Source organism: Notechis scutatus, chromosome 1 (assembly GCF_049901735.1).
Source record: "Notechis scutatus isolate UNSWTSFEM ecotype Mainland chromosome 1, rNotScu1.2, whole genome shotgun sequence".
In the NCBI taxonomy this organism is placed as follows: Eukaryota; Metazoa; Chordata; class Lepidosauria; order Squamata; family Elapidae; genus Notechis; species Notechis scutatus.
This window is the reverse complement of record NC_142009.1, coordinates 107146646-107282306: the sequence shown is the minus strand read 5'-3', so window position 1 is coordinate 107282306 and position 135661 is coordinate 107146646. Positions and strand designations below refer to the sequence as shown.

The 135661-nt window shown below is 38.2% G+C and overlaps 2 protein-coding genes and 1 long non-coding RNA gene across 3 annotated transcripts; 1 reads left to right on the top strand and 2 right to left on the bottom strand.

The window, feature by feature from the left end:
* Positions 1–8108: 8108 nt before the first annotated feature.
* POPDC3 (popeye domain cAMP effector 3) lies at positions 8109–25104 on the bottom strand. Its single transcript, XM_087942884.1, is given in 5 exon segments — positions 8109–8306; positions 8308–8547; positions 14507–14615; positions 16608–17247; positions 24654–25104. Coding segments are annotated over 4 exon segments (909 nt in total). The 5' UTR covers positions 17099–17247; positions 24654–25104; the 3' UTR covers positions 8109–8237.
* A 26465-nt stretch (positions 25105–51569) lies between these two features.
* On the top strand, positions 51570–57374 carry LOC148132933 (uncharacterized). The gene is made up of 2 exons (XR_015745268.1): positions 51570–54960; positions 55008–57374. It is a non-coding gene; the product is annotated as an uncharacterized LOC148132933 (long non-coding RNA).
* Positions 56994–129367, bottom strand: PREP (prolyl endopeptidase). The gene is made up of 15 exons (XM_026666617.2): positions 129146–129367; positions 119190–119264; positions 116391–116524; positions 116031–116161; positions 115490–115699; positions 114691–114812; positions 103790–103895; positions 88823–89014; positions 85843–86040; positions 77692–77795; positions 68220–68356; positions 64419–64513; positions 61549–61680; positions 59910–60066; positions 56994–57761 (listed from the first exon to the last, which is right to left on the bottom strand). Exons 1-15 carry the CDS (start codon positions 129188–129190, stop codon positions 57467–57469), a joined length of 2133 nt encoding a protein of 710 aa, XP_026522402.1. The 5' UTR covers positions 129191–129367; the 3' UTR covers positions 56994–57466.
* Positions 129368–135661: the final 6294 nt, after the last annotated feature.

Genomic DNA, 135661 nt, shown 5'->3' with positions numbered 1-135661 from the left:
CTTTTGTTCAAAGAGTATTTTTCTTTATCCGGTCATAGATTTGTAATGCATTTTAGTGGCATTGTTGCCAAGTTCACTCTTGTAACAGTCTGATGTTTTATTAACATTTGCCAAATAGAGCCTCTACAAATTCTCATACCTTGCCATGTCTAAATCCAGCCCGTTTTTCATAGGCTTCTGCAAGGAAAAAAAATACATGGCAACTAACTTTAAAGAGCCATTCATTTAATGAATGAGATTTCAAAATCAGGGGCATCTTTTGGAGAGAGGTTGGCTAAACAAAGCTTAACAAAGGATTTGCTTCTTTTAGGAATAATAAATAGTGTCTTGCTGTACTCCTGCATGTCGGAAACATTTCTTCCCAATTAAAGCAAGTGCAGAGTGTCAGTAATGAGATCTTTATGCATAAGCATACAGACACACATCTGGAATTAGACCCCAGAGGGAACACATTCCAGGTAGGCCTAGGTAGTCCACTATGAAGGAAGGAAGGAAGGAAGGGAGGGAGGGAGGGAGGGAGGGAGGGAGGAAATTAACATGTGTACCAAGAACCAGGATACTGTATTGCTCAAAAGATTAAAGATGCAAGAGGATGGCTTGATTAAGAAAAGGACTGATACAGTAGTAAAAGATAAAGAAGCAAATCTGACTCAAAAGTGAACAAAAATACTATCCTTGATCTCATATGTAGGAGTGCAAAGATCAGAGGATTGCTAGAGTTTTCTGTTTCTTTGCTGCCACTTAGCCATTATCCAAATATCTGCAGCCCAGATCTGGTAGCCTCTCACACCCAAAATTGAAAGGTGTATTTTGAGAGATTTAAAAATAAAATTGTTTTTAATGACTCCAGAAGTGCTGGTTGACAGCTGTTTCACTTAAATCAATGTTACTAATGCAACAGGAGTTGAAGCTTTCCTTAAATAATTAATAGTCTCCAGAAGGTCCCATTCACTGACTCAGTTCCTGCAGTATATCTCACTTGGCCACTGTTTGTTTAATGAAGTTCAGCTGTTATGTGAACATGTGCCATATATTATGTCATGCCAAAACACAATAATTTGGTACAGACCACTACTAAGCCATAAATCCAATCAAACAACCAGACTTAACAAGTTTCACACTTATTATAAATAGGAGATGCATCTTCTAACTAACCCATTTCTAACTCCTTTTCCTCCAGTTACCTGATATATAAAAATACAGGTAATGTAAAGCAAGGGTGATCATGAAGAGGTAACTGCAGCATCTCTTGCATTTTATCTTTTGAAAACATGATATTTCATATAATTTCCTGCAGCCTCAGCCTCCAGCACATTGGAAGTGCAACCTTTCTTTCAATTTAGCCTACTTCAAAGAATTGTTGTAAACTTAAGGTAGTGGAATCTAGCCATTTAAAAGAATGTGGAGTGTTTAGAATCCAAAAAATCAAGTGAGGGATGGGATGCAAATATTTTTACTACTAGTTCTGTGGGCATGGTTAGGTGAGAGGTTAGGCATGGTTAGGTGAGAGGCTAGGTGTGCATGGCTATGAAACTGGGTGGGCATGGCTTCTTTTTTTGTGCAGCATCCCCCCCCCACCGCTCCATTTTTTTTGGCCTGCTGGGCCTCAGGGAAGCCTCCTAGGTGAAGCAGTAAGACAGCTAAGGTGATCCCAGCACAGCTGATCATCAAAACAGCTGATCATCAGAAGGGGAAAAAAAAGAAATACTGGTTTGACTGAACCGGTAGCTGTTTTTTTTTACTACCGGTTCAGCCAAACGGTAGCATTTTTTACTACTGGTTCATGCAACCGGGCCAAACTGTTGGAATCCCACCACTGAATCAAGTTCCAAAGCTCTCTTATTTATATGCATGTAAGCTTCTCAAAACAAATTTAAACTATTTAAATTTGTTCATGTTTCAGAGTTTGGCCATATGGAGAGGACTGTCATGAAGATTTATGTGACAGAACCTGAAGGCCCCATGCTTTTAAAGTGTAAAAATAATTATTTCCTGAAAGCGCAAGAATTTTTAATGCATTCCGCAAGCAATAAATATTAATTTGGTCTGTTGACTTACCTCTAACTTGGAATCCTCTTTATCCACTTCATGGTTTAAACAAGAGTGGTTATCACTTGTCACAGTCCTAGGAACAGTGGACCCAATCCATTGGCTGTCATCGTCATCGCTGATGATGTGAGAAATGAGTTATTCTATTAAAATGGGATGTTGTCCGCTCCTGATTCATTTATCATTTTCAATTCTCCCCCTTTAGTGAGAAAGCTAGCAAGGTTGTTTCATAATTTTTCTTGGAGAAATTACAAACCTTTCTTCAGATCCTGCTTTAAATTCATTTGCAGAAAGCATGTCCCTCCCCCCTTTCCAAATTCTCTTTAACTTAAATGAGCTACCTTGCTTTTTTCCATTGTGTGGAACAGAAGTATATGCACCATAGAGCTCAAATCACATAGATGTTTTCAAAAAAGGAAAAGCCATACACCTAATTAGCCATGTTTTAAACAGTATGAGGAGAGATGAATTCTTACCAATGTAAACACACGTGTAAAAGATGAACCTCATTCAAACTATGTGGGCCATGAGGGGAAAAAAATAACCAAAAATTTCCTTCAAAAATATAGGGATTTCAAAAATTTTGAATTTCACCCCTAGACCAAATAGTTCTAAGTTAGGAAAAAGAGGTGGGAAAATGTGGTTAGTCTCTGAACTATGTCCACATCCTATTACAGGATTGGAACCTGAACAGTTTCCAGAAATGCAAGCTGAGTTTTATTGATATTGGGGGACCTTTCTCAAAACTCATTGAGAAGAAACAAAAGATTCAGTCCTTCATTTTGAAAAATATAACTTCAGGTTAATAGAATAGAATAAAATTATTTCCACCTTTGGAAATACATAGAATTAATGACCAGTGGAAACAAAATGTCAACTCATAAAACATTTCTATGCCTGCTTTAGGGCAACTGCCGGAATCCTGACACAAATGTCAGTCAGTTGGAGATGATTTAAGTCTTCAGTCTGATTAAAGACTTAAGCAACTTTTTGGGCCAAGATACATTGGGATTCCAAGAGTATGTCGCAAGGTACCCTGTTTAAATTATGTATAATCTTTTGCCACTTCTCTGATGTCTTCTGTGTCATACAAATATTAGTGTCTACAGATATATTTTCTATGGCTGTACAAAACTTTGATGAGAAAACAGAACTGAAAGGCGATTCAATCAATTTATTTATTTGGATAGATTTGATGTCTGTATCTAATCGAGTGCATTTGAATCGGTTCAGTTATTTGAAGGTGACTTAAAGAGATTTGATAGATTTTCTGCAGAGTCCTAAGCACTATTGCAGCTTTCCTTCTACATGTACATAGCTGAATGGAGATGTTGAATGGTGTGATCGGGTCTTATTAGCAGCTGGTGAATGATTTTCATCACTTCTGCAAACACTATTACAGCATTAAGAGAAGAAGGTTGTCTGCTTGTTTGTATTTCTCCTTTTCACTAGGGACAGATTGCTTATTGCGTGAACAAATTTGCAGTAGTATGCTTACTGCTAAGTAATTATGAATATGAAACATATTAGTATGATACAGAATCATACTAATACAGGTAGTCCTCAACTTACAAGTTCTTTTAGTGACTGTTCAAAGTTACAACAGCACTGAAAAATGTGACTTATGACCATTATTCACAGTTACGACCTTTGCAGCATTTCCATGTTCATTTGATCAAAATTCAGATGCTTGGCAATTGGTTCATATTTATTGCTCTTTCCCAAGGTCATGTGATCACTTTTTGCAACCTTTTGATAAGCAAAAAAATCAATGGGGAAGCCAGATTTACTTAACAACCAAATTACTAATTTATCAACTGCAGTGATTCACTAAACTGCTGTGGCAAGGAAGGTTGTAAAATGGGGTAAAACTCACTTAACAAATGTCTCACTTAACAACAGAAATTTTGGGCTCAATTGTGGTCATAAGTCAAGGACTACCTGTAATATTATATATTAAGCACACAACCATAGTGAGTTGCTTCTTAAATTTTTGAAAAAACATTCTTCATACCTTCTGACTGCCTTGAAAGATTACAGAATATCTTTTTAAAAAATAGCACATAGAAATCCTAGAATGTACAGTTGAAGCATTAATTTTCTTTAAGCTGGCCATCATATGCTGTTGCATTCATCCCATTTGGCCTCAGAATGAAACAGCTGTAGATGTTCATTGTTATCCTTTATAGATTATCTTTATTGAACTGAAACTCTTAATAGATTTAAATCTGCTTCTTAAGAGGTTGTAGGGCAATCTGTTGTTTATAAACATGGCATAAACCCCACACTCATTCACACTGATGTTGTTATCTAGTTGGGTAATGAAATGTCTGCAAGCAAATGATGAAGTTCAGAGAGCACCAAAGACTCACAGTTCAACTCTTAAGTTATATATATTGTCTTCTAATAGATGCAAATGAAACTGAACCATGCTTTTCATATTTTGAATTCAGACCAGATCTTGGCTGACATATGCGTCACTGGTTATGATATTTCCCACCCCCATATCTCACTAATTTGATTATATAACAAAATCTGAATTTTTTTATATTCTTCCTGTAGATGTATTTCACCATAGCTGTTTGTTTGTATTTTCCATCATGCCTTTTGCATTAAAATAATAAACCTTGAAGCTTGTATAAAAAGTAGGATATATGTATTTTAGAATAAACATTAATAGTAATCTGTTATTCACAAACATTTAGTAATTATTCCTATTTTTCCATTAATTATCAAAGCTTATAAAGATAACAGCAAGGAAGTAACCTATTAAAATGGTAATCTACATCAGAGGGAATACAATATTCATTGAATATCACAAATAACAACTTGTCTGCAGAAAGGATCACTGTATTTCATTAATGAAAAGTAGCCATTAAATTGAAATGTTTATAGGCTTTTTTTGAGCATGCTGTTTATCTTTGTTGCGTTTTCCTTTAGTAAAAGATGAACATGTTACTTTATACAAACATCAAATGTGTAATAACACAGAATAAACAGTATTTTCACTTTATTCCTTTGCTTGACTAATGTGTCTGAATGTTTCTCTCCTCTCACCTGCCCTGTGTATTTACAGGCACATTTGATACATTGGGGGAAAACTAAACAAGTAGTAGTCCCTTGTCCACATGGCTCCATATGTATAGGCATGATAGATCTACAGATTCCTTTTACATATATGTGCTAGATGTTAATGGTAGTACATTAGACATTCTTCACAAACTGTAAGGTTTATCTTGAAATTAAACAATTACATTTTAGAATCTCATATATGTATGTATTTGCATGGACAACCTAGTGGATGCAGAATATTTATTGGATTGCTGACCATATAAAAGCTTTTATATATACATTACTAGTAAATATATCTGCTGGTAGCAACTTATTTAACACATTTTCAAATTATTAAAAACTATTTCTAAAACCTTCTGGCATTCCATAAAGTCAAACTATTCTGAAATGCTAAGAAAATACATGTTTCTGCTAAAATTTAAATATTTGTAAAGTACACATCTGTACAATATTGGACAACTACATTTAGAATAGGAAATATAAATTGTTTCAGTTCTTTTAAACTTTATATATAAATCATCATTTTCTAAGCTTCCCCTGAGTATAAGCAACAAAAATATAAGACAATAATATACTAAATTTCACTCCAAATTCATTGTGATTCTTTATTATCAATATTGCAACTACTCCTAATTGAATCTAATGTATTTGGTTTGAATTAATTGTCCTATAATTTGTTTCTAGAAATAATGTAGTGACAGACCAGAATAAATCCAAAATGGAACAGCAACACACCACACCATTACTAATCTACTAAATAAAATAAATAGAAAACACAAACTTGTGGTTAGCCAAGAATCAGACAGATCAAGCAAAGTGCCAGATAACTAGATTCTGGAACCTTTCACAGCATAAGAGTTCATAATCTATTTTCTGGCTTCTGAACGTGATTTTTTTAAAAATAATGGCATTTGTCCTAGTTGTTCCCTCACAGAAATAACAGCATTATAATATAGGTTGTACTTTGAGGAGCAAAGAATTATAGATTTTCCATATACTATTCCTAAAAATACAGCTTTATATCAGTTAGTGAGATGGGAAAGAATGTGTACTTTTCTTCCTTTAGAGATGTTAATCCCAAGATTATACAATGCAGCTGATATTAATAAAGGAGAATATTTGTAACTCAGGGTTAAAATGAAGGGTCCTTGGTGCTCTCTAAGCTTGCAAACTGTATTAGCACTGATGGTGTAACCTCGTTTGGTTAATGAAATATCTGCAAGAAAACAACCAGGCTCAGAGACATTATTCAATCCTGAAAAATGAGTAAAATTAAACCATTTTCTATATAATGGCCATGTGTTTTCAATTGTTACAGTATTATTTTTCTAGTTGATTTTGCATATAAAATGGCATAATAAACTAGTATTGCTGTCTAAAAAAACCAACACTAGCCAACTTATGAAGAATGAAGGACTTCTAATATTCCCCAAGCTTTGAATCAATCTAAAATGTCAGCTGATATTTTTGGTCTCAGCGGAGGCAACATGATTGAGGTATACATAATTATGTATGGTGCAGATGAAGTAGACAAGTAGCTGTTTTCCCTTCCCCCAAATTCTAGAACCACTCAATGAAACTGAGTCCTGGAAGAATCAGGATAGACAAAAAATTTTTTTTAACATAAAGCATAATTTGGAATTTGCCACAGTGTGATGTGCTGGCATTCCACTTGGCTAGCCTCAAAAGAGTTGGACCAATTCATGGAAGTTCATGGGATCAATGTCAATTAGCTTTGGTAGCAGCATGGCTATTCTGAGACTATCTACAGGAAGACTAGTGGACTTTCTTGTGCAGTGGCTTGGCCACTGTGAAAATAGACCACTGAACTAGATGGGCCAATAGTTTGATCTAGTAGGGCACTGCTTATGTTCTTATGTACACTTCAAGTTCTTATCTCCTGTTCTCTTTCTTGTTGTACCAGTAGGTTTCAATAAATACAGAATTTTAAGTTATGAGGAGGAATATTTTAACAGTTGCCATACTTTTCGAGTGGTTATCTGTCAATACCTGGGATTAGCAACACCAGACTTTCTAGAATAACAGAGTTTTATTGTCATGTGATAACCTCTTGAAAAATACAGGTCTGTTGCTTAGATTCAAAATCTGAGATGAAATGATTCCTGTTATAAATCTCAAACTCTTCCTCAAAGTAGTTGCTGATACAAGTAATATTTTGATTTATCGGATTCCTAGAGAGTATTCCATGTTCCTGAGGTTAGTCTGATATGTTGTAGCAAAGGAAAGGAGACTGATTTGTTTGTATACATGTGCATTTTAGAGTTTTTATATACAATAGTTGGTGCATTTATTGCCTTTGGAAACTCTCCATTTCTTTTTGACTAGGGGAAACCCCCCCTCCCCCAATACTTGCCCTTTAAGAAATAATTCCTTTCCCATAACATTTCCACTGTTCTTAAAATATATACCCCATTCATCAAGATACTGTAGCTGCCTTCTGTGCGATTTAAATAATGGAACATTTTTATGCTACATAAATTGCAACATTTAAAGTGATTGATGCACTTTTTGAATTCTAAACGGTAATATTTACGTCTTTTGTTGTACATCCAAAAGCATCAGTTTTTGATAGAAAGGAAGAAAGTGCCAAGTCTTCTTTCAGGTTGCTCAATTTTTTGTCACATGGGTCATCTACTGTAAATCTGCAGGCCAAGTTTATGCATTGTAATTATGCACAAGTGAACCAAGGTTCTTTTGAAAAAATGGCTTGATTGTTGCTCTTCTTTATGATAAAATAGCTTATATAATTCACCATGACAAGGAGATCTTAATAAGCAGGAAGAAAAGCTCTATGCAAATGATTTTTTGAAAACACAATAAAGAAAGTACAATTACAAGAAGTATCAAATAATGATTCATATCAGCCCCTATTCTCCCAAAGTAATAAGATGAGCAGAACAAGTCAACAGAAGTGAATCATAATGCACAATCTATGTGTACAATCTGCTGGTTCTAAACAGTGTGAAGAGTCCCACTAGATTGTCTGCTAGGAAAGAAAATGGTTTTTATTTTAAAAGTTGCCTTTTTGAGAGTCTTCACATGATACCATCGTAATACGTTTCACCATTTAATGGTGGTAAGAGGGCAAAATTATGTCATTTTGTAGTAAGAGGTATATTGTCTTTAATTTTATTGTTGTCTTGAATTGTTCTGAAAATGGTCTGCAGATTTTTTTTTTGGTGTGTTAGGTGCTGATACATGATAGAAATTTGGTAGCCGAATATCATATCGAAATCCTTTCCCTTGGCTCACTCTGTCGTTCAATGCATAGAGTTTATCAGCAATATCATTTCCAATCAGGATTGAAAACAGACGTGAGATGAATCGGTATTTTGCAAAGAGTAAATATAATTTTTTTCTCCTCCATGCCACATAATGACAATCTGTTTCGGCTGTGAGGGTTACCTGAAAGACATATTCCCAAGTATGGGGATGGGGAAAAAGAAAAATTGATATTTTTATCATTGTGCTTAAAACACCCAAAATTAAAAATAAAACAAAAAACAAGACTCTTCCTTTTCTTGTACTGTACTCTTATCAATCAAAATTGCAAAATGGTTTATTCTTGACTTTCATTCTAACTCTTCTCCATTTATTAGCATTCTCTGCTACAAATATATTTATCTTGCTGGATAGGTTATAAGCTATCTATTTTTACTGCATTTCTTTTTCAAAGACAAGTTTATTCAGAGCAGGTATATCCTTAATTTGGACATTCTATTAAAAGAACAGTGCTTCTGGTAAACACAGAATTCATGCTGAATTTTACAGACACCTCTTCCCCTCAAGTGAGCCATTAAAATGAAGGTTTATTTTGTTTGTTCTACTTACAGTGCTACCAGAGGACAAGCCTCTGAAATAGGGAGCTAAAAATCCAAAATATGAAAACAAAAGAGAAAAGAAATGCAAACAAGGAAGAGTTAAGGAAGAAAGATGCAATTTTTCCAGTTTACATGTACGTGGATTTAGTTAATTGATCAAGCTTTGCAGAACTCCCATATACAAAAAAATTACCAGCAAAACACTCTCCAAGTACTGAAAAAAAGTTCATTGTTTAGTTTTTTATTCCATGCTGTGTTTTTTCCCATTGGTAAATGTTTTAGATTTTTCTTGGCTTCCTTACTTTTGCCTCATGCCCATAACAAGTGCTGTCAGTGGACATTTCCCACCCTTGGCAGAATGGCAGGGAACTAAGGCGGGTGCAAAAGTCTTCACAGACCAAGTTGTTTTTGAGTCTGGATCTAAAGGAGCATTCTCAGGAAGCTTCTCACTAAAGCATATGGTGCAACAATGGACAGATGGGGCCATACTTTACTTAAGCAGCAAAAGTTCACTCACATGGAAGACTAATTTATATGTGTGTGTGTGTGTGTGTTGTTTTTAAGTTTTCGCGGGTACTTACATGTATGGTATTCAGCTTTGTTCAGACGAACACAATACAGACGAACACAATACAGAAGCCTGATGATGGCAGATGAGATTCTGCCGAAATGTTGCTACAACTTTAAAAGCACAACTATAATGACGCGGGAAAATACCCGAACAAAGCTGAATACCATATATATATAAGCTTTATAAGCTTTATGGTCTCCCCACGATACACAAAGAAGGAACCCCACTTAGACCAATAGTCAGCTCCATAGGCTCACCTCTACAAAACCTAGCCAAATTTCTCGTCAAACAACTACAGCCCTATGCGGAATCCATCAACTCACACATAAGAAACTCATTCCAGTTCATCGAGATCATAAAGAAACAAAACTTACAGCCCAGCGACCTACTAGTGAGCTTTGATGTCATATCCCTCTTCACCCAAGCGCCTATAAAAGAAGCTTTGACAGCCATCTAAAACAAATACAACCCCCCCAAGCACATCCTAGATCTGACCAACCACTGCCTATCCAATACATACTTCACCTACAACGGACAAAAATACAAACAAATAGAAGGAGCACCCAGGGGATCATCCCTCTCACCTGTCATCGCAAACCTCTACATGGAACACTTTGAAACACAAGCTCTAGAAAAATATGATCACAAACCCAAACTCTGGCTCAGATACGTAGGTGACACCTTCATAATCTGGCCACACAGGAAAGAAAAACTGAACAACTTCCTCACACACCTCAACAGCCTACACCCCCAAATACAATTCACCATGGAAACAGAAGCTAACAATCAACTTCCCTTCCTAGATGTCTTAGTATACAAAAAATCCAATGGCTCCCTAGGACACACCATCTACCAGAAGAAAACACATACAAACCGCTATCTACATGCGCTCTCACACCACCACCCAGCACAGATCAATTCCGTAGCCGAGACACTCATCTCCAGAACAAAATACTTAGCCAACGAACAACACCTAAAAACTGAACTACACACTCTCACTAACAGCTAATGGATTCCAAAGAAAGAAGATTACCCACCTAATCCAAAAAGAAACCCCAACCAAAATCCAAGACAGAGAACAAGAGAACGGCAAAGCCCTCCTCCCATATATAAAAGGCACTACAGACAAAATCAGCAAGATCCTCCAAAAACACAACATTAAAACAGCATTCTGCACAAACAGAAAAATATCCACCATCCTAAGAAACCCTAAAGACAAAATTGAGTTAGAAAACCAAGGAGTATACGAAACCCCTTGCACCGCCTGTCCCACCACATACATCGGACAAACTAACAGAAGAATAAGTGCACGCATTGAAGAACACAAGAACTCAATCAAAAAAGAAGAACCGACCTCTTCCCTGGTCCAACACCTCAAAGCCACAGGACATGAAGACACCTCAAAGCCACAGGACATGAGATTGCCTTTAAAAATACCAGAACTATCGCCAAAACCGAACACTTCAACAACAGAATAATCAGAGAAGCCATAGAGATAGAAAAACGCCCACACAGCATGAACGAGATGATACCTCCCGCCTACCAGCCATTTGGAAACCCGCCCTCATGAACAGATGAGTACCTAACATGAAGAATGACACCAGACCCACACCCACGAGGGCCACACAAGATACTACCACCACACTTCCACGTAGAAAGCAGACTCAAATCTTCACAGAAGATGAGACATGACCACGGACCAGAAGCCGCACCGCAGCTGCATCACTACCCGCTTCAAACCCCTCCGACCCATACATGAAGCGAACTGACACCCACCATGAAGATGCGGCACGACCATGAACGCGAAGCCAAACAGCAGGATCACAACTCACCAGCTCAAATCCCCCAGCAACTAAGACTAACCTAAGCACAACCAAGCCTCCACCTGAAGAGAACACACCCCCAGCCAATCACAACACAGCCAACCCCCCAACCAATCAGAACACAGCCAAACCCACAACCAATGAGAACACACCCCCAGCCAATCAGAACACAGCCAAGCCCCCACCCAATCAAGTCACACCCCCACTAGCAGTTAAAAGGAAGAAGCACCTGCAAGCTCACATTACTCTGAGAAGCACAGAGCCGAAGACACAAGCCTGAAGATGATGAATGAGACTTCATCGAAACGTTGCCTAGATACTTCCAATTTTAATGAAGTCTCACTCATCATCTTCAGGCTTGCTTCTTCGGCTCTGTGCTTCTCAGAGTGATGTGAGCTTTCAGCTGCTTTTCCTTCTAACTGCCAGTGGGGTGTGACTGACTGGGTGGGGCTTGCCTGCTCCGATTGGGTGGGTGTGTTCTCATTGGTTGGAGGCTTGCTGTGTTCTGATTGGTTGGGGCTGGCCGTGTTCTGATTGGCTGGAGGCATGCTCTGTTCAGGTGGGGGCTGGCCGTGCTCAGGCTAGTACCAGCTGCTGGGGATTTGAGCTGGTGAGCTGGGATCTTGCTGTTTGGCTTTGAGTTCGTGGTTGTGCCACATCTTCATGGTGGGGGTCAGTTGACCCCCACTGGCAGTTAGAAGGAAGAAGCAGCTGAAAGCTCACATCACTCTGAGAAGCACAGAGCCGAAGAGCAAGCCTGAAGATGATGAGTGAGACTTCATCGAAACGTTGCCTAGATACTTTGAATCTTACGCGGGAGAAAACCCGAATAACCAAAGATCCACATACAAATACCCGCGAGAACCTCAGAAAATATATATATATATACATATACATACATACATACATACATACATACATATATATATATATATATATATATATATATATATTTATTTATTTATTTATTTATATTTCTAGTTATATGTTGTTTCCTTTACCATCAAGAAAAAATATTCACAAAATCAGCAATTAAGCCTATAAAAACAATCATTTTAATTCCCCTGAAGGATGTATGTATGTAAGTACTGTAGAGCTATGTGTTTATAAAATAATATATTCAAACTCACCCAGACAAAACCCAGGTGAATGGACTGAAGTTGAAAATATTATCACAGTGAGCATCTGAAGAACAAAACTCCAAAGAGTACGTGCCATTCAAGAGAAGGCCCCCTTCCTTGAAATTCCCATATGACCATTGACAGGTCCTGACATTCCTGATAAGGTCTCCCCTTATAGTCTTATCCTATTTGCCCAAATCAGTATTAGGAAAAGTGGTCTGCCAGTTAACTTAATGACCATCTTAGATGGCTTCATTATACCTGTTAAATGGCATTGGAACCAAATGCTACCGTTGCATGACGCAACATAGCTGTTAGGGAAGAGTGGTATGATCACTCATTTTAAATTTCTGTAAACATTCCTACAAATAGGAATGAAACCATGACAAAACAATGATCCGATGCTCTTAAAAGTCTTGGAGATGATTCACGGTTTCATTTTTGAATTAGATACTGCTATTCAAATCAGAGAGCCAGATTGATAAAGTAGTTAATTCACCCAGCTAGAAGCTGTGAATTCTGTTTCTGCCTTAGGCATGAAGCCAGTTGAGTGACCATGACCCAGTCACTCTCCCTCAGCCCTAGGAAGAGGGCAGTGGCAAACTACTAATGAAAACCTATGGCACAAAAACTTGAGATGAGTCCAGGGAGTTCACAGAAGTCAACACTGACTTGGTGTGTGCGCGCACGCACACAAACACACACACAGAGAGAGAAAGAGAGAGACAGACAGACAGACCGAGACAGAGAGAAATGAGGGGGAGGGGGGGGGGGAACGAGACAATTTCAAACCAGGAACTTATCTGACATGCATACATTTCACATCTTCTCCTGCAGTCTTATATACTGAAATGTGACAGTCATCCCACAACCTAAAGCATGCTATGGGCTAGTGATGATGAGAATATGTAATATAGAGACTGCAAATAATAGACCTGTTTCCATTTATATCAGATTAGGAAAAAGCATCAAAAGAATAAATAAGGAAAGCTTTTAAAACATTTCTTTCAGAATCAGATATATTTACATGCAGTATTTATGATCACAAGCCTCAGTTCTTACAGGTAAGGGATTGTCTCTCTTTCAACTCCTGCCAACCGCCTCCTCTCCTTCATTTCTATCCTTTTACAGGACAATGCATGCAGGTTAACTCAATGCAATAAATATTATCCCCCACTGTTTCTTTGACATTATTTCCATTGACAAAAATGGAAACAATGTTGAAGAAACAGTGGAAAGGAATGCATGGAATTGTCCCAGGCAACTTATCCTTCAGAGAGTTGGTTGCAGTGCGTTGGCCATAGTGAGTTATTCCATTCTGGTTGTGAGAAAGCTGTCACATGTAACATTGGCAAAAAAGCCTTTGTGGCCAGCAGATGCCTGACAAAGGGACAGGACAGGCATGTTTGGTCAACAACAGAAGCAATGAATGGCAATTGTCAGCTAGTGTGTAGTGCAGGGGAGGGTGGTAAATAGGTGGGGAGTTGAAGTGTCCCTATGATCCCAAGTATGAGTAGGCTGCAGGGGTATTTCAATGTTCATAACTTTGGACACTGGTCATAAGTCCCTTTGTTCAGTGCTGTTATAACTTCAAAAGATTGCTAAACAAACGGTCCTAATTTAAAGCAACCCTAATGCTAGAAAACTGGTTTTGTTGGCATTGCAAGCCACTCTAGACCCTGGATATTCCATTAATTACAGAGCTATTAATTCTGTTGCCAGCATTAACTGCTAATTCAAGTGGAAAGTACAGAAGAAAATGTGTGATGCATGGAAAAGCTCACCCAAAAAGTGTTTCTTTTTCAAAATTATCGTGAACTAATATTTTGCTTAAACTTTCACATACTTTACTCCACTGGAATTTTTATTAATTATCCTAGCATTTGGATGCTTCTTCAAAAAAAGTGATGTCAATACAAATTCTTAGAGAGATAGGTCTTAATCCTAAATTGGGTATTTCCTGGAGTATCCGTAGATCAGTTCTGGAAAAGGAGAATTTTATCTGATAGATTCACAGAAGTTCCCTACCTGAAAAATGCCATCTTCTGTGGGTCTTAATGAATCCCATTCAGGTGAATCCAGAAATTGAAGAGGGAAAATATAATGCAGAAATTCTCCATCCACCGTCACTCTAACTCTAACAAAACAGATCAATTTGTGTAAATAACTGCCAGCAAAGAAAAAGGAAAATAATGCCTAGGTTTATGTCAGGGATGAAGAATGTTTAAATTTTGAGTAATTTATGCCATGTCAGTGGCATTAAAGATTTTAATGTCTTATATTGGAGGACCATAATTTTTACACTTAATATTTATATGCATTTACTAATAAAATGCATACATTTATAGATTTTCAGTCCATACTAGCAAAAACATATGGAAAATGGCAATTTCTGACACACACACACACACACACCCAACCCCAGAAAATAATATCAAGTCACATCTTTCTTAATATTCTTGAATCTCCTTGGCAATTATCCAGTAAGTATTCAAGAAAAGCACAAACCCAGAGAGAAACAGACAACAGCAAAAGTACAAAGCAGAAATCCTGGCCACAAAAAAAGAAAAGAAAAAAAAAGTACACAGTTTCAAAGGCATTCATTCTGAGAGATAACAAGCCTGGCTTGTTGCTGCAGTGCCAGAAAGACAAAAATACCACAGAGGAACAATGAAAATGGTTAGCAGTTGTCAAGGATTTTCTATCTGTAATGTGCTACATGGATTATAATATATCCATTATGTGGAATTCACAGAATTCCTGAGAATAAGAAATGAGAGATTACAATAATTCAAGTTCACATAGAGTAATCTTGTTAAGGGTTTTTAGATATAATCCTAAGTAAAATTATCAATGTTTGGCAACCAGATTACCTGTACATTGGAAATAAGTGAAGTTCCTTCTGTTATAGTTGTGGAACTGCTAAATGTTTCTGTCTGACCACTATTGGAAACAGAGGGCTGGACTGTGAATCTTTCAGAACTGCACCCAGATCCTGTTTGTTCATAAACATTCCATAAAATGAAACTACAATGAGTTGTACCCCATCAAACTTGAATCTATTTTGAAAATTAAGATCTTTACTGTCTCTGTCCAAATATAAATCACTTCCATTCTGGCACAGACATGGTAAGGGTACATTTTAAGCCTTCAGGGTTTATGACACATAAACTAACCTGAGCTTATATTCAAATATCAGGTTCATCACTTTGATACAAAAACTGTGAAGTTGGGGATATCAATTGCACTAAATATATCAGCTAAAATATATACATCTTTCACTATCCCCAAACATTTTTTTTTTCATTTTAATGTAATGTGGAAAGGTGAGGATTGTTTTTTTTTAACCATCACCACGGTTAGGAAATTCAGAATTAAAAAAAAACCTTAGAGATATGTATTTCAGATCAACCAGCAGTCTATTGGTCTATCTTCTATTATACTTTGTTGTCCTTTATGAACCAATTAAAAACAAAATTAATCAATTATTTGAAAAGATTCAATATGCAGCGAATCCAAAGATGATCCCCATTCTGATTTTGGTACAAAACAAGGGGATATGGATATAGCTTCTATGTTCAACCTGCAGTTTCTCCAATGTTCCAGAACGTGGATGGAAGAAAGAAATGAAATTGGGATAAATGAAATGTTGCTGCATGAACTGATTTGACGATATAGCACTCTTTAATGAAATTTAGGAGACTAAAATGAACACAGCCCTCATGTGAAACATACTGAATATGTTCCAAGAATAAGTGCTGGTCTCAAAGTCCTAGGTATACTTTGAGAAGAAATCTATTTTGTTTTGTTTTGAGAATTATGAAAATTAAACAAAGTTGTAACACAACACAAAAAATAGTAGAAATACAGGCTGGGGGGCCCAGGTACAACAAGATAAATCCTGCCACAAATAATGCTTTCTCACATATCCATGGTCTGATTTGTTTTAAACCACTACAGTAGCTTGTTGACCTAGTAATGTTGTTTACACTTAGTATTAAACTGTCAAAACATTAAACATACTCTGTTTATTTTAAACAGGTTCAAACAATGCAAAGGAGGCCAAAGATCTGGTATTCTTCAACCTCTCGTTTCTAAAGAAAGAAGAAGGGATAAACATAATACAAACCTTCCTGACAAAAGTAAGGAGAGCTTGTCAATTGGAGTTTTGCCTTGCATGGCATAACAATGTTCCTTCTCTAATGTAATAACTTCTCCACCACAGCAGAGGACAATTTTTCTGAAAACAGGCAAGGAGATTCCCAAAGGCTGGAACAAAGCATTGTAAAGCTCCTGAAATTCTTTGTCGAAAGCAACACTCTGTATTTGGTAGGTTACATAAATAAACTGTATAAAGCAGATCACAAACAGGATAAAATTCCATGAGAAAATGTCAGCTGCACAGACATCCAGCCATGACCACACAGATGAGCAGAGAAAACCCAGCCCTAGCAGGAAGAAAATATAGAGCAGGCCAAAAAAGCCACTTCCGCCCATAAAGCCAACCACAAACAAAATGCTAGCTAAATGATAGATCGATCCTTCGGCTTCTGACTTCCAGTTCATGCAGATAGGGTGTGAAAATACCAAGCTGTTCCAAAAACTTGAGTTGTCTTCCATGGCTGCAATATCAAATTATTCACTGTCTCTGTAGTTTTGCATTTTTTTGTCCTGAAGAGCTGCTTTCGCAAACATTCAGGCACTAAGGTAGTTTTTCTCTTTAGAAATCCATACTCTTCCACATTGATTCTTGTCACTTTCACATCTTTCTGCCTAGGAAAAAGAAAGAGGGTGAGAGAAGTACAACATCACAAAGATGCAGGGGAAGGGGGGGAGAGACAATACCAACAACACATTTGCATACTTAAAGGTATTTTCCTAATAGTTTCCCACAGGTGCAGGATCCACTTTGCAGAACAACTGAATGTTGATTCATTGGATGTGACAGGAATTGACCAACCAACTTGTCACCTCAGCCTGAGATCATGGGCTGAGAGTGAGTGCCTGGTTTAAAGTCACCTGGATAGCTTTCATGCCTATGACAGGACTAGAACTCCCAGTCTCCTGGTTTCTAGCCTGGTGCCTTAGCCACCAGGCCAAATTAGCTCTCAAATGCTTGCTTAAAGTGAAAGATTTAAATGCAGGTTTTTAATATTCACAGGAATGCTTCTTCTATGCAGTTTTCTATTCAGAACAACCCTGTTAATGGAAAAAGGGATGGACACTATTTTTTTAATGTTTATCTCCTTCTAGAGAGCTATTCCCTACTGTTCCCAATTACCTAAAAAAGATTTTGGAGCGCATAGAAGATTGCAAGAAAAAGAGGAATTGATAAGTACTGTGGCACCTCACCAGAGAATCTTTCGTTAGATCAGGGCCTCATATATACCAAAATAAGACCTCTTTTCTAGGTGACCATTTGTAGATCTAACCTCCTATTTTCAAGGACTAAGCAAATTAGAGTTTAATAGAAATTTAATTCATATTTATATTATTATGGTTCATGCTTCTAGTATTTTCACTAAATATGCCCTAAATATGAATACCACAAGTAAGGCGTGTCAAGCTGAATCACTCTTTCAAATGAACAATCATGGATGTAGATATACATGCAAAGTGTTCAGAATATAGTACAATATCTAAATGAATTATGCAGATTGCTGTTCTATAGTTTTATGCTTACATTTCTCTAATTTAATAGCAAAACGTGTTTTGAAACTGAGTAGAATTTCAATTACAGTTTGTGATATTGCAGTTTAGAATTCAAAATAAATACTACCATAATTATAAATAATCTAATGAGTATGTCATTTTTAAATAAATCTAAACTAGCTTTCCCTATATCATTTTTAAAAAATTGATCAAATTTAGAATGAACCACTCAAATTTGCCATCACATGTCATGCAGATCTTGATTAGCGACAAGTTCAATAATAGATATCTGAGTTCCTTCAAATTATTACAATAAGAAAATACAATTTTGAACTACAGTGAAAACAAGAGACCAGAAATAACAAAAGAGCAGAGCATGTACTCTTCCTCACAAGTATTAGACCAATCACTGAGGTCTTTCTGTGTGTTACCTTTATTTCTAACCCATCAAAATCAATATTATTTATCTAGCCAAGGACAGAATTATGCATTTGTGAAAGTCTGATGATCAGGTCCTCAACCAGACTGACAGCAGAATAGAGGAACTCAGCTTGATTTTCACTGAGTGCTAATCATTCTTGCATTCTTATGTATAATAGAGCTTTGTTATGTGATAATAAAATGTAAAATAATGAAATATGTCATACTGAAAAGGTTACTACATAATAAGATGAATTAAACTAGCTTTTAAAACTTCTCTGTTATACAAATGAAATAAAATCAGTTAGGACAAATCTCTCCAAGGTAACTTTCAAGTCAAAACAATAATTGAGTACTATGGTATAAAGCAGGAATCTCCAACCATGGCAACTTTAAGACTTGTGGACTTCAACTTGAAGTCCACAAGTCTTAAAGTTGCCCAGGTTGGAGACCCCTGCTCTAGAGCACTGCAAATGAACCATTCCTCTCCCACCCCCCACCCCCAATGTGAAATGTTTATCTGGTTCTTTCAGAATGTATTTCCTAGATATAATTGTTGAATTGTCAGGTTTTATCCTTATGCTACGAAAAATGCAACAACCCACTAGCCATCATTCTATCTCAATTGTGACAGTAAAAAAGTTGTATGCAAAATGACACAGTAGGGAAGAAAATTTCCAACTTGCTTTTGGAACAATTACCATTTTAAATGCCCCAGAATGAGAGCAGATCTGTATGTCTCTTTTTTAATTAAAAAAAAAACCCAAACTTTTAGCTAATGTATGTCATTGGTGAGGCTTATTTTCTGACAACTATTCATGACAATATTGCTATCCAAATGCTGAGAGGTTTCCGCACTTCAGAGGTCTTATCACTAGAGGTCATAGAAACAGAAATTCAAAGAACATGGAAAATGTCAAATTCACATTTCTCAGGTGATAGGGTCGAATTCTATTATTAGTTTCTCAAAGCAGCAGTTAAAAGTAAGATTTGAGAAAGTGTTAGCATATAAATCTCTGTACAATGAAGAAGTTTAGTACCATCTGATAGTGCATGTCAGTTCGATTGACAAAATGTATTATCAGTGTACGCTTTTAAAAACACCTTTTCTCATTTCTTTTTACTTTTTTATTAGTATTATTCCTTGACAAAAGATCTTCACTGTGAACCTCATTGTGAATAAAACCTTTCTCTTGGCTTGCTTTTCTTTTAGTAAATAAAGACATAGAAACAGGTAGAAATGCTGTACCAAATTAAAAAATATTTAATAAGAAGACAACACACAAAATGAAAAATAAAATCATTTTAAAGAGAGAATATAAAAATAAAATCAATCTTCTAATGGGTAACTGAAACATTGTTTCAGTTACCCAATAGATTATAAAATATACTGTACATAATACAAAATTTCCCAACGATCCAAGAACAGACAACCTGTAACCCTCAAGTCCTTCTTTCATAGCACTCACAACTCTCTCTGACCACAATTATTGAAAAATTAGGCCATGTTGTCCTGCCATTTTGAGGTAGGCAATAAATATAAATATAAGCCCTAAAATAGGCAAATCAGATTTAAAAACAAAGTTGAACCTCCAACTCCTCCCAAAATCCCAACTCAATTCTTATATATAATATGGCCCACCTCACACTAAAGACCATTAACTTCCCAAAATGCCATGTTGCTATGTTAAGTATAGCCCTTGACTATGAAAAGGTTGCTTCCTCTGCTTTAGAATAAGAAATACAACTGAATTTACTACTGTAGCACCATTAAGAGGAAGATGGGCAATTCAGAAATGTGAAATATAATAAATAAATAAACCAGAATCTCCATGTCAGAGTCCTGTCATGTCATGGTCAACTGAGGAACTATCAGTCAGTCAGTCTCTACCTACCTACCTACCTAGCGGTATCTATCATCCATCCACCTACCTATTTACCTACAGACAGCACCAAACATAACAGAAAAGGGAGATTATTTTGGTGGGACAATATCCCACTAAAAACATGCAAAATCCTTCACATCTTAACCTGAAGGAAGGCATGGATTAAAGAGAGACTATCAGAATTTCTGGAGGAAGACTGTTCCAGAGGTCAAGTACCAGAACAGAGAAGGCACACATATTCTGTGTATTATGTTAGGGACTTGGATTCTGTCTCATATTGTAGCATAGGCAGAAACATCAGAAGAAAGATTACCCTCCAAAGAACAAGGCCCCATGTAGCCTGCATAGCAGAGATACTATATTGGCATACCATGGTACAACCATGGTAAGGTTAACAGCTTATGATGCTATATTTTGGATCAGGTGACACTTCCAAGGTTTCTTCAAAAGCTGTTCTATGCAAAACATATCGCTGTAGTCCAGAAGTGAGGTGGCCAAGCCATACCTAAGAACCGTCCTGCTTGGGTCATTCCAAGACACCTAGTCAGCAATTACAGGAAAGATATGAGGGACCTGACTGGACTCTGGTCTGATGCAATATAGCTTTTCTCTTGTATTTAAATTCTCATTCTCAACTTCTTAATCTTCTTTTGCTTCATTTCATTTCTTTCTGTCATAGGGTGCACTGGTTCACATGGTAGACTAGGAACAGAGAGACCTGGGTTTAGCCTATAGTTAGGCCTATGAGGAGAAATACAATGTAATGCTCTGTAATACTAAAAGGAAATATTTAAAAGGCAGATTAGTAGGTGGGATGGTTTAATCCTACTAGCAGATGGGAAAAGGGAAAAGAGAAAAGATGAAAATTCACATTTATGAAGTATCTTCTCACCCAATCTGAATTCTAATGCTAGACTGTATACAGAAAAACACCAGCATTTGGGGCAGGATTTGAAAGAGTCAGTCATGTTTTACACATATTCATTCCAACAGGCCTATTTAAACCCCCTGTATTTATTATAGCAACTGTCAGATTTGGCCTTCATATTAATCAAGTTAATGCATAGTTTTAATATTTATTATTTATTAAATCCTTACCTTGCCTCTTTTCTTGCAGGACAAATAAGACACCTAGCGATTGGTTAACTCTTTCTTTCTCCATACATACACATGCATAAAAACAAACATATAAAACAAACTAAAATTATTAGTGAAAGTCACATGAGATGATAGCACCAAGGAGTCCTCAGCTAATCTTAGAAAAACTCAAGCAGGATCATAACTAGATAGTGCTTGGCTAGGTTTCCAGAAATAAATTTTCCAAACCAGAGAATTCTCCAAACCAGAGGTAGGCATGAAAGAGGCCTATTTGGAGCTGGATCCATTCAGAAAATTGAACCCTATCAAAATGGCATGTTACAGATAGAAATGAACCATCTAGGGTGCTACTATTTCCAGATCAGTGAACTGACTATACATAATTACTAAAATTAGCCAAAATTGGCTGACTTCTGCCATCTTCTAAAGAAGCAAGGCTGGTTCACACAGTCTTACTATGCATCTAATTGCCAGGTGCAAATAACCAGGAACATTCATAGAATTCAAAGAGTTTATTATTGCTACAATAATATAATACACTAGAAAGTCATCAACTAATAGTTAAAGCTCAGTTGGCACTAGATAAGGGTCCAAGGAACTCATGGGGGAGAGCTGGACTTGGGTTTCTTGTGGCAATGCAACACTTCCAAACTGATGATATGTTTAACCCTGCCTTCCAGCTCAGCATGCCCTTCTACACGAAGGTAAGAAAGAATAGTGATGAAAATTATGGGTGCTACATCACTGGAGGATTTTAAGAAGAGACTGGACAACCATTTGCCTGAAATGGTATAGGGTCTTCTGCTTGAGCAGGCAGTTGGTTAGAAGACCTCCAAGGTCCCTTCCAATGCTGTTATTCTATGTTTTAAAATAATGTGATTTACAGGGCTTATGGTATTTGTGTGTGTGCCTTAGACTTGGTGTTGATTTGTGGACAAATTCTCATACTTTTCTTGGCAAATGGCTTGCCACTGCCTTCTTACTACGGCTCAAAATGAATGATTAGGTCATCCTGCTGGCTTTGTGCTATGTGGTCTCCTAATTTCTAGTCTAGCGCCTTAACCATTGACTTTCACAAGGCTTATCAGTTCTCCCATATGATCTATTCCTGGATAATCAAATTTTACACATCTTTATCTGCCAGGATGAAATGCTTGGATGGAGATTCACTTGGAAATCCCAGGGCTGTTGGCCAGATCAGGAAATGAAAAAAAGCATCCCAGGAGGCAATGACAAATCACTTCCATAATATTGCCAAGAAAACTGCATTTATATATCAGTGGGACCTGCATGAAGCTCTGGTATTCAGTAGCCAAAAGTATGCAAAAAATTGGAAAAGTGAAAGTGGAAAAAAAATGTTTTCAGAGAATTGTACATGTCCTCAAAATCCAGTGCCAAAGCAGAAAGGTTTCCTTGCAAAGACAATAAAATCTCTAAAGATGACAACATTATCTTCTCCACCTCCCAAGTCTAGACTGGTGTTGGACCAAAAGGCCAAGTGAATTGTACTGGGTGAAATCCACTCCACTAAGCCCATTCCATCAAAATAGCAAGAATACCTACCTTTTAGGCCCTCTCATTTTTAATTAATTCATGGATGGAAACAATCAAAGACTGACATGGTATTTAAACATAGAACCACAAGACCAGAAGATAATCATCCCTTCATTTTTTATGCAAGTTACCTCACACCCATTGAGCATATTGTTAAGAATCATGGGAGTCCAGATTTTAAACTGGTTCTAAAATTCAGTATTTACAAGAGTTATTGCACAGAATGAGCAATACAATTCTCAAAGAACAGCTCCTTTTGAAAAATGTCTCTAAGAGCAAATTAACTATTTTCTGTTTCTTAACTTTGCCAACTATGTCTCCCTCTTTCTTTAAACCAGGGGAGGGGCAGGTCTTCGCAGTGATACTTCTGAAATTTGTAAAGAGAAAAGTAAAGAAAGTAGTAGAATACAGATTTTAGACCAAAAGATTACTAAACAGAAACTTTAAAGGACACAGAAAAATACAATGGGATGTGATTCAAAGACCAAGTTGGATGCCCTATTTCAAACTTCATTTGAAAAGTAAAAAAGGAAATGATAGTGTGTTAACTGAAATATTAATAACATGTTTATGAATTTGAATTACTTTTTTCCTACAAGGTAAAGACATCTTCAGGCAAAGTTCCTCCACTGGAGACTGGTTTTCTTGAGAACAATACCTAAGAAGCTTGGCATTGCCATTTTCTGGGATGGTGTTAACAGTGTCCTGGTAAGCCAATAGTTTAGTTCTGCAAATTCAAAACAAAACAAAACCACATACACATACACACGTGTATACATACAAATATATATATATACTCACATATACACATACATACAAATATATACTGGTATGTATATGAATGTACGTGTACACACACACACACACACACACACTCCACCCACTTCTCTCATTGACTTTTCAAGATTAGTCAAGGCCAGTTAACCTATGTATATATAAATGTGTCTTTTAGTAAACTAACATATTAAAATTATGTTCATTAGCTCTCCTGTACGTTTAAAAAAACAGCCACTAAGATTCACTTGCTTTTTCGGTTTCATGCCACAGTTCCGCTCCTTTCCTTGCACCACCACCAAACCTCTTTCTATCTCTCTCAACAGACGGAAGGAACTGCGAGCAATTTCCTACCACCCCATTCTCATTCCTGCGCCGTGGCAGCAGAGGGTAGGGGAATTTGGTGCTCTGGCTATTCCGAGCGGTTTTCCAAATCGAAGAAGGAAAAAAACGAAGCGGTGGAGCAGAAAAGATGTGGGGCGCCTCATAACAGGGAGGCACATCGACTCCGGTCCCGGACCAAGGCTGCACCCCGGTTTTTTTTTCCCTCACCTTGCGTGAGGAAATCACCATCGCGTGCAGCCGTCGGGCTTATCCTTGCAAAGTTTAGAAGGAGGGGGCTTCTAAAGAGCCTCGCGAGTCCTCTCTGAAGCACGAAGCCGAGCAGGATCCCCGAAGAGACAAAAGGGGCAACTCAGCAGTGACTACGCGCTCCCACGCCGAAGTTAATTCTGCACGATAGCCCCGAAAAGCAAGAAGAGACACTTGGTTTCCTCCCCCGTTCCTCTTACCTTCGCCAGCCTCCCTTGCGCGAAGTTTGCCAGCCGAATACCGGGGAGGCGCTGTAGTTTCCCCGCCGCCGCTTAGGCAGAGACGCCGAAGCTCTCCCTAAAAATAGGGAGCAAGCCAACTGCGGGCGGCGTCAGCTTCGGGGTCAACAGCGCGGCACAGGCGGGGTGGAGAAGGGCGACCCCCAGCGTGCAGGCGCCCCCTAGCAACACCGGCCGCCGCTGCCCTCAAGGCCGCGAAGTTGGGCGGATCTGAGACTGAAGGGGGGGTGTTTCGAGCGCCCCGCAAAGCTGTGCCTGAGGCGCGGTCTCGGGGGACAGCTAGCCCGCCGCTGAAGTGTTTGCCGCTTCGCTGCTCCGGCTTTTAAGCTCGGAATATTTGCATTTGTGGCAGGCATGCCTTTGCAGCCTCGCAGCTCCTTTCGCCCCTGTGTCTTGCGCCCCCGAATTACATTTCCTCCGGCAGCTGCTCCTGCTCATTATTGTGGAAACGAAATGGCTGCAAACTCAAGAATGCGGAGGTTTGTGGCCGCTGGGGTTTATCTGAGCTTGGAAGGATCCGGGGCTTCCCCTTTTGGGAGTCTTTTCACTCGGGGCCTCGAAGGTTATTTTCAGGTCCGGGTTCTGCTTTGGGATGTATGTGGAAAATGCGGGGCGAGAATAACTTTAGGCATGTGCAGAATGCTGCTGTATTTATCGCCGCGTTTGAGTTCCTAACCTCCTTGCTGCGCGTAGTCAGGCATACTTGGAGCAGCCTATGAACTTCGCTGAATTAAATATGTTTATTTGAGTAGGCATAACCTTGACAAACATTTGGAATCACCACTCCTTTTCAACTGAAAAGAAATCCAAATTCTTCTCTTTTTCTCTCTTTTGTCCTGAAGTTCCCACTCAGACACATCATTCTCCTCCAGTGGGCATTTTTGTATTTTGCTTTTGAAAAGCATTTTTATTTTACAAACAAACAAAAATCCCGTTGCCGTTTGAAACTCTCCCCCCCCCCCCCCCCCAAATGGTTTGGGAAATCCGATTTTGGAGACAGAAAGCTGAATGCCAGCTTTCATATAGAATGAAACTTTATTAAGGCAATAGTGTGGATTATTGGCGTCTACACCATCCTTTGTAATGGTACTTTTTATCCTTGAAAAATATACAGAATAGGCTCCCGTGCTTGGCTGTCTCTGCAGATCTTTAACAAGGACATTTTGAAAAAGCTTTCAGTTTCTACTACCAGCACTAAGGAAATAATTTTTCAGCCAGTTTGAAGTATTCACAAGAAAGGGATTTCAGAGACTGAAGCATCTCAGCAACTTTTAAATAGAAAGAAAAGGCTCTTCTGGATAAAATCAAAGAGAATATCTAGCCCAGCATCTTATTTCCCTTAAGCTGGTTTTTCTTCTATACCAATCCAAAACAGATCAAATACACCTTAGCTTACTGTGTTGTAAGAACCCAATGTGTATGTTAACTCACACTAAAAAGCACACTCAGACAATTGAATTGAATGAAGCATTGTTAACTGTAAGCAAGCCTGTTGTGTGAATGAAGCACACTGGCCAATCAGATGCCTTTGGAAAACCTGCAGGCAGCACATGAAGGTCTTTTCATTCTGTTATTCCCTAGCATCTGGCACTCAGAGAAAAACTCATGTTATAGGAAAAAGAACTTTTTTTGTCCACCTATATTACTTTCAGTTAGTTTCATGAACAATGCAGAATTCTAAGAAAGAGAAAATATTCCCCCCATCTGTTGTTCCCAAAGTCAGAAGTTTTCTAACCTTCTTCCAATGATCATTTAAAAATGTTCCAGAAACTAGAAACCTTCAAATATTTTAGCCTGTCTTTTTCAAGGGGGATTCCTTTCCTTGATCATTCTGGTTTTTGTTTTCTGTTTTCTATCTCTATCCTTGAGATAATGTGGCCAGACAGTACTGCAAGTATGATTAGACTCCAGTTTTGCAAACTGGAGGAAAGAAACAGAAGAAATAGTGAATTGGAGACAGATAAAGTAGAGCCAATGACCTTGTTATAATGAAGAGCTGGCAAGTAAATGGACTCTTCATAATGCTTTTCTGGACAAAAAGAGGAATTGAGATTGCCTGTAGGTACTCCACAGGGTTACTCCTTGCAAGGATGCTGTAAGAAAGCAGTCCCCAGCAGATTTACAGCTCTGAGGAATTAAGGAATAAACTATCTTTTTGCTCAACCTGCATTCAACACCATCCCAAGAACACAGGTTTTGCATACAATTGAATTAAACCGTAATTGAGCCTGGCAATTATTATGGTCATAAGTTATGACAAATACAAAGCAGGCAGGGGTGGGATTCAACCGGTGTTACTACCAGTTCGGTACTTACGGACAGCTGATAAGTACTGCACGTGGGTGCGCAGTGTTTGAAAAACGCCTTTTTTACTGCTTTTTCAACCTCAGCTGTGCCGTGCAAAGCAGCTGAGGTTGAAAAAGCAGGAAATAAAGGTCAGGTAAGAGCCCAGGCGGGCGGGCGGGCCAAACAGCAGCAGACACAGAACCAGTTCAGTGTCTGCTGCTCTTCAGAGCTACCGGTTCTATAGAGCTGGGCAGAACCGGTAGCATCCCACCCTTGAAAGCAGGTCACTATATGACTGAACTTGATTTGATGACTTTTTTGTGGATGACGTTAAGTGAATGCAGTGGTTGTTAAGCAAACCCATTGTTCACTATGGGTAGAAATAAACACAGGATTCTGGCAAAATGGTAATAAATCGCAGTTATGTGACCATGGAGCATTGCGGGGTTCAAATATCAAAATATAAATACAGAAATACAAAAACAAATGCAGATAATGAGAAAAGGAGGAAAAGGGGAAGAGAGAAAAGTGTAGGGTAAAGGAGAAAAAGAAAATCATTGATTTCTGATTTCTTTTGGTGCAGTAGAATAAGGAGTAACATAAAACCTCATCTTTTTACATTTATAATATATACTAGCCATTTCTATAACAACAAACCTATGTAATCAGCAAAACCCAAAATGAAAGTTTTATTTTTTTCCATCTCCAACACAGAGTCCAGAAATTATGTCCAAGTAGAAGAAAAAGTAATTATGTTTTTTTCTTTAATCAAAGCACTCGATTTAGCCATCTCTGCTAAATCCATTAACTTTTACAGCTATTCATCCATTGTTGGAATCAAGGTATCTTTCCATTTTTGTGCATAAAGTAATTTGCTGCTGTCAACATATATAACGTCAAAGTTTCAATTTTTTCAAGTTCTTTATCTATTAATCCTAGAAGAAAATTCTTTGGTTTTATCTTTATATGTACTTTAATCATCATCTGTATTAAGATGTGAATCCTACTACAATATTTCTTTGGTTTGTCACATGTCCACCATACATGATAAAAGTTCCTTCTTTGCATTTACATTTCCAACATTTGTTTGAAATGCCTTTATACGTTCTTGACAGTTTGGTCAGTGTTAGATACCAATGGTATATTATAAAAGTTTTCATTTAATTTATAATTTAATGTGAATTTTAAACCTTTCATCCACATATTCTCCCATTGTTCAAGAAATACATTATATCCAAAGTTCTTTGATGACCATGGGGCAATGCAAACAGCTGGAAATATGGGGTAGTTGCTGAAAGCACAGAATGTGGCCATGTGATCATGGGGGAAGGGGGGACATCGGAATTTTGAAATTAGGTTATAAGTAGTTTTTGTGGGGAAGGACTGTCTGTTGTAACTTCAGTTAGTCACTAAGTGATAAGAACTATTTTTACTTCCTTTTCTAATCACTTTTGGAAATTGACTGTTAACTGCTTTTCAGCTATTAGAAGCATTTAGATTGACAGGTTTTACAACAGTGGGAATAAAAGTGTTTCCTACAATCCTTAGTAAAAATTTTAAATATAAGTTTAAGAACTTAAAAGTGAAGACTGTGGTTAGAGCTTTGATTTTGGAAAGTTACAAATGGACTAAGTGTCCAATTGGATTTGAACTAAGTTTTGGAATTAATTATAAAAATCCTTCTCATGGAAAATGCTTTTGGTTTGAATTTGTTTAAAAAAACAGAATGAGACTGAAGATTGGACACTAGAGTGGCCCACAAGGAATTAAAGATTACAATTAAAGAAGAACACTTAAAGTTAACTTGCTAATACAGAATGAAGAAATATATTTTAACTTTAGACATAGTGAAGAATATTTTTGAACAAGGGAGCCAAAAATATAGAGCCAGTTTGGTACAATGGATAAACTGCTGGCCTAGAAATCAGACAACTATGATTTCTAGGCCCATCTTAAAATGAAAGCTGGCTGGGTGACTTTGGGCTAACCCACCTCACAGGGTTGGTGTGGGGGAAATAAAAGAAGGAAAGAGTATATTCATTATGAGTTGTTTATAAAAATAATAAAGGCAGGATAAAAAAATAAGTTAATTTTAAGAGTGCCTTCCTCTGTAGATAAACTATACCTAAAATAAGTTATGGAAGAGGAATAAGTTTCACTGGACAAGGTAGACTGGTCTGAAAGTGGATAAAATAACAGGTTATAAGAAAAGGATGCTATATTGGACGTACAAATGAAACCAATTGATGTCTTAATAATTAAAAGGGATATATGGGTAAACAAAAAGAGTGGTCCAGATAACATTCCTACCCTGGATATACAAAAGAAACTTGTTAAAGCTTGGAAGAATTTTGTGAGAAGAGTCAAAAATGAAAAGAAATCAAGCTCCAGTATTTGATCAAGGTTAAAATAGGCATGTCATCACTTCTAGCAACCCTTAATGTACTTTTGCTGATCAGAACTGAATGACAAGGCTTTAAGGATTATAGCTGAAAATATATTTTGTTTCCTTTTCTTTACTATAGTCTTATTTTTTTCTTTCTATTTTTCTTCTTTTTAGTTTGCATTAGTTTTTTTAATTGTAATACTTGGTAAAATTGCTATAAAATGAGCATTTTTCACTGGAATAACACAGTCAATTTTTCCCCCCAAAAGTTTCAATTTCAATCTGCTTGATAACAGTACGAATGTAAAATGCAGTTAATACACACAAGTACCCTCATTGGTGCCTTCCAGATGCCTTTGAAAGGCTGTGTTAATTGGTGATTCTTGGATTCTGCTGTATTCTGTGTTGCTTTTTTAATTCATGTGGAAGTTTTCTTCTGCATATTCCCGAATTTCAGGCAATAAATTTATTAAAACCCTTTCATCTGCACCCAGCTGCACAAAAGCAGTAAGTAGGTGAGTCAAAGATTCATTATTGAGAACTGAAATTATGTGCTTTCTTTTCAGTTTTCTATACTTGGTTGGACTGTATGAATATGGCACCATTGCTGCAAATATTAACGACATCCTTCATTACTTCAGTGTATACCCATTTCAACGGATGTCCCAAATTTGTTTGGAAACAAAAACTTTAGGTAGCATTGGCATTGTTACATTTAATTTAATGATGTGAAAATAGGAACATAACCCATTTAAAAACCTGACTAGGATTGTTATGCTGCTAATGAAAGATACAATTGATTAACGTCAAACAATGAATGTCTTTGAAGTTGCTTTCTAATTAATCGCTTTTAGACAGCTATTATGTTTCCGATTAATTTTCTGCTTTGCTTTCTTTCTGAGAGACAAGATAAAGATGTCTTCGTTGGAAGAACAGAGGTGGTATTCAGCAGGTTCTGACCAGTTCTGGAGAGCTGGTAGCAGACAGTTCAGAGAATACCACCTCTGACTGGAGATTTTACAGTATCCTTTGCCTGCCATGCCCACCAAGCCACACCCACAGAACAGGTAGTAAAAAAAATTGAATCCCACCACTGTGGAAGAACCAAACAGACAGCCGTATTGAGTTATGTTATAATGAAGTAGCCCATGCTATAATGTAGAAAAATGTTGACAGTATCTATGATTCACACATTCTGACTCTCTGAGACAAATACAAAGGTTGAAATGCTATAAAGCTGCCTTATAGTACAGTGGCCTAATAACATTTGTCATAATATAACAGTAATTTGATGGACAGCTCAAAATTGGGCAGAAAGATATATTCCAACAGTTGAGCTATGTACAAATAGATTTTTCAGTAATTTATATGCACTACACTCCATTGTGCAAATCTAAAGGTTATTGTGCCAGAGGATCCTATTATCCAATTACATGATAGGTAGAAGATATGAATAACAGTTGGGAAATGTTATGAACTAAATAAACTTATTCGTCAAAAACTATACTAGCTTACTTCAGCAGCAGGCTTGTAAGCCTGCACTTCTGATTGGCCCGGGGATAAGCGAATCGTGATTGGCCGATTCTGGCTGACAACGGGCCGTCACCGATTGGACGCTTTTAGAGCGGTTACTTCAATTTCATTGGTTGTTGTGACAGCTAGCTCTATAAAAGAGCTGCTGCTGCCCTTGTTGCTGTTCTGTTCTGAAGTCACTATTAAAGAGTTGAATTGAGTCACTATCGATGTCTCGTCTCCGTTCTTGCGCCCACTCCTCCAGATCTAACACTGGTGACGAGGGTGGGATGCGGAGACGATAGAGCTGACTGAGCACTCGCTGAGTACCGAACAGAGCACGTGGCTAAGAGCGCGCCAACAACGGCAAGATGGCCAGCGACGCCATACCACCCGCTCCATTTGACCCGGCTAACGAAGACTGGGACTCGTATATAGACAGGTTCCAGATGTTCCTGGAGACCAACAATCTGAAAGACGCTGCGCCTGGCAAGAAACGAGCGATCTTCCTGACCCATTGAGGGCCTGCCGTTTTTAAAATGGCTAAGGCACTTGCTAAACCAGCGGAAGTTAAAACAATGGATTGGAATACCCTCGCACCGATCCTCTGAGCCCATTATGCACCCGCAGTACCAATGCTTATCCGAAGGCACGAATTTTACCAGAGGGACCAACGGAAAAACAAGAGCGTTGGGGACTTCATTGCGGACCTCCGGAACGTGGGAGGCCTCTGTGGTTTCGCAAACCTCGAGGAAGCCATGAGAGACCGCATAGTTCTGGGATTAGATGACCACACTGTGCAGAGCAAGATCATGGCTAAAGGGGACATCGACCTCGCAGATGTCATCGCCGACGCTACTGTAGCAGAAGCAACCAGGAAGTCGGCCGCTCGAATGCGCCGCACCAACGCACCGCTCCGCCAACTCGCCAGTGATACTACGCCTTTTTCTGAGAGGCACTCAACAACGGCTCACCATGAAGACCTCGAATCCTCGTCTGATAGTGAGGAAGAAGAGGTCAACCGACTCAGGTCAGAGCACGACCAGCGAGACCTGAAGAGCCAGAAACCTGCACGTCAATCGCGCCGGTTGCGGGGCCAATCACCCACGATCGGACTGCAAATTCCTCGACGCACTCTGCCGTTCCTGTGGAAAGAGGGGCCACATCGCAAAGGTTTGCAGAAGCAAGCGAGCGTCAAGCCCAATCCGAAGAAAAACGGGCAGCCCACCTGTAAATCAGGACCGTCTGAATCACCAATGGAACCACTATCACTACAGAAATCGAGCGCCTGCTGCATCAGCTAGGCGAGAAGAGGCGCATCAAACCATTACCATTGGTCACGCATCATCCTTGGATGCAAGAAAGATCCGAGTGAAGGTCGCCATTGCGAATCGTCCATGCGTAATGGAAGTAGACTCGGGGTCGTCCCTATCAATGGTCTCGTGGAAAACCTTCAAGCAGCTGATCCCTGACATCCATCGCCAGGACCTCAGCACCCAAAAAATCATATTACGGGACTACCAGGGAAACAGGATTCCCGTTGCCGGTTCCCGCCACGTCCAGGTGTCCTTCAGGGACCGCACCGCAACTCTGCCTATTACCATCGTCGATCGAGACCGACCCAGCTTGTTGGGGTTACAGTGGTTCGCTCCACTGGGAATTGAACTAGCTGGCATTCACCAGACTGGGAACAGCGATTGGAAAGCGGCCCTTGTCCAGGAATTCCAGGACGTGTTCACCGAGAAGCTAGGCAAGTACAAGGGATCCCCCATAACTTTTAGCCTCAACCCCGATGTTGCGCCCACCCGCCTTAAGCCTCGTCGAGTGCCTTTCGCACTCAAGCCAAAGATCGATGAACAATTGGACAAATTAATAGCTCAGGGGGTGTTAGAACCGATCGATCACGCCCGTTGGGAAACCCCGATTGTAACTTCCATAAAGCCTGATGGATCGATAAGAATTTGTGGGGATTAACGGGCCACCCTAAATCACGCGCTTCAGCAGAGCGCTTACCCGGTACCTGTGGTCCAACATCATCTTCACTCCCTGGGTGGCGGAAAAATATTTGCAAGATTGGACCTCACCCAGGCATACCAGCAACTACCCGTAGATGCAGAAACTGCTGAGGCCCAGACTATAGTCACGCACAGAGGTGCATTTAAGTGTAATAGACTCCAGTTCGGAGTGAGTGTAGCACCAGGCATTTTCCAAAGCCTGATGGAGAGACTGCTACAAGGCATAAAAGGAGTCGTGCCTTATTTCGATGACGTATTGATAGCTGCCCCCACTAAAGACGTATTAGAGAAACGACTCAGAACGGTTCTTCAGAAATTCAAAAACGCCAGTTTGAAAGTAAAAAAAGACAAGTGTCAACTTTGTACGGAGAGAGTTGAATTCCTGGGGTACCTTCTTGACAAAAAGGGAATCCATCCCACTGAAAAAAAAGTAACGGCAATAAAAAACGCCCCAAGACCCAGGAATAAAACAGACCTCCAAGCCTTCCTAGGACTCATTAACTTTTATAACATCTTCTTGCCCCAAAAGGCGACTGTAGCTGAGCCCCTACATAGACTACTCGACAAGAAGGCTTCCTGGTTCTGGGGACATCGGGAAGAACGAGCATTCCAGCAAGTAAAAGATCTCTTAACCTCAGACGCTGTACTAATGCAGTATAACGAGACTTTGCCTTTAACGGTCACCTGCGACGCTTCACCGTTTGGGGTAGGAGCCATCTTAAGTCATGTCCTACCAAACGGAAATGAAGCACCTATTGCTTTCTTTTCACGAATTTTATCGAAGACTGAAAGAAACTACAGCCAACTCGATAAAGAGGCTCTTGCTATTGTATCCGCTATTAAACGCTTCCATGAATATGTATATGGCAGACCGTTTACCATAATAACCGATGACAAGCCATTGCTTGGAATTTTAGCAGGAGAGTGTTAAGCCTGGATTCCCCAACGGGTGTTAAGGAAAACAAACTAAACAGAATGTACAGCGAAGTCAGATAGGAAGACAGGTAAATGTGTGAGATAAGCTTTCTAGTTAACACGCAGTAAAAATACAGATACGCTTGTGCTATCAAAATTATAATTTATTCCATTTAAGAATTATAGCATAGTCATTATAAACAGTCCATTAGTCAAATACCAAATTCAGTCAAGTCTTGTCGAGGATAATCTAATTGCAAAGTCCGTGTCGAATAGCCAGTGTCAGTACACATATAATAAATCTGTCCAAAACTTATCTTCTCTCAGTTGAGAAATATCTTCACACTTCTTCACTCCCCGTTTCAGCAAGAATGCAGTCTTCAATAAGCTAGCCAGTAAGTAGGAATCAGTAAGCCAGAGAGTGCCTTGCTGCTTATATAGTACTTTTACAGCTGCACCCTTAATTACATTCCTTTAGCTTAAAGTCACATACACTTTATCTGACAAACCATGATTCATCATTTTATTATCTTTACCCAAAACAGTTAGGGTAAAACAATGTTATCCCTAACAGAGACAAACCAACTCCCCACATCTTATCACCCAGAATGACCCATTGGTCAGAGTTTCTAGCCACATACGATTATCAACTGCAACACCGCCCGGGGAAAGCCATTCCCCACGCTGACGCCTTGAGTCATTCTCCGCTACCGGAAGCCATAGACGATCCAGCTCCAACTTTAACTGCACTCCAAATCGAAACTCTCCCTGCACCACCCCTGACTGCACGAGACATCGCCGCGGAAACAAAAAAGGATCCTGTATTCGCTCGAGTCCTCAACTGGGTGGAACGAGGTTGGCCTGACAACGAAACCAACGAAACCTTCGCGCCTTTCAAACATCGACAGACGGAACTGTTTTCCCAGAAGGGCTGCATCTTGTGGGGAGACAGAGTCGTCATTTCAAAAAAATTACAACACACCGTTCTAAAACTGTTGCACGATGGTCATCCAGGCATCGTGCGAATGAAGGCATTGGCAAGAAGTTACGTGTGGTGGCCAGGTATCGATAAACAGATAGAAGCCTGGGCAGCCACATGCAACAAATGCCAGGAAATCCGTGCTACCCCACCGAAGGCACCTCCAACTGAATGGGACGCACCACGTGGTCCCTGGTCCCGCATCCACATTGACTTTGCGGGACCCACCAAGGGACCCACTTTTCTCATAACTGTGGATGCCTATTCCAACTGGCTCGAAGTCCACAAAATGAAGAGCACCACCACAGAAGCCGTCGTTAAAAAATTAAATAGACTATTCGCTACGCACGGATTGCCTGACGTTTTAGTCTCGGATAACGGTCCCCAATTCACTGCCCTAGCATTTGAACAGTACCTAGCCGACCGGGGCATCCGCCATGCCCTAACTTCGCCGGCTCACCCTGCGGCCAATGGCAGGGCTGAGCGCATGGTCCAATTCATAAAAAAGACCCTGCACAAGATGGAACATGGATACATTGACGACCAAGTAACCCGAATGCTTCTCCTCCAACACATCACCCCACACAGCATCACAAACAGAACCCCGGCCGAACTTCTGATGGGCCGGAAACTTCGCTCACACCTCGATCGCCTACACCCAACCTACACGCCAGAAAAACCTTGCGGTTCCAGCAGCAAGTGTCGTGCGTTCAAGGTAGGCGACTTAGTCTTCGCGAAAAACTTCGCGGGTGACCCATTGTGGGTCCCCGCTACTATAACTCAAATTACGGGCCCCAGATCTTACCGTCTACAAACTAGCGATGGGAAATTATGGAAGCGCCATATAGACCAACTTTGTTCCCGATTGGCACCTAACCCTATCTCAACCCCTAAATCGCAAACTGGGGGGGGGGGAGGGAAATCGAGGGGGCCGAAATAGAAATAGCAGACGACCCACTAACTGACGCTCAGCAGTCTGCACAGCCAACCATGGGATACTCACCTTCCGGAGGTGGACCGAGTAGGGTGATTGTTTCGCCACAAAGCAGCCCGGCCATAGAAGCAAGTCCAGGGAACCTGGATGACAACAGAGAGGACAGCCCTGAGTCCCCGAGCGGAATAGTGGAACCGTTTTCGCCACCCGGTTCTACAAACAGCCCACCGGAGCCAGCGCCAGAGCAGAGACCGGTGGAACTGCGAAAATCGAATAGACAGGTGAAACGGCCTGCCTACTTACGAGAATACGTCACCCCACCCCTCAGACGGAACCTAGGGGGGAGGGGTGTTACAAACTAAATAAACTTATTCGTCAAAAACTATACTAGCTTACTTCAGCAGCAGGCTTGTAAGCCTGCACTTCTGATTGGCCCGCGGATAAGCGAATCGTGATTGGCCGATTCTGGCTGACAACGGGCCGTCACTGATTGGACGCTTTTAGAGCGGTTACTTCAATTTCATTGGTTGTTGTGACAGCAGCTAGCTCTATAAAAGAGCTGCTGCTGCCCTTGTTGCTGTTCTGTTCTGAAGTCACTATTAAAGAGTTGAATTGAGTCACTATCGATGTCTCGTCTCCGTTCTTGCGCCCACTCCTCCAGATCTAACAGGAAACATTTAATTTTATCTCAACAGAGTTTACAAAATCTTCACATACCGGGAATGATAAGAAAATATTATTCGGTACTAGTAACGGTGTGTTACTAGTGGACCACATTTTCTGAATGCAAGAATTCTCAGCTGAGTTTAAATGATTAGATGATATTCAGGTGCTAACGAAAATTCTACAGAATCATGAAAGCAAATTCCCTTGTTCCATGCCTGCACATTGGCAATTCAAATCTTGCCAGGCTCAAGGTTGACTCAGCCTTCCATCCTTCCGAGGTGGGTAAAATGACCCAGATTGTTGGGGGCAATATGCTGACTCTGTAAACTGCTCAGAGAGGGCTGTAAAGCACTGTAAAGTGGCATATAAGTCTAAGTGCTATTTCTATGTGTGTTGTAGTCTATGGGAAGATTGGAGCTCACTGAAGCAGAATAGTTTCCATAATGGAAAGATGGAGAGAACAAATAATGACCTATTGCCCTTACCTTTTTACCCACTGTTACTAATGATCCAAACTACATTTTCAAGGGACAAAGATAATTGAAGAGAAATTATATATATATATATATATATATATATATATATATATATATATATATATATATATATATATATATATATATATATATATGCTACCATTACAGTCCTTTTTAATTTATATATATATATATAAATAATATAAATATAAATATATTAGGATAATGTTTATACCCTAAATATTGCAACATCTTTACAAATACAATTTGATACAAAAATGACCGAGAGACAGTGAATAGAGAGTAATCCTAATAATTATCAGGGATATGGTATATCCATCTACATCCTCAAACAATGTGAAATTCTTTGAATAAAATCCAGGTTTCAAATTCCTTGTAACTTGAGATGATTACAGGTTTATAGTCTCTCTTTAATAATTGCTGGTTGATTTTTCCTTCTCCCAAATATGTAAGTGGATAATAGTATTGGGAAATGGAATGCTTTAAGCAGACAGCAGAGGCTGAATTTGATTCCCAGAGAACATCTGGATGGATTGTAGATACCTGAAATAACAAGGCATCTTAACAATAATAACAATTGTGATATTAGCACAATTGAGAAAGTCCAGAAATATTTCACAAGAAGAGTTCTCCACTCCTCTACTCGTTGTAGAATACCTTATGCCACCAGACTTGAAATTCTAGAACTAGAAAACCTTGAATTACGCCGTCTTCGGTCTGATTTAAGCATGGTATATAAAATCATACATTGCAATGTCCTACCTGTCAATGAATACTTCAGCTTCAACCATAACAACACAAGAGCACACAATAGATACAAACTCAAAGTTAACCGCACCAAACTTGATTGCAGGAAATACGACTTCAGCAATAGAGTGGTCAATATCTGGAATACTCTACCCGACTCTGTAGTTTCTTCCCCAAACCCCAAAAACTTTAACCTTAGACTGTCTACTATTGACCTCACCCCTTTCCTAAGAGGTCTGTAGGGGGCGTGCATAAAGCGCACCAACGTGCCTACCGTCCCTGTCCTATTGTTTCTCTTATTCTTCTTTTATTTTCTTATATGTACCCATTTCATGTATTCACAACTATGTATACACTTATACTTATTATCTTGTAAACAATTGGCAAATCAAATAAATAAAATAATAAATAAATAAATAAAATCTCCCCTTTCTCCTGCCCATTCTAGCTACAAGAGTTCACTGCCTAGCTTGAACCCTAATATCACACTGAAATTATGTTTGATGTTGGAGATTGTGTTGGAGATTGTACTTTTTTGCTGTTCGCTAAAAGTAATCAAGAGTGAGAGGAGAATCTCCCCTCCCACAATTGCCCCTGGCAAATGCCTGCAGTGTTAGTTCAGTTAGCTGTAGAAGAGTAAGCCATTTATTTCTTTTGACAGTTCTTGTGTGAGAGAGAGACACATAGACACAGGCTTAAACAATATTTCCCCATATGATTGCAGTCCAACTTGTCCTTGGGAATTGTTTAAAGGAAAGAAACATTAAAGTAATGTATGTCAATATAACATCCATTGTTGCAGTTAGTGAAAACCCTAGTTTGTTTCTATCCAGACTGCAGAGTGTTTTTTTCTAAAATACTCCCAAGTCAGCAAAAGTTTGCCTTGAGGCTATAGTGAATTGCACATTTGGGGATCATATATTAACTTTTTTGGGATCAAATTTTGAACAGTAATCAAGCATCATTTTAAGTCAAACCAGTAATAGAACCTCATAAAAATCTCAAGCAAGCTTGCACTGTTATTCAAAGAGATTTCCTATTTCCTATTCTCTATAAACTCTATTATTGGAGATTTAAAATGTCTGTATATCAACCTATATCTATGTTTACCATCTGCTCATTATCACACTGGTTTGCTAGATCTTTGCCAAGTTTATTAAAAAAAATCTACCAATTTAATTACAGTATATCTTACCATAAACTGTATCAAGCTGTGTAATCATTATCTATGTGTGAGCATCTGGAGGCATAAGGATGTAGTTGAACAACAAACATTTTAATTTATATTCATGCTAAGTCAGTGCTATAAAATGTATGAAGCAATATATTGGCATGTTAATACTTGTAGGACAATGGTTGTAGAAAAAAAAATGAATAAAGGGAAATAGCCCTCAATGCCAACTATATATAGCCAATAAGGCATTTTGCTTGGAAATAACAAGTCATCTTTATTTAATCTGTTAAGGACATCAGTAAAGGCAACATGGAAAAATCTTAAAAGAATATTTTTTCATAGCTACCAACTCACCCATCAAGAAGCTCTCTTACTCTCTGAATTACCTAGAAATACAAAAGTATATGAATGTGCTAATAGAATTAAAACCAAATGCCTTGTATGGGTTTTATATATATATATAAAACATTTGTGTCAGCCTTCAAGATCTTCTCTGCTTCATCACCACCTGGAGATGCCCACATGATGGGATACACAACTTTTAATCGGAGGAGCCAATTGAACTATTGGGGGTGGGAACGTTGCCATTACTTTGTATATGTGATTTACGCGCCTATTTTCTCAGATTCAGAATTCTTTTGTTGCTACCCCTTGATTTCCAGTAAAAGATATCTTTTCTCTAATTAAAAGAGTCTAAGTATTTCTTTCTTGGATTTTGAATGGAGCACCAGCTGACAATTTGTTTCAAGAAATATTTTTCCTCCTCAGCTGCTTCTGACATTGTGGTAATTGAAAAAAGGCTATTATAAATCATTCCCCCCCCCCCCAAAAAAATCCCAGGTTCACTGGAAAGAAAGCTAAAGGAACATGATGCCAAACACATTTCAGACAGGAATTGAAACACAGAAATGGCTTATTTTTACCATTTGTAAGAAACTATGTAGTTAAGAACAGCTTCCTTCCCATGCATTTTTCTCTCAATATTATGTGGACAAATCTTTATATATGAAAGCGAGACATTGTTTAATGAGGATATTAATCTGACATCTTTAAGTCAGATCTGCATATAATATTGTAGAATGTGTGGATTTTTAAAGAAAAATGCATCATGAAACATACTGCAATAGAACATACTGCAGAACACAAACCTACTTATAGGAGAGATTGCACATTACTTTCTTACAAAATATTTTAGAGCAGTACATTTCAGACTGTACAAGACAAGTATATTTTACAGGCTCATCAGTCTTGTTCTTATTCTGTACTAATAATATGTGACAATTCCTTGTGACAAGAGAAGGACACTTTATAAATCAGGAAGAAACATTTTAGCCTTTTCAACCGAACACAGGAGGGACTTCAAATTTCATTTTCCATGGACGTCTGCCTTTTCTAGGCTGACTTTTCAGTTCTCCTGTTCCACCCCCACCTTTTTAAACAATAAAGTTGCTTTTACCTAGTAAGGATGAATCTTCTCCTGTCCATGATAATCTCTTTTCATTCCTGGAGCATAGGAAAGCCCAAGGTTCTTGAAGGGGTTTCTTTCTTCGTTTTTACCATCCAAGCAATGTTAATCAGGAAATTATTGCTAAATCATGATAACTAGGCAGAAATGAAAATTAATTCAAAATGGAAGGAAATGTTTCCTTTTCTCAGAGACTCTTTCAAAGTTCCAGTATGTGGAAGTGATTTTTGAATAATTGGGGCTGGGGGGGGGGAGAAAGAAAAGAGAAAGTGGCCAAAAATGGTATTATCTAGTTCTTGTTATGTTGTATCAATTTAAGGATACTAAATTCAAACAGTCTCAACTGCAACTTGGCAGAAAATCTAAGAAAGCTTGAGATTGTAAGATTTTTCAGGTCACTAATTTGCCTAGCAATAAAAATCCCACATGGAAAACTATTGATGCATATGCAATGTCATGATTGCAATCAATTATTTGAAATCAAATATGTGATGACATTTTAAAATTAATTTTCAATATAACACTGTAGCAAATTCTTAGAGAAACACATTGTAATAATTAAAAGCTGTTGATCTTTCCTTGGTAAAATGTCAAGGATGTACATGTGGCCTCTATACCTGAATATAATCCACTTCCTCAATTCCTGATGGCAAGTACTTGCACTGAGGAGTTTGTATCAATGAAAAATGTTTCTGAGGTGATGTGTCATTTAACTGTGATGGATTCCCCCACACATGCAAGTTACTATTTTATGCACTGTTAAGAAATATTGATAAAAAATAAATAACCAAAAGCTGAGTGAAATGTATGTATGTGAACATCTGATTTCTGGAAATTAAAATTAAATTAAATTTTCTGTTGTGCAAAATATAAATATTACAATATCTGTTTTCCTTGTTTAATGTTATTCACACTCTGTCTCTCATGAATATTAACGCATATGTATTACATACAAAATGTGTTTCAAAATAGTAGTCCTTGTAAGGCAAGTCAATAGTTCTGTATAATGATTTTTGAATGAGCTATATGAGAGAATAATATTAGTTAATTTGTTGAAGCTACATAATATAACTTCTTTACATATTAATTTCATAATACCCTGATCTATTTCCTGTTTTGGACGTCGGGGGATATTAATTGCCCCATTTTTATCAATGACAATAGTTTGGTCTAGTGCAGGGGTGTCAAACTCACGTCATGGCAGCATTATGTGATGTATTGGGACTTTCCCCCCTTCGCTTAAACTGGGCGGGGCCAGGGCCAGCATGTGAAGCATCCAGCCCACGGGCCGCACGTTTGACACCCCTGGTCTAGTGGCTAATGTACCAGGATAGAAAGTGGGAGACTGTGAGTTCTAGTCCTGCCTTAGCCATGAAAGCCAGCTGGATGATCTTGGGCCATTCATTCTTCTCAGCCCAATTCACCTCACAGGGTTATTGTGGTGGGAAAAGAGGAGGAGGAACATATGTTGGATATGTTTATTGCCTTAAGTTATTTGTAAAAATGATAAAGGTTTTGCCAGACTAACCATTGGAAAAATGATCTGAAACTGAAAAATGCAAAATTCTTCATGTAGGAACAGATATCAAGTGCACAGATATAGGTAGTGAATACATGGTTCAGTAACTGAAATAGTAGCAAAAAAGGATAATGCAATTTTAGACCATATCAAAAGTTCAAAATCATGAACTTCTACTTCATTCTGTGCTGGTCAGATTCAGCAATGGGTCATTCTTTTAGGCTTCATACTTTTCAGACTGACAGAAATTGGCCAGATAAGAGCAGGGAGGATACTCATGATTAGAAACTAAGTCTTACTAAGAGAGATTGGAGGATTTAGAAATATTTATCTTTGAGACCACTGAGGTGGATATGACTGCACTCTTAACAACTCTAAGAGGATATCAGAGAAGCAGCCTAAGACCAAATTCCATTATTCAGAACTGCAGGATCCAAATTAATTGCAAGAAGGCAGATTGTGATTGAATGTTAGAAAAAAATCTCTCTAAATTAAGATATCTGCTATAACGTGAGCTCCCTTTTGCTATATGGGTTTAAGTAGAGATAAGACTGCCATTAGTTATAGATACTTTACTGTGTACAGGTGAAACTTGAAAAATTAGAATATCATGCAAAAGTTCATTTATTTCAGTAATGCAACTTAAAAGGTGAACCTAATATATGAGATAGACTCATTACATGCAAAGCAATATAGTTCAAGCCGTGATTTGTCATAATTGTGATGATTATGGCTTACAGCCCATGAAAACTCCAAATCCACAATCTCAGAAAATTAGAATATTACATGCAATCAATAAAACAAGGATTGTACACAGAACAATATCGGACCTCTGAAAAGTATAAGCATGCATATGTACTCAGTAGTTGGTTTGGGCCCCTTTTGCAGCAATTACTGCCTCAATGCAGCGTGTCATGGAAGCTCTCAGCCAGTGGCACTGCTGAGGTGTTATGGAAGACCAGGATGCTTCAATAGCGGCCTTCAGCTCTTCTGCATTGTTTGGTCTCGTGTCTCTCATCTTTCTCTTGGCAATGCCCCATAGATTCTCTATGGGGTTCAGGTCAGTCAGGTTTGCTGACCAATCAAGCACAGTAATCCCACGGTCATTGAACCAGGTTTTGGTGCTTTTGGCAGTGTGGGCAGGTACCAAGTCCTGCTGGAAAATGAAGTCAGCATCCCCATAAAGCTTATCTGCAGAAGGAAGCATGAAGTGCTCCAGAATCTCCTGGTGGACAGCTGCGTTGACCCTGGACTTAATGAAGCACAGTGGACCAACACCAGCAGATGACATGGCTCCCCAAATCAACACAGACTGTGGAAACTTCACACTGAACTTCAAGCATCTTGCAGTGTGTGCCTCTCCATTCTTCCTCCAGACTCTGGGTCCTTGGTTTCCAGATGAGATGCAAACGTTGCTCTCATCAGAAAAGAGGACTTTGGACCACTGAGCAACAGACCAGTTCTGTTTTTCTTTAGCCCAGGCAAGACGCTTCTGACATTGTTTGTTGTTCAGGAGCGGCTTGACAAGAGGAATACGACATTTGCAGCCCATGTCCACAATCTGTCTGTGTGCGGTGGTTCTTTTTTTTTTTTTTTTTGAAACAAATTTTATTAATTTTAAAGACAAACAAAGCATCATTAGACATTAAAGACATTAAACCTCTTTCCATTATAAATTTTTACAAGGCAGATAAAACATTATTTTATACAATATAATTCTAATATATCCCATTTCCACTTAAATATTTTTTAGCAAATTTCTCATTATTTCTCTTTGCTCTTATTCAATTACATTTCTTCTATATTTATCCATTTTATACTCATCATATTCATATTTCCCTCTGCCTTGTTTACAAATATTCTTCTCGCTTTCTTCCAAGGTTTTATTAAATCTCAATCAAACATACACACACAAAACACAAAAACATAAAACTTCTTTTTAAAAAGTAGCTTGGCCCCGGATTACCTCTCTTTGTATGGACTTCAATTAAATTCATGTTCAACTTATATGCCATTACCTATCTTATTACCCTTCTATATCTTCATTATAACTTCTCCCCGCTTTCCACTCTTCTTAATTCTATTTTATTTATTTCATCTTAATTTAAATCATTATATTTGTATCTTTTGTCCATTCTTTTCCAATTATCCATTTATCTCATTCATATTAGGAAAAAAAAAATTCTCCTGAAATCACTAATCGAAGTATGATGCCTTTCCATCGCTCCCCTAAATTAACATTTAAGGTAACACCTAGTTCTCTATCTAATTCTGCTTAGTACATTCTACTTACTAAAATAGTAAATCCATAAAGTAATTAAATATATAATTAAACATTAAATCTCATAGCATTCCAATTATCTATCTCAAAAACAAATACCATAATAATAAGTTCATCCACACATCCACACAATAGTCAATTAAACTCTATACTTAAACTAAGTATTTTAAACATTCCTTTTAATATTTTATTAAATCTTAAAATCTATCATTATTAAACCTTTAATGTTTTAATCTTTACTTAAATCTTATAAAATTCTAATTTTCTATTTCTAATACAAATACTACAATACTATCATGTACCTTGCAGAAACATTTTGGAACAAAATTATGCATTACCCATTATCCCTAAAAAAGATTTCTTTTCCACATCTTGTTTCATACCTTTGTGGCTCCCCCTTCTTCCTTCCTATCTTATCCCATCTGGTCTTTTTACCCCCTTAGCTTCCCCTCTCTGTTGTATTTCTCTTTTCTTTTGCTTTCTAACATTGTATTGATTTTGCATCTTATTTTTCTCTTTCTTGGATGTTTTTTAAGTCTTATGTCCTTTTTAATCAACTTTGTAAACTCGTTAAAGATGGCTTCTTCTTCTTCTTCTTCTTCTTCTTCTTCTTCTTCTTCTTCTTCTTCTTCTTCTTCTTCTTCTTCTTCTTCTTCTTCTTCTTCTTCTTCTTCTTCTTCTTCTTCTTCTTCTTCTTCTTCTTCTTCTTCTTCCATTAATTGCTGTGTTTGTTGATAAGTGGCAAGCGCCATTTCTAAAAAGCGAAAAATTTCTCTCACACCGTCTTTACCTTCTTTTTTTATTTTACCATATTCCTCTCTCAGTTCATCAACAGATAAAGCCATTATAAATCTTTTCTTCTTCTTTTTCTCTTCTTCTTCTTCTTAAAACAACCAAGATAATTCAAAGCTTGAAACAATTCCTCAAAATCCCAAAGTCATCAAACAATCCAAACAGAGCACAAAGTTCTTCACACTTTTTCTTCCTGGGGTGATATCAATTGGCAAGGGAAAAAAAACCCAATCTGTATTTTAAAGTCTTATTGCAATTAACTTCCAATCTCAAAATCTTCCAGGCATCTCCTCCAACAAAATCTTAATAAAAATTTTCCTTTTGTCCTCTCCCTTCCCACTTATAACAGAAAGCTTTAAATTTTTACCTTCTGTAAAATAGCAGGATTTTCAATATCCATTTGTTAAATCCATGTGGAAGGAGAGTAAACTTTCTCTTTAAGCACTTTCACGCCGCTTGTAAATCTCTTCTGGAAACAAAGTATCTTTCAAAAAATCAGGATTTTCAGGATAATACTTGTATCTTATAGTTCAGCCAAAAAACTTTCGCTTCAGAACTTTCTCCTTCTTCCTCCAGCACAATCTTGTCCAGCTGTCAGCTTCTTTGTGGCGGCCATTGCTGACCGTCGCTCCACCGCCTTGAGAAAAGAGGGTTAAGCCGGGTGGGGAAGGGGTCTGCGAAAACCCCAACCCCTGTCCGGATCCCTCCTATCTTCGGCTGCCTCTACGGGCAACCTTAGCCTCCAAACCCGTCCGGATCGGAGGCACCAAGACGGCTAGCGCAACAGGGATCACGCAGGATCGCGAATCCCTGCCGCTGCCAAAGCCGACAAACCGGAAGTTTCCGTGTGCGGTGGTTCTTGATGCACTGACTCCAGCCTCAGTCCACTCCTTGTGAAAGTCCCCAATATTTTTGAATGACCTTTTCCTGACAATCCTCTCCAGGCTGCGGTCATCCCTGCTGCTTGTGCACCTTTTTCTTCTACACTTTTCCCTTCCACATAACTTTCTATTAATGTGCTTTGATACAGCACTTTGGGAACATCCAACTTCTTTTGCAATTATCTTTTGAGGCTTTCCCTCCTTATGGAGGGTGTCAATGATGGTTTTCTGCACAACTGTCAGGTCAGCAGTCTTTCCCATGATTGTGATTCCTACTGAACCAGACTGAGAGACCATTTAAAGGCTCAGGAACCCTTTGCAGGTGTTATGGCTTAATTAGTTGATTAGAGTGGGACACTTTGAGCCTAGAATATTGAACCTTTTCACAATATTCTAATTTTCTGAGATCGTGGATTTGGGGTTTTCATGAGTTGTAAGACATAATCATTTCAATTATGGCACATCACAGCTTGACCTATCTTGCTTTGCATGTAATGAGTCTATCTCATATATTAGGTTCACCTTTTAAGTTGCATTACTGAAATAAATGAACTTTTGCACTATATTCTAATTTTTCGAGGTTCACCTGTATTCCTGCAAACTCAGGAGGCTTTTTAAATGTACATCTTACTTTTTAATATACATCTTACTTTTGAAAGCTTACAATGATGGGTAATGGGTGCTCTGAGCAATATAAGGAACCTTTTTATAATGATTGAAGTTAGTATTGTTTTGCCAGCATAAATAGAAGTATTTTTCTTGCCACAGTGACATAGTTTGGCTATTCTATAATTTGTGATTCTTCTTTGAACTCCATACTTTTAATTTCTATGCTTCTCCTATGTCAATAGAAGCCTAAATCTAAATGCACATCTCCATCCACAGAGAATGAAGTATGCAGGGAGCAACAGCTAGAAGTCTCTGAGTAGTACAGTATATGGAGTATGGATAACATAATTAAGAAGGGAATTTGAGCATCAACCATTTTGAACTGATGCAAGTAGAATTAGCTGATACATATGATTAATTTATTCAAAATTTATGATTTCATAAAGTTGAAGGTCCTGAATTTTCTGATTGTCCTTTTTTCAGGCATAAGAGTGATAGTTGAATTCAAGATAGCTAGATTGGAAAGTCTCTTATCTCCAAATCTGTCATCTTACTTTCCTTGTTAATGGACTTTCATTTATTATGGATGACGTTTAGGAGAATGTCTTCCATCTTCAAAGAAAAAAGTTCTGGTAAGAATCTTTTAAGTGGCATTGATTAAATATGTGGAACAACCATTCGGATCATAAGAATAAATCACTTATCCTTATAAAACATTCTATAGTAATGATGTAGTGAGATCTCACACACACTCAAAAGTCTGAAATTCTCAAATTCTAAAGCTCATTGCAGAACTTCTAGGTTAAACTACTGTGTACCTATCACAGTAAGAAAATACATCTTCAAATATCTTGAGGACATTGGCACCCACAACAATCAAAGCTGGGCTAGATGGATGAAGTATGAGTAATCAGTGGGTCTATTGTGTTATTGATATAATTCATATTTCTTATGGTATGGGCAATTGGCTGCTCAGAGATTTTTTGCAATCCCCACAGCAGTGTATTTACAACTCCCTAGCATTCCAAATTGTATCACCAAAATTCAGTGGCAATGTGGCCAAAGTTGGTGGAGGGGAGAGAGTTTGATTTAAAAAAATAAAAGAATGGAAGTAGCTTTCCTCCTATTCCCGTTTTGACTGCCCCTCCCCAACATTGTGATGAGATCATAGCATTACTAGATAGTCTCAAGGGGCTCTCCTGAAGGTCAGGAATCCAAACTTCCCTTTGTAGTGTTTTGAGTTCAGAACAAAACACCCAGCAATTTTACCTTGACTGCTGTGTTATAATGGAGAAAGGAAAGGCCAAAAAAATAAATAAATCTTGCTTTCTAGAGAGGAAGATTCAGCTGACCATTGGCCCAATCCAGTTCTATGATTCATTTTCCTTTGATATTATGTTGAAAGATACACGTGTTTACAGATGTTTCTGAACATAGATAAGGAGTAAAACCCCATGGCATCTCCTTTGAGCTAGGGAAATACGACTGATAGTAAGACCTATCCTGTCAATTTCAACAGTCTAAAATGGGACAGGCTTGCTGTCAAGACAGTCAAGCTGTAAGCTGATTAGGGATTTATAAATTAATACCAATCTAGAAATACAGTCTGGAAATCAGTGCTGATCTTTCACTACAGGAGGTAAATTATACTTGTCTTACACTGATCAGCAGATCAGTGTAAGACTTGAACTTAGGGTCAAGAAGCACTTCTGAGGTTTTACATACTGCTCTTTATCCTAAAGGAGTTTTAACTGCAGCCAACTCTTTTGTACCAAAAGTGCACATCTACTACAGATCCGTTGCATCTTCCATAATTCCCATTAGAGACTCCTCCCCATTCCCCAAAAAGCAGCTTTCAGAAAACATGCGACCAATGATTCTAATGCTGATGACTTCATTCACTCAAACAACACACAGTGTAGCTAGTTAGCCCATGAGCTCCTCATCAGTATCTCCCTCAACCCCATGGAATAAGAATAACACAACAGTCATGTAAACAATTTGCTGCCACTTTTTGATAATCAAGAGCATTGATGAGGGACCAGGTTATCTGAGGGACCATCTCTTGCTGGTCACATCCATCTGAGTGGGGAGGCAAGGAATCTTGTGGGTTCTGTCCATGAAAGAGGTACATCTGGTGGGACCTGGAAGAAAGGGCTTGTCCATGGTGGCTGCCGCCCTTTGGAATGTCATCCTTCAGAAATTAGACTGGCCCCACTTTGATACTCTTTTGTGACTTGGTTTTGCAGGTGGGCATGGGAAACCTAAACCTGAAGTGGGATGGAGCCGATCAAGTGGGTTTTTTTTTTGACTTTGTATTGTCGCTGGTTTTTTTGGGGTGGTGGTGGTGGTTTTTTTTTTGTTTTTTTTTTGTATACTGTGTTTTTATTGCTTGTAAGCCGCCTAGAGTCACTGTGAGCAAATAGGTGGCTATATAAATTCACTAAATGAATAAACCTAGTTTCAGTAGCTACATCTCTGCCTAGTGATAGGGCAGCCCCTAAATTAGTATCTTCTACTGCTGTATTCTATCTCTCCACCTGCTCCCATCAGTTTGCCATCTAGCAGGGATCAAGACTGTTTTTCAAATACCAGTTTTAGGGCCAATGATTCAGTAACCCTGTCATGCTGAAACATTCATTTGGGTGTGCTATGTAGTCTTTACCAGCAGCTGTTGGCTAGCATTCTTCTTTACTGTAAGTATAATGTATAATCGTTTTTTCCTAGAGGTTAGCTGGCAATACAGTATGACTTTTGGTTCAATTGACAAAATTTTACATGATGATCAAAATATCCACTTTGGGGGGATAGAGAACATGGACAAATCAGACCAGTTGATTCTATTTTACAGCTGCAAAGGAAATGCCATTGAAGTCTAGAGAGAAAGGTGTGCATAATAGAGTAATGTACAATAAGACTATAGAAGCTGCACACCTCTGGAACAAAATCAAGTTAAAGAGAATAAATCAAAGCTCAAGTTATACCGTATTATGGCACAGGTGTTTTATTTCATTGTTTCACAGTTTTCATTTCATTTATGGTTGTTGTTTTTATTTATACCTTTTACTGTTGTTTTTTGAGCTGCCCAGAGTTGCTTGAGATTTATTTATTTATTTATTTGATTTGTCAATCGCTTACAAGATAATAGGTATAAGTATATACATAGTTATGAATACATGAAATGGGTACATATAAGAAAAATAAAAGAAACAATAGGACAGGGACAGTAGGCATGTTGGTGCGCTTATGCACGCCCCCTACAGACCTCTTAGGAAAGGGGTGAGGTCAATAGTAGACAGTCTAAGGTTAAAGTTTTTGGGGTTTGGGGAAGAAACCACAGTCAGGTAGAGTATTCCAGACATTGACCACTCTGTTGCTGAAGTCGCATTTCTTGCAATCAAGTTTGGTGCGGCTAACCTTGAGTTTGTATCTATTGTGTGCTCTTGTGTTGTTATGGTTGAAGCTGAAGTATTCGTTGACAGGTAAGTCATTGCAATGTATGATTTTATATACCATACTTAGATCAGATTGAAGACGGCGTAATTCAAGGTTTTCTAGATCTAGAATTTCAAGTCTGGTGGCATAAGGTATTCTACAACGAGTAGAGGAGTGGAGAACTCTTCTTGTGAAATATTTCTGGACTTTCTCAACTGTGCTAATATCAGATACGTAATGTGGGTTCCAGACTGATGAGCTGTATTTGAATATTGGTCTAGCAAATGTTTTGTATGCTCTAGTTAGTAGTGTGATATTACCAGAGAAAAAGCTACATAGGATTAGGTTAACAACTCTTAATGCCTTTTTGGCTATGTAGTTACAGTGGGCTCTAGCACTTACATAATTAGAGATGAGTATTCCAAGGTCCTTTACAGAGCTTGGATCATCAACAAGATCTTGACTATTCAGCTTGTATTTTATTTTCTGATTATTATTTTTTTGCCAATATGTAAGACAGAGCATTTATTTGTTGAGATTTGAAGTTGCCATTTTTTTGACCATTCTGATACATAGTCAAGATCTTTTTGAAGGGTAGCAGTATTGTCTGTGGTATTGAACAGCTTTACATCATCAGCGAAAAGAATGCAGTTGCTCTTAATATGATCACAGGTCATTTATGTAGAGTATGAAGAGAGTTGGTCCTAGAACACTGCCTTGGGGGACACCACTATTGACAGGTACAGAATTTGATAGGACGCTCCCAATTTTGACCATTTGTTGTCTGTTTGACAGGAATGCTTCTATCCAGTTATGCAGTTGTCCAGAGATACCATAAGATTTTAGTTTTAGGAGTAGTTTGTCGTGTACCACTGAATCAAAGGCTTTACAGAAGTCTGTGTAGATTGCGTCTATTGCTTTGCCCTGATTGAGTTGTGTAGTCCATATGTTTTTGCAGTGTAAGAGTTGCAGATTGCAGGATAGTTTTTTTTCTGAAACCAAATTGTTTATTGGAGAGTAGGTTGTTTGTCTCTAAGTGGAGGATAATGGATTGGTTAATAATTGATTCCATGACTTTACAGGTGACGCAGCATAAGGAGATTGGTCTGTAATTTTCAATTAGTCTGGGGTCTCCCTTTTTGAAGATGGGGATGACCGTGGCAAGGAGCTGGTCCTGAAAGATTTTTCAAAGATTATGCTTAGATGGGTGGCCATATAAACTTTTAAATAAATAAATAATAAATAAATCCTGATAGTGCAACAATGGTGTTTATAAAGTAGGCTGGATTCCACTAGGACCAAAATAATTACAGTGGCAAGTTGAGAAATTTAGAACAGTATCCATTCCAACTAAATGAGCGAGAGAATAAAACAAGCCAGAGTGTAGTTCAGTGAATTTACTGCTCATAAATATTAGATGATTGTATAGTCCAGCAAATTTTAATTAAGCATATGCAGAAAACATTTCTGAATCTTATGAAAAAAGCCAGTAATTTTCTTGAATCAACAGTTAATGAAATACCTGTTTATTTACTCCATATGTTGATCAGACTTTGTTGAAGATAACAAGATAACTTTCCAAATTAAGTGTTTTTACTGTAATTTGCTTTCAGACTCTCTTTTTCCACATTGGACTAGATCCAGAAGCGCTGTGTTAAAAAAAAATTCTGACAATGACATCAGTCACTGTGATGCCATGGAAGATGTCATCCTGAAATCATATGCAAAACTGTGAAAGCTTAATTTCTACAAGAGACTCTACAACATATAAGACATGTGGAAGCCATATTTCCATTTCACTTTATTTTTGTCACACAAAAATCTTGCACTGTTTAACAAAATGGCCTTCCATTGATAGCTAAGGGTCTTCTGTTAACTTAAAGGCACTTTTGAACCTAGTCAGTAAGCAACAACTGTACTTTAAGCTCGAGCAGAGACAAAAAGAATAAAAAGGTTACCTGATAAATTGTGCTTGTGTGATATGAAGTGTGAATAGTAAATTACATGAACCCACCAAAGGAATATTAGAGATAGATACTGGATATGTCCTTCCTCTTATAAAACTGTCATTAAAATGCATGGTTTATGATTACATAGAAGAAGGAAGGCTGATAAATAGACTATAAATTTGTGAAGGCAGCTAGTTTATCTCTGAAGGTATTAGGTATTCTAAAATTCTGGGTGCTAATGATCCAAATAATTCATGATATGGACAAAATGAAAACAGCAAAGGAACTTCTATAATGGGCAGAAAATTGGAGGAGGTGACACAGTAAACGAATGAGAAAAAGAGGGCAATTTGTCAAGCTCAAAATAGCATACAACAATGCACTTGTCAGTTGTTTTCCTACAGGTCACCATGAGAATCAGGCAAGGTTAATGAGAGATGGTGAGACACAACATTAAATAAAAACTGAGGTGCTTAAACAGTTAGAAAATGTGCACGACTATAGTGTGGTTTTGAGTACTCCTAGAAACATCAACTTACAATCTGATCTGGGTCATTCATCAGGAAACAGATAAATGGTATGACAATCTTAACAATTCTTTGCCGTTTGCATACTATACAGTTTTCTTTAAAGACAATCTTCAGGCAGCTGGGTTGAAAAATATGGTTGCTCAGAATGCATTCAATAGTGAATCAATAAAACAATCTTATGTGTGGTGGGGAGAAAGTGATGGTGAATAATCCACATTTCTAAAGCTATAGATAGATTCGGTGTCAGAACATATTTGTGTTCAGAGAAAAAAAATAGTTCTATCCTCTTAGTCCACAGATGTCAGACTTGCATCGTCATGGTGGTGTCATGACACATAGTGACTTTTTTCCCCTTCGCTAAATGGGCGTGGCCAGCGCGTGACACATTCAGTCCGTGGGCTGCAAGTTTGACAGACCTATTTTAGTCTCTGTAGCCCACAGATTCAGAGGTAAGGGCTGCATTTCTTAAATCAATTTTTAAAATTTTATATATACAAATCAGAGTAACCAAAGTAAAAGCATCAATTTTCTTGTTTCCTACTTTTTATGAAAGTTTTTTTTTTCAAAAATGGTACAGCACACACACACACACAAACTGTGTGGTTTTCCACCCCCCACAGCTGTTTTATTATACAAAATTATTCAATTTACCACATATCTATATCTATTTGATCCTCTCATTTAATTTTTAACTATATAACAATAATTTAAATGAAAGAGAATTTTCTAGCATTGCTCTTAAGAGGCATTACTTGTACTACTTATATAATTAATCGTATCTCAGAATTCAGAAGCTGCAGTCTTCCAGTCTCAGAACCCATCTGTGAGAAGATTTTAAGATTGGACTTGGTAGCTGAAACTGTTTTGATGCAGTGCTAAGATTCTAAGCAGGCAGCAGAGGCCAACTTAAGAAAGCTTCTTGGATCTTAGGGAAGAATAATTTATTAGACGGAGAACCTCCATAGGAAGAACCTCATGAGATAGAGAAGGTAATTATATTGGATTTGTTCCTGATTCAAAACTGCAAGCCCAGCTCAATTGAAGTCCTAAGGTCCTCAGGAACTATACAATTTAAGCAACTGAAGTTATTCCCCTTGACTACAATTATTCTGACAAAATTGCCATGATTATTCTTATATATAATCCCATCAGTCTATTTCCTTTGTAAGCATGCAGCATTAGCATAATGTAAACAAACAAATAGTAAGCAAAAGAAAGTTGGTACATGAAATAAAATATTGGTAAAAATAGATGAATGGAATCTGAAGCTGAGGGAGATGGCTGGCATGCAGAAGAGGATGAACAGCAAGGAAATTATCAGACACAAGCTTGTAGTCCAGCTACCAGAGAGGTTAGGGGTCAACAGGAAACAATCCATCAATATTTTACACGTAAACAACCTGGAGCTTCTCTGGGAGGGAGATGGGTGGTTTCTAAAGGAAACGTTGTGCTGGTTTTTGTGGGGAATTGCCCTATTTCTGCATTGGACCTATCATCTAAGCAGCGCCCATGTCTTCCACAATCCCTCTACATTGCCTTGGCCAGGATGTAGCAAAGCAAGTATGAGTAAGCATGGTGCGCGTAATTGTAATGAATAAAACATTTGTAGATTAACGGAGACTCTGTATGCTGTGCTCAGTGTGCCCCTTAATTTCATTACTGCACAAGATCCTGTATTTAATAACTCCTGTATTTCAAAAACTGTGTGAGTGTAATTAATACCCTAATAAAATTACTTTTATGTTTCTCTTTGGGTGCCCTACTTTCATTTCAATATTGCACATTAAGCAAAACTGATAGCTTTTCTTGCTTTTCTTGATATTTTCATGCCTTGCAACACAGGTAATTAACCACTGACAGCATTTTGATCACCAGCATTTCTTTATCTGAAAATGTTTACAAATGATAACTTTTTTCCTTATCTTCAATATCTGAGATGATAAAAAGATATCACAGCAATTTCCAATCTGTCCAGTTAAGAGTTTATATAAAACTTGTTCTGAAACAGCAAATGTCCTGCTACAGTTTAAAAATTACAAACTTTTTAAAAAAAAGTAAGCTCTTAAAAAGGATCAAAGAATTTTGCCACCTTCTATCAATTTGCTAGTTTAGTTTAGCAGACTTGTTGCATGATTAGTCTTTTCTGCAAATAAAGGTAATCCTCGATTTACAACAATTCATAAAGTGACTGTTCAAAGTTACAAAGGCACTGGAAACAGGGACTTATAACCAGGGGTGGGATTCAAATTTTTTAACAACAGGTTCTGTGGGCATGACTTAGTTGGTGGGCATGGCTTGGTGATTATGTTATTGGCTGGGCGTGGCCAATTCAACGTCACTCACATCGAGGCACGCATCTCCTCGCCTGGCCTCTCATGACTGTGGGGATGCTGCAACAGTCGTAAGTGTGAAAAATGCTCCCAAGTCACTTTTTTCAATGCCATTGTAACTTTGAATGGTCACTCCACACAAGCAAAGTACCAGCAAAGAAAGGAAAAAAAAACCTTCAGAGAAGTTCCTGAGACAGGAAGTCTAGTCCTTCCAAGAATGTAATAAGGGTTATCGGAGAGGCAGTTTCTCTAAGCAACACCAGAATGTTTCCTTCCTGCCTTCCTTACAGGATTAGGCCAGTAATTTCTTCTAACAACCGGTTCTCTGAACTACTTAGAATGTTAACAACCGGTTCTAGCAAATAGGTGCAAACTGGTAGAATCCCACCCCTGCAACCGGTTCTAGCAAATAGGTGCAAACTGGTAGAATCCCACCCCGCATATAACCATTTTTCAGTTACAAGCTTTGCAGCATCCCCATGATCAAAATTCATACGCTTGGCAAATGGTTCATAATTATGACCTCTGCTGTGTCCCAAGGTCATGTGATTCCCCTTTTGAGACCTTCTGACAAGCAAAGTCAATGGGGAAGCCAAGTTCACTTAACAACCAGGATACTAACTTATCAACTGCAGTGATTCACTTAACTGTGGCAAGAAGGTAAATAGGGCAAAACTTACTTAAATGTCTCATTTAACAACATAATTTTTGGGCTCAATTGTGCTGGTAAGTCGAGAATTATCTGTAGTACATAATCTGCTGACTGTGCAGCAATTTTTTTTGAAAAAAAAAAACCTGCAAAGTATTGCATGCATTACAGTGATTTTTTTAAAAAGCCTGTACCTATACAATAGTGTAATAGGAAACACATATCCTCATTCTACAGTGAATAAATCTGAATCTTCTTTCTTTCTCTTTCCTCCCAAATGAACATGCCTAAACAAATTCTGGCAGAAGTGTAAAATGAGAATACTAAACAATAATAATGAACAACACTTTGCCAAACTTTCCAGTGAGCTAGATCAGCACCTATTATTATGTTTTCAGGCAGCTACCTCTATTAATAGCATAATGCCCATCATAGCATTCAGCCTCTTACTTCAGTTTTTTCATATATGGAAGAAAAGTTGTCTTGAAACCCTGAAAAGCCATAAAATGATAAATGTTCAAACACTTTCAATAGATTCATGGCTAAATGGACCTGCTTAATTTGATTAAATCTCTGTTAAATTAAATCATTCACTCATGGCTTCACATAATTTTAGTTCTGGCCCCAGACAATTTTCTAGCAGTACAGAATCAACAACTGTATTGTTTCCCTTATTATTATGACTTTTCATATTATGTCCGTATCAATCTACTGCATAGCTCTTTGTCACTGAATTGTAAGGTATAATAATCAGCAAGTAATTAGATATTCCAGAGAAAAGTAGATAAAAACGCCTAATCACAGCATTTTCGGATCCTGTCCTATCTAATGACCAAAATGATAAAGATGTGTGTGTGTGTAAGAAACAATATTCAGAACCATCAAAGTTATCAACAATCTTTGGACAAGTTGATTCATCAAAGGGAGATATTTAGGATATTTTGGATACCCCAAAGAATGCATTTAAAAGAATGGATATTGGATTTTATATGCTGGAGATATAAAAATCTGAGGTATAAAGAAACTGACCCCTATGTCATAACTGGTAACTTTTTGGGATAGTATATAAATATATATAAACAGATTTATGGTAGAATCTTTAAATGTTAATATAATGTTAAACTATATACAGATTTGAATTTGACTTTCTACTAGAAATTATAGTTGTATAAAGAATGGGGGTGGCTAAAATAATGAAATTGAGAAATGTAAAATTGATATTATTCCAGATGTCAAAGAGTAGCTGTCGGAAATATGTGATCTCTTTGTTTTGGAAAAGACAACATTTTCTCCTGCTATTTCCTTTCTCCCAAAAGAAATAGTAGTATTTATTACTAGGGCAAAATTTGTGATATTTTACAATAATATTTTATATGATCATTATTATATTAGTGTATTCATAAGTAAACCAGTAACTATTGGTAAATATAAAATAAATGGTAGATTTTTTTCATTTCTTTTTCAGTTTGTACTGTTAGTCCTTTGTTTAGTCTCTATTTTTAAAAAATAATATTAACTATATGCATAACATAAACAAACAATGTGTAGTAAGAGTCAAAGAATGTACGTGCATATATGCATGAGATATATCTACAAAGTATTTCATTACTGTGTAATAATCAAGAGAACCCACACGAAACCTAAAATTATTCAGTGTTTGTAGTACAATTGTTTTAATGGAGGAACACTGGCAGTAACCTCAATGTTTGGGATTACCAGGTTTGCAAAGAAAATACAATTTGACAGCATATACTGGAACAGTACTTACATTTAATTACAAGTGAGCCAGATATGTTGGCAAGGAGAAAAAAATACATTAAAACCATTGTGTATGAATATTCATCACCAACATTTTGACTCTTTAAGAATCCACATAACAGCATCATCTGCAATCTGTCTATTTATCAGAACATGCTATTTAAAATGTATGACTAAAATGAGGAGGCAAAGTAAACACCAAACAGAAGCAGAATGGGGGTATCAAGATCACAGGAAGCCAGGAGTGGCAGTCCTTAAATGTAAGTACTACACCAAGTGTAGTGTTTGTTTTAAAATGTTGTTAAAGCCCTTGATTTCTAACTGAAACAGTAATGATCTATTCCAGGGCTGTCAAACTCCCGGCCCATGGGCTGGGATGTACCATGCCCATGCCTGGTTTAGTGAAGGGGAAAAAAGTCCCGATATGTCACATGACGCCGCAATGATGAGTTTGACACCCCTGATCTATTCTATCCATTCAAGATTTAGGCATCTTGCTATAAAGGCATACATGTCAGATGCTTCCTCTATAACTTTGGCTGTTGGCTTGCCTGCGCCATGACCAGCTTTGGTGTCAACATGAATTAGTAACGGATTGATTTGTTTGGGGCTTCGGCCTACGATATATTGCAGAGAAGCAATGAACTTCAAGGAGTGAAGAGGCACCACTCGGTCATCATGATCAGCTGTAAGAAGTAGGATTGCAGGATATTGGACTCCATCACCTTCTGGTATTTTGATATTGTGAAGAGGAGAATATCTGCAGAAGAGATACAAGCATTTATTGATTTATTTATTTATTTGATTTGTTAATTACTTACAAGATAATAGGTATAAGTATAAACATGAGTAAGAATACAGAAATAGGTACGAATAAATGGGGACAGTAGGCACGATTGTGCACTTATGCATGCCCCTTTGTACTTTGTGAACACTTATTGGCCTTCAATAGCCAGATAAATGGACAAGCAATACTGCCTTCTACTTCAAAAGATTATTGTTTTATTAATTTATTATTTGATTATTTTCTTTTATTAGTTTTGTTTTTTATATATGATGCTTTTATATCCCTGTAAGTTGCCTTGAGGCGCCATGTGCGATTAGGTGGCAATATAAAATTTCTAAATAAAGAAATAAAAGTTCTAAGGAATGGGGGAGGAGCAGGATAGCTGCAGCTAGAAAAACAATTGGATATGGCCATCCATAATATGTAATACAGGACAATCCATGTCATGGAAACAGGCATCTGGTCCTGAAAAATTATTCCCACTGAATCCTATACTTTCTATACCTGCATTATTTCCATCTTCCAGCATGGATTTGAAGCATAAACAAAGCTGGAAAACTTACTTTACTAGCAGATACCTTGGTATAACAATAGCAATAGCACTTAGACTTATGTTCCGCTTCACAGTGCTTTCAGCCCTTTATAACCCTCTCTAAGCGGTTTACATAGGCAGCATATTGCCTCCAATAATCTAGGTCCTCATTTTACTGACCTTAGAAGGATGAAAGGCTGAGTCAAACTTGAGCCCGTGAGAATTGAACTGCTGGCAGTCAGCAGAATTAGCCTGCAAAACTGCATTCTAACCATTATGCCCTCATGGTATGATCAACAAAGGTTAAAATTAGCAAATTCAGTGCTACAGGTTATTAGGATATAGATCAAAAATAAGCAAACTCCTGGCATCTTAACTGCTTGATATAATTCTCTATAGGATTTTCTTTCTGTTGTGGAACACTACATAGTTTTGTCATCAAATCTTTAAAAAAAATATTATGTAGCTGAAGAAAATACAATCCATTCAAACTATCAAGATATTATTGGAACATCCAGGAAAATATAGGGCTTCTAAGTTCATAAGAGAAGTTTCTAAAATGGGAATACAGAAAACATATATTTATGCAGTAAATGAGCATCTGCCAACCTGGCAACTTCCAGATATGTTAGACATGTTATTCCCAAATATGGCTTACAGTTTGGGGAGATTATGATACATGGTGGGGGAAGGCTGGTCTACATCCACATTTAATTTATACTGTTAAATCACATAAAAAAACACCTTTATATTACTCAGCTTTTATGCAACAAAATAGAAAAATAAACAGCATCTTTATTATTCTTATTTAGAAATCTGGTAGAGCAGGGGTCCTCAACCACCGGGCCACGGACCGGTACCGGGCCGTGGAGCACTCTCACCGGGCCGCAAAGAATTTTTTTAAAAAATGGCGGCTTTCTTCACCTTCGTGAATGCTGCTGGGATCGGGGATCAAGGACACAAATGAAAGAAGGGAGGGAGGAAGCAACCAAGCCTGTCCTTCTCTCTGGGTCAGCTTCTCAGTCGCTCTCTCGCTCCTCCACCAGCACAGGAAGAAACTGCTTCAAAGAAGCGGGGCTTTCCTGTCGCCGCAGCTTCCCTGAAGCGCCCGTTCTCCCCACCCCCACCCCGTCCGCCCGCCCGCCCGCCCGCCCGCAGTGCTCCGCTTCTGCCTGCCTGCCTGCCTCGTTAATGGTTGAATCGGAACAGCTTCGCTGAGTAAAAGAGGCGAATAGTTATTATTCTCAGCCGAAGCTGCTCCCAAACAACCAGAAACTAAGGCAGGCAGGCAGGCAGGCAGAACGGGACACTGTGGATTGAAGCGCACACGCTGCTGGGCGGGCGGGTGGGAGTGGGGGTGAAACGGGCGCTCGGAATAGCTGCGGCGACAGGAAAGCTCCCCCGCTTCTTTGAAGCAGTTTCTTCCTTGGATGGTGGAGCAGCGAGAGAGCGAAGCCTCCTTTCTTCTCCCCCCGCCGCCCCGGTCCTTGAAAAATTTTCTGCTTGAAACCGGTCCCTGGTACAAAAAAGGTTGGGGACCACTGTGGTAGAGTATACTGTATGTCAACAGGGAGATATTCTTTACTTACTTGAGCAGCCAATCAAACTGTTCTTTATAATCCGAGCAGCCAAAATCTGTAGTCCACGCATGACCGATGGTGAATTTGTGGAATTTTAGCATGTCCATCACTCCAACCTGAGCAATCACACAGGCAAATAGATCTGGGCGCTGGTTAGCACAGGCAGCTGAAAAAGTTGGAAAGATACTCACCTATTAGCATTGATGAATACCTACTATAGAATGGCTTCAAATACAGCGAATAAGAGATAGTGTTTGAAAATTTAAGGAGGTACCAAATGTAAAGCAGAGGAAAGAACCAATCTAGAACTAAGAAGAAATTTCCCGAGAGAATAATTAATAAGTGGAATGATTTGCCTCCAGAAGTTGTTGTTGCTCCAACACTGGAGGTTCTAAAGAAGAGATTGGACAACCATTTGTCTGAAATGATATAGGGTTTCCTGTTTCAGCAAGGGATTGGACTACTAGAAGACTCCAAGGTCCCTTCCAATTCTGGTTATTCTGTTAAGCAACAATTTTCTTTAAAAACTAACCGCAGATGATACTGGAACACTTCCACCATGATATTAAAACACGTTGTGTTTAATATTTAATATAACTATGAAAAAAGGTCTGTTTTGAACACAGGTAGGCAACAACTCCCTAAGCTCTTTCTGATATAATGTCTGTATCATTTTCTCCCTCTTTTGAGGCCTAGGCAAGAGCAACTAGCTTCTCGAATTTTAAAGAAAGCACTCCACACACTCAAAATAAATAAATAAGTTGGGGACTCCTCCCAAAATCCCACTTTATGCATTATGCATTTATAACCCAATTTATGCCATTATCCCACCTATTACAGATGTTTATTTTTCTAGAACACTGTAAATGCAATTCCCAGACTCAAAAAACAAAAACAAAAAAAAGAGTCCACCTCTGCATCATCAATTAGCAAGTGCGCAAGAAGGGCAACATGGAGCAAAAATAGTAACTGGCAATTAAAAATGGGCCGAAGTGAATGTTTACTAATCACTTAAGTTCAGTGGTGGGATTCAAATTTTTTTACTACCGGTTCTGTGGGTGTGGCTTGGTGGGCGTGGCATGACTTGGTGGGTGTGGCTTGGTGAGCGTGGCAGGGGAAAGATAATGTAAAATTTCCATTCCCACCCCACTCCAGGGGGAAGGTTACCGCTGGTTCTCCAAACTACTCAAAATTTCTGCTACCAGTTCTCAGAACTGGTCAGAACCTGCTGAATACCACCACTGCTTAAGTTGGATACAAATTTGAATTGTGTTTTCCCAGCAGAATATTTTTCAGCTCTACGGGCTATAGAGCTCATTATCCTTAGGCAGACTCTGCCTGGAAAGATTAAGATTTTATAGTTTAACATAGTTGGAGAAAACCAGGTCTGAAAACCATCTTTTTACAGTAGGTACTGAATTCTTTGTGTAGCTAGTCACGTCCAACACATTATATACAGACAGATGTGCAAATGTGCATATCTCTATGATGTCCAGATGCGGAGCAAATTTTGTGAGTCTGTTAACAAGTGCATTGATGTTTTTTTTAAAAGGCATTTTAAGACTTCTCCTTTGCATACACCCAAGTTGCTTTTGCATTCCACCCAAGGTAATCAAATAACAGGGAAATATACAGCCTCTGATCTTACCAACTAAGAGGCCTCCATTTGAACCTCCATTAATAGTCAGCCTTTTTGGAGATGTATATCCCTCTTGGGCAAGATACTCAGCTGCAGACTGGAAGTCATCAAAGCAGTTTTGTTTATTGGCCAAGATTCCACCTAAGAATAAAGAAAAACCAATTAACTCCTTCAGAACTCATACAGACTTTGGATCCCAGCATAATGCAGGGAGGTGCAAAAAGCACATTTTGGGATGACTTTTCAGTTCCATGAGTATTTTAAATAATTAATGCATTTGGGAATTCAAAAGACAATAGAGATCACTTTCAACAAAAGAATCAGAAGATGGTTCTGCCAATAACGTTAATGCTTTCAAAATGCTTTGAATAATGCATAAATATGCTGAAAACTGGAAAGTACAAAATAAAACTTCACTACTATTTTAGGTAATGTTCCTATTAACATATCCCATCTAAAAGCCTTACATGGAGCAATGTAACTATGAGTAGCCCTGAAAAAAAGTTACCTAGATTTTTAATGGAAACTATAATCTTCCTTTTTTTATATAGCATTTTAAAATGCATAAATGTATGAAAAAACAGATGAACAAGATTTTTTAAAAACAAGCATGAAACTTGGTATCAAACACATGGATCTTCATTATGAGACCAGGTATTTTTGTTTTATTTATTTGTATCCTGCCTTTATTGTTTTTACAAATAATCAAGGGGGTGAACATATCTAACCCATCTTCCTCCTCCTATTTTCCCCACAACCTGTGAGATTAGTTGGGCTGAGTGACTAGTCCACAGCTGGCTTTCCCGCTTTCCAGCCTGGTGCCTTAACCACCAGACTTCTATCTCAGCAATCAACTCAGAAGAACTAAAATGAACAAAATATAATGCAATCAAGTACTAATTAATTAAGCTGTGCGGCAAGGGGGCCAATGTAACTTGTCTCTTAAGCCTACCCTTACAATGGCTCACATTCATTTATCTGTGATATTGTGATGAGCCTTGGTGACACAGTGGTTAGAATGCAGTATTGCAGGCTAATTTTGACGACTGCTAGTAGTTTGATTCTCAAGCTTGAGTCAGCCTTCCATCCTTCCAAAGTCAGTAAAATGAGGACCCAGATTGTTGGGGGTAATATGCTGACTCTGTAAATCATTTAGAGAAGGCTGTGAAGCATTGTGAAATGGTATATAAGTCTACGTGCTATTGCTAGTGTGCTTCTGGTCACTTGCAGAGCTCCCTTTTTGGAGTTGTGACTGCTGTGACACTTGAAACCCAAATGGCTTGCATAAAATTTACTAATCATACTTCTTTAACAATTTCAGTGTCTTCTTTATATTAGGGGTGCCAAACTCGTGTCGTCATGTGATGTATCATGACTTTCCCCCTTTGCTAAAATGGGGGTGGGCGTCGCCAGCACGTGATGCATCCGGCCCGCAGCCATGAGTTTGACACCCCTGCTTTATAGTATTTCAAAACCTTGGTAAATGAAAAAAACAACTCTAGAAGTGCCTGATGACTCTCTTGCCATCATATAGTAAGATATGAAATATTCAAAATAAAATGCAACCAAGGCTGAAAGAAACATGTAACACATATAGCTTTGAAAAAGCTGCAGTAGAGAGAGGAGCCTAGATAATCTTGAGTGAACTCAAAGAAAGTGAATAAACAGGATTGGACCTGGCTTGTTGTATTTGAACCGAAGTTCATCTAGAAATCCCAAAGTTGTACTTAGATTGGAAGGTCTAAAAAAATATCTTGGGAAAGGACAATAACCAACCAAATCTATAGTAATGCCAAAAAAACCTCAACATGGTCACACCCATAGCCTTTGGCTCTGAATATGCCATGGAAAACTAAAGTGAGTAGAAGAGAAATCCTGTCCTCCTTCAGTAGCACAGCTTTATTTATTTATTTGTTGCATTTGTATAGCCACCCATCTTATACCAAATGTCAGTCATTTCTCAAATTATGAGTGAAAACAATGTAAAATCATATAAAAACCATATGACAAAACCAAACATCACATGTCTTTCCATGCAATCTAAAACACACTGCACTAAAATTAATAAACAGATCTCTAGTTACTACCAATATGCAATCTGCAATGCCAATTATGCTAGGAAATGTGGAAATAAGGACCATTCAGGACAATGTAACTGTTATTAAAACACACATTAAAGCTCTTCAGCTGATTTGCAGTTATTGCAAAATACTTCACTTGGGTTATTAAAATGCTGCCATGAATGTTTTATATTTCCTGAAACCATTGTGTTCCTTTTCCAAATTATTGGTAAACTCTTTAAATTAGGGAAACAGTGAATACTAAAAGTCATAAAATGCTAACATGAAAAGGAAGCAACATGGATATTTTTCAAGCATTCTTTGAAAGCGCTTTTGAAAAAAAATGCAATTTAGAATAACATTTTTTGAAAGAAGAAGTGTGAGAAATTTTAATAAATTTGAGACTGTGATGATTTATGATGTTACATAATGTTCAGGGTATGGAACTTTATCTAGAGCAGGGATGTCAAACTCAAGGCCCACAGGCTGGATCCAACCAGTGGGGTGCTTAGATCTGGCCCGCGGGACTGCCCTGGATACAGCGAAGGACCAGCAGGCGCACCTGACATAAGTGATGTCGAGCTGGCCACATCCACCCTGGCCCTGAGGTCAAACACAACCCTGATGCAGTCCTCAATGAAATCGAGTTTGACACCCCTGAACTAGGGCATAAACAGGAGTAATGAATAGTAAGGCAAACATAGCTGAAATCAAAGAGATAGCTATAATCATTCAGCAGTCAGATCCACCATCTTTTTATATTTATAACAAAATCAGCTTGTCACTGACCAACATTATTTTTGCAATATTAAATCTTACCTTTGTGCCAGGTCTCGCCATATTCACCACCTCCCCTGATATTAGCCACAGCTAGAATACCGCCTAGATGCCTTATAAAAATAAGCCTTGATACACTGCAAAATAATAAAAGCAGCCTAAATTAATAGTTAAATATGTGTAAGTTATGGCTTTTTGAATCAGCTGGAGCTAAAATATAGCAGTAGCAAGAGTATGGATTTTCCTGATGCGTTACCACAAAGGAGAAAATATTTTACTGATACCATACATGTTGTAATAAAAAATCTTTCCGTGGTTCATTCAGCAAACCTAACTCACTGACCAAAAATTATTTCAAGTCTGCCTTTCATAGCACTGACCTAAAGTCAATGAAAGAAATAAAGTCAATGAAAAATCCACAGTAGTTTTTTCAAGTTTTTCTAATTCTATATTTCATGTATGGAAATACAGGTAGTTCTGGACTTCTAATCACAATTACACCCAGAACTATCATCACTAAGCAAGGTGATCATTAAGTGACTTTTTTTGCCATGGTTTTTAATAAATCGTGTAGTCACTATGCAGATGTGGCTTCCTCCACTGACTTTGCTTATTGGAAGCCTATTAGGAAGGTCACAGGTGACGACCATGTGACCCTGGGATGTTGCAACCATTGTAAACACATGTCAGTAGCTGAATTCTGGTCATGTGACAGCGGGGATGCTTCCACATTTATGAGAGGAACAGGTCCTAAATCACTTTTTTCAGCACTGTTATAATAATTGTTAAAGATTGTAAGTTAAGGACTACCCGCAATTCATTTATGCAACTTTAGTCTTGAAGCTTAGATGTTAGAAAGGAGAAGTATCTTGATATGTTTAATTTAGGAGAAAGCATCTATATATCTATCTACCTACCTACCTAGCTACTTATCCTTAGTTAATTCAACTCTATTAAAGATCACTTCAGTATTACATAATTCATATCTTTGCAACAATGCTAGACAGGGAGAACCCATAATACTCCTGTATTTACTATAATTTAGTAGTGCTAAGAAATATTTAGACTTTCCAACTTGGAATATATTTAGATATACCAGCCTAACAACCTGAACTCCATTTTTATATCTGTATAACCATTTGAAGGCACATTTCCTGAGCACATATGAACAAAAGCTGCCTAGAACAGCTTATTTTTTCAGTTTGGAATGCCACAAATGGAAGTCTAATTGTTTAAAAAAATCCCTGTCGGATAATAAAAATAAATTAGACATATCAAACATAAAAGGAATGTAGCTTTTAGAAAACATGCAAAAAAGCATATTTGAAGTAAAATAATGCCATCTTTCTGTGTGAGAATTCATTAATCAGATTTTAAAATTCATTCTCTTCTCCTTACCTCTTTGACAACCTGGGTGTTTATATTAGCTGGTTTGGCAGTAGCATGTTTTATTGGTTTTATCTGTGCATGAAATCTATTAATGCTTTTGGGTGCAATCTTAAGTGAATTGAATTGGGATGGGTGGGGGTGGGACTTGAACCGTGGATTGTCTGCCACTTCCAAAGCTTTGCTGACTTGGCATAAGTGATTATTTATTTTTAGATTATTCTTTGTTTCAAATAAAAGGCTGTGTTTGCATGTTTATAATTTGAAGCTTTCTAATGAGGGCTTTGGGATATCTGCATAAATACCCTGCACCAAATCTGTTACTTCTGAAGGTGGAGGGAAAGCTCAACGCTCTTTTAATGTTAGCGCATAAAGTAAGAGAACTGCAACAAATTGCAAAGATGTCAGAGACATTAATCAAGCCTAAATACTATTAACCATGTTACAATTAATGATCACAAAAGGAAAAAGGATAGGAAAAAACTCTGCTGTCAAATGATATTGAAAATTAATGGAGTCTAATGTTGAGAGGGAAAAATTATATACTAGAAAAAACAAATCATCCTGAGAAATATGCCATATTTTCCCAAAATAATATTATCTACATACCACTTTATACAGAAAGCTAGCTGCCATTCAGAGATGGTTTATATGTCAAATTATGATACAGTACATACTGTATCTACTTCCACTATTCCTACCTTAGAAGTGATCTATTTTGCTTGCCTATTCTTTTATTCTAATTAGTTCTCTGATCAAAGCAATGGTTCTCTACAGAGCCAATACATCTCTTATGCATGCCTGAAGTAGAACAGAGTGCTTAGAGAAAGAACCTCCAGACACCAGGTTATGTATATTGATGTGACATATTCTATATGCTTTATATAATAAATAATAAACTGACACAAAAATATATTCTCCTGCTGAGCTCACAGTTTGAAGGTTTGAAAGATCTGGAGCTTGAAGATTATGAAAGTGTTTTGAAGTCCACCTAGAACAAAAAACTTGTTTCTTGCTTTTGGGTGTATGACTCATTTATTTAGTGTTTACTGTCAGGCTGTATTTCTGGTTGAGTGATTAGTACTATATAAGAAACATAGAACAACAAGAAAAAAATGAGGGTAGACATCATGTAGAAAGAAAACACGTGGAATGCTGGTGGAGTATAAGTATTTTTCGAGTCATCTGTTCTGGAATTGTGTGTATGGGTTCCTTCCTTCCTTCCTTCCTTCCTTCCTTCCTTCCTTCCTTCCTTCCTTCCTTCCTTCCTTCCTTCCTTCCTTCCTTCCTCTCTCCCTCCTTCCTTCCACCCTTCCTTCCTTCTATTTTTCCTCCCTCCCTCCCAAATCCCTACAATCTATATGGCTTATATCAAAGAAGCTCTGCTTTATAAAAGGAACTAAAATATAAGCATACCACATAGTCTACAGTGTAATTAAGAATTTATAAGAGACTCTTCAATTAGGGAGGAAAAATGCTGTGTAGAAATGAAATGAGGACATATTGTAGGAAAAAGTTTGAACAATACCTTTTTCAGAAGATACAGAATGGATGTGATGCAGCTCTCCCTCATCTCCCCAAACAGATTTTTATTGGGTAACAGGGAGACTTAAAAATAAATGACAATAAACAGAGCCTCCTAGTCCAGGAATGGATGCACAACACTAAGGTCCCCTTAGCCATGGCTACCACCTGCTTTTTCAGCAGGAGCCATGTGTCCACTGCCTGAGATGTACACCGAGTACATCTCAGGCAGGGTCACCTCATCTAGGACCAGAGGTGGAAAAACCTTGACATTAGATAGCCCAAGCCCAAGCATACAAAGTCACTCAGTCTTACTTAAGACTCAGGGAGCCTGCTGAGGGGGAATACTACTGTGGAGCGGGGCAGGAGATATAGAGTGGAGTATGAACCCTAACCCCAAACTGTCGGATTACCTCACAGAGAGGCTTCATGTAGATGTTAAATAAGAGGAGAAAGGAGCTCTCACCCCATCAACACTGACTGGAACTGACCCAGGAAGAAAGAGGAAAACCAGCCTAACACATGGCTACCCACCCTCAACTCCCAAAGCCAGTCCAGAAGGATAACATGATCTATGGTATCGAAAGCTGCTAAGAGATCAAAAAGAGTAAGAATGAATGCAGTATCCCCATTCACCTTTGTGTCATCCAAGAGTGTGATCAATGCTACCTAAACTAAATTGTAGCAAGATACAATGATTGTTTATGTATTAGTGATGCTCCATATCCTCATGTTTTGTCTCCAGGGAAGACTGAACTGCTTCTGAAGGAGTAGGTCCATATTTGGGTTCATCCTAAAGTCATGGCACCTACTTGATCAGAAGGTGAAAGCCATAGCTGAGGGACCCTTGCTCACCTTCAAATGGTACAAACTGTTGCATTCCTATTTTCAGGTTTCAATATTTTTTTCACAAACTCCCAACTTTCCACTTACCTATAGCTTGGTGTGATAGATATGTTGAAGCCACCGTAACCATAAAGGAAGGCAGGATGAGACCCATCCAATTTGATTCCTTTTTTGTGGATAATAAACATTGGTATCTTGGTACCATCTTTGCTTGGATAAAAGACCTGAGACAAAAAGGAAAGGGAAAATAAAACTATGAATGATGAGAATACTTAGGAGTATTCTTGTAGTCATATTAGTGACTCTTTTACCTGAACAAAACAGAAGGGGATGCTGGGATACCTAAAAATCAGAATTTCCTTCCTAAACCAGAAATTTAAATGCCTATGAACTTTTCTTCAGCACTGAAGAAAAGTTGCCAATTATTCTTATTTGTGATAAGCATCTTTAAAAAGTGTTTTACATGCTGCTGATACATTTTGGCAATACCATAATCCTAGAAGAGAAGTGGAGAAACGCTGGCTCTCTGGATGTTACAGATTAAAATTTTTAGTATTAGTCATGCAACCTAAGACTGCTGGGAATTATAATTCAACAATATCTGAAAAGCCACAGCTATTTAGGCTTGGTCTACAATGACTTATGTACACTATCCAGGCAGATATTTGGTTTTTTTTAAAATCACAGATAGTGATCATAGATATGAAATGTGTTGCCATAAAATATTACTATGGACAATGAATTGATAGCAACTTAAAATGGAAAAGAACAAATTCATGAAAAATCAGTTTATAAAGAGCTTGCTGACTTTATATTACCTCCTGAATCATTTAAATACTATTTGCTGGGAAATGCAACGGAAAAGGTGATTTGGGGCCTTCTTAAAAGTTTGATTGGCATTTTACTAGTATTGAGTACTGAACTCGACATCTCTTAGCTGATGCAGCAAGGCTTTTGTAATATTTATAGATAACTTGGAAACAAAACAATGTTTATATCAAATGCATTCATGGAGGTGAAAAGGAAGAAACCCCAAGGAGAAATCAATCACTATAGAGAGATTATTACTGTTAAGATGCCTAGAACCTCTATTACAGAATTGCTGACTCACATAATATATATTAAAAAAATAACACAAGGTTTAGATACAGATATTCATAAAGTTAAGGCTTAATTAACAATGGATGTATAGAAACAGAATAAAACAGAACCCAAGGAAATTTATAACAGCAAGCATAAAGACAATCAAAATGTTAAATGGTGTTTATGTTTGATAATGGCATAATCACACTCTGGCTCTTCCTAAAATCTTTTTGTTATTTTGCTAGATGTTAAAACTCTGCAGAAAACAGATTTATTTGCCATTTCTGATTTTGCTGCCATTTTGAATATTGGAACAGTCGAATTTCAGATGGATTTTGTCTTTTCTTCCCAACTATCTCAGTTCCTTTAAAAATAATTTTACATTGTAAGACTTTTAGCAGAATTCCTGAATTTAGTCAAAATAGTCAAAGAGATGTCTATAACATGGGTCTCTGACCTTGGCCACTTTAAGCCTAGAGGACTTCAACTCCCAGAATTCCCCAGCCAGCTTTGCTTTGCTGGCTGGGAAATTCTGGGAGTTGAAGTCCTCCAGGCTTAAACTGGCCAAGTTGGAGATCCCTGGTCTATAAAGTTAAATAGAAGGAATTAATAAATGAGTAGCATTTATTTCCAGTGCTTAGATTTCTTCCCTAAATGAGGTAATTTCCAGATGTGAACTTCCAAGCCCTAGAATTGTCATATGAATTCTAATAACTGAAATTCATATTTCATGAGTTTCAGATTGAGGAAAGCTGTCCTATATAATTCTTGGGCAAGAATCCTTGGCTGCATTCTGAAATTAATCAGCAGTTTACACAAAAAGCTCTCTCTAGGTATGATGTTCTATTTTACCCCATGAAGAACATGCTCCACTTTTCTGAGGCATTACTTTATGTAGGGTTAATAACTAGGCCATAACCACGTGATATCTGGTGACATAGAGATCCCATATATGGAGAACTTTCCCCAATTAGACAACCCCCAGAAGTACACCTCTTCTAGAATTCCCATCCAGCATAGTCAATGTATAACCTGAGTAGCAATTCAAGGAATTGTAACCCTAGTTATATGGGGGCTGCCAGTTTAGTGAATGATGATTTAAAGTTTTAAAAATTATAGAATGTTTACCCTGATTTTTGTAATAAGAAAAAAAAATATTTTATAAAGAAACTGAAGGAATCTTCCCTGGAATAAAGCAATGAAATGAGGCAAGAGCTATTTTTGCAAGTAGATGTTAATTCCACTCAACCTGGCTGGGGAATTCTGTGAGTTGAAGTCTACAATGTTTTAAAGTTATGATGGTTGAGAAACACTGCCCTAGGACCTCATATGTCTTGACTGTAACCATCAGAAATCTCCAACAATTTTAAAATTATCACTTTTAATGCTACAAAATGGGATAATAAATTGTTTAAAACTTAAATAATGTTTTATATCACTATATATCCTTAATTCATAATTATCTTTAAACACATATAAGCCTTTTAGCTTTGGTCTTGGCTGTAAAACTGCTTTCTGGAGTGTGGCCCCAGTATAGTACCCAAAGGTTCTCAGCTAAGAAAAAAATACCCCTGGATAATGGGATCCTATTTTTTTAAGCAACCTGTTAATTATTCTTCAATATTATGGCATCGAACGTTTTAGAAAGTCACAAGTATCTAGGAGCAGATAACACATCTCAAATTGTAAGACGAGAATGCTAACAAATCAAAATAATGAATTCTTCAAAGAACATATACTGATTAATTTGACGATGAAAGGATTTTTTGAGGGAAAAACGGTGGTTCAGCATAAACTAATGCCTTTACACCTATCCTATGAGACTCAGATGTAGATTGGGTGTCAACTAATTTTTCTCTGAATCCCCATGATGGTCCTGGCGCTGATTTGTTTTGAGTACAAGAGAGGCTGGCTATGCTAATGATGTCAGGCTTGTTAAACTTTCAGAGTAATATAATGAAGGGTCCTATCATAGATATGCCAACAAGGCTGTTATGAAAAATAGAAGACTCGGGATAAATAATCAAGGAAGCCCTTCAGAAAAGTTCATTTTTCTATTCCCCATTCAAGGGACAAGAAGCAGTGTCATGCTGATCAAGGCCAAGTGCCAGAAGCCAGTCATTTAGAAAAATCCCTCATTAGTGAATTTGGCAGCCTGGCAGCAAATAAGCTCACCAGGTGGCAGGAGGGGAAAAAAAAGAGAGAAATGGAAGAGCAAAGACGATTTTCAAAACAGTTCAAACAGAAATCCAGCAGCGAAGGCAAAGGATTAGTGAGCTTTTATTATTATTCTTATTCTCCTTACTTGACAAAATTGAAGAAATAGTTTTATTCACCCTGAAAAAATATTACATGTAAAAAAAGTTTGATATAAAACAGATCAAATAATTTTGAAGTCATTTAATTCTACTTATATATGATAGGAAGTTGAAAGACTATAAAATAAAATACTATTTGATATAAAATAAAGCAGTATTCTCTATCATTTAGGTATTACTAAAAATTCTTTCATTAAGGTAGTTATTAGTGATCCTAACAATTACTGAAATGGCAGTCAATAGAGAAACTAGAGAGAAAAGAAACTAGAGAGAATAAATAAAACTAACGTAAGAGTCTTTGCAATATTAAAAAAAATCAACATAATTGAAACTGGAGCATGTGGTCCCAATTCTTTTCTTCTTCTACTTCAATGTTTGCTCTATCTCAAAGTTTTTTCATATTTGACATACAGTCACCCTAGTAACAAATGGTATTGCAGAATAAGTCTCCTTTGCCATTGATTATCAACAACTCCTTAATACTACATCCAAAGAAAGCTCATTTGTTCATTTGCTCATTATCTCAGCAACAAAAGCTTTTTTCTGAGAACTATGTTTAGACGTTCTTTTAGGTACTTATGTGCCACTCATGTTTGCAAAATCAGTCTGATTTGTAAGAAATGCCTGCTTAAATAGTTTAGCAGGTTGCACTAGAAACAACCATTATCATTTGTCCACTGAGCTAATTTTAAACAGCATGAAACACATGTCAGAAATATTAGTTTTTTTAAAAAAAACCTAAATTTAAGTATCTTGTTTTATTGAACCTCTGATTAGGACAAATAATTGGAAAAAAATATTAGTGATGACATTTTCCAACACTTTCATAAATATGCAAACAATAAATATATCAGGACAGTTCATTTCTAACATGTCTACCTAAAAATGGAATCTGAACATATTTAAAAGCATCAATACACTTATATTTTTTCATCGCAGATAAGGGAGGATTTGCCTTTTCTTTTCTTTTTTCTTACCGCAGATGCTTGGCTCTAAACTCATGATTTTTTAATTTGCTTTAATCTTTTGTAATTTCAATTTGTTTTTATGTTCATAACTGTTTTTTATAACTATATACGTTATACTGTAAGCTGCTCAGACTCGCTTTGAATTGCAAGATGGGCAGCATATAAATTTAATAAATAAAAATCAATCTATTGCAACTTAGGTATGTGCATACAATGTGGGTGTAAGGGTAAGAGAAAGAATGTATTGCATTCACAGATGCTGTTCTACCCATAAAATGATCCCACTGATTCATACCTTCTATTTAGAAGTTGCAACATACCAAAACAGAGTAAAATTCAATTGAAATGCATGTTCATGTTCCTAAAATGAACTTCTGATAATATATTTGCAGCCCTTGGGTCACAATTGGTCCTCACTTTAATTTCAAAACTATATGTGAAATCAGGTCAGACCTTGGTTCAGAACTAACTATCCCTTCCCTGAAGGTCGAGAAAATAATGAATGGGGGGGAGAGGAAAGGGGGAAGCCATTAATGCCCACTTCAGGCCCTAGGCCCACACATATTTTTTTGTACTTAGCACAAGGCTTCCATAGCAATGCTGAAAAGAGTTTCAGATCAGTGGTTAGATTTGTTATGCAATTTTAGAAACTCTCTGATATGCACATGGAAGCAATTAAGCTTTCCATAAATTTCTTTAAACCTGTCTTTCCTACTTTCAAAAACTAATGCATGTTTGGTTGATCTTCTCTGAGAAGTGATTTCTTGTCAGTCTATTTAGCAGATTTTAAAGTATCTGCTGCCAGTGAGAACAATGGAACACTGTTTAAAACAATGGAGACCACCCCATGATTGGTGACTTCTAGCAATGGAAAAATGTTATGTTGAGAATATTAAAGATGTATTACTTTTTGATGAACTTAGAGAACAATGAGTTTGAGAAATGTGTTTTGTTCTGAATATCTATGCCTCCCCCCCCCAAGAATCTACCACTTTCACCTAGATGGGTCCACATCTGTAGCAGAAGCAACTAGTGCCTTAAGAATGCAAATAGCTCTTGCTTTTGTGGCTCCTGAATCACTCTCTTCTTGTACCAAATTCAGTGATGTGGTGGCTGAAAATGTGCATTAAGCATTATAATTTCCTTCTTAAGAACCTTCCTCTCAACCCCATTCCATGTGGAAATAGTATCCCCCAACACAGGCCTTGAAATAGCACCATTTGTGTCACTTCAGTAGTGACTGTATCGGGAAAGTGTTCATCTCATTTCTAGATTGCTTCTTTCAGCTGTGGCAAATCCTCATCTCTCTCTGATCAATATTCTTTTTCCTCTATGACCATTTTAGTTTGTTTTGAAGGAATGACAGGATACCAGCCACATTAACATCACTGGAGAAACAACAGAAGAGGACCTCACTAAATACAGTGATCCCCATCTTTTATTCTCTGTACCTAAGCCAAGATTATTATAGCAATATTTTGAATGACTGTGGTCTAGTCTATTGGTTAAGAAAGCAGAAGACCCCGAATTCAAATTCTGCCTTAGGCAAGAAAGTCAGCTGGGTCAGTCAGTCACCCTCTCTCAGAGCAAGCTCCCTCACAGGGTTATTGCTGGGAAAATAGGAGGGGGAAGGTGTGTTGGATATGTTTTATTATTATTATTTTTGCAAAAAGCTTTGTAAAAGTAATAAAGATGGTATCCGAATAATTTTTTGAAACGTTCTGTCTCCAATGTTGTTTAATACTACCAAGACAGAAAAAAGTAGACCAAACTTTATAATTATGGTTCCATAAACCCTTTTCCAATGTTCTGTTTCAGAGAACTGAAAATGGACTTCATATGTTCCCTTGAATCAAAATGATCTCAGACTTACAGTAAATTTTAAAGTAATCATTATTCAATGTAATGCAGTTCTTTAAAGATTAGCAAGCTTTCTTTTAAATTGCCACTGAATATATTTTCAGTGCCTTGTACCTTTTCCATTTTCTAAATTATAAACAATTTGGGTGCAGTCAAATCAATTGTTTATGGATTAGAACATCTACTGTCATTCAAAACTCTCTGTTAATAAAAGCAACTGAATTCACATTTGGAAAGAAGCCTTGAACTTTTGTATCTAACAACATCATTGAAACTTTCCACTGGAAGTATTTTTTTCTAGGTGAATATTTGTTAGAAAACTCTATTTGAACTATGGCTGACATTTTGCACATATGAGGTGTATGTAAAACTAACATAATAGTAATCTAATTTTGTCAGATACAACTATAAACAAATAAAGTTTGGAAGATAAAGCTTCTCTTATTGCAATGAGGAAAACTGCTTAAGAATTTATCCTGTATTTCATACAAATGTTCCATTAGTATTTGTTTTAACATATCAGTAGCAGCCACCTTTGAATTACAGAATAAACTAAGAGGAATCTTTTTCAGTTCTGAAGACCACATTCCCTAACTGGCAAACTTCCAGGAAGGAGTTTCAGGCTGGAGTTTAACTAATTATACCTATCAAAGCTTTTAACTTCTTGCCTGCATAATGGAAAAGAAAGGGGCATGAGATTTGATGTATCTCATTTATGCTATGCTGAGACATGGTGATATTTAATTTCACAGCCAACTGAAGAAGTTCATTTCTCCATAATCTAAAAATATAGTAAGTAAATGGAAAAAAAGTGATTTTGAAGATATATGCATCCTTAATATGAGAAGTTAACATCACAGAACTCAGCAGACAAACTATAATTAAAAGCATTAAAACAAAAGGAATGAATGAATGAGAAAGTAATTTAAGAAACACTGGGTTGCCTCAATTGTTATTATCTCCCACACAATGCTTATTTGCTGTCCTCAGACCAACACTACAGGCAAGTAATATATTTTTATTATTAAATTAATTTAATATTATTTAAATTTCACTATCCAAGAATAAGGTATGAAACTTCTTATAAAGCCCAATTGTATTTTCCAAGGCTAACTAGAAGATGAAAATGAGATTGAATTGCAGCCATTAAGAAATAAGTAAATGAAGAACTGAGCTGAACTTAATTCAATTCTTTATATATAAAAAGTTTCTTCTAAATGTAGGGACATCTTTCAGAAAATATTCACTGCTTCAGAGAGAAACCTATGCACGCATGCCAGAGGTGGCACGTAGTACCCTCTCTCTGGGCACGCAGAGCCGTCACTCCAGCTCAGCTCTGCCGCGCATGCACCTCCCGCCAGCCAGCTGGTCTTCAGGTCTCTGCCATGCATGTGCAGGGGGCAGGGCGTACACGGGGGTTGTGCGTGCCTAAGCAGGGGTGTGGAGAGGGCACACATGCATGCACAGGGGGAGGGACACATGTGCAGGGCACACACACATTGCATTTTGGGAATGTGCACTTTGGGCACTTGTTGCCGAAAAGGTTAGCCATCACTGGCCTAACCTCTCAGAAAATACCTGAATCAGATTTGTTACATGAGATAGGTAACATTCTCTTCACTGAATAATCATGGATGAATGGGATCATTTATAAGAATCACCCAGGGAGAAAGCAGCAATAATGGGATTAAAGAAAATGTTTTGAAGAAGCAGCTGGCAGGATAAACAGTGGCATTCTCAAAAGAAAGCGATATCAGTGCAATTATAATATTCTTCAGGATAAAGACACTAAAGGTCTCGGTCTCACTCAAAGCTGAACTGGAGAAGATATTCAGCATACCACAGGACATGATAAATCGGTGTTTGTCTATGCCTGTAAACATTACAAAGTTTGCAGTCTCAGCGACTCTTATTGAAGCTTGATGCTCTAAGGCAGGGATGTCAAACTTGCGTTGTCACGGCATCGTCATGTGATGTATCGCAACTTTTTTGTCCTTCGCTAAAGTGTGGGCATGGCCATCATGTGATGCATCTGGTCCGTGGACCATGAGTTTGACAGCCCTGTTCTAAGTTATACCAGAGCATCTGACTGAAAGCCAATGCAGAATGTGGTTTTGAAGAAGTAAGCTAAACAATGTTTGCTTATTTTTAAGGATTTCTTTTATTTTCTCAAAAATTAGCAAGAAGGAACCCTTTGAATGACATTAAGGAAGATAATCTTTAGTGAATAACAAAGCCAGTAATATTAAAGTGTCATCACCAGAAGCCCACTGAACTACACTTGAGAAAATATGAGAAATAATAATCTTGATTAGTCATCTGAATCACCTGCTTGTTTCAGGTGATTAATACACCTGATTACTCAGGAAGTAATATACTTTAGTAGAATATTAAAAAAAAACTTTGGGTGTATTTGTTACTCACAATGAGTAACAATAGCAAGATCAATAATAGCAGGGGAAGAGGTTTTAAAATGATTTACCCTGTAAGCCTGCCAATTATATTCATTTCTAACTTTAGTTTACCAGCAGTTCTGCTAATATTTAATAATGGATTTGAGTTTTCTTTCACTTCTGAAATGTACAGACATTTTAATCTATCACAAATATGATAAGAAAGAAGTAAGATTGGACTTCTGGTTTGAGCTTCTTCGGCGACACTGAAATCTGCGATCGTGTGCGGTTTCGATCCGTGCTCGCTGCCGGAGCGTCCCGAGCCGGCTGGATTCAGGGCTAAGCCATCCCATAGAGGTGGTGAAGAGGAGGGATTGGAATACTATAAATATGGTTTTTCTGCTTGTATAGATTGGACATCCTGACTTGTTTCCACTCATATGATTTTTATAGATTTTCATATGGCATCTAGATGTTTTATGTGCATGTGTGTGTTTGTATCCATATGTAATGTGCATGTGTATATACATACACACACACATACATATTCATTTATGCACACACATATACCCAGCAAAAATAATTCTCTGTCCTCTATTATAATTTTGAACTTTACTAAAGTACAAGAACAAATCTATTGCTTTTGATACCAAAAATAAATGAAGTGCGTTTATGCCAAACACTATGACAAAACTTGTAATTATATATGCAGATTTGCATCCTGGCAAAAGAAGGCCCTAAAATTTATAGGAATTGTTACTAAAGGTTAGGGCTAATCTATTTTTTTAAATAAATTCCATTTTAAAATTGTAGTTTTTATGTTGTTGAATTGAACAAGATACCATTGTGCAATGATTTGAACTGCTATGGTTTTTGTTAACCTTTATACAAGAACATAAACATGTACTAACAACAATTTCTTTTTTCCTTTACTTACCTGCACAGTTTGATAAGCTGAAGGATCAAATCCTTTTACACTAATTTCTCGGAAAACTCTTGGCTCTAATTCTTCTTTAGTCAGATCACAATGATAAATAATACCTAAACATATAATTCAAAGCTGTTATTTGGTTAATACATTTTTATTGACAGAAGCACACAAGTAAATATCATTTATCCCAAAGAAACAGACTAAAAAAACCCTCTTAACTAAACCATACCCTTGCTTATTAAGTTAAATATGTAGAAAGCTTAGAAAATACAAAATAACAAAATAGTAATTTATCAAGAATTTTAGTCAATATACATTTGATGAATTTTCAAGCCTGCTGTAATTAATATTTTTAAATAGTACAGTCTTATTTTATTCCATTAAAATGAGACATAAAGACAATATTTGTAGCTATTTTTCCTTTAATAAAAACTAGATTCACAGCTAGACTTATTTATATGCAATGTTTCACATGGAATGCTCTAGACAAAAATGGATTCAAATGTCTCAAATGAAGCTATATGCTTTGACATGTTCACCATTAATGTACACTCCTTCCACTTACACATGACCTCTTTTTGTACTGTAGCAATATCTTTTCTTACTTCTCTTAAGGACATAATGAGAAAACAATCCCTATTTCCAGGTAATTCTCTTTTAGATCAGTCTATAGCTTCTCTCTCATTATTTATATCTGAATGTCCCCTTAATTCCACCAAATGATGGAGCTAATCTCCAATTTCTTTTGGATAGAACAAACAAACAAAACAAAATTAAATTATTATCATTGCACTGCTATTATTGGATTTAAATTGAACAACTCAAGCCAATAACCCAAGGAAGAATTTGTACCTGGGGTGTGTGTGTGTGTGGCAAAGAGGGGATACAATGAATTTCAGAATGGACCTGCCCTCATCATAAATTTACATTTTCTTAAAGAAATCTTATTGATTCAATCAAGTTAGATGGCACATGTACAATGCCTAAATGTACAAATTAGGAAGCAAAGAAAACTAAAATAAGACAACCATTGAGCAGATAAGAAAAGCGAGATATGGTATTGTTTATCCAAGGTCTTATTGATCAATTTGATCAAGTGGAAAGTCAGTGAAAAAGAGAAGATGATGGAGGCAGAATACAGATGTAAACATCTATAGAAGTTTACATCTGTGTTTACATCTATAGAAGTTTATATCTGTGTTGAAGTATAAAGTCTAGTTGCGTCCAGAAAAACCACCTTTGAGACAACCATGACCTGGATGACAGAATAGAATGGATGCAAATTACCAGGTGTCTGCAAGGAATATAAATCTTTCCATTTCCCACTGTCCTGTCAGAGCTGAAGAAGCTTCTTGGATGAGAAGTGAAATGTCTTCAAAGAAAAAACAAGGAAGCCCAGTTGCTCCAGAAAAAGCACCTTTGGGACAACCATGACCTGGATGATTGAGAATTTCTACAGACATCTGTAGAAGTTGAATCTGCTAAATCTTTTGGAATTTTTAAATAGTGAATCATTGCTTCAAGGTTAAGCGTTTGGAAGACTTTATTTTCTGTTACCGGTACTACTTTAAGTATGCATTACCCATACCATCTTCAAATAAGTGTTTAATGTCAACTTGCCATGGCCACCTTGTTGCAAGAAAATTTGCCATACGACAATTTAACAATTCAATTTAATTATTTAAAATAATACAAAAAATATTTTAATTTTTGTTATTCACATTTCATTTTGTCCCTTCTTTTTCCCTCCTTTTTTAAATGATTCTATTCCACAATTTCTTCAACATTAGTGTAACTCTTGTCCCACATCGAGTTGTCCCATATCAAGTTGGCCATGGCAAGTTGTCCTAGATCTTTAGGCATAACCTCTCTAGAATGGGAAACATAACCTAGTTTCTTCCGGTTTGCTGCTATGAGCTTGAAAAAGCAAAATAGGAAAACTTGATAAATATGTTTTATGGTTTTTCCTGTTTTGAAAGTTTATTTCAGGCTTGCAGTTGGACACCTACCCAGCTGAGGACAGAAGGAAGGATATAAAATATAAGAAGAAAGTCACACGCTATGTTCCTACCGTACAATAAAAAAAATCTACCTTAGATTTCTTCTAGATCAGAAAGAAGAAACAATTATTCTAAGAGCACTTCACTTCAATTATTATTGAAATGCTGACATAAATTATATGGTTATATTATAGTTTATACAGTCCAAACAAAAGCAATTTTAATTCCAATTCAGCAATGTAGATATATGTTAATTTTCCCTCTGATAATCGCTGCAACTTAATAAGGCTTCAGATTTGTTAGCCTAATTGTTACAATTAACAAAAATTGGTATGTTGTTTTTCAGGATATAATAAAGTCAGACTAAAGAACAGCATGGAGCTTTCCAGGGCTCAGGGAAACATCTTTATTTTCTTTCAGTACAAAGATAATTCAGTATAAAATAATTTGAACAAGATAAAGCATGTTCATAAAGTATATATATAGCACTTCAGATATTTTTTCTGAAAGAAGAAATACATTACTCTTTTTTCTCACAATTTATAAAATTATAGCTACTGTAAAGTTTCTTCTTTTTGATATTATTACAGAAAAAAAAAGATTCCATCCAATCAATAATATTTCATGATGGAGGCCAAAAATGCAGAATTTTTTTAAGGGGTCTATGACATTTTAGGAGAATCTAAGGCTACACTTAAGGAAAGTAGATTTTATTAATTATTGCCTCATATTGATTTTTAACCATGAGGGCAAATAGCATGTAACAGGTGACTAAATTATAAAAACAAGAATAACTATACCAGGTGTTCTAAGAGGGGAACCATGATAGTTTATGGTAGCTAAAAAGCAGGAGGAGGCTAGTCATACCTTTTCCAACATCTGCATAGACCTAGATTAACGTAGAATTTAAATTGGGAGGGGAAGACATATTAGTTTTGTGGCTTTTGATGAATATGAAGATTTCTATGAATATGACGAAATGTTTTGCAACTAACAAAAGCTTAGGTGTTAATAAAATTGTTAATCAGAAAAGGTGCTACCAGCTTCTTTCTGACTTTTAACCTTACTTGTAGGAAAATCCATTCTTATTGAGAATGTGTTCCTCATTATTAGACCATACACAATGCAGGTCACAACTTCAAATTCACCCTTAGTTCTTTTGTTTGAGAGCCAGTATGGTCTAATGGTTAAAGCACCAGGCTAGAAGGCAGAAGACTGTGACTTTAAGTCCCACATAGCCATGAAAATAGCTGGATGATTTTCGGCCAGTCATTTTTATTCAGCTCAATCAGTCTCAGACCAGACTCAAATTAACATGCTTTGGACACATTATGCGAAGACCCAGTTCTCTGGAAAAGACTAATGCTGGGAAAAGTAGAGGGAAATAGAAGAAGAGGATGACCAGAAGTGAGGTGAATAAACTCAGTTACAGAGGTGATGAGCACACCATTGGAAGAAATGGAAAAACAGCTTGGGCACAGAGAATATCTGTGGCATTGCTAGGAGTTGAAAATGACTTGATGGTATATAATCAAGCAATCAATGAAGTTAATAATCTTCCCTTTCCATCAAGAAAACCAGACTGTAAAAAGAAGGATCTCTGAAATAAAATCCTTCATAAATATAACTCTGTTTTTAAAATGCACAGGAATAGAAGCATAATCCTTAATTTTCCAACAGAAAACATTCTGTAATAACTTTCTTCTTCAAGTGCTGAAATGAAATAGTGCACCACTTAGCCGTGGGGAAGGAGGAAATTCTACATTTAAAATATTTCCAGCCCCACCATATTCAGCTAAATACAGTTTTCTGACGTCCCTTTCTGTCATTTATGCAGACAAGATATCAACAGGAAACAAATTTATTGTCCAACTGCTACACAAAAACAGGCAGAAATGTAATTTTTATGCTATGAGTTCATCACTCCTTCAACATAATAATTAATCTGCAAATTATAGTGTAAAGGAATCCTGCTGTAGTTGTAGTTATTGCTAATTACTGAGGTTTGCATATAGTTTTCGTAATGATAAAAAAACAATGTCATAAAAGTTAGATGCATATTATCTTTCTGCTTATTATGTAGCTAAGAACATGGTAATTGCCAGCCTATGCAAATGTACACTTGCTTCTCATGTAGAAGACAGTTGGGAAATACTAATTCACTTATTTCTACAGCAGATTTTGTGTAGCAAACCAGGGGAAATACTTTTCTATGACATGCTACTTACATATACATACATACATACATACATACATACATACATATATGTATGTTTTCTGAGGTTTTCGCGGGTATTTATATGTGGATCTTTGGTTATTCGGGTTTTCTCCCATGTAAAATTGGAAGTATCCTGGCGACGTTTTGACAAAATCTCATTTGTCATCTTCAGGCTTGTGTCTTCGGCTTTGTGCCTCTCGGAGTAATGTGAGCTTGCAGCTGCTTCTTCCTTTTAACTGCTAGTGGGGGTGTGACTTGATTGGTTGGGGGTTTGGCTGAGTTCTGATTGGGTGGGGGTGTGTTCTCATTGGTTGGGGGTTTGGCTGTGTTCTGATTGGTTGGGGGCTGTGTTCTGATTGGCTGGGGGTGTGTTCTGTTCAGGTGGGGGCTTGGTTGTGCTCAGGTTAGTCTTAGTTGCCAGGGGATTTGAGCTGGTGAGCTGTGATCCTGTTGTTTGGCTTCGCGTTCGTGGTCGTGCCACATCTTCATGGTGGGCGTCCGTTAAAAGGAAGAAGCAGCTGCAAGCTCACATTACTCCGAGAAGCACAAAGCCGAAGACACAAGCCTGAAGATGACGAATGAGATTTTCTCAAAACGTCGCCAGGATACTTCCAATTTTACATGGGAGAAAACCCGAATAACCAAAGATCCACATATAAATACCCGCGAAAACCTCAGAAAACAAATATTACACCTCTACGGGGAGGAAACCCACCATCTGACCAGGACTTATGAAAAACTTGAAGTCCAAAGAGCTTCCATTTTATGTGACCTTGCATTCCTATGCAACTGCCGAGATCAAAATTTAATCCCCATAAGCTTCTAATTGAAATTCCACGCCAACACAGCAGCCACCAAACACATCCTAAAAAGAACAGAATTGGCCCTAATTAGAAATGAACTTCACACAAAAACATTCCTCCTAGACCAAATCAACAAAGATCTCTTCACACTTCACCTCAGACTCAGCAACAAGATTCACCCCACACTTTGGGACAAATCCAAACAACTCACTGCCTGGAGAGTCGAAACACAGACCACCCTCAAGACAGACACACACACCAACAAACTCAGAAAACTACAAAAATGCCAGAAACAAACTCCTCCCCCCTCACAGCCACACATGAAACAAACAGTGCACAACATCTCAGACAAGATCCTCACCGAAGCCAAAACCAAGGTCCTTTCGAAAGGATTCAACTTTGCTGTCGCTCCCAAACACATCCCCACAGAAACCATTATATGCTGAGTTGAAACCAGCCTGACCAAAACCAACCCTGATGATGCTAATAGAATCAGACTCGAAATCACCAACATCCTCTGTACCAGCAAACCACCCAAAAGCAACTTATCCAAAGAAGAACAAACTGCACTACTTAACCTGAAAGAAGACACCAGCATAATAATCCTACCAGCAGACAAGGGCAATGTGACAGTGGTTATGAACACATCTGACTACCAAACCAAGTTAACCAACCTACTCCAAGACCCCACATACAAACCCCTAAAGACAGACCCCACCACCTACCTAGAAAAAACCACCAGATCCAAAATAAAAGCCTCCCCCATCAGCGAAGAAATCCAGCAAAGAATCATACCCAGAGAGAAATCATCCAGATGCCCTAAGCTTTATGGTCTCCCCAAGATACACAAAGAAGGAACCCCACTTAGACCAATAGTCAGCTCCATAGGCTCACCTCTACAAAACCTAGCCAAATTTCTCGCCAAACAACTACAGCCCTATGCAGAATCCATCAACTCACACGTAAGAAACTCATTCCAGTTCATTGAGATCATAAAGAAACAAAACTTACAGCCCAGCGACCTACCAGTGAGCTTCGATGTCATATCCCTCTTCACCCAAGCGCCTATAAAAGAAGCTTTGACAGCCATCCAAAACAAATACAACCCCCCCAAGCACATCCTAGATCTGACCAACCACTGCCTATCCAATACATACTTCACCTACAACGGACAAAAATACAAACAAATAGAAGGAGCACCCATGGGATCACCCCTCTCACCTGTCATCGCAAACCTCTACATGGAACACTTTGAAACACAAGCTCTAGAAAAATATGATCACAAACCCAAACTCTGGCTCAGATAGGTAGATGACACCTTCATAATCTGGCCACACAGGAAAGAAAAACTGAACAACTTCCTCACACACCTCAACAGCCTACACCCCAAAATACAATTCACCATGGAAACAGAAGCTAACAATCAACTTCCCTTCCTAGATGTCTTAGTATACAAAAAATCCAATGGCTCCCTAGGACACACCATCTACCAGAAGAAAACACATACAAACCGCTATCTACATGCACTCTCACACCACCACCCAGCACAGATCAATTCCGTAGCCGAGACACTCATCTCCAGAACAAAATGCTTAGCCAACGAACAACACCTAAAAACCGAACTAAACACTCTCACCAACGTAACAGCCAATGGATTCCAAAGAAAGAAGATTACCCACCTAATCAAAAAAGAAACCCCAACCAAAATCCAAGACAGAGAACAAGAGAACGGCAAAGCCCTCCTCCCATATATAAAAGGCACTACAGACAAAATCAGCAAGATCCTCCAAAAACACAACATTAAGACAGCATTCTGCACAAACAGAAAAATATCCACCATCCTAAGAAACCCTAAAGACAAAATCGAGTTAGAAAACCAAGGAGTATACAAAATCCCTTGCACCGCCTGCTCCACCACATACATTGGACAAACTAACAGAAGAATAAGTGCACGCATTGAAGAACATAAGAACTCAATCAAAAAGAAGAACCGACCTCTTCCCTGGTCCAACACCTCAAAGCCACAGGACATGAGATTGACTTTAAAAATACCAGAACTATCACCAAAACCGAACACTTCAACAACAGAATAATCAGAGAAGCCATAGAGATAGAAAAACGCCCACACAGCATGAATAAAAGAGATGACACCTCCCACCTACCAGCCATTTGGAAACCCGCCCTCATGAACAAGGAGTACCTAACATGATGAATGACACCAGACCCACACCCACGAGGGCCACACAAGATGCCACCACCACACTTCCACGTAAAAAGCAGACTCACACCCACACAGAATATGAGACACGACCACGGACCAGAAGCCGCACTGCAGCTGCATCACTACCCACTTCAAACCCCTCTGAGCCATACATGAAGCGAACTGACCCCACCATGAAGATGCAGCACGACCACACGAACTCGAAGCCAAACAGCAGGATCACAGCTCACCAGCTCAAATCCCCAGCAACTAAGATCAACCTGAGCACAACCAAGCCCCCTCCTGAACAGAACACCAACCCCCAACCAATCAGAACACAGCAAACCCCAAACAATGAGAACACACCCCACCCAATCAGAACATAGCCAAGCCCCCACCCAATCAAGTCACACCCCCACTAGCAGTTAAAAGGAAGAAGCAGCTGCAAGCTCACATTACTCTGAGAAGCACAAACAGAAGCGAAGACACAAGCTTCTGAAGATGACAAATGAGATTTTGTGTGTGTGTGTGTGTGTGTGTGTGTGTGTTCAAACGTCATTCCAGGATACTTCCAGTTTTACACGGAGAAACTGCCAAATAACTTCAAAGATCCATATATATATATATATAATCTGTGTGTGTGTGTGTATGTATGTATGTGTTGTATGTGTGTGTGTGTATGTGTGTATATATATATATATATATATATATATATATATATACATGACACAACAACATACATACACACATATAACACACACACACACACACACACATACATACAGAAAGATCTATTTTTGAAAATTCTTTCCAAACAATGTAATGTTGCAAAATACAAAAACCCTAATCACAGTAGTTTATAGGTGTGCTATTACTTTACAGTCATTCATACCTGTGAAAAGAAAATAACCAATATGCAAAAGAAGCTACACTTACCTGGTGATAAGAAGGAAGTAAATTGATAAAATATTTCACTATCCTTCTTTTGTCCACTATATCCAACAATGCTGCCAACATCTAATGGAAGTGTTTTGAGATGGGTACCAGTTGCCAGGTCATGAAGTTGCAGGACATTCTTCACATCATGCAGGTAACACAAGACTAAGAAGTTGGATCTAACACACGCCACCCATTCTGTAAATATGAAAGAAAAACAGCTACCATATTTTCAGTATGTGATTGCAAGAAAACGTATTAGTTTTTAGAAAAATTGATCACTTTAATATATTTCACAGAAAGAACTTAACTTTCCTCTGTGTGTCATTAGGATCCTAAAAGATCATCAGATTCCTAAATAGATTTCGGCTTTATGCCAGCAAGCACATTTAAGAATTTGCTTAGTGTTTGCTTTCAAGCCAATATATGGCAAATTGGCCCTCTATGTTGTTCTTAACAAAACTGTCTAATCAAGGCCTCATCATGAGCTTCCAATCTGCTTCCCAGTGATAACCTATATGAATTTTCCCTAGCACTTTTAATGGACAGAATTAAGCAAAATAGCTGGGAAGGGAAATTAGAGAAGGAAATGCTGCTTCTCCTGCATTCTTACACTTCTTGCAACAAGTGAGCAGGTTAGTAAATATGCCCTTATTTCCTTCTGTAACAAGATCATCTCAAAATGACAACTGCCAGGAGGGAAGCCCCCTCCTTGATTAAATCAGAGAAGGCATGGGAGGGATGATAGTCTTGTGACAACGGGAATTGGTAGTTGGGAATTCAAGGAAGAGAAGAAAAGTCTTATGTCAATTTTTTTGTCTGTCTCTCTGCCTGCCTGCCTGCCTGCCTACCTGATGGAACCATTCTTTGCATTTTAATTGCTTCCCTATGTTATTTCTTACTCCATTCTGTTTTCTATCATTCTGCTCCCCAATACTTTCCATTTCCATGGATATTACAAATATCCATGTCATGATTCTTATCTTACTTTTATACACCTTGATTTTTATTTGGCAAACTCTACTGAGTTGATGAAAAGGGGTCATGCTTTAAAGAGCCTCAAATGTCCATTAAACAGGGAATTTAGGCAACAGGGTTTATTTCTATGAGTAAATACTGCCTTTTTGCTTATAAGGCACTCAATACTCCCAAGTAGCAGAAATCATTATAGCTATCAAAGGGACAAATATGATTGCTCTACCTTGACTTTTTTTTTTAAAAAAAGAAGTCAACAACTTACAAGTCATCTTTAAAAGAAATGACATTTTGACCCTTGCTAACTATTATTGTCTTGGGATTTTTGCCCTATAGATCTTCAGTTTACTGTTACTGAAACTCACAGAACTGAGTCACAAACACATCTCAGCACTAACTTTTTATAACTCAACTCAAGGATCACTCTTGATTGCTGATATGATACCTGTTGAGCAGCTGATATGATACCTGTTGAGCAGCTGATATGGTACCTGTTGAGCAGCCAAGTAATAATATACAAAGAAGGGAGGTGGACTTAACAGCAAATCAACTTTTATACAGGATTGATTCACAGAAGTCATTTGGAAGGCACTTCCAAAAACATCCCTATGTACACAGAGATAGAGAATGAGATACGAACTGTATCTCATAAAATCCAGGAAATCATAGATGCCAACAATAGAGAATGTATGTAACTCAGGGTTGAATTGTTGGTTATTTTTCTGTTTTTTAGGCTTGGTGGTCTCCCTGCAGACATTTTGTTGCCAGACTATACAGCATCATTACTGTGCATATTTTGTTATGTAGCCTGGCAGCAACATTTTGCAGGAACAGGGGGAAAAAAAGCCCACACACCACAAACCCAATCATACATATACCAATACCTGTGATGGAAAAGTGGACACATGACTGTAGCAAAATACAACATCTATCAGTGTCAGAGCACTTTCTTTTCAGGAAGAAAGTCCCATATTTAATACCTGTTACTTTGGGTTCAAGGTAAAGCCCTCCTATCTATCCTGTTTTGGAAGCTTTTGGAATTTAGGATGTAACGTAGAGGGTTTAGTACACTCCTTCATGGCCATAAACTTCTAAAGTTTATGTTGGATTAAGAATATAAATGTGAATTATAATATTATCAGGAATTTGAGTGTAAGCCCATTTTTTGTTACCAGAGCAATGAGTCACTTATGCTAAGTGATCATTTAAGCTTTCTGTCACATATCTTGATTTTGTATAAAGCATTTCATTACTATGTCATTGTTATATCAGGCAGAATCAAAAATTCACTTGACTGCTAAGATTTTACAGCAATGCATTATTAACTGCTTTCAGCTATAATTATATCTTCTCAAATCAAATTTTGTAAATGACTAAATGGGTTAAAGTATTGTGACACAATAGCAGGTTGGCCTTTTAGGATCAAGATAATTTTCTTATTAAGTGAGATTTCTTAAACACGATCAAATGTTTATTATTACAATGATTAATTTTGAAGTTATATCATATTGTTAATGGTGATAGTACATGGCTACAGTACATGTTTAACATATAATGTTTAAAAATATCTGAATGGACACTGTCCCATTGTATTTAGAAGAGTTAATTTCTAAGTTAAAAAAGATCAATATGCACCATGATAAACATCTATCATGTTTAGAATATACTTATTCAAATATATCTTCCTGAACTATTACATTGCAAGGATATATTTTAAAACCATCACGTCCCTCAAACAGCCTCAGCTATTCATTAAAAAAAATTAGGGGGGAGAATACTATAACTGTGCATTACTCATTTGTGAGTCATACAGCAATCATAGCTTCATAAAAATGTAAAAGTACAATTATGATATTTGCCTCTCAAAAGTTTCTTAAGTTGATCTTTGCTTTAATTAATATGAATAATGTATAGCTCTCCATAGTTATAATAGTGCTATCTTCTTGTATCATGGATTATATTCTATTGTTGTTGTTGCTGAAATATATAACTTAAATAATCTTACCTAGAACATCTTTTCCATGCTCAGGAATCAGGACTTTCCATTTGGATTCCTCAGGTTCAACAAAATCAATGTTAATTAATCGATAGTTTGGAGCATGACGGTTTGTCTTGAAGGTGAAGGTTGTTCCCTCATTGGTGACATATTCATATTCGGCATCAAAGTTGTCTATCAGTTTCACCCATTGCAAAAGACCTATGTTAAGATAATAAAGAAATTTACTCTAAAAGATATATGCCAAGTTGGTAAATTATAAAATGTCTTTTACACTCCGTATGAGGTTATTTACAAATGCCATAACTGCAAGTTACTCCTGAGGAAAGGTACACTTGAATTATGAAGATTCTCCTCCATGCTGCATCGAGAGCCCAGGATGGGTTGACTCCTTCCTATGACGTCATTTAGCTGAGTCTGTACTAAGATATAAAAGCCAGCCCCCGGGAGAGACCCCAGCTTTTGACTCAGCTCCTTTCAGTCAGTAGCTGTGTCTCTGAAAGCTTCTGTTAGATAACACTCACCAGCGATCTTCAGTGCCGTTTTTCCTCGTTTCAAGCAAGGTTGGGAGCAGCGTTGCCAGAGCGCTGTTCAGGCAAGTTGGGCAGCGTCTGTAGACCTCCCCACCACTGCTGTTTGAGCGGTTGTAAAAAGCGATCGGCAAACCGATAACAGCTTCAGCCAGCTGAGGTTCTGTAGATAGCACTCACCAGCGATCTTCAGTACCTTTTTTCCTCACTTCAGCAGCTCCCAGGATCTGGGCAGCTGCTCTTCCAGGAGAGCAGGGCTCTCTCTCTCCTGCAGCGTTGGGAGCAGCGTTGCCAGAGTGCTGTTCAGGCAAGTTGGGCAGCGTCTATAAACCTCCCCCACGCCTGCGGTTTGAGCGGTCGTAAAAAGCGATCGGCAAACTGATACCAGCGTCAGCCAGCTGATCGTGTGGCCAGAGGCTGCCCTTTCCTTTGCTGACTTCACTCGGGGCTCTTTATAGCCTAAGGAGAAATTCTTCGATCTCGGAGTCTGTTTCCCATAGTCAGCGGCCATCTTGGATTGAAGCCTTCCACCACGAGGAGAGCGGCCATTTTATAAGCCCGGGGGCCAATTTATACCCTAAGGGGCTTAATACAAAAAATTTACAAACAGTTTCTTTCCATCGTAAGAGCCTTTATTCTTCAAATGGAGCAAGATAAGGGTGAGTCATAGTCCCCCCACCCTATGGAACAGTCTCTTAAGCCAATAAAAGAAAAAGTTGTAGGCAACGCACCCAATCAGTCCAGAGGGTGGTGGCTGCTAAAATCAGAGCTAAGGCTCTAGCTCCTAAGAAGGCAACTCAGGCTGAGTTGAGGGCAGAAAAGCGCACACATGCAGCCCTAGACAGGCAGTTCAACAGAACTATTCAACAGAAGGGAGTGCAACTACAGCATGTTTCAGGTGATACCTGTGGGCCCCAGCCAAGCCCTCCTAGGGGAGGAGAAGTTATCTATGAGCCTGTCTCCTGTGGCTTTTGCAGTACAATGATCCTCAGGATCTAAGCAGATCTGGGCCTTATTTCCAACAGGCTTCTGGGCCCTATGCTCCTCCCCCTCCCTCCAGGCCTCGAACCTCTTCTCAATCTAGGCCTGAAGTCACCTTCACTCCCTCAGCAGTGGGCCTTTGGCCTTCTTCCCCTACCTTTGAGCATAGACCAGGGGATATCCAAGATGTTGTCTCTTTGGCCATTAGGCAGGGATTGGCTGAAGGCTTCAAGCAAATCCTTCGACCTCCGGAAAGGGTTCAGGCCCTTCTCCCTTCTCAATCTATAAGTTGCCTCATCACCCTGATTTACACATGCCCCAGGACCTTAGGGTCCATTCTTCTCTACCAGAATGGGAGGAGGTTGATGAGAAGGGAAGGGCTTCACCATCTGAACACAGTTACTCCTCTCGTTCAGAACGTGAAGAGGGTGAGACCAAAATCTTTCAGAGGAAGAGGACTCTCGCCCAGAGCAGACATCCTCTGCATTGGTCTTCAATGCTTCTCTCTTCAGGCCATTACTCAGCATGGCCTTGGTCACTGCCAAGCTGTCGCCAGAGGAAGTGGCTCCCGAGCCACAAGGAATTCCCTCTAGCCAGGGAGACTCATTCTTCTCCAAGCCTGTAGTGCATGCAGGGGTTTTGCCTCCTCCCACTTTGTTCCTGGACATGGTTAAGGAACAGTGCGCTTCCCCTTCGGCAGGTCCTCACCCATCTTCTCTGGATAAGCATTTCTACAATGTCAGCGCAGCCCTGGACAATTCCCTGGCAGTGCCTTCTGTTGACATTCCGGTTCTGGCCTCGTTCCCATTTTCTGGCACTCTCACATGGGCATCCATACGGTGGCTGTACCAACTCCAGATTAGATTGCCTACATCTGACCTTCGGTCTCACCAAGGCCTTAATAAGATTATCGCAGCGGCGGAATTCACTGCAGATGCCACTCTCAATTCCGCCAAATTTGCATCTAGGGCCATGGCATCTTCAGTAGCAGCAAGAAGACTGTTATGGCTCAGAAATTGGCAGGCGGAGTCACACCGTAAATGGAAGCTAGTTTCAGTTCCATTCGCGGGCGATAAGCTTTTTGGCGATGCTCTGGAATCTTATCTCATCGAAACCAGATATAAATGTAAAATTCTCTCTTCTTCTGGGAAGAGAGCCGACTATCGCCCAGCTCCTTATACTGGTAAACAGCCCTTTCGGGAGGGTGGGGGTCGTTCCTGCCGTCGCTCTAAGTAATCCCTCATTCTCCCCACCCATCGGAGGTCGCCTAGCCTTCTTTGCCTCCAAATGGGAGGAGTCAACGGCGGATGCCTGCGTGCTCAGCACTATTAGGTCAGGATTACAATTGGACTTCCTAATGCACCCCCACCCCCACCAATTTTTTTTTTTGATCTGTCCTGTCTCTCGGGACATTTCAAGGCAAGACCTCATGAATCAGCCCATTAACTCCTTCTTGAAATCCGAGCTATTCAAACCTGTTCCCCCCTCTCAATGGGGACGTGGGCTTTATTCTCACCTTTCATCGTTCCCAAAGCCCCAGGGGGGGTAGCGAACCATCCTGGATCTAAAATTTCTCAACCAATTTGTAAAATACAGGCTATTTAAAATGCAGACTCTGCATTCTATTTTAGAGAGCGTTCGGGAGGGCGATCTCTCTTCCACTGATCTCATGGAGGCTTACCTCCACATCCCCATTTGGCCTCATCATCGCCAGTTTTCCGTTTCTGTTATCAGAATACCCATTACCAGTATCGAGTACTTCCCTTCAGTCTCTCATCGGCTTCAAGGGTCTTCACGAAGGTTCTGGCAGCATTGATGGCATCTCTGCTTTCTGTTCCAGTGAGGATCCAATGCTACTTGGACAACATTTTGATTCTGTCCTCCTTCATCCATGCAGCCCATCGGGATCTGCAAATTACCCTGTCATATCTCCAGAGCCACGGATTTTTCCATTCCTGTCCACTCTAATGGTTCCTGCTTCCCTACCAACGAGTAGGAACCAGCCACTCATCCATCAAGGTCCTGCTCCCACCACAAATCCGGACATCTCTCAATTGGTGGTGTTCCCTGTTAATCTGGAAGGGACTCCTTTTCAGGGTCCCAGACAGGCTAGTGATAACCACCGATGCCAGCCTCCTGGGTTGGGGTTCCCATATGCAGGGCCAAATAGCTCAGGACCTTGGTCCAGGTCAGAGCAGGCCCTTCCCATAAATTGGCTAGAGCTCAGAGCCATTTTTCTAGCTCTCAAGCATTTCAGGCACTCAGTGACCGGCTCTCATGTTCTAGTCCTTATGGACAACATGCGACCATGGCTCATGTCAACCAGCAGGGGGGGGGGGAGGTCCAGAGCCCTCATGGGAGAGGCTCTACGGTTGGGGTTATGGGCAGAGCAACACCTGTTGTTGATCTTGGCGGACCACTTCTCCGGGATCAACAACTCCCAGGCCGACTGGCTCAGCAGGAGCTTAGTTGGCCAGGCAGAATGGTCTATTCCTCCTTCTCTATTCAGGGACCTTTCCCTCAGATTCGGAACGCTGGAGGTGGATCTTTTCCACTCCTCAAATTGCCCAGGTCACCAGATTCTTCACCAGGTTTCCTTGCTAGGGAGTGGAGGGGACCAATGCCCTTCGGTGCAGATGGCCCAAAAGTCTCCTCTATGCCTTTCCTCTGCTCCCATCATTCCGGCAGTAATTTGGAAGATGTTGGAGGAACGAGCGGAGCTCCTCCTCCTGGCACCCTATTGGCCAAGGACGCCCTGGTTTGCGGACCTGGTCAACCTGTCGGTGGCTTCTCCTTGGAGGATCCCAGCCCATCTAATCTCCCTTCATCAGGGGATTCTGCTCCACCCGGAGCCCCAGTGGCTCAAGCTGACCATGTGGCACTTGAGCGGCAGTGGCTAGAGGTGGCTGATCTTCCTGAAAGGGTCATCATCACTATCCTGGCATCTCACAAACCTCCCACAAGGCGCATCTATGATGCCACCTGGAAGGCCCTTTCCGATGGGAGGATTTCTCTCTCACGCTTTAGCCCAGTTGGCAGAGGTTCTTAGATTCCTTCAGCATGATCTGGAGAAAGGTTTGGCCCCCAACACCTTACGCAGGCAGGTTGAGGCCCTCTCCTTGGTTCTTTCATGGGGTTCGCTTCCTTCCTTATCCCATCACCCTTCAGTCAGGAGGCTTTCGAAAGGGGCTTCCAACCTGCACCCTCCGGTGGTTCACAGGTATCCTTCCTGGGATCTTCATGTGGTCCTTTATGCCCTTACAAAGCCCCCTTTTGAACCCCTTAGAACATTGTCTCTCCGTTTCCTGACTCTGAAGGTAGTCTTCCCCGTTTCCATCACTTCAGCCAGGTGGGTATCCGAGCTTGCTGCTCTTTCCATCAGACAGGACCTTTGTTCCTTTCACGATGATAGGGGTGTCCTCAGTCTGGACCCCTCATTTATTCCAAGGGTTAACACCTGTTTCACAGGTCCCAGGACATTATGTTGCCTGGCTTCTGCCCCCTCCCGCACTATGACTTAGAGCAGCAGTGGCACTCGCTAGACGTAGGTAAGGCTCTTAGAATATACATTACGCGCACTTCTTCCTTGAGGAAGTCTGAAGCCATTTTGTTTCCTTTTCCCTTCTCACTTGGGGCACAAGGCCTCTTCTCCTACTATTAGCAGGTGGGTCAGATCTTGCATTGAGCAGGCCTACAAAGCTGCAGCCCTTCCGGTTCCTCGAGGTCTGACGGCGCACTCTACCAGAAACGCGGCCACTTCGGCTGCCTGGGAGACTCAAGCGCCCTTGGAGATCTGTTGTGTGGCCACGTGGACATTTCTGTCTCCTTTCATCAGATACTACCATCTGGATGTCTTTGCCTTGGCAACTGCAGCCTTCGGCAGACGGGTGCTTCAACGAGTGGTTCAACAGTCAGTTTGATGAGCCGGACGAGGACCCACCCGTGGACATGCAAGCTTTGGTATGTCCCATCCTGGGTTCTCAATGCAGCATGGAGGAGAATGGGCATTGGTAGAAGTTACCCTGAACGCCTTTTCTAGCTATGCTGCGAGAGAGCCCAGCCCCTCCCTTGATTTGTCCGGAGAGGGTAAGTCATATTTCTGTATTCATTTGTGCTTTCAGAGACACCTTTCAGTCTGTCAAGTATCTTCGCCAAAGCTGGGGTCTCTTCCAGGGGCTGGCTTTTATATCTTAGTACAGACTCAGCTAAATGATGTCATAGGAAGGAGTCACCCCATCCTGGGCTCTCTCGCAGCATAGATAGAAAGGGCATTCAGGGTAACTTCTACCAATGCCCATTTTGTTGATTATGAAATCAAGATTCCATATGGACATACCTTTTAGCTGAATAGTTGAACATACAGTATTAATAATATCAGAACATGGTCAAGAGTTTCAAATGACATGTCACTTTGGATTGGCAGGTTTTCTTTCAATTCAATTTTTTAAGATTATAGCAAGTCTTAAGTCTTACATCTAATATACAGTTTTAAATAGGGTAAGCCACATTATGATCAATACTTGTTACTCCCCAAATGACTATCAAATCACAGTTTGAAGAACTGTTTTGGGGTCCATCTAAGGCTTCAGATATTCTTGGCAAATTTTATTTCTTCAATCCCACTTAAAACTTATCTGATTCCTTGAACTGTAATGTTGAGCAGCTAATTAGCAGCTTAGTTAATATTTTGACTAACTGTTGATATCCTGGACATCCAGGGGTGGGGTACTACAGGGTTAACTACCCATTCGGGATTTACGAGCTTCCCTGCGCTGTGAGCCAAGCACCTGTAAATCATCATTAGCACGTCATAAGCAGTCATTAGCATGCTGCCTGCAGAGAAGCAGCCTTTGAAACAGCCCTCTTTTCTTGTTTTTTTAACTGCAGCTGTGCCTCGTGGGCAGCTGAAGTTGAAAAATCAGGAAATAAAGATCAGGTAAGAGCCCGGGTGGGTGGGTGGGCAAAAACATCAGCAGACATAGAACCAGTTCTATGTCTGCTGCTCTTCAGAGCTACCAGTTCTACAGAGGTGGACAGAACCAGTGGAAACCCACCCCTGTGGACATCCTTCTTATGCTATCCTTTATTGCGAGTAAGATGAATAATTACAATTTTTTGAGCTAATTTATTCTAAGCAGGACTTCCACCCGAGTACAAGTTTGCTTACATTTCTGGAAGATAATTTTACTGTGCCAGAAAACCTTCTGATCTTCTAACTTAAATTGTTTAGGAAATTCCCTGATTTATAATGGATATGCCCAGGGGTGGGATTCAATTTTTTTAACAACCGGTTCTGTGGGCGTGGCTTAGGTGGTGGGTGTAGCTTGGTGGTCATGTGGTTGGATGGACATGGCTTGGTGGTCATGTTATTGGCTGGGTGTGGCCAACTCAATATCACTCACATTGAGGCATGCATATCCTCGCCTGGCTTCTCATGACTGTGGGGATGCTGCAACAGTCGTAAGTGTGAAAAATGGTCATAAGTCACTTTGTTCAGTGCCATTGTAACTTTGAATGGTCATTCCACACAAGCAAAGTACCAGCAAAGGAGGGGGAAAAAAACTCCAGAGAAGTTCCAGAGACAGGAAGTCTAGTCCTGCCAAGAATGTAATAAGGGTTAACGGAGAGGCAGTTTCTGTAAGCAACACCAGAATGTTTCCCTCCTGCCTTCCTTACAGGATTAGGCCAGTAATTTCTTCTAACAACCGGTTCCCCAAACTTCTTAGAATGTTAACAACCGGTTCTAGCGAATAGGTGCGAACTGGTAGAATCCCACCCCTGGATATGCCTATTTCATTGTTATTGAAGCACAACTAATTTTCACTTTTCTCTACCAGCTAAAAATCTGTGATACACTGTACAATTATACCTCATAATCTGCAACAAAATATACTATAATAAAAATTAATGTAGTATACCATAGTATTATTTGACAGAATTTAACAGAATAACAGAGTTGGAAAGGACCTTGGAGGTCTTTTAATCCAACCTCCTGCTCAAGCAGCAGACCCTAAACCATTCAGACAAGTGGCTAACCGGTCTCTTCTTAAAAGTCTACAATGTTGGAGCACACACAACTTTTGAAGGAAAGCCGTTCCACTAATGGTTCTCACCATTAGGAAATTTCTCCTTAGTTATAGGTTGCTTCTCTCCCTTGATTAGTTTCTATCCATTGTTTCTTCTCTTGTCTTCTGGAGCTTTGGAAAATATATTGATTTCTCCTCTTTATGGCAGCTCCTCAAATATTGGAACGCTGCTATCATGTCACTCCTAGTACTTCTTTTCCCTAGACTAGAGATTATCTTTGTTTACCAAGTGTAGTATCTATTTCTTATAAATGAATTTAGGATCTCAACCTAAACCATAACTTAACATTTAATGATCAAAATTATATCATCAAGAACCAGTATTTGTTATGAATTTTAAAAGGTTTTATCACTACAATGCAGAGTTTGTTCATTTGGATAGTAAAGATAAAAAAGAGATATAATTTGCATTAAGATAAAATATAGAACTTATTTCTGAATTAAAAACTGGTTTTGTAAGAGATATAAATGTTTCCACGAAAGGGTTTTCTTTACTCACATTTTTCTATAATTAACTATCAGGTTAACTGCAATGTTCATATAATTTAGAAAAAAAATGCTAACAAACATATTATCAGCATTTTAACAGTAAAAAACTATTGTCAAGATATATACAAGTTTACCTATACAAGAGATAAGAATATATCTATGCAAATTTATGCAAGATTCAAACATACACAATTTTATGAATTTTATGAATTTTATTAAGAGATTTTGTAATAAAATAGGAATTAAACAGTTCTTAAACTAGCTGTTTTTTAAAGGATTAAAGCTTTGCATTTCAATTTAAAAATCCTCATATCTGCCCACAAAACTAGCTTCATATAAAACAGAATAAAATAGCATATCAAAACATAGTAATCAGTTAACAGGTAAGGTAGCTAAACCAAGTAGCTAAAATAAAGGTAAAGTTAATCTTGGAAACCACAAAAGAACAATTGGCTTGGTTTTTTAAAAAATATAATAGAGGATTGATTTTAAAAAAATCTAAAATATACCCAGCTGCCTTTAGTACTACAAATAAAAAATACTGTTGATGGAAAAACATAATAAATCAATTAAAATATCTGTTATATGAATCAGTAAATGTAGCAAGGCAGTAATAAAAAATGAGAAATCATGAGAAAAATATAAAGAACTTTTCTTGGCATTAACATGATAGAGATGTCCAGAGATATGCACGTGAATTTATCCAAGGAAGGAGTGCCCTCAACTGTCTCGTATTTACAGTAATCTGACTGCACATTTCAACCTCAAAATCTGTTTTGCCCATTCCTTGAGATTCACAAAAAGTATTTTTAATTCTCAAAGTTCTAGAAGCATAACTTTAAAATATTCTGGGAATAAGACTGAAAGAATATAATACAGCTAGTCTTTGAATTATAAGCATTTGTTTAGTGATTGTTTGAAATGGCACTGAAAAAAGTTTCTGATGTCCATTTTTCACACTTATGACTGTTGCAGCATTAAAAATGGGAAGAGGTCCTAGGTACACAAAGTTTTAAAAAACACTGGTGTAGACATTTTTTCTTCTGTATCCAAACTATTGAAATCTCTGTATATTCCAGTTAACACAGGTTGTCATACTGTAGAATATATTTACATTTGCTCAGATATCTATAAAATTATACTGCATTGTTCATTTGTGTGGCAAATGTTACAATCAACCAGATATACACAAGCCTAAACAAGTATGAAAGATAGAATGAGCCCAGCAAAACTGAATCATCCATCACCTTCTAATACTCCATTGCAAATTAATAAATATGGAACATGTAAATTAGTACAAACACAGGCAAGTATGTCAAAGCAACAATCAGTTTAAAACTGTCAATCAGCCTTTTACAAAACTCATCAAGACATGCATGACAGCAAATGTCTTAATTGTTTCAAACTGTTTGGACAAGAAAGCCAATGTTCAAACTGGAGAATTATGATTACATTCAGATAATCATCCAAAAAATGATGCTGTGAAGCAGAAATGAGTTTATTATGAGCTTCTTTATTATCTCCTTCATTCTTCCACACTCAAGAATCATTATTTTCACATTTATGTACATTACCAAACTTTTCCACTGCAGCCCATAATACAATTCCAATTTACACCAAGACAATAAGCAATTATTTGGCTGCAGATAGATTTCCAACATGTCTAATATCAGTACATTTTTTTTTTTGCTTCTTTAGAATCTTACTAAACTTTGCTTAATTGAAATAATTCACTGTCTCAAGCAATGGCTTCAGATGTCACAATTTCTATTGTCTCTTCTAGTGTATTTGATTTAATGTAACTGAACAATGCAAGATTCAAAACATTTAAAAGTATTTCCTCATGTAGCATACCGCTAAACTAGGGAAGCCACTTGCACAAGATGCTGTGACTATTACAATCTTGGACAGCCTTTACAGAGGACAATTTCATGAAGAATACAGCAATATCACAGCATGCCAATTGTTAAGGGAGTTAGTCAGTTAGTGTTAGGAAGAAGCAATATACTGAAACACTGTACAGTAGAAATGTCAACATCCAATATCCTTACTTTCAAGAAGTTTGTACTTAGTTCTACAAGATGAAATTAGATCAGTGCTCTGGTCATTACAGAAAGTCTTCAGGAACTGATGGAAAACCTACAGAAGTATTGGAAGCTACAGAAAAAGAATCAGTAAAAAGTCTAACTAAGCTATGCCAGGAAATCTGGAAAATAACACAGTAGCAAACAGATTGGAAGAGGTCAATCTACATTACAAAAAAAAAAAAAAGATTTAGGAGAGTGTGCAAATTATTGTCCAATAACCTTAATTTCACATGCCAGAAAAATAATGCTTAAGATCATCCAACACAGATTGGAGCCCTACATGGAAAAAAGATGCGAGATGTTCAAGTTGGCTGAGGAACATGAAACATTATTTCTGATGCTAACTGCTAATTCAAAAAAAAAAAATCACAGAATATGAAAAAAGAATATGAAGAATATGAAAAAAGTTTTTCTGATTACAGAAAGGCTTGTGATCACAACAAATCCTGGCAAAAATGGAACATTGAATTGTGTTCATGAGAAGTCTCAAGTAAGGAAGCCATAGTATAGGCAGAAAATGGAGAAACAGCCTGGCTCCAGACTGGCAAAGCAGTATGACAAAGCTTATTTATTTAACCCATATATTGAATGTTTATTGAGCAAATGGTGGCTTAGTGGTGAAGCTTCCCAAACTGGCCAGCAAATGAGATCCATAGGATTTCCATGTTTTCAATATTCCTTAATGAAACTGTACCTTTTCCATGGCTATCCTGCTAGCCATAGAATATAGAACATAGAATAATAGGCTAGAAGGGACCTCAGGCGTCTTCTGTTCAACGCCCTGGCCATGGCAGGAGATCCTATATCACTTTGGACTTTCATTGGGCTTGACGGGATGGATACACATGATCACAGAAAGAATAAAAGAATAACAGAACAGAACAATAGAGTAAGAAGGACTCCGGAGATCCTGCCATCCAAGCAGGAGACCTATACCATTTCACACAGTTGGCTGACCAATCCCTTCTTAAAAACTTCTGGAGGCAAGTTGTTCCACTGGTTAATTGTCCTCACTGTCAGGAAATTTCTCCTTGGTTCTGCGTTGCTTCTCTATCTGAGTTAAGTAGGTAGCCATAAGTGCTGCAACTTGAATTATGTGCTAGAATGTATAGGCATTACACATTTCTCCTTCTGCTAAACAAAAAGGAACACAATGGGGAATCTTGGAAAAAGAGAAGGACAATCTTTCACAGAATTAAGCAGAGAGGAAGCATTATTAAACAGCAGAAATGGTTTCCCAGGTAACATTGAAATTTGCCAAATTACTGTTTCAATGTAGTGATAAAGACACCAAGATACTATCAGAGTGTCAATAGAGACTGAATAGAAATCCAAGAGACTGTCAGCAATCAAACAGAATGAGCATTCACTGGAAGGATAACAAGAGGGAAAACAGCTTGTATTATTACCAAATGTACAACAAACACAATGAACACAAAGGTGTAGAAATTGCCCATCTAGGAATAGCAATTATTGCTAAAAATATATCATAAAAACAGTAAAGATACAGCAATCAGATGTAACGTATAACAGATAATCAGAGTCGGAAGGGACCTTGTAGTCATTTAGTCCAACTCCCTGCCCAAGTGGGAGACCCTACACCATTTCTGACAGATGGCAGTCCAATCTCTTCTTGAAAGTCTCAAGTGATGGCGCTCCCACAACTTCTGAGGGAAAGCTGTTCCATTGGTTGATTGTTCTCACTGTCAGAAAATTTCTCCTTATTTCCAGGTTAAATCTCTCCTTGTTCAGTTTCCATCCATTATTGCTTGTCTGGCCTACAGGCGCTTTAGAAAATAGCTTGACCCCTTCCTCCTCCCTGTGGCAGCTCCTCAAATATTGGAAGACTGCTATCATGTCTCCCCTGGTCCTTCTCTTTACTAGACTAGCCAAGCCCAGTTCCTGCAACTGTTCGTTGTATGTTTTAGCCTCCAGCCCCCTAATCATCCTGGTTGCTCTTCTCTGTACTTTTTCTAGAAACTTTTTCTAGATGTGTTAAGAGGAAGTAGAAAAAAGGCATTTAGAGAATGCCTAAAATTAGTTCAACTGTTTGTGCTGATGTATTATTCCAAACTGCCACTGATATAATCATTTCTCTTTGACATCAACTTTTTAAAAACTTGAGCAGATGCTGTTTGATATACTGTACAGGCAGCAATATGGGCACCAAGATGCCCCCAAACACTCCTTCTATCACCTATCAGGCTTTTTACTTCAACTGATATAATTTTTTGAAATAATGCCATAAGAAAATCCTCTTTTCTTAAAATGATAGGTTTTGAAAGATATTTATTGCCATGGAAGACAAAGATGAGTAGCATGCAATTATTTTGTAAAATATAAGTTATTAAGTTTTATAAATATAAAACATAATTTATATACTGTAAGTTATTAATTTTGCTTTAAGAGCTTTCCTGATAATTAATAGCTATCCTGGCCATTCTGACACCATTTATTTTTAGTGGCTGCTTAAAGACGAACAGATTGTAGTCATAGTGCAGGTAACTGGATTCTGCACAGCAGAACTAAGAATTAGTTGGAACCCGATGAATAAACCATTATAGCTATGTTACATAATTAATGCACCAAATATTTTGATATTATCACTGTTGCACTTTAGTATCTAATGACTATAGGCATTCACAATTTAAGGACTAATATATTATATAGCTTAAGCCACAGGTGTCAAAACTAGTGGTGTTATGTTGCCGCCATGTGACGTTTCGTGGTATTTTTCCCATTCGTGGAGTTGGGGTGGGCGTGGCCTGCATCAGGCCTGGGGGCCGCCCAGTTTGACACTCCTGGCTTAGGCTATATTCTTGTGAACAAACAACTGACAGATAGGACACCAAATTATGATTTTAATACAGCTTTTTTGTTTGTTATTACTCTATTCTAGAACTTTTAATTGTTCTTTGAGTATTTTTAATTGCATTGGTCTTTGTAATAAACATTTTGAATGACTGCTGTAAGAGTTAATGGAAGTTCATCTAAACTGTAATCTTAAAGGAGCCTCTTTCCAATTTTTAAAATCAGACATAGGTTAATTTGATTCTTTATTCAACTATTACAGAAATATGACTATGCTGTTCTGTTACTTTGCCACAGTCCAGCAAGCCACGTGACTTCCTATTAAGATTATACTTTTAATTTGAAAAACCCACAAGAAAAAAGAGACACCCTACAACAGCATGCATGCACAACAGAAAGACTAAGATTTTCAGAATCTTGAGAATAAAAGCTTATCACACCAGAGGGGGAAACTGTAAAGAGGACAAATAAATTAAAACTTGAGAGCCAATTTTCCTAGCAAGCAATCAAGTGCATGACATATAGAAATGAACCTTATTTTTAATCTGAATTTTAAAGCCCTATTTCAAAAATAGACAGCTTGAGAAATGAAAAGAATATTAGGCTACATCCTCTTCCCACATGTTTCCCTTATGAAGTCCATTTGTTAAGGTTGGAACTGTGCTCAGCATGAACGCAAATTAATCTTCCAAAACCGCCAGTATGTAATTAAGATTCGGTGGTTATATATCACACATCATACACCAACAGACTGTGACTGTCTTTTCAATATTAGTCTGCAAGTGCACTTTTCGCCATGTGGTTTTATCAGTTCAATAAAGAATGTAACTAAGTTCACAAAATGAAATAGCAGAGTACAATGCAATAATAATTATGATGCTATTGTTCCATTATCTCCAGCCAGCATGCTGCCTGAAAAAGGAAGCTGTATTCCAACAGGTATTTGAAGGTCACCAGGGGAAAGTCTATTCTATATGTTACTACCATGAATAGAGTACAGGTAATTTCTATGAAGAGAAGAGAAATATATATAATATTTTAAATCCAGATTTAAATTCCAATTTTGGAATCATAACTCATTTATATAACAATCACAGTACTGTAGTTCAGTGAAAGCAATATGACTATAGATGTGTGAATTTTCCTACACAGTTGTAGCCTATTAGGAACATTTTTTTCTTTCACATTCCCAGGTATCACATCAGTTTTGATTTTATAGGACATGTGTAACAAAGGAAACTCTCCACTGCTATCCCACTTTCAAGAATACAGCTTACTACTGATTCAAAAGGAAAAAGAAATGAGAGATAAACTGTTTCTTAATTTTTGAGCATAAAGGCTATACAAGTAGTCCTCAACTTACAACAGTTCATTTAGTGACTGTTCAAAGTTACAACGGCACTGAAAAAAAGCAACATGACCATTTTTCACCCTTATGACCATTGCAGCATCCCTGCCGTCATCTGATTTACATTCGGATGTTTGAAAACTGAGTCACGTTTATGACTGTTGTAGCATCCCAGATCATGTCCCTTTTGTGACCTTCTGACAAGCAAAGTCAATGTGGAAACCAGGTTCACTTAACAACCAAGTTACTAATTTTAAGAACTGCAAATGTGGCAAGAAAAGTTATAAAATGGGGCAAAACTCCCTTAACAAATTTCTCACATAGCAACCATAAATTTGGGGCTTAGTTGTGGTCGTAAGTTGAGAACTACCTGGACAGGAAACCCAATTTAATAGACTGATGCGAGGAATAGGTTAGATCTGAATGTCCATTTAATGAGAACGGGATCTTTTGCATAGAGCATAACATTGGCATTATGTGTGAGTAAAACAGCAAATGGGCTTTGTCTATTTTTCCAGTTATTGATATGTCTTGAATGCTGATTTGCAAAATAATGAATGGTTACTATAGGTCAGTTACTTTTAAAATCAAGCAAGCAAGCAACTAAGCAAAGGTTTGGCAAATCTAAAAAGGAGTGATCTTACCTGTTATATTTTTTGATTCCTTTTGTAGTTTACAGTACCACAATCTGTTCACTGGATCGCATCCCTCCCGTATAGAAAGCAAAGCATATTGCCCGTCATCAGATACCTAAGCATCACCAAAATTATAGCAATGTCAATAACAGAAAAGTATCAGCAAATAATAATAATAATAATAATAATAATAATAATAATAATAATAAATAAATAAATAAATAATAATAATAATAATAGTAGTAGTAGTAGTAGTAGTAGTAGTAGTTAACAAAAAGGCCTGGGAGCACTAGCTTGTTTCAGACATCAGAAAAAGTCAAAACACGATCCTTGTCTTTGATAACATTCTGCCTCAGAAGGTTGCAACATTTACTGGAGCTCTGGGACAAACAAATGTCAATTGTGATGGGAATGGATATTAGAACTGGCAACATCCAATTTAATTTGCAGAAGTCAGTGCCACATAAAGACTCTATTTCTCTGAATAAAACATGACTCAAAGTAGCAAATAGTATATTTCTTCCAGCTCTCAGTAGGATCTAAGACCATTATTTCAGCTAATCTAGCAAAATCAACTGGCTGGGTCCACATGTGACATTAAGCCATAATGTGGTTTATCTGAATTTGGGTTGGTGTGCTGTGTGAACTCAATTGCTATTTCTTTAGCAAATTAATCATGCATACTACGTATGTCATCCCAGTCCCTAGGTGGCCTTGGGCTCTCCAGAATTTCTTATCTGAACTTGAAACCTTCTGCAAATAGCTTTAAAAGTGCTGAAAGCATCTAATATCCCTAATGTAAAGTTCATACTGAATATTAATTCTAAGCTCACAATGCCTTCAGTTTATCAAAGCAAAATTGGTCTTTGAAAACATTTCACTTTTGTTCAAGAATCCCTGCAGTGTATTTTTCACTGTTCCCTGCTAGACTGGGGAAGAGTTGATAACAATTTGCTTAGAGTGATTCCCAAAACACCCTCTTAATGTAATTCTACAATGTATAATACAGGCGGAGTGACAATTAAGTCTCTCTTTATCGCTACAACATCTTTTCATCAATTCATTTGAGAGCATGAAGGAATTTAAGAGCATCAAGAGAAAACATTGTTGACTCTATGTGGAAAAACCCATCTGCAGATATTTTTATGTGAGATAAACAAGGAATGGGCATTATTGGCCCATATGCATATATGCTTTAGCACAGTGGTCGCCAACCAGTGGGCTGGGAACCACTGGTGGTCCACAAGAAAATTTTAGTTGTCTGCAGAGAAATGTCACCCCCAAAGCAATTAATCGAACACAAGGCTGTGTCGCCCAAATGGCCCGTGGAAACACAAGGCTTACATCGCTTGCATTGTGAACAACACAAGATAGTGAGGGGTTTGTTGGCTTCGCGAGCGGCAGGGATTCCGCGAAGCTGCGCGATCCTGCCCGCGCTAGCCGCTTTGGGACTCCGATCTGGACGGGTGCGGAGCTGGGCTGCCCTGCAGGGGCAGCTGAAGGTAGGGGGGATCCGGAGAGGGTTTGGGGTGTTGCAGACCCCCCCCAGCCGGCAGAACCCCTTTTCCCAAGACTGCAGCGGCCGGTCCGTAATGGCCGCCACAAAGAAGCTGGCAGCCGGGTAAGAATGCGCAGGAGGAAGTGGAGAAAGTGTTCAAAGGAGAAAGTTTTTCTTGGTTCCTAGGACTCTAAGACATATTTAACAAAATTCCTGAAAAGTATGACTTTCTGAATGATACCTTCGAGAAGAGGAAAAAAGCGGCAGTTTGATGGTGCTGAAAGGAAAGCTTACCCTCTTTTCCTATGGAATAAATAAGTGAATATTAAGAAACCTATTTTTTTAGGTGAAAATTGGCTTTAAGCGATGAGTGGGAAGAGAGAGACTAAAAAAAAATATTTGTATGCTAAGACTTTGTTGGAGGAGATGCCTTAAGGGTGAAAGACTAAAATATATTGCAATAAGATTTTAAGAAACAGATTTGGACTTTCTTTTTCTTTGATTGATACTACCCTAGGAGGAGAAAGTGAGAACTCTGCCTTGGTTTGGACTGATTGATAACTTTGGGACTGTTTTATTTTTCCTTTGGAATATTCTGATTGTTGTAAGAAGAAAGAAGGGGAAAAGAAAAGAAAAGATTTATAATGGCTCTTTCTATTGAGGAACTGAGAAAAGATTATGAACAAGCAAAAAAAAAATGGTAAAGCTGGTTTGAAAGAAGCCTTCCTTTTTTTAGAAATGGCGCTTATTAACTATCAACAAACATTACAACAGATAAAAACAGCAGAAGAAGAAGAAGGAGAGGAAGCCATCTTTAATAAATCTCAGAACTCGACCAAGAAAGAAGGAAGAGGGAAAGGAAGAGAAATAAAGGACTTAAGATTTAAAAAAACATTTAAGAAAGGGAAAAATAAGGTGCAAAATCAATATAATGATAGTAAACAAAGGGAAAAGGAATACGATAGAGAAGGGAAGCCAGTGAGGCAGAGGCTAGAAGAAGGCGGGGTAGAAAGGTTTGTTGGGAGAAGAAAGAAAGGGAAAAGATGGAGAAAAGCTACAAAGTTTTGAAACTAAATGGGAAAAAAGGTATCTTTTTAGGGATAAAGGATAAAGTATAATTTCTTCAAAGAGATTTTGCAAGGTACATAAGATGATATTGTACTATTGTATTAGAAATAGAAAACTTAAATGGCTTAAGAGTTGATAAGAGATTAAAATGTTGAAATGTTTAATAATGATTGGTTTTAAAATTTAATAATATGAGGGAGGTATAGAATATTGAGTTTTAATCAAAGAGTTTAATAAGATTATGGTATTGATGTTATTATAAAATTTTTATTATAGTATTTGTTCTTAATATTTAGATTTATTGTTTAACTATGTATTTAATTATTTTGGATGTACTATTCAGATAGAATGTACCAAGCAAAATCGGATTGGGTATTTGGCGTTATTTTAAAGATTAATTTGATTAATTTAGTGGGGAGATAGAAAGGCATCATACTCTGATTAGTGATTTCAGGAGAAATTTCTTTTTTTATAAGGAATGAGACAAAGGTACAATAAAGAATGGACAAAAGATACAAATATAATGACTTAAATTAAGATGATTAATTAAGATAGAATTAAGAAGAGTGAAATATGTGGAGAAGTTAATATAGAAGACTTAGAATGGTAAATAAAGTAAGTAATGATATGTAAGATGAGCATGAATATAGTTGAAGTCCATGAAGAGAGAGATACCTGGGTCCAAGTTACTTTCCAAAAAGATTTTTTTTTATGTTTTGTGTATATGTTTTTTTTGGGGAGAATTAATAAAACCTTGCAGAAATATAGAATGAGAATAATAGTAACTAAGTCAGAAAGAAATAGATGAAATAATAATAATAAAATTGAATAAGAGTAAAGAGAAATAAAGAGAAATTGGATAAGAGGTTTTGTATGTTTACATGGAAATGGTTTAAAACAGAATTATAGTTTATCTGACTTGTTAAATTTATAATGGAAAAAGGTTTAAACATGTAATGGATAATGATGACTTGTGTGTTTTGAAAATTAATAAAACTTGTTTTAAAAAAAAAAAAAGATAGTGAGGGGAAGGGGGAAAGGGCGGAAGTGGGGAACTTGCCCCATGCGCCCCACGCGCCTGGCCTGGCCACCGGGCTGCTTCTTTTCGCTTCTTTCTTCTTCTGCATGCAAGGAAAGCAGCAAAAGTCTTTCTTTCTCTCCCCCAAACTCCACCAGAAATGAGTCTTTGAGACCCTGCAAGGCATCCTGCTCCAAAAGGCTGCACCAGCATGACAAGTCTCACAAAGACTCATTTCTGGTGGAGTTTGGGGGAGAGAAAGAAAGACTTCTGCTGCTTTCCTTGCATGAAGTCAAAAGTCTCTCTCTCTCCCCCCCCGAGAACGGAGCTGGAGACAATCCCAAATAAAGAAATGATCGATCGGTAGGAAAACAGGGTGGGGAATTTTCCTGCAGACTTTTTTTAGGATTTTCCCAGGGTCTCTGATCTGCGGGATTTAAAATTATGAGTTTGGTGGTCCCTGAGATCCAAAAGGTTGGCAACCCCTGCTTTAGCAGACACCCTCTTCCACCTCACTTGTTTGAATAATGAGAAGCAATGGCATTTGTCCCACGTTCTTTCACTCCCTCACTATGGGATTGGGAAAACTTTCACTTATGGGATGAATTTTTGAGGGCCTCCCAAAGATCCATTGCCAAAACTTGCCTGCACATTACAGGTAGACTTACAACCTTTCATTTAGTGACCATTTGGAATTACAAAGGCACTGAAAAAAGTGACTTATGACCATTTTACACACATATGACCATTGCAGCATTCTTTTGGTCACATGGGCCATTCGGACACTTGGCAACTGGGGTCATATTTATGACAATTGGGGTCATGTGATCATCTTTTGAGACCTTCTGACAAGCGAGGTCAACGAGAAAGCCAGGTTCACATTACAACCATATTTCTAATCTAACAGCTGCAGTGTTTCACTTAAGCACTGGGGCAAGAGAAATTGTAAAATGGGGCAAAACTCACTTAACAACTGTTTTGCTTAGCAATAGAAATTTAGGGCTCAATTGTGGTCATAAGTCGAGGACTACCTGTATTAATTTCCAGCTGCACGGGCTTTTTTCTTTTTCTTTTATTAAAGAAGAAAAGAGTTCAAACAAAAAAATGGGCTGAAATTTTCAGCCTGCCTCCACCAGTAATACCAGGACATTATTTAACATCCTTCAGTCTTCAGAGCCAAATTTTAAATGGAAAATAAAAGGCTCCCTATTTCTAATACATATATTCTGCCAAAGTTATAAAATTCATAACCAGATACATTTTTAATGAAGTTCCTTTCTATTGCCATCAATGTACCTCTAGTGTTGCTTAAAAGTTTGTGAACCCCTTTGAATTTAGATCATTTCCCCCAGCAAATAAATGAATATGTGTAATATTTATGACTCATTTGTTTAATGGGTTTTATTTATTTATTATGTAATATTTGGTTTGTTTGTTTGTTTATCATACCATATTTAGAAGTGGCTCAACTCCCTCATAGAATGACTCTGGTCAGTTTTTCTAGTTTTAGGACTTGAGAGAGAAGAGATTATGCTTTAGATCATATTTATACAGAATTATTTAAAATTTACATATCCAAACTGGTCTTCTGTTCCAAAATAGGCCTATTCTAGAAAATAAGATTTTTTTTTAATTAAAAACACTGAGGGAAAATAGGACACTGGGATTTTTCTATTGATTTTCCATCAAAATACTAACTACGACTTAATCCTGCTTAGCATTGTTTTGAGATCAACCAAAGTCGGCTTAGTCCTGTTCCATTTTCCTTTGTTTGAGCCTTTTCCACAATAAGATCAAAAAAAATTTTTTTTGTAAGTCTTTAGCCCTGTGTGGGGAGTCCTACTAAATATGATTCTATTCATATGATTCTAAAGAGGGCTTGCTAAAGATTCCAGCCCAAAGTGTAGATCAGAAGTCAGGTCTTCTTATAGCTATTGTTCTGTGAAACATTTTCCCCTCAGAAATATACATGGCACCTGATCTTCTGGCATTTTGGGAGGGGCTTAAGCCCATTCTTCTTCAGTGGACCTTAAGCCCAGAATGAGGATTTTGACTTGCTATTTATTTTTTAAATGTAATATTATGTTGGTTTTAATGATTCCTTACCCAGAGACTGACGTAGGGTTATCCTATAAATAAATACATATTCCATATCTTATTTTCCTAAAGTCTTAATTTTTCCCAATATTTGGTTTCCTTCCAAGGATTTTAGTCCACTGATTCTGACTACTTCCTTTATCTGCTGCTACCCTGTCTAGCTTCCATGCCTTCTTTAGGCTGATTTTCTTATCCATCCTGTTATCTTGACAGTGTTACAATTCAGCTGGTCCAAGAACGCATGTGTGGGGTTTTACGTTCCAGCACAACTGTTCTATTTCCTCTTCTGGAAGGCTGCCTCAGGAGATAACCAGTCTGTCTGTTTTTACTCTCCAGAATTCAAAACATTCATGAAAATCTAATGCATCACATTTCCTGTTACTTTACAATCTATCCTCAAGATTACCACTGTTCTTAAGTGCTTTATAATTTCATTACATTAGATCTATCTGGACTACTTTATTGAAAAGAAAGATCCACCCAAACTATTCCTTTGTGCTTTACTATAAATACTTCTACATAAAGAAATAAGGCTTTTACAATAAAAAAACATCTAAGAAAAACACACTCATTCAAAGTTGGATGCTTTTCCTGAGTTAACTTGAAAAGGGACCAAGGTAGAGGAAGAAATATTTATAGAGTAATCTAATCATTCCAATTTTATATATTATATTTGTCCAATAAATTGATCTTCTCCATAAAAATAGCACGTATAAGACAAGTCCATTTAAAATCACCATGGCTTTTTGCTTCACTTGATTCATACCATTTACTAGCGCCACCTTCTGGGAAGTATCTCAAACGCATCCCTATTTCCAATCAAATATGCTTGCTTCTAGCTAGAACCGATATAGATGAGAAAAATCAGTTAAAAGTGTAAAGCCAAGATCAGCTGGGTTGATCTTCATGAAATCTTAGTTTTGCTGACTGCACCATAAATAGTTTGACAAAGTCTTGTGCCAGGATGTTCTTTTCAACTTTCTAATCTAGTCAGTCTTTTGGAATTCCAATACTGTAGTCCTCCATTCAAGGTCTGTCTGGCTCTACCCTGCTTAACTTCTGAACCTAAACATGATTGTTCTGGTGCTGCCAGCTGCTGAACCAATAGATGTCTAGAAATCTTTGCCCTTATTTGTAAACTTTTAAAAAAGAGATAGGCATTACAAAAGGAAATTGTTGGGCTATTTTATTCTTCCCTACAAGGAAATCAAGACAGTGAATGTGGCTATTTCCTAACCATAATTTCTTTTTATCCTATAACAATCCTGCGAGTTAGGCTAAACTAAGATGAGAGATTATGGCTAGCATCATGGAGCATGCAAGCCAAAACGTGGCTCTGACTGATACATAAGCCAGTGGCAGTCACAGGATCATTCAATCATGTTCATAACTGACTATGGCTTTAAATCTTTCATTTTACATACGAAAACATTCATTTCACGAGAATCTAAAAAGGTACAGATTGGAAGGAGAGATTACTGAAATGCAATGTATTTTTTTCTCTTCTTTTCAAATGAGCCTGATTGCAAGGCTGCCTGGGCAAGTTCCTACAGTTTCAGAAGTGGTTTGCCACTGCCCCCTCAATAGGGTTAAGACAAAATGAGTAGATCAAGACGGTATTAAAATTCACGATTTCCAGGTTTCCGGCCTGAAGCCTTAAAAATTATACCAAACTGGTTTCCATGGCAATTTTAGGTTCTTCTTTTTCTTAACTCTTTCCAAAGTTTATAAAATTCATAATATTTATCCATAGTTCTGTTTATTTTCCCTTTTACATCTAGTACTGTTTTTCAACTTAACCAATAAAATAGGAGCTCTCAGGGCAAATTTATTTCAATTAATATGGGCATCCATTTCAACGTTTATCCTTATCTTATACATAGTATGCAAAGGTTTTCATACATCCTAAGAGTGTACTTAACATCACACATCTCATGTGGAGTAAGCAACCATTCTTCCAATATTAGTCATCAAAATGTGTCAGGAATAGAACAAATAATCAGGACCGACAAAAGGACAAAGCAAGTGCCTTTAATAAACAGCTAAGGCTGCAAGCGTAGAAACCACCTGCAGCAATATAATCAAAAGTTATTAGTTCCTTCACATAAATATATACCTTGCTGTGCAAGCTCCTGTTATTACATCAAATTTAATATTTTTAGCAAAATGAGATTGTTGATAACATTTTGGAGCTGAAGACCTAACCAGAAGACACTAAAGTTATTCCCAATCTCTTAACACAGTAAATCTCACTGAATTTACTAACTTATATTTGACTAAAAATGCTTAAAACTATATTAAAACTATACTTGGAAGTACACATCTCTCAGCCAACAAAATTGCTCTGAAAGCAATAAACCTCTGCATAGGCCCCCAAATATAATTTTGGTTATGATTTAGAGATTTTCAAGGACCATAGGCTAACTTTTAGCTTGTTGCCATGTTTTTGGAGATCTCACACATAAAGGTTTGTGCTTGGATGCAATATCAAATCATACTTTAGTGCTATGTGAGCAAGACTCACATAGATGGTTAACCATAATCTATTAACTGACTAATAACTACCATGTTTCTCCAACAATATGGCCTCCACCAATAGGAAGGTCCAGCATGATTTCTAGGCATGAATTGAAATTAAGCCCCGCCCCCAAAATTTAGGCCTATTTAAACCATGCGTTTCCCCGCTATTTCTCACATCGTTCATTAGAACTACATGAGGTGAAGAGAAATGGGGGGGAAGGGCGGGGGGGATGGGGAGAAAACTTGCCTTTAGGAGTGCCCTGCAGGTAGCCTAGGCTAGAATACCCCGATAGCCGATAGAAGCTCCCTGAAGGCAGAGTCCCCAGCTGCTTCAGGGCATGGCGTGGCTACCCATGTCCCCTCGCCTTTAGGGCAGTCTCTTTCGGGCGATGGAAGCTCCCCAAATGCAGTCACCAGCCACTTCGATTGGCTGGTAGAAGCGGCCTCGGGGCGAGTGCACACACACACTCCCCTCACCGCGAGGCCGCTTCTATCAGCAGATGAAAGCTCCCTTGAAGGCAGAGTTCCCAGCTGCTTCAGGGCGTGGTGTGGCTACCCGTGTCCCCTCGCCTTTAGGCAGTCTCTTTTGTGCAATGGAAGCTCCCCAAGTGAAGTCACCAGCCACTTCGATCGGCCGGTAGAAGCGGCCTCGCGGCAAGGGGAGTGTGTGTGCGCGCTCGCCTCGCAGCCACGCCTCGCCCTGAAGCAGCTGGGGACTCTGCCTTCAAGGGAGCTTTCATCTGCTGATAGAAGTGGCCTCGCGGCGAGGGGAGTGTGTGTGTGTTTGTGCGCTTGCCCCGAGGCCGTTTCTACCGGCCAATTGAAGTGGCTGGTGACTGTATTTGGGGAGCTTCCATTGCCCAAAAGAGACTGCTTAAAGGCGAGGGGACATGGGCAGCCACGTCTCGCCCTGAAGCGGCTGGAGACTCTGCCTCCAAGGGAGCTTTTGTCTGCCGATAGAAGTGGCCTCGCGCCGAGGGGAGTGTGTGTGCGCCGCCCGAGGCCGCTTCTATTGGCTGATCAAGTGGCTGTTGACTGTATTTGGGGAGCTTCCATCGCCCGAAAGAGACTGCCTAAAGGCGAGGGGACATGGGCAGCCACGCCACGCCCTGAAGCAGCTGGGGACTCTGCCTTCGGGGAGCTTTCGTCGGCCGATAGAAGCGGCCTCGTGGCGAGGTACATGCGTATGGGCTGCTCTAGGTGGGGGAGGAAATTAAGCCACCCCCGAAAAGACAGCCTAGCCGTTTTTTCAGGGGTCAAAAAAAAAAAAAAGGCCCGGCCTTATTTTGTGAGAAACACAGTAATCTTTTCCCACTAAATCTGTAAAAATGCCCAACTCATGGTGATAAAAACATCATTTAGAATTCCATATGTGTTTCTCTTTAAGTTGGAAATGCTATTCAAATGCTTCAAACAGAATAGGGATGATGGAAGATGCAGTTCAACAATATCAAGGATCTATGAAGTTGTCCTTTCCTGGAAAGTCTTTAACAATCCAGTTGCACAACAAGATGCTTTTGTACAGCTTCATTAGAAACCACAGTTCCACTTTTTCTAGCACACGAAGTATTATATTGTCTATCCAAACATGTCTTATGCATTAGTGTGCAATTTAGTAAAATGGAAGCAAGATTACCAGTAAAAGCATTAAACTTTTCTGTTATAATCTGGGCATTATACTGACCTTTAACTAGGTATCTTTTTATATAATTTGTAAAGCAATGCCAGTGTAATTCTATAGTATGGATTCAACAGCACCAGAGTCAGCAAGGGGTAGAGTTAGAGTGAGCAAGCAATAGGGCTTTTATTAAATTTGTTAACTTCTTACTTAGGGTAAGAAGTTAAATCAGACTCTAATAAAGAATCCTTGTTGGAATGACAATGTAATACCAGAACAATTACAATTATCTAGGATATTCCATTCATTCTCTAATGGTTTACATGATATCTTTGATATAACATTTGTTTCATTTTGTTATTTGATATCTAAAAGTATTTTCTGATTATTCTATTGGCCTAAATAAATTCTATAATACACAGAAATTTTTAGAGGCCACATGATGAAAATTTTCTTAAAATTGCTTCACACCATGAAATGGGACAAAGAAATCAACTGTGGAGAAATAATATCTAATAGTTAAATATGAACTGCTAGTTCTTAACATACTTTCTAAATCAGGGGTCGCCAACCTTTTGGACATCAGGGACCAACAAACTCAAACTTTTCAAACAAACAGCTCATTAATCCTATAGTATTGCGCTAAACATCTGAGGAGTCTTGCATCATTGGTGTATAGCAAGAATAAAAGGTTAACATATACAATTTGGGGAGGGTGAAAATTACTCTGTAAATTAGTTTATGTACAGATTAAATAAAGGAAGCCAAAAGGTAATTCTGTCTAACACCTTTGTATTCAGAGAACTGATTTAATGGGCTTCCTGAATTACATGGTGTATTACTTTTAAGAGCTCTTCCAGGTCCTGGTGTTTGGCAGTTGCAGGAAAAAAATACAGAATCTATCAAATATACCATTAACCTTCATTGAGCTCTTAGAACAAAGAATTATTCACATCATATTTGACTAATACAAAAGAAACAAGAAACACAGCCAATGTATTTGACAAACAAGAGCTGGGTCTCTACACACAGTTTACTTTATGTTATCATTTACCAATATTCTAAGTGAATCATTAAAGGCTACGTCATACCTCAACTCCACCCATCCATTTTGGCTCATGAGGAAATTCAGCACATAAAACATCTTTTGACTGGTCGGTTCCCAGGACATGATAGTATAGTTTCTGGTGCAAATTGGTTGATGTTTCAGTGCCTAGGGGAAACAGCATATTTGACTACATGTATGCAAGTTTTTCAATCAAAAGTAACGATAAGAATTTGCAACTCCTACAGAGCAAAAGCTGTTCAACTTGAAAGGTAGCAAATTATATAATTCGTATTATTTACCAGATTGCTGGAAATACCAGCCCTACTTGCCAAAAGTTTTCCTGTTGTCTACTAGGATAATTACATCATTACTTAAGTATAATATTTCTACATTATTTGTTTTATTTAAAAGTAAGCTGCCATATTTATTTTACTTACTTATTTGTTAAAGAAGGCAAACAGGCTCTCCGAGTTACCCTTAAAATTCAGAAACCTGTCTTGAACTAGATACAGCAAAGGTCATGAAAGACAATTTTTCCACAGAATGTGTGTGAGAGGGAGGATGAGTGTGCAACCTAGTGTGCGGCTTACAGAAGTATTCATGCTCCTCTGAAAATCTAATGCCTGATGATCTGAGGTGGAGCTGAGGCAATGATGTTAGCATAGGGGAATGGCTGCAAGTACATATGAAACTTTGCTAGTTTGCCCACTGCTCACCTCCAGCTGTGCGGCCTGGTTACTAACAGGCCACAGACTGGTACCACTCCAGGCCCAGGGTTTAGGGACCCAGATGCTGAAGATTAAGCTAGATTCCTATTCAAATCTTTATTGCCTGCCACTTACCATCACTTTTGCCATCGCTTTTGGGATAGGAATTGTAGAACATGCCTCTGCCATCGTGCGTCCAAGCCATGCAACTGAATTTTACCATTTCCAATGTATCTGGAAGTTCTTCAGCACTGTCCACCTTCATAAATTTAATCGTTACCCAGTCTGATCCACTGGAACTCAAGCCATATGCAAAATATTCACCATCTTCACTGAATGCAAAACCTGCAGGTTATTTACACATATTAGTGATATTTTCTTTTAGATCATTGTTCTGTTTCAGTTTTGTAAAGTTGGTGTCTCTCCAGATGTGTTGGTAATACAAGTCTCCGAATTCTTAATAATCGTAGTTAAAAGTTACACTATTTCTTTATTACGTAAGCAACAGACAAAACTTCTCAAACCTGGATGTTCTTTAGATGCACAGAGGTTAATTTTTTTAGAATGTCCACATACGCATGTGTTGTGATTTGTGACATCTTTATTCATAACTCAAAGGGGATGAACTTTCACAAAAGTCCCAATTGAAGCATTGCAGAAAACCTGTTATACTGACCTCGTAAAGCCACAGTGCCATCATCTGAAAGCTTATTAGGATCAAGAAATACTCTGCCATCAGCATCCAAAGAATCTTGCACGTATAATACTCGTTGGTTCTGAAGTCCAGAGTTATAAAAGTGAAAATACCTAGAAGACATGTGTGATGCTGTTATTAATTTTAAGTACAGCCAAATCTAGATACCAACAGTATCCCAATAAATAATCTCAAAAGCAAATACACTATAGACGTAACTATTACTGTATTGAGACTTAGTGAACGTATGGCACATCAACCACAATCCTCAGCATTACCAGCCACAATTCTGACTATGAATCAAATCAATTGCTTGCTGATATATGAAAAATCTTGACATACCTTTTCCCTTTCTTGAAATGGCAACTATACTTGGGATAGTCATACAGTTCAGTCATTTGCTCTTTAAATAGCCCCCGGACACTGCATTGTTCAAGGAAGGGCACTGTTATTTTATTTTGGGCTTCTACAAATGCCTAAGGAAAAAGAAACACAATATATCCAATTAGACAAGCACATATGTTGATTTGAATAGTGAAAGAAAAGTTATGTGCCGAGTGTAATTTCACCTCAAAACTAGAATAAAATGCAATCCATCCATTATTTGAAGAAGACTGTATTTCACATTATCAAAAAGCAAAAATTCTCCACTAGGCATAAAGCCTAATAGTATTCAAACCAAATTGTATTATAAACTTAATATATATTTTTAAAAAATTCCAAACTAATTTGGTCACCTAGTTTTCTGGACACTGGAACAAGCTATCCAGTTTTCTCATTATCTATCTTGCTTTTTTCCAGCATAAAAATAAGGTGGCACATTTTTTTTGCCAGAAGATGAAGAGATTTTTGAAAAAAATAAAAATAAAAAAGCCCATCATGTTTCACTAACGATTCTTCATTTTGTTTCTTTTTCAAGCGCCACACCATACAACTTTCTTAAACACCAAGGGACTCAGTGAAAGGACTCCAAGCATATTTTTTGAAACCGACTATATTTTTACATTTAGATATTTACTTTTATATTTTCTGGATCTGTGCTGATCAACACGCCCAGAATGAGCAAACTAGTGTTAAATGGTATTATTAACTTAATATGCTGAAGTCAGCCCTGACTCAGAAAATTCTGACACCAAACAGCTTGCTTTGGGAGTACCAGGCAGGTTTAGCTTGAGGAAGTTGTGAGCAGTCAAGCACCTGAGTATGATATGACTAGCAGCCATCAGTAGCAGCTGCACCTGCAATCAGAGGATGAAGAACAAGAGCTATGTGTGAATGTGCCATGTGCTGCAATGAGCAGAACAATGATGGGTTACGAACTTGTGATGATTCCACTTAACAAAAGCAATTGGATGTCTGAATTTCTATTGCTGAATAGAGTGGTCACGTGATGTCACACTTCATTTTTATTTTTTAAATCTATATGCTGCCTGTCTCATTGTTGGAGCAATAGTGAACGCATCACTTAGCAGTGGAAATTCCAGCCCTGATTACAATAATTGAGGATTATGTGTACATTAAGAGCCACCACAAGCCTCACTTATATTGTGACTCTATACACTTGAAACTATAATCCTTTGATATCCTGAAACTCTGCAGTTCTGATCATGGGCCAGCTGTCAATCTACCTATGGCACTTAGACCTCAGGACTATAAACTGATTATACTTTCACCCAGTGCATTTGATTCTGGCCACTTGAAAGGAACTGCATGCAAACTCTCCAGATATTTGGGACTTTCTCTGTATCATGTGTGCACTTGTACACACCCACTGCCTACTGCTGCTTATATTTATTTAATCTTATGTAAAGGTTCTTGAAAACTACATTTCTTCCTGCATACATTATGTCTAACCTGGAACAGGAGATAATACAAATATGAGTTCAAGTAGCTTTATTGTAACTTGTTTAAATTGAACTTTAACAGCTACAACTTACTTGACCTATATTAAGTATATTTGTGCAAGAAGATAAATTTAATCCACTTTAATTGCAAAGTAGAGTGCTTTTAATGCAAAAATTACTGCTTTTGTGAGAAGATGTATAACTATATATCTTCATGCATCATCTCATCCAGGTATTCTTTATAGAGAAAAAAACAGAAGATGTATTAAATTTTAGACAGCCTAATTCATTTCAAAGTACGTTTTATTGCATTCAATGGAGTTTCTAGCAGAGTCCTATGAATATTTACCAAGACGACTCGCTGAGTTTAAAAGGGCCTGGTAGCAAATGAATTTGTTCTGGATGCTAATTTAAAGGAAAACTAGACATGTATATGGGAAAAGAAACACTGCTTGGTGCTTTTTTTAATGAAAAGCAATCAACTGGGGAAGAAAAGGCAAGTGCAAAATTGAAATCTTCCTTCTTTTGTTATTTCACCAAATACTAGAAAGGAAGAGAAAAGGATCCAAAACCAACAATTAGGCAGTTTAATTAGCCACATATTTTCCACAGTGTGCACCTGCAATTCCCGAGAGGGGAGGTCCTTCATATAAGAAATTGGAGATTTAATTAAGGAAAGAAGCAACCTGGAATTAAGAAGAAACCTCCTAACAGTAGAATTATGAACCAGTGGAAAAAATTGCCTTCAGAAGTTGTGGGTGCCTCATCATTGGAGGTTTTTAAGAACAGACTGGATAGTCACTTGTCTGAAATGGTATAGGGGTCTCCTGCTTGAGCAGGTGGTTGGACTAGAAGATCTTCATGGTCCCTTCTAGCTCTATTCAGAATTGAATTGAATTTGGGGCCCAGTGCCTTTGATTATGCTACAGCTTTTCTTATTCGATAAGCCCAAAGCAATATAGTAATTGCTGTACAACTCTAATGGAAGTATAGAATTCTTAGTCCAACAATTATGGGAAGCAAGTATTAGCTTATACTAGCAGCAATCCTTCAATTATTTTTTTAAAGATTTTTATACCTGAAATCAAAAGGACTAAACTACTGTTCCATTTATATTCATAACTGTGTATGGTGATTTGCAATTAATTTCCATAATTTTTCTCTTAGTCCTGCCTAGAAATACCAGGATTGAACCTCAAATCCTTCTCATGTACCTTTTTAAATGGCTTTTGATATAGAAAATTCACATAGCTTTATATAGAAGTTCCAGATGTCCAAAGTTATTGTTCATGCTTACTTTTGTTTGTTCACTGTCAGGATCTTCAAGCCAGTTATAAGGATCACATATCTTGCAGCCATGATAGTCATCTACCTTTAGGGGGAAAAACAGAGATGGGTAAAAAAATACGGTTCTCTAATATTATAATTTGTTATATGGAATTTAAAAAGTTATTTTTCAGGAAAGTAGATAATGCAGCTAGAATAGGTAAATAATCTTATCCACCTGTATGATTGCAGAGCAATAGCTTCTTCCAAATAATTGTTTAATCAATTAATTATAACTTGATCTCCAATATTAAGCATCGAATATAGCTATTTGTGATCCTATCACAGAAGTCTGTGGATATAATGCCATTTGTCTTAACTGCACACTGATAGGAAGATAAGACATACAGGATGGAGAGTGGACTAAAATCATCCAAAAATATAGATCACTATATTTTGTTACCAAAGATATGACTTTTGCAATTCCTACATTCAGTAACATGGCTACATGCAGAGGACTTCTTTGTCCACCTGCTACTACCATATGTTCTCCATATGACATGTTGACTTTGGCATGTGCTAACATGCATATTATCAAAAGAGAGAATCTTTTATTACCTTAATTGCATGATTCTATAGTTTAAGGTTCTTAATCCTACTGATTTCTGTGGCCAGGAATATAACTATTTTTTAAAGGATCAACATCAGTTTATACACAGAAACCAAATAGCTACTAATGTTCTAATAATGTTGCATAAATAGTAGCAGGAATTCATTTATATAAATTATTCAGTGTAAAATTTCAAGAAAGACTTTTCAATAAAAAGCTCCAACTTCATTACAAGAAAGTACTTGCAAACTCTGATACTAGTATACAGTAGATATATTATTTAATTTTATTTATAATTTGTCAAACAAAAATGACAGGGATAGGCACATTTGGACACTTATGCATGCCCCCTTTATGGACCTCTTAAATATGAAGTGAGGTCCAGAGAAGTCAATTTGTGACTAAAACTGTGAAAATTTGTATCTGAGACAACTGAATCAGGTAGAGCATTCCAGACTTTGACAAGTCGATTACAAAAATTGTATTTTTTACAGTCACGTTTAGAATGGTTTACATTGAGTTTAAAACGGTTGTTTGCACGTGTATTATTGTGATTAAAACAAAAAAAGTCATCCACAGGAAAAACATTACTACATACAATTTTGTATTCAATACTTAAGTCTGACTGCAAGTGACACACAGTTCCAGGTTGTCCAAACCAAGAATTTCAAGCCTAGTAGCGTAGGGAACTCGATTATGTATAGAAGAGTGCAAAACGCTGAACTTCCGGTTGCAAGGCTTCGGCGGCAGGAATCCGCTTCTCTGCGGGTCCCTGTTGCGCTCGCTGAGGTACCCCGATCCAATTGGATTTGGGGTTGTCGCTGCCCAAGAGGCAGCGGAAGACAGAGGAGATCCGGGCAGGGGTCTGGGGATATCGCACCCCTTTCCCCAGCCGGCTAGACTCCTTTTTCCTGAGGCGGTGGAGCAGCTGTCAGAAATGGCAGACACAAAGGAATCTTCAACCGGATAAGACTGTGCAGGAGAAAGACAGAAGGAGAAGTTTTCTTGGCTGAACCGGGACATTAAGTTACTTTTTAAACACCCTGGAAACCTGACTTTCGGATTGATACATTTGTTTCCAAAAGAAGTTGTTACTGGCGGAGTGCTGAAGGAAAGTTAACTCCCCTTCCTTACGGAGAAAGCAAATGAGCACAGAAAAACCTACTTCTTTAAGGTAAAAACAAGCCCTTTGTTATAAGTGGGAAGGAGAGGACTAAAAAAATCTTTTAAAACTGGTTGGAGGAGACGCTTTGAAGATTATAAGACCAACAACTAATTGTAATACGGCTTTAAAATATATTTGGGATTTTGCCCCAGGAGGAAAAGTTGCAAAGAGAAGAAGAGGAAATAATTTCTGGCTGTTTGGATTGTTTGATAACTTTGACATTTGCAAATTACCTTAAGACTAAAAACACCTGGGTTGTTCTTAAAAATTTACAATGGCACCATCTCTGGATCAATTAAAAATGGAATATGAAAAATTAAAAGAAAGAGAACCAAATGGCAAGAATTCATTGGGAGCTGTCTTCCACTTTTTAGAAATGGCGGTTTCTACGCACCAGCAAATACTTGATGAAGAAGGAGAAGGAGAAGAAGAAGAAGAAAAGGAAGCCATTTTTAATGGACAAAAAATTTGATTAAGAAAGAAAATAGGAAGAGAGGAAGGAAAAATGAGAATTTAAGATTTAATAAAATAACCAAGAAAAAGAAAAATAAGGTGAAAAAAAGGTACAATGTTAAAAAGCAATTGAAAAGAGAATTACAACAGAGAGGGAAGCTAAAAAGGTGGAGGTTAGGAGAGGGGGGCAAAAGACCAGACTGGAGAAGAAAGGGAGGCAAAAGGGAAAAAAGCCACAGTCTGAAACAAGATGCCAAAAAGATTTTTTTTAGAGATAAAGGATAAAGGACATTGTATAATTAAAGAAAGATTCTGCAAGAGTACATAAGATAGTATTGTAGTATTTGCATTTGAAATAGTCTATTGGAATATTATAAGATTTAACAAAATATTAAAATATTAAAATGTTTTATAATGATAGATTTCAATATTTAATAAAATATCAAAGAGAATGTGTAAAATGATTAATGTTTAGATATACTATTAATAGAATTAGAATTAGAATGGAAATTATATATTTAATTATATTATAAGTTTATTATTCTTTTCTTTTCAAAATGCAACATGTAGAATGTACTAAGCAGAATCAGGATAGAAATTATGTATTATTTTAAGTGTTACTTTAGGGAAAGGCGTCACACCTTAAAAGTGATTACAGGGGAAATTCTTTGCTAAAGAGAAGAGATAAATAGATGATTGGAAAAGAACGGACAAAAGATACAAACATAATGATTTTGAAATAAGATGAAATAAACAAAATATAATTAAGAGAGTGAAAAGAAGGGAGAAGTTATATAGAAAATATAGAATGGTTAATAAGATATGAATGGTATATAAGGTGAGCACGAACTTGATTTAGGTCTGTTAAAAAAGATGTAACCCGGGGCTAAGCCACTTTTCAAAAGAAGTTTTATGTTTTATGTTTTGTGTTTTGGTTAGCTATGTTTTGATTGTGAATTAATAAAATCTTGGAGGAATAAAACTAAAGGGAGAGAAATTTGGAAAAGACATGTATAAATAATAATTAAGAAGGTTTTATCTTTTTATGTTTTGTTTTATGTTCTGTATTTTGTGTGTTTATGCTTGATGGAGAATTAATAAAACCTTGATAGAAAGAAATATAATTGAATAAAAGTGAAGGGAGAAACAATGAGAAATTTGGAAAAGATATATATGTGTTTAAATGGAAATGTGATAATGTGGAATTATGCCTTAAAAAATAATGCCTTGTTAAAACTTATAAGTAATTTTTGAGAAAGGAGGTTTTATACTTTGATGTCTTATGTTTGGTTTGCACTTTAAAAGTGCAAAACGTTTCTCGTGAAGTACTTCTGAACCTGCTCGATTGTGCTAATATAAGAAACATGGTAGGGATTCCAAACAGTTGAACAGTACTCCAAGATTAGTCTAGCATAAATTTTATAAGCTCTAGTTAACAATACAATGTTTCCAGAAAAGAAACTTTGTAGAATTAAGTTAACAACTCTTAGTGCTTTTTTAGCAACGCGGTTACAATGAACTTTGGAGCATGGATCGTCAGAGATGAGTACATCTCTTTTAGTAGAAATAATCTCTCGCCCCAATTTTCATATTAAAGCATTTTTAAGATATTTGTAAGATATTTTTATAATGGATCAATAGTGTCACAAAATTGCATATTTCTGAAGAAATGGAGAGGAAATACATGTTTCCCATTTCCATTTAAATCAAGGTATGTAAGAGTGCTGAAGCTGTCAAGTCACTGAGACCAGATAGACCTCATGTTTCTAAAACCAAGAATTAAAGAAATCCATCACCAAATAATGAAAGGAGAAGGAAAGGTAGGATTTAAACCCCTGCTTGGATATAAATACAGCTTAATTCCTAGACCCTGCAATAATAGTTGATCTCTGTTGGTGTCTGCAATAAAAGCAACTTATCCAAACCTTATTTTCACTATTTGCTACAAGATCTGAATCCCCAGAGAAAGATTTATATCCATGCCTTGAGTACAGTACTCCAACAGCATGTTTACATACAAATAAAACACCGGTTCCATAATTAACTGTACAGATATGACATTTATATTGCAATCCTATCTATTCAACTAATCTAATTAAGACTGCATTGTATTTTGAGGGGGATATATTGTACTGAAAATGTACATTATTTTCAAAAGTGTAAAATAGGCATGACGTTACAAGTCCTCAAATGAAATGAGAAAACTTGAATTGGAAAAAAAAAAGACCCTTGGTGGAGGAAGTGAAAGAAGCTGTGGATGAGAATTTTTGCTCCAACACTGATTAAATGTATCATGTAAGATGTAGACAGAAATAACAAAAATGTAATCAAAGAGAGCAAGGAAAGGCTGACATTAAAATAGGAGAAGAAAATGAGGTACAATTTCTATGGAAATGAGAAGCTGTCTTGGAAGGGGATAAAGAGGGCTATACAAAAAGGCTCTAGAAGACTGAATTGAATTAAAAATAAAACTGATGAAATGGCTTAGGATGAAACTTAAACGTGGGAAAACTGGAGGGACTATTTTAGAGATCTGTGTGAAAAGAGCAGTGATATATTGTGGAATTGAAATTACATTGAATTGAAACTGTTCACAATGCAAGTGACCCAGGAAAAAATTAACGCTATGACAATGTTGAAATATGGCAGTTTTAATCAACTATGGATATATTAAAAAATAGATGTTGTTCATCTAGGAAGTGATGGTATGAGTTGTTTAAGATTATCAGTTATGCCCTGTCCTGGATCAGCGGTCCCTACTCACAGTCACTCATGCCCTGGTCACTTCCTATCTTGATTATTGCAATGCGCTCTACATGGGGCTGCCCCAAGAGCATCCGGAAGCTCCAGTTGGTGCAAAATGTAGCAGCCCACATGGTTTTATGCAGACCCCGGTGTGCACATGTTATCACCTCTCCTGCAGGAACTGCATTGGCTGCCAATTTGCTGCCGGGTGAAATTCAAGGTGCTGGTTGTCACCTTTAAAGCCCTTCATGGCTTGGGTCCGGGTTATCTGAGGAAACATCTCTTGCCAGTGACATCTACCCGACCCTTTAGAGCGAGGAGGCAGGGAATACTGTGGGTCCCACCCCTGAGGGAGATACATCTGGTGAGATCTAGAAGAAGGGCCTTCTCTATGGTGGCTCCCTCTCTCTGGAACATCATTCCCCCAGAGATTAGAATGGCCCCCTCGTTAATACTATTCCAAAAGGCACTGAAGACCTGGTTTTGCCAGAGAGGGATGGAACCCATCAAATGGCTAGTGTGATCTGCTGTCGTCGGGGTGGGGGGTGGGAGTTGATTTTTGTTTTGTTGTTTGTTTTCCCAAATTTTGTTCTATTGTACTTTACTAATTTGATTCTTTTTGTTAGCTATTTTTATTTTTTGTTTTAAATATGATTTTACATTGTGTAAGCCACCTTTGGCCCCCAGTCCAGATGTGCAAAGCTTGTTGCGCTGTACCCAAAAGTCTCAAGGTGCTGCCAAAGGTGCTTCAACAAAGTACTGAGGAAAGCGTCTGAATACTTATGCCAATGTGATATTTCAGTTTTTTCTTTTTAATAAAATTACAAGCATTTCTAAAATTCTATTTTCACTGTCCTTATGGGATACTGAGTGTAGATTAATGAGGGGAAAAAATGAATGTTAACAACTGTAGAATCAGGCTGCAGCATAACAAAATTTACAATAGTAAAAGGGGTCTGGATACTTTCCGAACGCACTGTATATTGAGTGGCCTGGTCATATACAGCAAACAAATACCAAACTGAGAAACAAATATATGAAGAAAGAGTGAACGGATCAAGAAGATGTCAGAGAAAGTCATGGTTGGGTACTGTTGATGACATTCTGAAAAAGAGATTGGTGAGAAGTAATGTATGAAGCAGTGCATGAACTCAGTGTAGGTAAGGATTGCTTTCAACCATTGAAAGACCTGAAGGGGGATCATGAAAGGAGATGATGTAGTTTTAGTTTTGCTTCTTTGGTTTTCTTTTTCCCCTCTTTATTTATTTATTTTTTTTTGAAGAGCTAACAATTTTAATTCCTTTTCTGTGTTTCCCCATCACATTGTTTTCTTCAAAAGAAAATGATACGATGAGTACATATGCACCAGTGGTGGGATTCAATTTTTTTTACTACTGGTTTGATGGGCGTAGCTTGGTGGGCGTGGCAGGGGAAGGATACTGCAAAATCCCATTACCTGCTTCCCAGCTCCGTTCTCCTGTGCAGGGCAACCAAAGAAGACCCCGCCAATCAGCTGGGACTCGGGAGGCAGAAAATAGATGGGGGCGGGGCCAGTCAGAGGTGGTATTTGCTGGTCCTCCGATCTACTCAAAATTTCCGCTACCAGTTCTCCAGAACTGGTCAGAACCTGCTGAGTATCACCTCTGATATGCACTCAATAAATAGCTACTCTAAAATCCAATTTAATATGGTAGATAGCTGGCTGGCAGGTTAGCTGGCTTGCATTTTCAATTAGACTATGTCAGTCACTTACATCCTTCTGAAGGACTGAATCTGCCATCCTTCATAGTAATCCCAAAAGAAGAAAAACAGGGTTAGCACATATTCAGCAATAGAATTCAAGTCTCTTTATCAAGATGATCTCTCAGCGAAAGTAATTGTTTGACCAGAGAATAAATCTAATTACAAAGACTTGGAATTCATTTCCATGACATCAGTAGAACCATTGATGTCATGCTTCAGATTGCTAGCCTTTCTCTGTTTATTATTTCTTTATCGAAGATAGCCTGCTGGTCTCCTGGCAATGGGTGCACAAGATTGCAGTCTTTCTATTCAATGCAGAGCAATTTTATTCAGAAAGGAAGCATATGTTGTTCAATGGAAAATACATTTACATTAGTCAGCACTGAATTGCAGACACAGAATATACTTGTACACAGACAGAAACACACACACACACACAGCAATTTAGGAAGAAAGACATTATCAGAGATCCAACATTGTTTATTAATTGGTTTGTGAGGTTAATACTAATGTATTAACAAAAAAGGCAATCAAGATTTCTGCTCTCACCCATGATCACTATAGATCAGGGGTCTCCAACCTTGGTGACTTTAAGACTTATGGACTTCAAGTTGAAATCCACAAGTCTTAAAGTTGCCAGGGTTGGAGACCCCTGCTATAGATAGTCCTTCAGTTACAACCGTAATTAAGTCCAAAATTACGGTTGTAAGTCATGCTGGTCATTAAGCAGGTCATCACATGACTGACTTTTTTTTACAACATTTTTTGCAGTAAACATTAAGCAGATCACCATGGTCACTAAGCACACCTGCAGCCATTAAATGAACTCATTGTCCACAATGGGCAAGGGTATTGTTGTTGTTGTTTTTGCCAGAAACCAGATGTAAATCCTAGATGAAGTTTTGAATCTAACAGACTTCTTCAAACTTACCACACATTGCACTTAATATGCCATGTCATCCCATATTTAGTTAGCACAATGATCCCCCTTTTCAAAAATTCAACTGGAGAAGGTGTTAGGAAAAGTATTAAACATGTAAAAGTCAGAACTTTGTCCCAGAAAATAAGCAAAGCAAATTAGATAAATTGGAAAAGGGAGGTGCTGATGAGGATACATCCAAGAAACTAATGACTTTCCTTATGATGTCAAACTTGCATATCTCTAAAATCATTGGGGTATCAACAGTGATTTCAAATGCTAAAGGAAGGCCTGATTATAGGCTGAATATTACATAGATCTGAATATTGAATGGACCTGAATCCAGGTGCTGACACATAGAATGGATGAATGAATGAACAAGAGTCAACTAAGACCAATAGCTGAAGTTTTGCCAATCATTAGTTAACAAAATGATTTTTAAAGTATGAATGGATTTACTTCAGTGTCAGATGGTATAAAAAGCAGAAGAAAAAAATTAGTTTCACAACATAGCAGAAAGAGGAAGCTCCAAAGACATTTCAATTATTTTATCAGAATAGAGTTTATTTAATGTCTGGGGTATGTACTCATGCAGAATTTCTTTTGACACATTGCAAATGTTAGGGATCTGCTCAGGAATACAGACAGCAGAGCAGCAGAGCAGCTAAAGTGCGAAACACTGCCCATTTCCCCCCATTCTCAAATTTAATTTTTCAGCTTTCAATTAAGAATTTACCCATGAAATCTATACAGAAGTGCCTATAGCAGGGGTGCCAAAACTCACAGTGTCACGGCAGCATCACGTGACGTATTCGAACTTTCCCCCTTTGCTAAACTGTGAAGGGGGTGGGCCCAGCACGTGACACATCTGGCCCGCGGGCCGTGAGTTTGACACTCCTGGCTTATAGGGATCAACTTTGAATACACCTGTTGCGAGGAGGAAACAAAAGATAGAGCAGATTTGTCTCTCTGCTGGAAAACAATGTCCTCTATCTTCACTTTCTCTTGGCACATCATGATGTAGAGAATTAATATGTTGCAGAAAAAGTACCTGAGGAACAACCTCAAGCAAATCAACCCACATGTTATTAACAAGCCCATGGTTATAGTTGCCATCTGATTTGGCAGACAGATGTTTTTCTTCTTGAACAACAGGTTTTGTTTTAGGTTAATTTTAGGCTTGGGTATGGCAAAGATGTGCCAACACTAAAGTTTGAAGGTCAGACACAGAATTCCCCTTCCCCTATATCAGTGATCCCCAACCTTTTTTACGCCGCGGCCTGGTACCCCCAACCTTTTTATGGCGTGGCCCGTACGGCATTACTGAGGCGCCGCCATCTTTTTGATGATTATGAAAGTGCTTCCGTGAGCTTTCTACCCGGAAAAGCTCACCGGAAGCACTTTTTCATCAAAAAGATGGCGGCGCCAGCAAGCCAGCGGCCCGGTAGGACTTGTTCCACGGACCGGTACTGGTCCGCGGACCGGTGGTTGGGGACCCCTGCCCTATATAAGCGGCCTCCAAGGTACCATCAATGAGCAACCAGATCAAAGTAAGCACTAGTGGGAATGTCTCTGATTTCAGTAATTGGTGTAGCCAGAGAATATAGGGATCCCACTAGTTGGATATCCCTCTCCCCCAAAACTCAGGTTATGAGTAACCCCCAGAGGATTCCACCACAGTTCTAGGTGTTTCTTCAAGCATACAACTGATCTAGGTGCTTATTCAAGTGCACAACTGATCCAGGTGTTTGTTGAAATGCACAACTCGTCTAGGTGTTTGTCAAATGTAATTGTTCTTTTAAGATCCCATGCATCCAAATGCGGAGGGGAGGATGGTTTTGGACTACAGGTAGTCCTCGACTTACAACAGTTCACTTAGTGACCATCTGAAGTTACAACGGCACTGAAAAAAGTGACTCATGAACCATTCATTCTTCACACTTAATGACCACCGCAGCATCCCCATTTGGATGCTTGACAATTGACTCCCATTTCTGATGCTTGCATTGTCCCGGGGTCATGTTATTCCCTTTTGCAACCTTCTGACAAAACAGGGTCAAGGGGGAAACCAGATTCGCTTGACTACTGCCTTAATAACTTAACAACGGCACTACTTCACTTAACCAATGTCTCACTTAGCAACATATATTTTGGGCTCAATTGTGGTCGTAAATTGAGGACTACCTGTATAATAGTTCCTCCGGTAATGTACCTTGAGAGAGGGAGAGAGGGGGGGAAAGAGAGAGAGAACCACGCGAAGGCGCTAAGAACCCGGGAGCGGGAGAGAGCCTCGTACGGGAGAAAGCGGAGCAAAAAGAAAGGCAGTGGCGGGGCAGAGGCGCCGGTACTCACGGAGGTCTCGTCGCGAAACACCTCGGGGTACTGGAAAACCTGCATGCTGGTGTGGCAAAAGCAGGAGAAGCCGACGAGCGTCCAGGCGGTGCGGATAGCAAAGGGGCGGGAAGAAGGAAGAGGTGGACCCAGGCAGATTAGGACAGAGGAAAGCGCCGCGCTTCTTCAGCCGGAGGACGGGCGTGCAAGCTCTGCCCTGAGCCGCTAGACCCTCCCATCCCCAACGAGGAGTTTCCACCTCCGGCAAAAGGCAAGAGAAGCGAGGCGAGGAGACTCAAGCCGCCGCATGGCTCCCCCTACAGCAAGGCACCGGAGCCAGGCTTGCTTCTGTCTCCGCCTCGGCCGGGGAAGGATTTGCCCAGCCAAGGGCCAATTGAGAGCCCCGCAGGCGGTCCAAAGGCGAAGGAGCTGTTTGGACCGGTTGGGCCGGATTTGCATCGAGGCTGGGTTCGCAACATCCCTCATCCACCTACCTAGTACTTTGCCACAGGTTAGCGGGGCGTGTTACACAAGCCAGCCCTTATGGTTTAAGCTTTGGTGTGACTAGCAAAGCCAGAAAAATTGGGTTAGCAAAATAAACCGTCATTAACTTTGTAGGCGGGCTTGGTTGTCCCCTTTCCACGCTTGCAGTGGAACGCTGCGTCAACCCTCCCCCGGGGTTTTTCTTTTTCTTTCTGTTTTTGTTTTTCGCCAGAAATGCAGGCTCGGATTAGCTCGGGTGTTGATTTAGTGCAAGGGTCTTCAAACTTGACAGTTTTGAGACTTGTGGACTTCAACTCCCAGAATTCCTGAGCTAACATGACTGGAGGAGGAATTCTGGGAGTTGAAGTCCACAAGTCTTAAAGCTGTCAAGTTTGAAGACCCCTTAGTGTTTGGATCACGAATTGTCCGACCAGGAGTAGCTTCATGAACTGACAGAACGACTGGCCCAAAGTCACACAACCCCCTTTCTTTTTTTTAATCAGCAAACATTTTATCGAGTTATAAGATAAAATAAGATACAAAATACAAAAGTAAACAGGAAAGCAATGGGGGAAAGGTGGGGGGAAGAGAAGTGAAGAAGGATTGGGAAAAAGAAGCGTTGACTTTCATCTCCCTCTGTTCCAGTAAAATAAAGCATTAACATTAAAACACAACTTTTTTTTGTTTTTTCCCCATAATAATACAAACTAGCCATTTCTATAAGCATCTATCAATCTAATCTGTAAAAACCCAAAATCAAAGTTTCATTCTTTTCCACTTCAAGCACAAAAGTTCAGAAGCGGTTTCCATGTGGAAACAAAAGCACTAATATTCTTTTCTTTAATCAAAATAGTCTATTTTGCCATTTCAGCCAACTCCCATCAGCTTCTGCAGCCATTCATTCATCCATAGTGGGAATTGAAGTTCCTTCCACTTTTGTGCGTATAATAACTTGCTGCTGTCAACATATCTAGTATCAAAGTTCCAAATTTTTTCTCCAAGTCTTTTTCTCCCAACCGCCTTTTATGCCCAAGGCAGAACTGGAATTCACAGTCTCCTGGTTTCTAATCTGGTGCCTAGAATAGACCAAATGGTGTTATGCTCTGTCAGCCCCAATATTGACAGAGAAACAGGTGGTTGGCCTGGTTCAGGATTTCATAATTGGATAAAGTGTCATTTTTACTATGTAGTATGATATAGTGTATATTGATTTTATAACAATTTGGGAACAGTTTTAACTCTGTTTTGTTTTTTACTGTTACATTTTTTTTATTGTGGTCAGGCAGCACCCTTTTAGAGGGTGCATTGTAAATAATTTGGGAGGTTGTTTGACCTTACTTCTCATTGGAGAAAGTAATAGATGTTCTGGCGCAATTCAACATTCAGCTATGCTGTGTAAACTCTACTGTGTTGTGAGGTCCTGGCAGATTCCCACTTCAGTGATTTTTTTGCTTCCTAAATAGGTGATTCCCATCAGAGAGAGGATAAGAGATTAGGAATATTCCACAATAGCATGTCATAAGTTTATTTTTTCCTTCCCATTTAACATCAGTGTAAAGATAACAGTATTCTAGCTTTCATTCTGGACAGAGTCTGCTTCCTCAGGCAAAATCAGTTCATCCGCTAGGGGTCCTTCAAGAGCAGTGTTTCTCAACTTTAGCAAATTTAAGATTTCAATTCCCAGCCAGCAAATCTTAAAGTTGACAAACGTTGTCTTATGTTGTTGAAAGTTGAAACCCACCCCTCTCCTAGGAAAATGAAATATTTTGGGATATACTGAAAAGGCAGAATATTTCCCCTAAAAAGAGAAGTAGAAACTCAGAAACAGAAACTCACCTCAGAAGGAGAAACTCAGCCCCCCCCCCCACTTTGCTAATGGGCCATTACTCTGGCCTGGGCCAGCCTATTTTACATAACAAAGATCTCCAGGTAGAGCTATAAGAATTGCCCAAAGCCCTTTCATTACATCATCATCCAGCAAGGCTCAACCAAGCCTGGGACAAAGGACAGCCTGAGTTGCCCCTGCATGGCCCGATGGGAGCCTGAGTTGCCCCTGCATGGCCCGATGGGAGCCTGAGTTGCCCCTGCATGGCCCCATGGGAGCCTGACAATCAATCAGAATACAAGCTCAGATTCAAATCCCAAGAGAGGGCATAAAACCCAGGCACTTTCAGCATCTCAGCCCTTCCTTCTTTCTTCATGCAAGGCATGTGATCCTGTCCACCATGAAACCATCTTTCCAAGCAGTTACCATGTTTCCAGTATCTTTCTTCCCAACTTGGAACTGAACCCAGAAGGATATTTCTTCCAACAATGTCCTCCTTGTTAAGCCTTTGCAGGTATGGCAAAGGAGATCCTGTGCCCAGGTCCATCTTGCATCAGAGACTATCTTTCCTGGATTTGGGAAGCACTGGGTAATGTCACTCATGCCTTGAATTAGTATAATCCTATCTCTCATTTCAATTAGAACTATGCTTTCTGCTGATGAACATCACCTAGCCCAGAATGCTGGGATTTGGGCAGGTATGGGTACCCGTCAGTTTATCACTAAAACGGTTGTACTTGTTGGCTATTAGTTTCCAAGTTTAATTCCAGAAACTGATTGTCTTTCAAAGCTGGTCATGACTTAGGAGGTGGGGATCTTCAGAACTTCCTTCTCCAAGGGATTCTGGTTTATCAGTTAAGATCAGGAAAACTTGCAGTGTTTGTCCTTTTATGGACCCTCCTGACCTCCCTGAGAATACATTGCCCCTCACATGTATGATTTGTTTTCGAACTGTATAGAAGACCTGACTGACGCCTGGGGTATTTGCAAAGGGTGGTATCTAATATGATTACTGTTATCAATCAATGTCTGGTGCACTGTGTCCACAATGTTTGCAGCAGCCCTATAAGCCCTACTAATAAATTAATTAAGCCTCCAAATTTTTATAACAGAGAATGTTGACATGGTGCCATCAATATATATATTTTTCAACATCAACTTGCATGAGTCACAGCGTGGCAGTGGAAAATATGGAAGTAAAATCCAGAACATTATCAGATTATCTATCTCTGCTCTATTTGGGCAAAGTGATGCAAAAATTTTCTTTGTAGAATTCTGAGTGTAATCAAGTCAACCAAAAACTGCTTATGTACCGTAATTTATTTTTTCTTTCACCAACCTATTCATTTGAATGATGCCCAAGAGAGCTCATAAATAAACTTACATTCATTATGCTACAGAAATCTTTTTAGTTTTCCTTAACTGTGTAGGGCTGTTTGTATGTATGAACGAATCCATTTTATTTTGAGCTGCCTGTAACTTATTTTTCCTTTTTAAATAAAGCTGACAGTAAATAGAACAATAGTGAAATGGCATTGTTTGTTGGGAAGCAGGATGGATGGGTGGGTACTAAATGGAAAACTTTTTGTGTATGCACAAAGCACAGGTCTGTTTCGTTACTGCTGAAACATATGGAAGAAGAGGTTTTGTTTCTTTCAGTTATTACAGGTTTTTTAACCATTCCTAGGTGTACAATAGACTGAAATGATTCAGAGTTAAATGCAGATGTAAACAGCATGTGGAATAATACCCATACTAGATTTCTTCATAGCAGAAAAACAATAGTATTATATTCCTGGAGTTGGTAATAAAAGTAATTATAATGACAGCAGTTTCCTGGGAGGCATTGTTGAACTTTGGGTCAAATTAAGCAAATTGTTATTTACTTCCTTTTCAGTACCCAGCAAAAGATTATACCAATTTACATTGGGAAGGAGGGGAAAGGAAACAACCACTTTTATCTTTTAACCACAGTTTAGTTATTTCAATTGGATCAGGGCCAGCCTAAGATATTTGCTGCCTCAGATGAAGGATAAGATTGTCCCTTCCTGAAATCCCACCCACAAAAGCCAACTGAGATTGGCAGTTGAATCTAATTTTAACATTGGTCATGGGCCACTATCTGCAACCTCATTGGAGAATTGTGGGTGAGCTGCCTAAGTTGATTGCTTCACCGTGCCTAATGGTAGAACCGGCTCTGGATTAGATAGTGTATGGTTGGTGTAGAGTCAACTTCCGCCTTAGGCTGATGCATTAGCATTGCTTTTCTCAACCTATCAGGCACCCACTGGAATACAAAAATTGCCTTTGTTGTACAAAAGAATTCTAGCTAATATATGAAATATAAGTTCTATGTATATGGTACTACATTCAATGTTCTTGGGGCCCCTTTTCTTGCTTACTCTATTTAAAAGTGTAGAAGTAACCCTCACTTTTTGTCTATTACTTGTTTGATAATAGCCAGATCCAGTATTAGACTGCTTTGTTTTTAACTAGCTCCTGTAGCATTACTCTACTTAAAAACAAAAAACAAATCCTGCAAAGATATTTTGCATCAATATGACTGTACAGCAATCCAACTCTAAAGGGAAAGGATTATTTGAAGCATATAATGTTTTTCTTGGGCTTACACAGTTGTTGCTATAAGATATCAGGAAGAAAAATGTTGGGTTGCATCTTAGAAGATGCCAACAGGCATGATGTGCACATGCAATTCAAATCACCTTTTCCTCTTCATTTTGGGATACAATGTATAGTCATAGTAATTGTACTATCATGCATCTTGTAACTTTTGAAATTAAATCTATGGGACCAGGAGGAAAAATGTTTGTATCCTGTAAAAATATAATCATGGAATTAATGTTACATGTTTCATTACAGTAGTTCTAAAAAAGAGCTATCATTGGCATAATAACCCAAAGTGGCAATCCGTAGTATTGTTTTGATTTGTAGCTTAACATCTTGTATAAAAATCCAGAATTGTAAATGGTAACCATTACCTTATGACTGATGCATTATCTCAGCCAACACAATTAATTCAACCAAGAAAAAAACCCCACGGATTAGCATAACACACAAAGGCAATATTTCTTTCTTTCATCTGATTTTTTTGGGGGGGTTAGGGTTATGGCACCAGCTAGAAATGTTCTTTTAACTGTTTTCTCGTTTCTTCATTTTATGCTGCTTTATTATTTTAAAAGATTGAAACTTGTGCTGCTCAAATATATCAATAGGTGGCAGCAAAATCATATTCATGTTTCATTTCACCAAAGGCAAAGGAAGCATTTTATTGCATGGAGTTTTCTCATCTACTTTTTTTCATTTTGCATTCTCACTTTAAGATAATATAGAATTGCCTACATTACCTAATATAATTTAAATTTTATTTTATTAGGATTTAAAACCATCAGAGCACTTGTAATAAAATACATTATTGTATGGTTTTGGTACCTGCTGTACAAAGAGCTATCTTTTTGCTTTTAACAACCACAGGGTTATGAGCTCCGCACTCAAAGGGGAAAGGGAAAGGTAGAACATCTATTTCCAGGAACTGATGTCCTAGTCAGGGAAGGTCAAGCATAACCACACACTTTTAGAGAGCAACATGATCCAGTGGACAATTTATTAGTATATCTGTCAAATTCATGTAGTATATCTTCCACCAGCTTAACAGTGCTTCCATTGATTCTTAACTGATAAATGTGCTTATTTTTACATTGCATTTATACTTTACATAAAATAACATGCATGGGGTCCCTTATCTTCTTTTATTACCCTGCTAAGACTCTTGTAAAAATAGATTGGCCTTCCAAAGACAGGGTGGCCCAATGTCACCATATGTCAGTGAATTCTGTGATTGGATAGGGACTTGATGTTTATGCATGTATGCATGTACGTATGCATCAGAGGTGGTATTCAGCAGGTTCTGACCAGTTCTGGAGAACCGGTAGCAGAAATTTTGAGTAGTTTGAAGAACCGGCAAGTACCACCTCTGACTGGAGATTTTACAGCATCCTTCCCCTGCCACACCCACCAAGCCATGCCCACAGAACCGGTAGTAAATGTTTTTGAATCTCATCATTGGTATGCATGCATGCATGCATGTATGTATTAAATTTATATGCCGCCTATCTCACTCTGTAAAGGAACTTTGGGCCGCTTGCAATTAAAATCATATACATAAAATATGACATATTACAGGTACAAAAATAGTGTAACATTTGGTTAGT

Excerpts from the sequence above, each read along its gene's own strand:
- PREP (XM_026666617.2), bottom strand. The coding sequence starts at position 129,190 with ATGCAGGTTTTCCAGTACCCCGAGGTGTTTCGCGACGAGACCTCC. Across the intron at positions 103,896-114,690 it reads AATGGATGGGTGGAGTTGAG|GTATCTGATGACGGGCAATA; the intron begins GTATGACGTAGC and ends GGTGATGCTTAG. Across the intron at positions 64,514-68,219 it reads TCTATCACACCAAGCTATAG|TGTATCAAGGCTTATTTTTA; the intron begins GTAAGTGGAAAG and ends ATTATTTTGCAG.